This window comes from Bubalus kerabau, chromosome 10 (assembly GCF_029407905.1).
Source record: "Bubalus kerabau isolate K-KA32 ecotype Philippines breed swamp buffalo chromosome 10, PCC_UOA_SB_1v2, whole genome shotgun sequence".
In the NCBI taxonomy this organism is placed as follows: domain Eukaryota; kingdom Metazoa; phylum Chordata; class Mammalia; order Artiodactyla; family Bovidae; genus Bubalus; species Bubalus kerabau.
The window spans coordinates 30,736,053-30,860,415 of NC_073633.1; the positions used below are offsets into that span (position 1 = coordinate 30,736,053).

At 44.5% G+C, this 124,363-nt stretch overlaps 4 protein-coding genes, 1 long non-coding RNA gene and 1 pseudogene across 10 annotated transcripts; 2 read left to right on the forward strand and 4 right to left on the reverse strand.

The window, feature by feature from the left end:
- The first annotated feature begins 24,118 nt into the window (after window positions 1-24,118).
- Window positions 24,119-25,154, forward strand: LOC129620486 (olfactory receptor 5AU1). The gene has a single exon (XM_055536298.1). It carries the CDS (start codon window positions 24,219-24,221, stop codon window positions 25,152-25,154), a length of 936 nt encoding a protein of 311 aa, XP_055392273.1. The 5' UTR covers window positions 24,119-24,218.
- Window positions 25,155-30,408: 5,254 nt separating this feature from the next.
- Window positions 30,409-60,689, reverse strand: LOC129621114 (uncharacterized). The gene is made up of 4 exons (XR_008699011.1): window positions 60,565-60,689; window positions 50,625-50,766; window positions 47,439-47,547; window positions 30,409-30,545 (listed from the first exon to the last, which is right to left on the reverse strand). It is a non-coding gene; the product is annotated as an uncharacterized LOC129621114 (long non-coding RNA).
- Window positions 59,761-74,195, forward strand: ZNF219 (zinc finger protein 219). 3 transcript variants are annotated; one of them, XM_055537156.1, is made up of 6 exons: window positions 59,761-59,928; window positions 61,286-61,359; window positions 70,691-70,782; window positions 71,067-72,474; window positions 72,781-72,912; window positions 73,129-74,195. In XM_055537156.1, exons 3-6 carry the CDS (start codon window positions 70,777-70,779, stop codon window positions 73,731-73,733), a joined length of 2,151 nt encoding a protein of 716 aa, XP_055393131.1. In that variant the 5' UTR covers window positions 59,761-59,928; window positions 61,286-61,359; window positions 70,691-70,776; the 3' UTR covers window positions 73,734-74,195. The 3 variants fall into 3 exon arrangements, with proteins under 3 accessions (XP_055393131.1, XP_055393130.1, XP_055393132.1); XM_055537155.1 differs by lacking the exons at window positions 59,761-59,928; window positions 61,286-61,359 and adding an exon at window positions 65,906-66,038; XM_055537157.1 differs by lacking the exons at window positions 59,761-59,928; window positions 61,286-61,359 and adding an exon at window positions 66,394-66,447.
- On the reverse strand, window positions 61,165-63,594 carry TMEM253 (transmembrane protein 253). 2 transcript variants are annotated; one of them, XM_055537158.1, is made up of 7 exons: window positions 63,450-63,594; window positions 63,192-63,329; window positions 62,695-62,805; window positions 62,554-62,610; window positions 62,153-62,263; window positions 61,891-62,037; window positions 61,165-61,337 (listed from the first exon to the last, which is right to left on the reverse strand). In XM_055537158.1, exons 2-7 carry the CDS (start codon window positions 63,291-63,293, stop codon window positions 61,257-61,259), a joined length of 609 nt encoding a protein of 202 aa, XP_055393133.1. In that variant the 5' UTR covers window positions 63,294-63,329; window positions 63,450-63,594; the 3' UTR covers window positions 61,165-61,256. The 2 variants fall into 2 exon arrangements, with proteins under 2 accessions (XP_055393133.1, XP_055393134.1); XM_055537159.1 differs by lacking the exons at window positions 63,192-63,329; window positions 63,450-63,594 and adding an exon at window positions 62,992-63,049.
- Window positions 74,196-75,047: 852 nt separating the features above from the next.
- Window positions 75,048-97,005, reverse strand: ARHGEF40 (Rho guanine nucleotide exchange factor 40). Of its 3 annotated transcripts, none has more exons than XM_055537154.1 (24): window positions 96,606-97,005; window positions 93,665-93,862; window positions 91,794-93,045; window positions 91,479-91,646; window positions 91,211-91,331; window positions 90,577-90,673; window positions 90,386-90,466; window positions 90,141-90,257; window positions 85,512-85,607; window positions 85,289-85,404; window positions 84,789-84,915; window positions 82,619-82,741; window positions 82,399-82,542; window positions 81,301-81,911; window positions 80,953-81,187; window positions 80,505-80,591; window positions 79,466-79,681; window positions 78,585-78,755; window positions 77,605-77,782; window positions 76,785-76,889; window positions 76,415-76,558; window positions 75,779-75,921; window positions 75,349-75,394; window positions 75,048-75,229 (listed from the first exon to the last, which is right to left on the reverse strand). In XM_055537154.1, the coding sequence occupies exons 1-23, from the start codon at window positions 96,606-96,608 to the stop codon at window positions 75,353-75,355; spliced, it is 4,575 nt and encodes a 1,524-aa protein (XP_055393129.1). In that variant the 5' UTR covers window positions 96,609-97,005; the 3' UTR covers window positions 75,048-75,229; window positions 75,349-75,352. The 3 variants fall into 3 exon arrangements, with proteins under 3 accessions (XP_055393129.1, XP_055393127.1, XP_055393128.1); XM_055537152.1 differs by having other exon boundaries at window positions 75,779-75,909; window positions 96,606-96,923; XM_055537153.1 differs by lacking the exon at window positions 76,415-76,558 and having other exon boundaries at window positions 75,779-75,909; window positions 96,606-96,924.
- Window positions 97,006-111,675: 14,670 nt separating this feature from the next.
- LOC129622056 (ribonuclease 7-like) lies at window positions 111,676-112,133 on the reverse strand (annotated as a pseudogene).
- Between the last annotated feature and the right edge of the window lie 12,230 nt (window positions 112,134-124,363).

A 124,363-nucleotide genomic window follows, 5' to 3' on the forward strand; every position in this document is an offset into this window, starting at 1 on the left:
TATTTTCCTGGTCTTCTGTAGTCTGTTCCTTCCTAAAAACTGAGGACAGAGTCACACATTTATTTTACTTTCAATTAATTCAGTCCATTCAAGCTAATTTTAGGCATGGTACTAATTAGCACCCAACTTGGACTTATTAAACCGCTTTCAGGTTTGTGATGCTTCCTTGTCCTGAAAGGCCCTTTTTATTTATGTTTCATGCTTCAGTTTTTCCAGCAGGACAGGACAAAAACATGGTTAGTTTGGGCTGTTAAAACTTACGCAAACCTTAGATTTCCCAGAAAGTTGCTTCTGTTTCAGAGGCATTTATATACAACTTGGTAGGGACAGAAGTCATGTCCTATTTATAAAGGTTCCATAAATCACTTTGTCTAACAGGTGACAAAGTAGGATAGAAGGGAAAGGCTGGACTATGGACTGCCCTTGTAGCTCATGTCACTGTATATAAGTAGGTTTTGTTAGAACCTTGGTCAAAAATACTTCTAACTGCCTTGTTTCATATGTTCTCATATGTTACACAAATTTAGCACATGACCGATGACAAAAAAAATAAACTAGATCCTTAGAAGAAGGGTCAGATTTCTAGGTCAAAGTTCCAAGATGCTAATAAAAGCTGTTTTGAGATTGTTAGCCATCAGTATTTTAAAATACTGGCCCACTTAGCCCAGGCATGAAAAGTGTCTGTTTTTCATTCCTTATGAAACCAAATATTGAAAAACCTATGGAAAGCTCAAAACAAATAAAATACAGTGTTGCATTTGCTTGGATATAAAATTTAGAATAATGGGTTTTCTCAGTATACCATGAAATCTAATACCCTTGAAGCTTTAGGGTACTTTTATTTAGAGATCAGTTTTTAAAATGTACTTTTTCTGAGAACACAGGGCTGGCCTGTGACCACACTGACTGACCATTGTTTAGTCGCTAAGTTAGTTGTATCCAGACCCCATGGACCGATCACTGGTGAACTAATTTTATTTTCAGGAGAGAACCAGGAAGCAGCATTACTGACTATAACCTGGGAGAACAAAGGACTTAGCCACATTAAAAAGTTCTGTACAGTTGACCTTTTTATTTAGTATGAGGAAAATTCAGCTGCACCAGTATAAAGTGGGGTTTGAATTTTGGGACCCTAGTTAAGATCACCTTGACCAAGAAAATGCATTTCAGTTGAATTCAGAGGGGTCAAAGAAAAAGTAGTACCCTGATTACTTGCAGAAACTAGTTAACAGTAGTAAGCATGTGTGACATAGAAATGAGGGTGATGAGTAAATCTTATATATAATAATGCAGAGTGGGGATACTAAGTAACTTTAAAGAGCGTCACTTGCTTTATCAGTGCTGTAACTCACAGAGAACAGGTATTTCTACTGTGATGTTTGAATAATAAGGGACACTATGTTGGAGGATTTTTAGTGTTTGGAGAAACATTAGGGATAAAGTAAAAATTTGGCCAGTTAAGCTGTAGAGAAAAGTCTGGGTATAGATGGCTACCTGACTGGAATGGCAGAACTCCAAATGTTTAGAGAAGAGATTAAATTAGGGATTTTGAAGTTTCCAAGTTATTCTAATTTTTATTAAATTAATCGAGAAAGCGTCAAAACTGTAGCTGATTGTGTCAGTAACTTTGAGGATTATAAAAAATTGTAGAATCCCAGTTATGAAAAGCAGGACCTGTTTAGAGAGTGTTAAAGAATTAAAAGTCCTATTGTTAGCTAGAGTGGGACTCTTTTCCTCACCACTTGAATTAAAACTATAAGACAGGTTAGGAAGAGAGAAGGGATAATGTAATGAGGAATATGCCAAAAAGACAAAACAAGTAAACGGGAAGGAGTTGTAACCTAAGACGGGGAATAAGAAGCTGCTGTTCAGTGCACTGAAATTTTCTGAGATGATGGAAATGTTTCATCATGCCTTGACCAATGTGGTAGCCTTGTGAGTGAGCCTTTGAAATGTGGCTAATGTGGGGAAGTCCCTGGCGGTCCAGTGGTTAGGATTCTGGGCTTTTACTGCCAAGGACCTGGGTTCGATCCCTAGTTTGAGAACTAAGGTCCCACAAGCTGTGCAGCCCCAACCCCCAAAATGTGAGGAGTTGGAATTTCATTTTAACTTGAGTAGTCACATGTAATGACTGCCTTCTTGGGTAGTATTAGAGAATATTGAGCAGTTTTTAAACAAGTAATAGATAATTGATTACTGACTCAAACTTACATAAACAAATGTGACTGTTTCCAAGATGTTCCATGTCTGGAGTTTAAAATACTTATTACTGAGCCCCGGGCGCTAACACTGAAGACTTCCCTAGAACACTGAACATTACCTAGAACATCCCTCGACCCTAAATTGAATATTTCCCTAGCATGAGAACATGTACAACCGCAAGCCTACTCTGTTGTGTAATCCACTCTCTTGAAAAAAAAATCCACCATTTTTCTTTCCATCTGTCCATCGAGTACTGGAGTGGTTCATAGACCTAATCAATGGAAAAGCGCATTGTTGAAAAATGCCTGGATAAGAGCTGAATAATTTGTGAAAATTGTTAGGATAGAACAATGACTGCATCCTTTGAGCCTGTACCTTGAGGCTGTGTGTGTGATTCATGAGAAGCACCTGGCAGTGCCATTATAGGAGTGTCCTAAAGAAAAGTCTCTCCCAACAGGACTTAGCAATGCGGGGGGAGTTAGATGACACAGACTGACCCAGACAAGCCACAATAGTGAATTGATGGTGTGACTATGAGACATTTTGGGGGTAGGAGGAAGGTGAACCTGTTGATTTCCAGCTTGGTCCTTGATTAGCAGCTTTACTAGTTTTCATCCAGACTTAGAAGTCTTATATTGGACTTTGATGTATGGACATTTTTTGGGTTTTGAGGGGCCTGTTTTGTCCCTGCCTTGAAGGATACTTGCTCCTTCAAGCAGAGCTAACAGTGTCATACTTCAAACAGCCTGTTGGTCTTTCTGGGAGAAATCAGCCTAACTAGAGAACTTGTAGTGTACCAGGTAGTCTGCTCAATAGCAGGCTAGAGCCAGCTGCCAGCCCAGCCTCACCCACAAAATTTCTCTCCCTGCTTGGAACCTGTGTTTTACTTTTTGTTAGTTTCCTTATCCAGCCAAATCTGACCTTTCATCAAAATTTTATACGCACTCTTCACAAAAGTTGTAAGGTAGCAGCAACTAGGTCATTCCCAGAGTCCCAGAAGTTGCCGGGGTTTAGTTGCCAGGAAGTTGTCTGCATAACTGCAGAAAGTCCTGTGGTGGCCTGTACTGTCCTTCACAGGGGCCCCGTGTTGGACTGACCTCCCAGCTACAGGTGTTCCAGCCCTGCCTTGGGCAGAGGAGCAGCCTTTGACAGCATCCTCACTGTGTTTTCTCATGACACTTGGAGATGGATGACCTCAGTGTTTGCTGTCAGTGTTTCCATTCCGTCTTAACCTGGACATACAAACTTGATCCATTCTGGTGGGGCCCTGCAAGTCCTGGGTGCATACCCAGGGCTCTACTATCCCCCTCCACCTGGGATCAGGCACGTGGTGGCACACCCCTGCAGTTGTGCTTTCTTGTCCTGTGTCCACCTGAGTGTAAGTATGTACACCTTTCTTCGAAATACTAACACCCCCAGCAGAGTTCCGCACTTCCAGGATTCTGCAGTCTTCACACAAGGGACTCAAAGGTTTGTTTTCCCTAAATCTCTACAGAACTTGGAAAGCTCTGTCTTAGCTTTGGTGTATCTGGAGTCATTTTTCAACTTTTCCCACCAAGATGGCAGCCTCCTGCCTGTCTTCCGTACACTTGATTTTCTTTTTGCCTCCCTCGGAAAGCCCTTTGGATGTTTTTTCATCATTGGTTCCCTAGCCATGTTCTCCCCCTGCTCTCTTTTTTGGCAGTTTTATGGCAGTCTTCAGTTCTTCTCCTTAAACAGTATTGACACCTATCATTTTCAGAATATCCTGGCACAATTCAGTTGCAACATGGTCACACCTTTTTTTGTAAGAAATGTGCTAGTGAAACATCAACCAAGGTCAACAACACATGTACATTTGCATCTAGCTCATGTAAACACAATTATTTGCTCTGTTTAGAAATAAAGATGATACACCATATATTAATAGCTAATGTTAAACCCCATGTGCCTTCTAAACAACTGTTGAGTTGTTTTTTTCTCACCATCTTGACTGCTGCCATCCCAGGCTACCGTCATGCTTCTCCTGGCTTGCTCAGTACCCTCGTGGATAACCATACCCACTCTGATCCATTTCTAGTCCACTTAACTACACACCAATCAGTAGTGTTTTCAAAATAAAATGATGACACTTTTCAGCTTAAAACTCCCCTGGCCTTACTTGCCCTTAGGATAATGACAAAACTGCTTAACAAAGTGTTCAGTCACTTAGTCATGTGACCCCATGGACTGCAGCACGCCAGGCTTCCCTGTCCATCATCAACTCCCGGAGCTTGCTCAAACTCCTGTTGAGTCAGTGATGCCATCCAACCATCTCATCACCTGTCATCCCCTTCTATCTTCAGTCTTTGCCAGAGTTAGGGTCTTTTCCAGTGAGCCAGTTCTTCACATCAGATGGCCAGCGTGTTGAAGCTTCAGCATCAGTCCTTCCACTGAATATTCTGGACTGATTTCCTGTAGGATTGACTGGTTTGATCGTCTTGCTGTCCAAAGGACTCTTGAAGAGTCTTCTCCAACACCACAGTTCAAAAGCATCAATGGTCTAACCTTGCGTATCTGTCCAGCTGCTCTACCATATGCTCCTGGTCTTTGTCTTTTTCAACCATATGGAAGTTCTCTTTGTCCCACCTACTCCCCATGCTCTTCTCCCTCCACTTTTACTCATTTGTCCATAGTTAACTTCTATTCATCCTTAGAATTTAGCTCAGGTGTCACTCCAGGAATCCTCCCTACCTTTCCTAAGTAGACCAGTAGGCTCTCAGAACAAGGAATCTTTGTAGCACTGATTACACAATTTGTATGATTATTTGATTAATAAGTTGAAACAATGAAAGCAGGAGCCACATCTATTAATGCCCACCAATATATCCCAAGTGCTTAACACAGTATCTGACACAAAAATACATGTTTGATGTATGAATGAAGAAAGGAAGAAATGGAGGAGAGTTAGCCTAGTGTAAGGCAGTCTTAGAAACAGGCAGCAGGAATGCCAAGCAAGGCTGAAGAACTGACTTCACAACACGCCTGGAAGAAGGTAATGCCTATGCCTGTCTCAAGGAGGCGCTTTCCTAACAGGTGAACTTCAGTGCCTTTGCTTCTACTGTTTCACAATCCTCTCCCAATGTTAGCCACTAACAAGTCCCTTAATAATCTGTCTGATGCCAAGGATGAGAGAAAGGGCATTATCCAGAAAGATGGATGTACCCATTGCAATTAACCTGTCTTTCAATAAATTCCAGTTTTTCTTACATAGTCCACTCTCACCTTAGTAAGCAGCTCTCCTACTCTTCAACACCTGCACTCTTTAATTTTTAAAATTAACGTGTATACACACACACACACACACTATAAAATACATACATTTTAAGCATATAGCTTGACTGTAAAGTGAACATGCCTGTTTAAACACCACTGTGATCAGGATATGGAATGATACCAGTACCCCAGAAAACTTCATGCCCCCTCCAGTCATTACACCACTAGGTAACTACTGTTCTGACTTCTGTCACCATTAGGTAGGTTTTGTCTGTTTTTGAAGTATGGATGGATGGAATAGTATTGTGAAAGTTTGGGCTTCCCCAAGAAAACACTTGGATGCAATAGTTTATTGACGGATTGGTCCTGGGAGATGGAGTAATGAAGTGGGGAGAGTTAGTTAAGGGAAAGCCAATATAAAGATGTGTTATTGAGACAACATGTAATGCTTTCCAAAATTGAGAAATGGGAGAAGAGAGGCTGGAATACACTGGCTCCTGTTCCCCATTAACTTATACGATTCTGGGCTATAATCAATCTTAATAGGCTCCAGCAGCACTGAAGGACATTTGGATTATTTTCAGTTTGAGATAGTACTGTTATGAACATTGCTAAACCTGTCTTTGGAGAACACATATGTACACATTTCTTTCTGTAAGGTATATAATTGGGTGGAATTTGTGGGTCATATGGTATGTGTATATTTAGCTTTAGTAGATAACTGCAAAACACTTTCCCCAAAGTTATTACACTAATATATATTCTTACTAACTGTAAATGAAATTTTCAATTCTCCACATCCTTGCCAACACTTGATATTGTTAGTCCTCTTAATTTTAGGTTTTTTAATGAGTATGTAGTGGTATCTCACTTTGTGTTTCCTTTTGGTAAACTTTTTATTGCATAATTAACATAGAAAAGTGCACAAATTGTGTGTAGCTGTTAACTTTTCTCACACTGAATACACACAATAGCTAGAAGTCAAGAACTGGAAAATCACCAGCGTTATATAGCCCCATGCATGCATGCCCTCTTCTCATCACTATACCACCATCTGGGGAACATACTATCCTGACACCATAGATTGTTTCTGCCTGATTTTGAACTGCAAATAAATGATATAATATGTAGTTTTTTGTGTCTGGCTTTTTGATTCAACATCATGTGCAATTCATTTCTATTGTTGCATGTTCATACTGTTGTAGACTATTATGCTGTAAAAATATACTGCAATTTATTCTGTGAATAGGTATTTGTACTGTTTTTGATTTGGATGTTATGAATAAAGCTGCTATGAACATTCTAGAGCACGTCTTCTTGAACACATGTATCTATTTCTTCTGGTTATGAAACTAAGAATGAAGTTACTGGGATAAAGAGTATTCACACCCTTGCCTACCTGCTATATTCTCTCTCATCTTAAAGATGCCTAGTGGTATCACATTAAATTTTTCTTTTATAAAAAATAAGACTTTAATGTTTGATTTACAGGAAAGTTGCAAAGATGTACAGAGAACTTTGTGTATCCCTCATCCCAAATTTCTCTTAATGTTAACATCTTAACACTACCATGGCACATTTGTCAAAAATAAGAAGCCAATACTGGCATATTACCGTTAAACTCCAGACCTTACTCAGATTTTACCAGTTCTTCCCTGTATATGTGTGTGTTTCTGCACAGTTTTGTCACATGCATAAATTCATGTAACTACCACCCCAATCAGTATTATAAACAGCTGTCCCATTACCACAAAGGAACACTTGTACTATTTATCACTTCATTGTGTGCTCCCCCATCCTCCCACTACCATCCCTAACCTGTGGAAACCACTAACCTGTTCATCACCATAATTTTAAAATTTCAAGAAGTTATATAAATGGCATCAGACAGTATGTAGTTTTGAGTATGGCTCCTTCCCACCCCAACAGCAAGATGCCCTTGAATTTCATCCAAGTTGTTACATGTATCAATAGTTTATTCCTTTTTATTGCTGTGGGTATTCAAGTTTGTTAATTGTTCATCTGGCTAACGACATCTGGGATGTTTCCAGTTTGGAGCTATTACAAATAGAGCTGCTATGAATAACTGTGTATCAGTTTTTCTGGACATTTTATGGTGATTAGTGAGTAGTATGGTAATATGTACATGTTTATTTTTATTAAAAACTGCCAAACTATTTACCAGAAATGCTGTATTATTTTACATTCCCATGGACAATGTGTGAGACATCCAGTTTCTCCATATTCTTGCCAGGATTTGGGATTGTCACTTAATTTTATTTTCACTTTTCTAATAGGTTTGTAGTGGTTTTCTGTTTTTGTTTGCTTGTTTGTATTTCCCTAGTAGCTAATGGTGTTGACCATCTTCTCATGAGCTTATCTGTTATCCATACATCCCTCTTTGGCAAAATAGCTGTTGATGTTTTTACCAATCTTATTGACTTTTTAAACTGCTAAGTTTTGAGAGTTCTTTATATTTTCTAGCTACATGTCCTTTGTTTAGATGGCTTGCAAATGTTTTCCGCCACTCTGTAGCTTGGCTTTTCATCTGAACACAGACTTCGTGGACAAAAAGTTTTAAATTTTGGTGAAGTCCAGTAATCAGTTCTTTTTCTTTTATGATCATGCTTTCAGTGTCATTTCTAAGAATTCTTTACCAGGACTTGAGCCCTGCCAATTTTCTCCTATGTTTTTCTCTTAAAAATTTTAGAGTTTTAGCTTTTATGTTAAATCTATGATTCATTTAAAGTTATTTTTTGTATAAGATGGGAGATTTAGACTGAAGGATGTTCTTTTTTTTTTTTTTTTTTAAACTATGGCTATTCAATTATTCCAACACCATTTGTTGAAAATACCTTCCTCCACTGAAATGCTCCTGCACTTTTGTCAAAAATGAATTAAGCATAGTTGTATGGGTCTATTTCTAAGTTCTCTCTTTTGTTCCATTGTTCAATGTATTAATCCATTTGTCCATATCATGTTTTTTAAACTGCAGCTATATAGAAAGTCTTAAAATTGGGTAGAATGTTTCTTTCCACTTGACTATTTTATGTTTTCAAACTTGTTTTAGTTATTTCCTTTGCATTTCCATATGCATTTTAGAATACGCTTGTATGTTAAAAATCTTAATTGGATTATGATAGGAAATATACTAAATCTATAGATCAATTTAGGAGAATTGATGGCTTTAATCAATGTTGAGTCCTTTAATCCATGAACATGGTGTGGCTTTCCCTTTGTCTAGGTCTTTTCTTTTCGTCAGGGGTCTATAGTGTTATCTGGATCTTACATCATCTTGTAACCTTATTGAACTCTTATTTAGCAGTTTCGGGTTTTTAATAGCTTCATTGGGAAATGAATTTTCTCAGTGCATTGAGAATTTTATAGATTCATCTCCAAGATAGCTATTCCATCTGCAAATATGAATTTTCTTCCTTTCCAGTACGTATGATTTTTGTTTTCTTTCATTCTTGTACTGGCTAGGATTTCTAGTGCTATGATGTATAAGGGTGGTAAGACCAGACATCCTTGCTTTGTTCCCAGTTTGGGGAGGGAAATACACACTCTTTTACCGTAAGTATGATGTTAGCTGTAGATTTTCCACACATACTCTTTATCTGGTTAAGATAACTTCCGTCTATTCCTAAGTCACTGAGAGTATTTTTTCATGAATGAGCATTGAATTTTGTCTGTAGATTTCCTTGGGTAGTATAGTCTTTTTTTTTTTTTTGGCTGTGCCACACAACTTTATTTAGTTCCCTGGCCAAGGATCGACTTGTGCCCCATGCAGTGGAAGCATGGAGTCCCAGCCTCTGGATCATCAGAGAATTCCTGGTAATATGGTCATTTAAAAAGTATTGATCCTTCCAATCCAAGAACATGGTCTATCTTTCCATCTGTTTGTGTCATCTTTATTTTCTTTCATCACTGTTTTACAGTTTTCAGTGTACAGGTCTCCTGCCTCCTTATGTAGATTTATTCCTGTGTATAATGGATAAACTTTTGTTTATCCATCTACTTAATGGACACTGATTTGCTTTTATCTATTGACTGTTGTGAATATTGCTGCTATGAACATGATGTACAAATATCTATTCAAGTTTCTGCTTTCACTTTTATGGATGTACTTTGAAGTACAGTGGTCACACCATTAATTTTCTGGTCACACCACATGGCTTGTGGGATCTTAGTTCCCCAACCAGAGATCAAACCCAGGCCCCTGGCAGTGAGAGCACCGAATTCTAACCACTTAGCTGCCGGGGAATTACCTTGGTTGCACCATTTTAAAGTCCTACCAGCAATGCCAAATGTTCAAATTTCTCCACATCCTCCCCAATACTTGTAATTTTTTTCTTTCTTTTTTTGATAATAGCCATCCTAATAAATGTGAAGTGGTATCTCAATGTGGTTTTGATTTGCATTTCCCTAATGATTAATGATGTTAAACATTTGGCTGTGTTTATTGACCACTTTTATATGTTCCTTGGAGTAATGTCTATTCAAATTCATTATTTATGGCTGTGCTGGGTCTTCAGTTGTGGCAAGTGGGGGCTACTCTTTGATGTGGTAAGTGGGCTTCTCACTGTAGTGGCTTCTCTTGTTGCAGGGCACAGGCTCTAGGTGTGCAGGCTTCAGTAGCTGACTTGGGTTCAGTAGTTGTGGTGCACGAGCTTAGTTGCCTCATGACATGTGGGATCTTCCTGGACCAGGGATTGAATTCATGTCCCCTGCATTGGCAGGCGGATTCTTTACTACTGGACCACCGGGGAGGTCCCATTTTTTAATCCATTTGTTTCATTTTTGTTGGTTAAAGAAGTCCTTTATGAATTCTGGATATCAGTTCCTCATGAGTTACATGATATTCAAATATTTCCTTTCATTCTGTGGGCTGTGTTTTCATTCTGTTAATTTTCTATGAAAGTGAAAGTCACTCAGCCGTGTCTGACTTTTTGCAACCCCATGGACTATACAATCCATGGAATTCTACAGGCCAGAATACTGGAGTGGGTAGCCTTTCCCTTCTCCAGGAGATCTTACCAACCCAGGGATCGAACCCGGTCTCCCACATTGCAGGTGGATTCTTTACCAGCTGAGCTACAAGGGAAGTCTTAATTTTCTAGAGTGCTTTTTTTTTTTAACTTATTTATTTTTTAGTTGAAGGATAATTGCTTTACAAAATTTTGTAGTTTTCTGTCAAACATCAACCTGAATCAGCCATAGGTATACAAATGTCCCTTCCCTCTTGAACCTCCCTCCCATCTCCCTCCCCACCCCACCCTTCTAGGTTGATACAGAGCCCCTGTTTGAGTATCTTGAATCATATAGCAAATTCCCATTGGCTATCTATTTTACACATGGTAATGTAAGTTTCCATGTTACTCTCTCCATACATCTCACTCTCCTCCGGTTTCCCCTGTGTCCATAAATTTGTTCTCTATGTCTGTTTCTCCATTGCTGCCTTGCAAATAATCGATACCATTCTAGATTCCACATATATGCATTCAGTTCAGTTCAGTTCAGTCGCTCAGTCGTGTCCGACTCTTTGAGACCCCATGAATTGCAGCACGCCAGGCCTCACTGTCCATCACCAACTCGCAGAGTTCACTCAAACTCACGTCCATCGAGTCGGTGATGCCATCCAGCTATCTCATCCTCTGTCGTCCCCTTCTCCTCCTGCCCACAATCCCTCCCCCTTCTGCCCCCAATCCCTCCCAGCATCAAAGTCTTTTCCAATGAGTCAACTCTTTGCATCAGGTGGCCAAAGTACTGGAGTTTCAGCTTTAGCATCATTCCTTCCAAAGAACACCCAGGACTAATCTTTAGAATGGACTGGTTGGATCTCCTTGCAGTCCAAGAGACTCTCAAGAGTCTTCTCCAACACCACAGTTCAAAAGCATCAATTCTTTGGCACTCAGCTTTCTTCACAGTCCAACTCTCACATCCATACATGACCACTGAAAAGACCATAGCCTTGACTAGATGGACTTTTGTTGGCAAAGTAATGTCTCTGCTTTTGAATATGCTATCTAGGTTGGTCATAACTTTCCTTCCAAGGAGTAAGCGTCTTTTAATTTCATGGCTGCAATCACCATCTGCAGTGATTTGGGAGCCCCAAAAAATAAAGTCTGACACTGTTTCCACTGTTTCCCCATCTATTTCCCATAAAGTGATGGGACCAGATGCCATGATCTTAGTTTTCTGAATGTTGAGTTTTAAGCCAACTTTTTCACTCTCCTCTTTCACTTTCATCAAGAGGCTTTAGTATACGATATTTATCTTTCTCTTTCTGACTTAACTTCACTCTGTATAATAGGCTCTAGGTTCATCCACCTCATTAGAACTGACTCAAATGCATTCCTTTTTATGACTGAGTAATATTCCATTGTGTATATGTACCACAACTTCTTTATCCATTCATCTGTCGATGGACATCTAGGTTGCTTCCATGTTCTAGCTATTGTAAATAGTGTTACATTGAACATTGGGGTACATATATCTTTTTCAATTTTGGTTTCCTCAGGATATATGCCTAGGAGTGGGATTTCTGTGTCATATGGTGGTTTTATTCCTAGTTTTTTAAGGACTCTTCATACAGTCTTCCATAGTGGCTGTATCAATTTACATTCCCATCAACAGTGCAAGATGGTTCCCTTTCTCCCCTCTCCAGCATTTATTGTTTGTAGACTTTTTGATGATGGCTATTCTGACTGGTGTGAGGTGATATCTCAATGTAGTTTTGATTTGCATTTCTCTAATAATGAGCAATGTTGAGCATCTTTTCATGTGTTTGTTAGCCATCTGTATGTCTTCTTTGGAGAAATGTCTGTTTAGGTCTTTTTCCCACTTTGTGACTGGGTTGTTTGTTTTTCGGGTATTAACTTGCATGAGCTGCTTGTATATTTTAGAGATTAATCCTTTGTCAGTTGTTTCATTTGCTATTTTCTCCCATTCTGAGGGTTGTCTTCTCACCTTGCTTATAGTTTCCTTTGCTGTGCAAAAGCTCTTAAGTTAAGAGCTTAAACCTAAAGAGCTTAAACTTAAACCTAATTAAGTTTAATTAGGTCCCACTTGTTTATTTTTGTTTTTATTTCCCTTACTCTAGGAGGTGAGTCATAGAGGACCCTGTTTTGATTTATGTCATCAAGTGTTCTGTCTATGTTTTCCTCTAAGGGTAGTGTTTTAGATATTGCTTAGATATTACATTATACCTAAAAGACTGATCACAGTCTACTATTTTTATTTTACCATTTTGGGCAAAATTTTGAAAACTACCTTATTTAGATCCCTTTACCATGCTCCTTCATCATGCAGTTGTCTTAAATATTTCTTTTACTTACATAGAGAACCACGACAGACAATTTCACTTTTTGCTTCAACCATCAAACAGAATTGTTTTTTAATTCAAGAGGAGGATAGTGTATTATGTTTAGTCATATTTTTACTTTTTTCATTGTCTTTTCTTCTTTACAAATGTCCCAAGATTTTTTTCAAGATCCTTTTTCAAAGATCTTGCTTTGTGCTTAGGTTGGTTGACAAAAGTTCTTAGTTTTCCTTCATTTGAAAATGTCTTTATTTAACTTTCCTTCTTGAAGGGTATTTTCTCTGGATAAAGAATTCAAGTTTCACCATTCTTCCAGCACTTGAAGTGTGCCACTTCTTTCTGGCCTCCATGATTTCTCATGAGAAATCTAACATTTGGATTCTTATTCCCCTGTAGGTAATGCATTTTTTCTCTCTACGTGCTTTCAGGATGTTTTCTTCTTTCTCGGTTTACAGAAGTTCGATTGTGATGTTCTGGGTGTGATTTTTCTTTGGGTTCATCTTGTTAGGAATTATATGCTAGGCTTTTTGAATCTGTAGGTTTATGCCTGTCACCTAATTTGAGGGAAATGTAGCCTTTTTTTTTTTTTTTTAATTAACAAATTCTCATTCTCTTTCTGTTCTTCTGGGACTGTGATCATACAAATGCTAGATCTCTTGTTATTGTCCCACAAGTACCTGAGAGTTATTTTGTGTTTTTTCCATCTCTTTTCTCCCTGTTTGTTGTTTAGATAGGGAAGTTTCTATTGTACTATCTTCACATTCACATATTCTTTCCTCTGTCATCTCCATTTGTACTATTTTAGCCCATTCAGCTAGTTTTAAATTTCAGTTATTTTATTTTTAAGTTCTAACTTGGAAATTTAGATTGCCAATGGAAATACAATTTTGTTCTAATTTGTATTTTCTATTTCTTTGCTGAAATTTTCTGTTCTTTCACTTGTTTTAAGCTTATAATTCCTCATTGAAGCATTTGTATGATAGTTGCTTTAAAATGTTTTTCAGATAATTCCAACATCAACGTTATTTTGGTGTTCATCTGGTGTTATTTTGGTATTCATTTGGTTCTTGGTATGACAAGTGGTTTTTTTTGTTGTTGTTGTACTCTGGACTGACTGGGTATTATTTTATGATTTTTAAAATCTTATTTACATCTTGTATTTTAGCAGGCCTCCAATGACACCTTGCTGGTTTGGAGTAAGGAAGGACACCTCTTTTTTCCACTGGGTGTGAGTGAAAATTCATGCTCTCCACTCAGCCTCTGCTGACATGGGGAGAAATGCTTTATTACTGCTGGGTAAGGGTAGAAATTTAGACTTTTGATTAAGCCTCTACTGACATTATGAGTCTTCAGGGGGGTACTTTGTTACTGTCAGGCAGGAATGGAAGTCTAGACCCTCCACTCAGCTTCTCAGAGAGAATGGTGTCTCACTACTACTGAATGAGGTGGAATTCTACGTTCCTTATTCAGGATTGCTGACTGCATTTTTTGCTTTGGTGATTGGAGTAGTGTGAATATTGCAAAAAGATTGTCTATTCTCCTAGGCCACCCCTTTACCAGTCCTTTGGCTAAAGACAGGATTTGAGGAAGGCCTTTTTAAAAACCTGTAATAATTTTAAAATCAGCTTGCAATTTCTAAAGATGAACTATTGGGATTTTGAATGGGGCTGAATGTAATCTATAGATCAAATGGAATGAATTTTTATAATTTTGAGTCTTCTTTAGTTGTTTTAGTATTATTTAGTAGCTTTCATGCTGTTCATTATTTCAGTTCAATTCAGTCACTCAGTCGTGTCCGACTCTTTGCGACCCCATGGACTGCAGCATGCTAGACTTACTTCCCTGTCCATTACCAACTCCCGGAGTTTACCCAAACTCAAGTCCATTGAGTTGGTGATGCCATCCAACCATCTCATCCACTGTTGTCCCCATCCAACCATCTCATCCTCTGTCGTCACCTTCTCCTCCCACCTTCAATCTTTCCCAGCATCAGGGTCTTTTCAAATGAGTCAGTTCTTTGCATCAGGTGGCCAAAGTATTGGAGTTTCAGCTTCAGCATCAGTTCTTCCATGAATATTCAGGACTGATCTCCTTTAGGATGGACTGGTTGGATCTCCTTGCAGTCCTAAGGACTCTCAAGAGTCTTCTCCAACACCACAGTTCAAAAGCATCAATTCTTTGCCACTCAGTTTTCTTTATAGTCCAACTCTCACATCCATACATGACTACTGAAAAAACCATAGCTTTGACTAGATGGACCTTTGTTGGTAAAGTAATGTCCCTGCTTTTTAATATGCTGTCTAGATTGATTATAACTTTTCTTCCAAGGAGCAAGCGTCTTTTAATTTCATGGCTGCAGTCACCATCTGCAGTGATTTTGGAGCCCCCCAAAATAGTCTGTCACTGTTTCCCCATCTATTTGCACTTTCATTAGAATTTAATTAATTTTGGATACCAAGGTAAATGCTATCATTTAAGATGTTTTATTTTATAATAACTTTTTCCAATAATTTATTTTTATAACTTTGTATTCAGGTTTTTGCTAGATTAACTTTTAAATTCGTAGATTGATTTTGGACTTTCTATGTATTCAATCATGCTGTCTGTGAATAATAAAAGTTTTGTTTCTTCTTTTCCAATACCTATTTATTGTTCTTGCCTATTACACACTATTGATAGAAACTGTCCAGTTCATTGTTGAATCAAAATTGTGATAGAGGATAACCCTGTCTCATTCCTGATCTCAGGGAGAAAGTTTTTACTATTTATTAGATTTTAAATGTTTAAAACCAATAAACATGATGCTTGCTGTAAAGTTTTTGTATTTATGTTTTGTTAGATTAAGGATATTCTTTATCACTAGTTTGCAAAGATTTTTAAAAATCATGAGTGGGTATGAAGTTTTAGCAAATGTTTATTCTCCATTAATTGTGACACTTATGTATTTTAGTCTTTATTTTGAATGTTTTCTTAAAATTTTTATTGAAGTATAGTTGATATACAATGTTGTATTAGTTTCAGGTGTATAGCAAAGTGAATCAGTTTTACATATACATATAGCTATTCTTTTTAAAGATTATTTTCCCATATAGGCCATCAGAGTGTTGAGTAGATTTCCCTGTGCAGCAAGTCCCTGTACAGTAGGTTCTTACTGTAGGTCTCAGTATCAATTTTATATATAGTAGTGTGTATATGTCAATACCAATCTCCCAATTTATCCCTTCCCCCTGTTACACTCTGATAACTATAAGTTTATTTTCTACATCTGTGACTCTTCTTCTGTTTTGTAAATGAGTTCATTTGTACCCCTTGTTTAGATTCTATTTTGAATGTTAAATCAACTTTGCATCCCTAGGATAAAATCAATTTGATGTAATATGTACCCTTTTTATATATGACTATATTTGTTTTGCTAATATTTTATTTAGGGCTTCCCAGGTGGCACTAGTGGTAAAGAATCTGCTTGCTAATGCAGGAGACATAAGAGATGCAGGTTTGATTTCTGGGTCAGGAAGATCCCCTGGAGGAGGAAATGGCAACCCACTCCAGATGTCTTGCCTGGAAAATTCCATGGACAAAGGACCCTGGTGTGCTGCAGTCCATGGGGCCACAAACAGAAAGACATGACTGAGCACACACACACAAATATTTTATTTAGGATTTTTGTCTCTCTGTTCATGAGAGAAATTGACCTGGGGTTCCTTTCTTACAGTGTTGTTTCCAGGTGTTGGTTGTCAGGCTTATATGGGTCTCTTATAATAAATTAAACAGAATTTCCTCTTTTCCTACCCCCTGGAATTTTCTGTGTAATATAGATGTTATTTATTCTTTAAATATTTGAGAAATTTTACTGATAAAGCCATCTTGGTCTAGAGTTTTCTTTGTAGGGAATTTTTAATAATGGATTAAAATTTGTATTAGCTTTAGGACTATTCTGATTATTTCCTCTGTGTTTTGATAAGTTGTGCTCTTTAAGGATTTTTTCTATTTTATTTAAATTCAAATTTATTGGGATGATTATTCATAATATTCTTGTATCTTTTAAATCTTTGTTGTATCTCATTAACATTGTGATTTCTCTTTTAACTCTGGTTATTTAGAAGTCAGTCTATTGCTTAATTTCTTAAGTCTATTATTTAATTTCTAAGCAGGATTTTATAACTATCTTTTTTATTTATAGTTCAATTCCACTGCATTCAGAGAACATACTCTTTATAATTTCATTCCTTTGAAATGTGTTAAGAGTTACTGTATTGCCAGGTATATGTTCCATTTTGGTAAATATCCAAAGCATATATTGCTTTAGAAGAATGTGCATTCTGTGATTTGTAGGTGCACTGTTTTATGTATATCAATTTCATTAGTTGTTTATTCACATCCTTTATATCTTTTGTGATTTTCTGTCAGCTTGTCCCATCGTTTAGTGAAAAGAGATGTGTTAAAATCTTCAACTATGATTGTAATCTGTTTCACCCTATGTTCTATCCCTTTGCTTTGTATATATTTGAGGTTGTGTTATTAAATGCATATTAATTTTAGGATTATTACATCTTCCTGTTGGATTGACCCTTTTGTTATTATGAAATGCCCTTAGTCTCTCCTAAAGCTCTTTCCTTTAATGTCTACTTTAACTTATATTAGCATAGTTAAACTAGATTTCTTTTTGTTAAAATGTGCATGGTATATACATTTTTCAGTTTTTTTACTTTTGAGTTTTCTTTGTCTTTATATTTTAGATGCGGTAGCTCACATAGGAAATGCAGAATAAATGTTTGATTCTTTCCCTTTAAATCCCAGTTTTCAAGACACTGAATTAATTCCATCTTAGCTTCCAAATATGATAGCTGGCCCTCTTGGCCCTCACCAGTCCTTAGTAGGGCTGACCTGAGTAACCATCAGAATACTGTGAAAGTAACAGTGTGTGTGCTTTCTGAGGCTTCCAAGGTCTTAAAACACACTGTGGCTTTCTCCTTGCACTCTCTTTGTTCACCTCCTCTGCAGGGAGGCCGTCATCATGTCAGGAGGACACTCAAACAGTCTTGTGGGGAGATCCATGTGTAGAAGAACTGAGTTCTCCTGCTCCTAACAGCATCAACACCAGTCAAGTGAGTGAATTATCTTGTAAGCAGATCCTCCAGTGGTTCAACTGACAACAGCTCCAGTTGACATCTTAACTGCAGCTCCATGAGAAAGCCAAGGTCTCTCAAATTGTTGACCCATAGAAATCATGTGAAATACTAAGTGTTTATTGTTTTTTTAAGATGCTAAATTTTAGGACAGTTTATTACAAAGCAATAGATAATAAAACAGACTTTGGTAAATGAAATGAGATGTGGATTTAACAAAACCCTAAAAAATTATAAGCATCTTTGACAGTACGGTGGGAGGAAGCTGAAAGAACTTTGAGGAGAGGATTAGTGAAAGTCTAAAATGCCTTGAAGAGACTGTTAGCAAAATTCTGGATAGTCTTTGAGAAGGCTGCCAATAAAGATAAACATGGGACTTAGATAACTATGAGGAAAATGTTATTGGAAACTGAGAGGGAAAAAAAATCTCTGTTATTCAGTTGCAGAGAGTTAAGTAACACTGGTGCCTTCAGTAATGTAGATGGTAGAAAATATGAATTGCCTAATAAAATTGGCAATCTGGGAATTCCCTGGCTGTCCAGTGGTTAGGACTGCATGTTCTCACTGCTGAGGGCCCAGGTTCAATCTCTGGTCAGGAAACTAAGATCCCTCAAGCGGCTCATGGCCAAATAAATAACAAAGATGAAACTGAGGGTCGGTAAAATCTTTTGTTAAGACTTTAGAAAGATCTAAGGTAGTGTCTCAGAGAATGGTTCAGTTAAATGATATAGGACTTCCAAAAAGTTTCAGGGCACAAGCCCTCAACAATCTCAGCAGAGGTTCAAGGCAAAGGGCTGTGTCAAGAGAGATTTGTTAATAAGAGTCACAGAAGACCCCCAAGTTTTAAGAAAGTCACGATGACAGAACCACCACCAGACTGAACTGTAAGAAAAAAATGAAGAGAAGCCTTTCAATTCCCAAACTCCTTCAGTCAGGAAGCAAGCTAAGAAAACTACTCAGCTTACAAACACAGGCTAGCTTTCATATAAAGTGAAGGATAATTTAGTGAGGACAACTATAATTTCCGAGTGGAGCCAAGAGCCACAGAGAATTATTCTTACGATTTGAGTCCTAATCAAGGACTTGCCAACAAGTATCTTATGGGATTTTAGAATTTTTGTGACTCAGTGACTCTTGTGTGCCCACCTTTCCCCACCCCCCATTTTTTCCTGCAGAGGTTATCCCGTACCTGTCCTGCCACTATATGTTTTGTGTGTATAGAAGCCAGATGGGACTTCTGTGTTTAGCTCACCAGTCTTAAGACTGAGAGGAACTGTAGTCAAGATACTCTTACAGAGGGACCATACTTCAGTTATACCTGATTTAGATGATGTGACTGTGGACTTAGAGCTGATACTGTAATGATTTTGGGGAGGTGTGAGTATATTTTGAGCATATATTCATGTATAAGTTGGACAAGAATCAGTGAGGGCCAGAGGGAGGACTCTGATAGCCAGCCTTCAAGATGGCCCCAGTGATTCTCAGCTCCTGGCCGTTTTATAATGTATGTGGGAAAATTTATCAAGAGAACATAATAATCTTAAATATTTATATACATCATAACAAAACTTCAAAATACATGAAAGCAAAACTGAAAAACTGCAAGAAAAAAAAATTCACAATTATAGTTAGATTTCAATGTACTCCCCTTTCAATTCTTGATAGAAAAAGTAGGCAGAAAATTAGAAAGGCTATAGTAGACTTGAACAACACTATTAAGCAACATGAGGTAATTGAAAGTGATAGACCACTTGACCTATCGACAGCAGAATATAATTCTTTTCAAGTGGTCATGGAACATGCATCAAAATACACCATATTCTGGGCCATAAACAAATCTCAATAAATCCAAAAGTATTCAAGTCATACAAAGCATGTTCTCTGATGACATGCTATTAAATTAGAAATTGATAACAGAACTATCCCTAGAAAACCCCAAGTATGTGTTAAGCAAATCACATACCTCTAATTTTATTATGATCTTGATGGATAGAGAGGTTGTCCTCCACTGTAGCCTAGGTTACTGTGTACATTGGGAAACTGGAATAAAGGAAAAAAAAAACTATAAAAACTTGTTTCTCCAGCACAGAAGAAATACAGATAATAAGTACATAAGAGTTCATTTCGGGGTTGAGATAGCGAGGTCCTTTGGGGCTACTGATCAGTGTATTGGCAGGGATCTGGTATGGATCTTTTCCCTTTATTCCCAGTGTCCCAGTCACCAGATTTCTCAAGGGTAGAAACTCAGTAACTCTGCAAACGCACATTAATGGATCTATATGGGGCCAATTATTCTTACTTCTTCACCTGCCTGCTAAGCCCTCATTAATGAAGGCAACATCCTCCCCAGCTGTGAGCTCATGGGCCACCCATGGGAAAAGATGGCTCTGGGGTGTCTCTTCCCAGTACAGGACCAGCTGTGAGTGCCTCTCAGGGTGGGGGCTGCCTCCCTCCCCTCACCACGTGAGAGGTTAAAGTCAATAGCAGGCTCTGATCCCCAGACTCCGTCTATGGACCCAATGAGTCTGGCTTTGTCATCACTGTTTTTCTAATGAAAGATTGTGTTCTGACCTCCAGAGCAACAGCTCTGCCACCTAAGTTACATGCTCTGTTGGAATTAAATGGTTTTCTTATGAACTTGTAAAGCAAACTTGAAGGACGAAATTCGTTGGTGCTTGACTCACCAAGTAATACTCAGATTTCTGGGAATTGTTAACTACTGATATGTCTTCTGGAAGGAAGGGAATGTCCAGGACAACCACCTTATCCTACAGGCTGATCTGATTTTCCAGGACATGGAGAATTCTAGCAACTCAGAAAAGGATATTTATATGTGGCTCAAGGGAAGATACTCCATGGTTTAGTGTTTCTCAAAGTGTGGTCAGTGACCACCTGTTTCAGATTCACCAGATTTGGGGGCCTGGCTTTAGATGTACTAGATCACATGTTCTGAAGTTGGTACCTAGAATCTGTACATGCAGCAAGTTTCTCCAGGGAACCTTGGGCAGAGTGCCTTAACGTTTCAAAACCATTGTTTGAGGTCATTGTTGCTCACTGTTTGAGGTCATTGCTGCTCACTGTTTGAGGTCATTGCTGCTCCCTCTGGCTGCCTGCTCTCCATTGTACTCCCACTCTGTTATCCCAAGGAGGAAGGCAAAGAAACAGGTATAATAAAACCCTTGCTTATTCCTCCCTCATCTACAGGCCCCTGGCGCCTGCTCTCACTCCTAAACACTCCACTCCAGCATGACTAGACTAGACCACTCAAGTTTTCTTCCTAGTTTCCATTCACAGGTATAAACTACAGCCAACAGAAATAGTGGTTACTCCAGCATCCTTTTTCCCCTCCAAGATGAACTACTTCCATTTGTTTATTATTATTTTGGCCATGTTGCCTAATTAGAAGCAAGGAGTCCTAACCACTGGACCGCCATGGAGACCCCACTCCAGCGTCCTTTGAAAGACTGTCAGAGATGTCAGTTTGTCCACAATCCCTTGCTTGACTAACTCTCTATACTCTGAATAGTTTTGAATTTAGTGCAGACTGGAGAAGAGGGATCGCAGAGGAAAGGGGAGAAGAAGAGAAAGCGAGTAGACATAAAGCGAGTAATAAATCAGAGGCTCTGATCAGCTACCCATTGCATTACCCACTACCCTACCCTTTTCCATCCCACCTCCCAGCCTGCGTGTTGGCCGCGTTCCTACTCTTCTCAGCTTTTGTCTACTTTTTTAGTCAGAGAAGTACTTGCAGACCTGTTACCCACATTGAAACCACCTATTGAAGAAGGTGTGAACTTGGGTCTTAAGTTCTACTTCACTCATAATAACCATTTCTCAATTTCTTGAAGTCCCTGTAAGTTATTCATCCTGAGATTTTTACAGTTAATTCTTTAAAGTCCTTGTAATTTGCCTTGAAGCTGGGTTGGCTTTTGACACCAATAGGGCCAATGCCGTTTGCAACCCAAATCTGGGGCTGTCTGCAATCCTGCAATAATAGGGTTTATTATAAACTAGCAACAGTTGGGTTCAGAATGGCTGAAAAGTTTCATCTCAGTGACACCAAATAAGTCAGTTATGCTCCATGTGCTCTAAAAGATGTTACCAGTACCCTGTGTTCAAATTTGCCCTCTTGGGTTTTGTATTGCAACTTTATTAGGGGATGTTATCTCTTTGGGCATTACAATGATTTCTTCCAGTCACCACTCACAGTGTTCCATCAATAGCCATAGTGTCTTCAGTATCTACTTGATAGCTAAAATTTTTTTAAATTTTTATTTATTGATTTGGCTGTGCCAAGTCTTAGTTGTGGCATGTAGGATCTTTGGTTGTAGCTTATGAGCTATTAGTTACAGTATGTGGGATCCAGTTCCTTGCCTAGAGATCAAACCCAAGTCCCCTGCATCGGGAACACAGAGTCTTAACCACAGGATCTTAACCACTGGACCACCAGGGAAGTCCCTCAACAATTTTATGGATAAATTTAGTTATCCATATTCCAGAGTCTTCCCCTGCTCTGGCAGTTTGCTGATTCTGGAAAGTTTGCCAATGGGACAAACTAGAATCTTTCGCCTGTTCATGACAGCTCTTTCCTCTCTAGAATCTTCCCAACATCTTTCACAGCTCCATTATTCATTTACTCCTCAGGGCAGGAGGAGGGGGCTCAATTTTTTCCCTTTCTAGCCTCCTCTATCACATCTGCTGGTTTCAACGTCTTCACAACTGAGGATCCTCACCAAAGAGCACAGGATACTTAGCTGACTCCAGAGCCCAAGGGAATTCAGGAACAGGCAGCCAGTGGAGCAGGAGAGAGTGTGGTGCTCAGGTGGTACAGTTCAGTTCAGTTCAGTTCAGCTGCCCAGTCGTGTCCGACTCTTTGTGACCCCATGGACTGCAGCACACCAGGCCTCCATGTCCATCTTCAACTCCCATAGTTTACTCAAACTTATGTCCATTGAGTCGGTGATGCCATCCAACCATCTAATCTTCTGTTGTCCCCTTCTCCTCCTGCCTTCAATCTTTCCCAGCATCAAGGTCTTTTCATATGAATCAGTTCTTCGCAGCAGGTGGCCAAAGTATTGGAGTTTCAACTTCACCATCAGTCCTTCCAATGAATATTCAGGATGATTTCCTTTAGGATGGACGGGTTGGATCTCCTTGCAGTCCAAGGAACTCTCAAGAGTATATCATGACTTTATTCATCATGACTTTATTCATTCTCTGCATGTAAAAGGCATTTTTACAAAGCCCTAGTCCTGGGGAGGGGCTATTCCTCCCCTGCTGGCCCCAACATCCCTTGAGAACAAGGTGATTCTATTCACTGGAAATGATGGTGCCTTCATGAAGGATGGGTGATGTTTTCCCCTTGGCTGATGCTCTGGAGTGCAAGGTCTCAGTGTACACTCTGCAGCCTTATACCACGCCTATTTCTCCACATCCCAACCCCCATCACCTTTAGAGTCCACAATAGTGCTTGACTTGTGCCAAGTTCTGAGAAGCAATTTTATAGCTGAGCCAACGAACCACCTTCCACTCCTCTAGAATTCTCCAGATCCTCTGAAGTCTTGTTTAGTCACTCTCACTTAGTACACGTTTCCCTTCTATTTTGTTTGGTGGTAGGTTGTTTGCTAAATCTCGTCGCTGTTTCATTTATTTATTTTTATTGTTGTTTAGTTTTGTGTTAGATCTCTCTCTCCAACAAGAATAATCAAAGCTAACACTCTTTCTCAAAGTGCCAGGCTTTGTTCAAGTGCTTTACATGAATTAACTCATTGAATTTTTACAATAAACTTTTGAGATTAGTGTTTTTATCCCTATTTTACAGAAAACTGAAAATCAGAAGTAAGATTAAGTAACATTCCCAAGGTTACATAGCTGGCTAATGGTGAGGTCTCAGTCTGGAACCTTGCCAGTCTGATGCCACAGCTTGTGTGCTTAAACACAATATATATAGTCTCTAGAATATAGGCTTCTTGAAGTCAGACATACTTAAATTCCTGACAGGAAGAACATAGAGCTAAGTTTATAGAAGATGGTCAATAAATTTTTGGTAAGTAATTGTTAAATTATTTAGAATTTTTTAAGATCCCTAAGAGGCCAAATTGTGTATTTCTTTTCTATGTTCCATTGCTGCTCAAGTAATACTTCCTAAGTGACTAATCAGCCAAGTTGAGGAGAACTTCTCTATGACAGAATTCCACTGACAAAGCCAGACTTCCTCAGTGACAGCAATCTTCAGAAGGCTGTCCTTAGGGCAGAATTAAGCCAGCGAGAACCCCTGGGGGTTTCACTTCTTTCTGGTGGTCCTCTCTTTCCACGTCACAGAGCATTGAAGAAATATGGAAGGGGCCAACCTGAGCCGAGGGACTGAGTTTGAGCTTTTGGGGCTCACCAGTGACCCCTGGCTCCAGAAGCTGCTCTTCGTGGTGTTCCTGGGCATGTACACTATCACACTGCTGGGGAATCTAATCATGTTTCTTCTGATCCATGTAAGTACCACGCTGCACACACCCATGTACTCCCTCCTGAAGAGCCTCTCCTTCTTGGATTTCTGCTACTCCTCCACGGTTGTCCCCCAGACTCTGGTGAACTTCTTGGCCAAGAGGAAGGTGATCACCTATCTTGGCTGTGTGGTTCAGATGTTTTTCTATGCGGGTTTTGCCACCAGTGAATGCTATCTCATTGCTGCCATGGCCTATGACCGCTATGCGGCTGTTTGTAACCCCCTGTTCTACCCAATTGCCATGTCTCCTACGGTCTGTGCCTCTCTGATTGTGGGATCCTATGGTGCAGGATTTCTTAATTCTCTGATCCACACAAGCTGTATTTTTAGTCTGAAATTCTGTGGTACTCACGTGGTCACTCACTTCTTCTGTGATGGACCACCCATCCTGTCTCTGTCTTGTGTGGACACCTCACTGTGTGAAATCTTGCTCTTCATTTTTGCTGGTTTCAACCTTTTGAGCTGTATCCTCACCATCTTGGTCTCCTACCTCTTAATTCTCATCACCATCCTGAGAATGAACTCAGCCCAGGGCAGATTCAAGGCCTTTTCCACCTGTGCTTCCCACTTCACTGCTGTGTGCCTCTTCTATGGCACAACACTTTTCATGTACCTGCGCCCCAGGTCCAGCTACTCCCTGACCCAAGACCGCACAGTTGCTGTGATCTACACAGTGGTGATCCCACTGCTCAACCCCCTTATCTACTCTTTGAGAAACAAGGATGTGAAAGAAGCTTTAAGAAAGGTTTGGGAAAGAAAAATAATGGAATGATCTTCTTAATTCATCACCACATATCTTTAGAAAGCTGAGGGAACTTTATCCCATGCTCAGCTCTATTCATAGGAGGCACTCTCTGGTCTGCAGGGGTCTCTGCATCTACTGCCACAGAAAGAACGGATCGTGTCATAGAGACTAAAAAGAAGTAAGGAATGTCTGCTAGTTGCATAATTGGACCCACTGGAAATATTTAGGCATGCCTTTATTCAGATGTTTCTTTCATGTTTCCATGTGTGTGAATATTTTTTATTACAAACTGACATTTATATTCTTCACAATGAAGTTCTCCCCTTAAATACCTTGAAGACCTTCACTGCTTGGGGGAAATCCTTCCTTATTTACAATCACCTCTTTGTAAAAACTGACTCCTTGACTTTAACATTTTTTAAATTGTCTAATTATTTGAATAATACTGTAACAATTTCAGAAGCTCAGATGATATTCTCTTTATTGACTTTTTTCCTGGACAAGTAACTACTTAGTTGCTTCTAAACTGAATGAACTTAGGCAAGTTACTTACTTTTTCTGAGTCTCAGATATCTCATCTTTTAACTGGTGTGAGTTTTAGGTGTTCAGTTAGATATTACAGGTAAATCATTTAGTACATGATAGACATTCCTGGACTTCCCTGGTGGCCCAGTGGTTAAGTCTCCATGCGTCCACTGCAGGGTGCACAAGTTTGATCCCTGGTCGAGAAACTAAGACCCTGCGTGTCTCATGCTCCACCTTTTCCTTTCTATCGGCCCCTGTGCATGCTCAGTTGCTTCAGCTGTATCTGATTCTTTGCGATTCCATGGACTGTAGCCCGCTAGACTCCTCTGCCCATGGGATTTTCCCAGCAAGAATGCCAGAGTGGATTACCATGTCCTCCTCTAGGGGGTCTTCCCCATCCAAGGATGGAACCTACAGGTCCTGAATTGGTGGTTGAATTCTTTACCACTGAGTCAGCAGGGAAGCCCCCCCCTTTTTTTTTTCCAGTGGTGTGGAATAATTTAAAAAAGATAGGAATACTTGTTCTTTAAAAATGATACATGCTCTGCTGTAAAACCACCTGAGACTGGTGTGTCTTTAAAAGGTAGACCTTTAATTATACTTCCAATTTCTTATACAGTTATTAATTTCATTTTAGGTTTTTCCCTGCTTATTAAGTCAATTTCATCATTTATATTTTGCTCAAAAATTATTTCCTTCTTCTAGATTTTCAAATTTATTGCCGTGAGTTGTACATAATATTTTATTATAAATTTTGTATTTGTTCTTTAGGTCAACAGCATCTCTACTTACTCTTCTAAATCTCTCCAAAGAGTTTGTTCCATTTTTTAGGACAATCCAAAAAAAGATCCTCTACCATAAAATAAGAAAAGGATAAAGTGGTCTGTAAGGATCTTCCGGACAACAACCCTCCATGAGATAAACATTTGAAGAAAGGCAATGTTGAGAAAGGATTAAAGACATACACTGCCTAATTCTAATCTAGCTCTGTCACTTACTAGCAATGTAAATTTGGGGAAATTCTTTACCTCTCTCTGCTAAGTTTGTCTCATTTGGGAAATAGAGATAACAGTAAAATCTATTTTATGTATAAAACTGTTGTGAAAATTAAATTACATAATATTTACACGTGTGAAATTTAAATGATACAATATCTAAAACAGTGTCTGACCCTTAGTAACTCTTTCATAAATTTGTATTAGCTACTAATTTCTTTTGTGTGTTTCTGTGGTTTTATTGCCTTACACATTCTTCATATATTTGTTTTATTTTCCTTAATAACACTTGGCAGAGGATTTTTATCAACCTTTGAAAACATTCTGTTTTGCGATTTTTCTTATTTCTACAATGTATCAATTTCCCATTTTATTAATGTCATGATTGTTCTTTATTAATTCTTTCTTTCTCTTCATTTATTTTGTTTTTCTTTTGTCAAGTGATTGTTTTAAACACTGAAAATCTACAAGAGAGTATTTTAAACATCAGATCAGATCAGATCAGTCACTCAGTCGTGTCCGACTCTTTGCGACCCCATGAATAGCAGCATGCCAGGCCTCCCTGTCCATCACCAACTCCCAGAGTTCACTCAGACTCATTTCCATCAAGTCAGTGATGCCATCCAGCCATATCATCCTCTGTCGTCCCCTTCTCCTCCTGCCCCCAATCCCTCCCAGCATCAGAGTCTTTTTCAATAAGTCAACTCTTCGCATGAGGTGGCCAAAGTACTGGAGTTTCAGCTTTAGCATCATTTCTTCCAAAGAAATCCCAGGGCTGATCTCCTTCAGAATGGACTGGTTGGATGTCCTTGCAGTCCAAGGGACTCTCAAGAGTCTTCTCCAACACCACAGTTCAAAAGTATCAATTCTTCAGTGCTCAGTCTTCTTCACAGTCCAACTCTCACATCCATACATGACCACAGGAAAAACCATAGCCTTGACTAGACGAACCTTTGTTGGCAAAGTAGTGTCTCTGCTTTTGAATATGCTATCTAGGTTGGTCATAACTTTCCTTCCAAGGAGTAAGCGTCTTTTAATTTCATGGCTGCAGTCACCATCTGCAGTGATTTTGGAGCCCAGAAAAATAAAGTCTGACACTGTTTCCACTGTTTCCCCATCTATTTCCCATGAAGTGATGGGACCGGATGCCATGATCTTCGTTTTCTGAATGTTGAGCTTTCAGCCAACTTTTTCACTCTCCACTTTCACTTTTATCAAGAGGCTTTGTAGTTCCTCTTCACTTTCTGCCATAAGGGTGGTGTCATCTGCATATCTGAGGTTATTGATATTTCTCCCGGCAATCTTGATTCCAGCTTGTGTTTCTTCCAGTCCAGCGTTTCTCATGATGTACTCTGCATATAAGTTAAATAAACAGGGTGACAATATACAGCCTTGACGTACTCCTTTTCCTATTTGGTTAGTCATGTCTATTTATTATATAGTGATTAAAAATAAAATGCAATCACTCACTATCCAGCTAAAGAGGCAATATTACTAATCCACTACACTAGAAATTGTTCTTGCTTTACCTTCCAGGAAGTGCTTAGTCATAAGTCATATCTTTTTTAGATTTTGGTATGCTGAAAACTGGAACATAGATAAGATGTCTGGAGTACAGTAGGTATATTGGGTCAGAAGGTGACCTTGAGCATGGAAGTTATATGCAAAGGATGGCCAAGCAGGAAGACAGAGGAGTTTGGGTCCCTGGGGACAGTAGGAACCCATAATCTCTACCTCTGAGCTTCCTTTATATAAAAGAAAACAGACCCTGTCTCATAGATTTTGGATTTTATGTTATATGTGACTAAGCATAACTTACACTGCCATTGACACAGGAGAGCAGAGAAAATAGGCAATGTCATGAGAGAAACAAAATTTTGTTTTTCTCCAAAGATGGGAGATACTATAACATATTTTATAGAGGAAAAAATTGATGGTGTAGAAGAGAGAGGATATAGTTATGGGAGCAAAGCTTGTGAGTAAGGAAAAGGGATTGGAATCTAGCACACAGATGAGGGGATTGGCCTTAAATGTTAATGAGAATAGTTCATCCATTGTCACAGGAGAGAAGGCAGACAGGTATAGGCCTAGGTAGTTCAGTAGCTTGGTGAAAAAGTTAAGTTTTCAATTGCATTTCTGTATTTTCTCAGTGAAATATGAAGTGAGTTATAAAATTAATTCTAGTTCATCTCTAAAATGGGGATAATAGTGTTTGCTCTCAAGAGTAGGCCACATATAGTATACAGGACATGACTAGGTTTGCTGTACAGTACTCAGTCTCTGTGGGGTCTCTGGATCCTGGTGTGCACAAGGTTTGTTTGAGTCCTACGAGGGTCTCTGGTAGGTGTGGGGTTTGATTCTAAATGCGATTTCACCCCTCCTACCATCTTGCTGGGGCTTCTCCTTTGCCCCTGGACGTGGGGTATCTTTTTTGGTGGGATCCAATATTCTCCTTCTCAGAGAAGGTGATGGCACCCCACTCCAGTACTCTTGCCTGGAGAATCCCAGGGACGGGGGAGCCTGGTGGGCTGCCATCTGTGGGGTCGCACAGAGTCGGACACGACTGAAGCGACTTAGCAGCAGCAGCAGCAACATTCTCCTGTCGATGGTTGTTCAGCAGCGAGTTGTAATTTTGGAATTCTTGCAGGAGAAGATGAGCGCACGTCCTTCTACTCCATCATCTTGCTACCAAAAACTTTTTCACCAAGCTATGAAACACCTAGGTCTATACCTGTCTGCCTTCTCTCTTGTGACAATGGATGAACTATTCTCATTAACATTTAAGGCCAATCCCCTCATCTGTGTGCTAGATTCCAATCCCTTTTCCTTATTCACAGGCTTTGCTCCTACAGTTATACCCTCTCTCTTCTGCACCATCAATTTCTTCCACTATACAAATATGTTATAGTATCTCTCATCTCAGAGGAACCAGAGATCAAATTGCCAACATCTGCTGGATCATTGAAAAAGCAAAAGAGTTCCAGAAAAACATCTACTTTTGCTTTATTGACCACACCGAAGCCTTTGACTGTGTGGATCACAACAAACTGTGGAAAATTCTTAAAGAGATGGGAACACCAGACTACCTGACCTGCCTCCTGACAAATCTGTACGCAGGTCAAGAATGTAAGAGTTTTTCTGACAATGTTTATGGTATGGCTCTTTAGCAGACTCAAAGTCTGTGGTGATCACTTTCATTTCTCCAATTTTTCTCTTCATGCTAAACAACTACTAGACCAGCATTTGCCAATGTATAGTTAGTGGATATATATAAAAATTCCTGAGCCCCACCCCTTAAAAAATTAATCTGCATTTTAATTTGTACTTTTAGTTAACTTACCAAGGGACTCCCGTGCACCCTAATGTTTTAGAACCATCACACCAAACTCAAGGTACCATGCCACTCTTATCCACCAATGTAATCCGTATACCTGGCATAATAATTCAGTAATTATTGAATGAAAGAATGAGTAAATTATGGCAATCAGTCATGATTATTCCTTCAGAAACCAGATAACAGTTTACGTTAGGGCAATGGTTCTCAAACTTTTTGGTTTCAGGATCCCAAACAGTTTAACCTTAGAAAATCCCAGATATATACCCTACTATGTATAAAATAGATGAGAACCTACTGTATAGCACAGGGAACTCTACTCAGTGCTCTGTGGTGACCTAAATAGGAAGGGAATCTTTAGAAGACTGGATATATGTATACCTGATTCACTTTGCTGCACAGTAGAAACCTAACACAACATTGTAAAGCAATTTATATGCCAATAAAAGTTCATAAAAAGAAAACCCCAGAAAACACAAGACTATACAAACCCATTGTCTATTAGCCATTAAAGTGATGATGTCATTATGCTTCCTGTAGCCTCTGGAGATTTCCTCTGTGTACCTGTAAACACATGAGAATGAAAAAAGAAAAAAAAATCTTAGTATTATTTTGAAAATAGTTTTGACCCCCTGGACTTCCCAAAAGGACTACAAGGATGTTAGTGCCTGCTTTTTAGGGATATTGTAAGGATTAATTGAATTAAGACACTAGAAGTGCTTAAGATAGGGTGAAGCACAGAGTAAGCATGACAAAGGTACATGTAAGAACTATTATTAGAAATGAAGATATCATCATCATTATTATTATAAATGCTACATGACTGCACATATCTGTTATTTTCTCTGGTCCCTTCTGAAGGTTTTTTCATGAACACAAACCACATTTACAGCCCATATGTCCTTACAACCCAGTTGGCAGCTGTAGTCAGAGATAACAGATTTGGAAAATAGTTTTCTAATTTTTTCCCTGAGTTATTTTTTAATTCCCTAGCACTATTTGTTACAGTCAATTCCAAAAGGAACTTCTAGTCTGTACCTCTTAATATGATTCTGTTGCATCCTTATTCCCTTTTATTTGCTTGCCTTAAGAGAGTTCCAGAAAAACATCTATTTCTGCTTTATTGACTATGCCAAAGCCTTTGACTGGGTGGATCACAATAAACTGTGGAAAATTCGGAAAGAGATGGCACCTGTCTTGCCTCTTGAGAAATCTGTATGCAGGTCAGGAAGCAACAGTTAGAACTGGACATGGAACAACAGACTGGTTCCAAATAGGAAAAGGAGTCCATCAAGGCTGTATATTGTCACCCTGCTTATTTAACTTCTATGCAGAGTACATCATGAGAAACACTGGGCTAGAAGAAGCACAAGCTGGAATCAAGATTGTCAGGAGAAATATCAATAACCTCAGATATGCAGATGACGCCACCCTTATGGCAGAAAGTGAAGAGGAACTCAAAAGCCTCTTGATGAAAGTGAAAGTGGAGAGTGAAAAAGTTGGCTGAAAGCTCAACATTCAGAAAATGATCATGGCATCCGGTCCCATCACTTCATGGGCAATAGATGGGGAAACAGTGTCAGACTTTATCTTTTTGGGCTCCAAAATCACTGCAGATGGTGACTGCAGCCATGAAATTAAAAGACGCTTACTCCTTGGAAGAAAAGTTATGACCAACCTGAATAGCATATTGAAAAGCAGAGACATTACTTTGCCAACAAAGGTCCATCTAGTCAAGGCTATGGTTTTTCCTGTGGTCATGTATGGATGTGAGAGTTGGACTGTGAAGAAGACTGAGCACTGAAGAATTGATGCTTTTGAACTGTGGTGTTGGAGAAGACTCTTTCGAGTCCCTTGGACTGCAAGGAGATCCAACCAGTCCATTCTGAAGGAGATCAGCCCTGGGATTTCTTTGGAAGAAATGATGCTAAAGCTGAAACTCCAGTATTTTGGCCACCTCATGCGAAGAGTTGATTCATTGGAAAAGACTCTGATGCTGGGAGGGATTGGGGGCAGGAGGAGAAGGGGACGACAGAGGATGAGATGGCTGGATGGCATCACTGACTCAATGGACGTGAGTCTGAGTGAACTCTGGGAGTTGGTGATGGACAGGGAGGCCTGGCGTGCTGCGATTCATGGGGTGCAAAGAGTCGGACACGACTGAGCGACTGATCTGATCTGATCTGATCTCCCCTACAGTAACATCTTTGACTCAGTTAGCTATGAAAGAGATTTTTTTCTTTCTAAGTACATGTTTACTTGTTTCTCTGAATGTTCTGTTCCACCATCATTTTAGTAGTTTCCAGATTCCTTGGTGCTATTTACCTTTAAAACCCTATCAATTTTCCCCCAACTAAAGGTTTCATTTAACAAGTAAAAAGAGTTTTTGGCTCAATACAAGAAAAACTTTTTTTTCCCACTTCAAGTTGATTTAACTTTCTCTTTTCAGTTGATTGGGAAATGGCATACTTTTTTAAATTTTATTTTTTAAATTGAGGCAACATTGATTTGTAACATATTAGTTTCATGTGTACAACATTATAATTTCGCTTTTAAATACACAATAGTGTGCAACCCACTCCAGTACTCTTGCCTAGAAAATTCCATGGATGGAGGAGCCTGGTGGGCTACAGTCCATGGGGTCACAAAGACTCGGACATGACTGAGCGACTTCACAACACAAGTGTGCTTTCCACCAAAAGTCTAGCTTCCATCCATCACTATACAGTTGATCTCCTTTACTTATTTCACCTTCCCTCTCAACCTCCTTCCTGTATAGAACCAATTTGTTTTCCGTGTCTATGTGTTTTGGTTATTCATTTATTTATTTATATTTTACATTCCACATGAGTGAAATCATATGATATTTGTCTTTCTCCATCTGTCTTATTTCACTTAGCATAATACCCTCAAGAGCCATCCAGGCTGTCACAAATAGCAAGATTTCACCTTTTTATGACTGAGTGGTGTATATATATATATATATATACAGTACATATATATATGGATTATATACTGTATATATATATTTATGTATTATATACTATATATATATGGATTATATACTGTGAATATATATATGGATTATATACTATATATATATGGATTATATGCTGTGAATATATATATATGGATTATATGCTGTGAATATATATATATGGATTATATACTGTGAATATATATATATGGATTATATACTGTATATATATATATGGATTATATACTGTGTGTGTGTGTATATATATATATATATATACGTATATATATGTGTGTGTGTGTGTCACATCTTGATCCATTCATCCACTGATAAGATCATAGGTGGTTTCCATATCTTGGTTATTGTAAATAATGTTGCAATGAACATAGAGGTGTGTATATCTTTTCAAATTAGTGTTTTTGTCTTCTTTGAATACTCAGGAGTGGAATACCTGAATTGTATAGTAGATCTATTCTTAATTTTTTGAGGAATCTCCATTATGGGTACACAAATTTACAATCCCACCAACAGTATATGAGAATTCCCTTTTCTCTATATCCTCTCCAACATTTGCTATTTATTGTATTTTTGATAATAGGCATTCTAATAAGTGTGAGGTGATAACTTCCTGCTGTTTTGATTTGTATTTCCCTAATAATTAGTGGTGTTGAACATATCTTCATTTGTCTGTTGGCCATCTCCATGTCTTCTTTGGGAAAATGTCTATTCATAGCCTCTGCCCATATTTCCGGAGAAGGCAATGGCACCCCACTCCAGTCCTCTTGCCTGGGAAAATCCCATGGACGGAGGAGCCTGGTGGGCTGCAGTCCATGGGGTCGCGAAGAGTCGGACACGACTGAGCGACTTCACTTTGACTTTTCACTTTCATGCATTGGAGAAGGAAATGGCAACCCACTCCAGTGTTCTTGCCTGGAGAATCCCAGGGATAGGGGAGCCTGGCGGGCTGCTGTCTATGGGGTCACACAGAGTCGGACACGACTGAAGTGACTTAGCAGCAGCCCATTTTTCAATTGCATTTTTTTTGTTTGTTTTTGTTCAGTTGTATGTGTTCTTTATATATTTTGAATGTTAACCCCTAATTGTATATATGATTTGCAAATGTCTTCTTCCATTTGTTTTGTTGGTGGTTTCCTTTGCTGGGCAAAACCTTTTAGTTTGATGTAGTCCCATTTATTTATCTATTTATTTTTTGGTCATGCCATGTTGTCTGTGGGATCTTAATGCCCTGACCAGAGACTGAAGTCAAATCTTCGACAATGAAAGCACAGAGTCCTAACCACTAGACTACCAGGAAACTCTCACCCATTTGTTTATTTTCAAGGTTATTTCCCTTGCCTGAGAAAACATATGCAAAAAGATATTACTAAGAGCAATATTAAAGGGCATATTGCCTGTTTTCTTCCAGGACTTTTATGATTTCAGGTCTTCAAGTTTTTCTTTTTTTTAAATCCATTTTGAGTTGATTTTGTGTATGGTGTAAGATGGTGATCTAGCTTCATTCTTTTTTATGTGACTGTACAGTTTTATCAACACCATTGAAGAGATTTGCTGTTCTCCATTGTATGGTCTTGACTAATTTGTCACAAATTGAAATAATCCATAAATATGTGGGTTTGTGTCTGGGCTCTTAATTCTATTCCATTGATCTGTATGTCTGATTTTCTGCCAATACCATGCTGTTTTGATTACTCTAGCATTGTAGTATAATTTTGAATCAGGGAGTGTGATACCTCGAGCTTTGTTTTTTTTTACTCAAGTTTGCCTTGGCTTTTTGAGTTTTTTGGTGGTTCCATATAAATTTTAGATTTTTCTTTTCTATTTCTATGAAAAATTTCATTGGGATTTTGAAAAGGAATTACATTGAATCTGTAGATAACTTTAGGTTATATGAATATTTACACAATGTTAGTTCTTCAATTCATAAGTACAAAATACCTTTCCATTTCTTTGTGTCTTTTGCAATTTCTTTCAACAATGTCCTAATAGTTTTCAGTGTATAGGGTTTTCACCTCCTTGGTTTAATTTATTCCTGTGTATATTGTTCTTCTCATTGCAATTGTAAACATGATTGCTTTCTTAATTTCTTTCTGATAGTTTATTGTTAGTATATAGAAATGGAACTGATTTTTGTATGTTGATTTTATATGCTGCAACTTTTCTGTATTCATTTATTGTTTATAATAATCGTTAGTGGAATCTTTAGGGTTTTTTATACATAAGATATTGTCATCTGCAAATAGTGACAGTTTTATAGCTTGATAAAACTAAACCTTTTTTTATAGTTTATTTTTATTTCTATTTTTTTTATTTTTATTTCTATTTCTTGTATAACTTCTCTGACTAGGGCTGCCAATGCTACATTGAATAAAAATGGTGTGAGTGGGCATCCCTATCTTGTTCCTGATCTTAGGCCGATAGTTTTCAGTTTTTTACCCTGAGTATGATATTAGTTGTGGGCTTGTGATAAATGGCCTTTATCATGTTGAGGTTTGTTTTCTCTATATCCACTTTATTGAGAGTTTTTATCATAAGTGGACATTCAGTTCAGTTCAGTCATGTCTGACTCTTTGCGACTCCATGGACTGCAACGTGCTAGGCTTCCCTGTCCATCACCAACTCCTGGAGCCTCCTACTCAAACTCATATCCATCATGTCAGTAATGCCATCCAACCATCTCATCCTCTGTTGTCCCCTTCTCTTCCTGCCTTCAATCTTTTCCAGCATCAGGGTCTTTTCCAATGAGTCAGTTCTTCACATCAGGTGGCCAAAGTATTGGAGTTTCAGCTTCAGCATCAGTCCTTCCAATGAATATTCAGGAATGATTTCCTTTAGGATGGACTGGTTGGATCTCCTTGCAGTCCTCCTTGCAGGGACTCTCAAGAGTCTTCTCCAACATCACAGTTCAAAAGCATCAATTCTTCGCTACTCAGCTTTCTTTATGGTCCATCTCTCACATCCATACATGACTACTGGAAAAATCATAGCTTTGACTAGATGGGCCTTTGTTGGTAAAATAATGTCCCTGCTTTTTAATATGCTGTCTAGGTTGGTCAAAGGTTTTCTTCCAGGGAGCAAGCGTCTTTTAATTTCATGGCTGTAGTCACCATTTACAGTGATTTTGGAGCCCCCCACTGTTTCCCCATCTATTTCCCATGAAGTGATGGGACCAGATGCCATGATCTTCTTTTTCTGAATGTTGAGCTTTAAGCCAACTTTTTCACTCTCCTCTTTCACTTTCATCAAGAGGCTCTTTAGTTCTTCGCTTTCTGCCATAAGGGTGGTGTCATCTGCATATCTGAGGTTATTGATATTTCTCCTGGCAATCTTGATTCCGGTTTGTACTTCATCCAGTCTAGCATTTCGCATGATATACTCTGCATAAGTTAAATAAGCAAGGTGACAATATACAGCCTTGACATACTCCTTTCCTGATTTGGAACCAGTCTGTTGTTCCATGTCCATTTCTAACTGTCGCTTCTTGACCTGCATACAGATTTGTCAGGAGGCAGGTCAGGTGGTCTGGTATTCCCATCTCTTTAAGAATTTTCCACAGTTTGTTGTGATCCACACAGTCAAAGGCTTTGGTGTAGTCAATAAAGCAAAAGTAGATGTTTTTCTGGAACTCTCTTGCTTTTTCAATGATCCAGAAGATGTTGTCAATTTGATTTCTGATTCCTCTGCCTTTTCTAAATCCAACTTGAACAATGGGAGTTCACAGTTCATGTACTGTTTAAGCCTGGCTTGGAGAATTTTGAGAATTATTTTGCTAGCGTGTGAGATGAGTGCAATTGTGTGGTAGTTTGAAGATTCTTTGGCATTGCCTTTCTTTGGGATTGAAATGCAAACTGACCTTTTCCGGTCCTGTGGCCACTGCTGAGTTTTCCAGATTTGCTGGCTATTGAGTGCAGCACTTTCACAGCATCATCTTTTAAGATTTGAAATAGAATACCATCACCTCCACTAGCTTTGTTCATAGTGATGATTCCTAAGGCCCACTTAGGTGAGTGACATTTTGGGAATCAGTGAACTAAAATGGACTGGGATGGATTAATTTAACTCAGATGACCATTATATCTACTACTGTGGGCAAGAATCCCTAAGAAGAAATGGAGTAGCCATCATGGTCAACAATGAAGTCCAAAATGCAGTACTTGGATGAAATCTTAAAAATGCCAAAACGATCTCTGTTCGTTTCCAAGGCAAACCATTCAATATCACAGTAATCCAAGTCCATGCCCCAACCAGTAATGCTGAAGAAGCTGAAGTTGAACAGTTCTATGAAGACATACAAGACCTTCTGGAACTAACACCCAAAAAAGATGTCTTCTTCATTATAGGGGACTGGAATGCAAAAGTAGGAAGTCAAGAGCTACCTGGCGTAACAGGCAAATTTGGCCTTGGAGTACAAAACAAAGCAAGTCAAAGGCTAACAGAGTTTTGCCAAGAGAACATGCTGATCATAGCAAACACCCTCTTCCAACAACACAAGAGAAAACTCTACACATGGACATCACCAGATGGTCAATACTGAAATCAGATTGATTATATTCTTGGCAGCCAAAGATGGAGAAGCTCTATACAGTCAGCAAAAACAAGACTGGGAGCTGATTGTGGCTCAGATCATGAATTCCTTATTGCCAGTTTCAGACTTAAATTGAAGAAAGTAGGGAAAACCAATTAACGATTCAGGTATGACCTAAATCAAATCCCTTACAATTAAACAGTGGAAGTGACAAATAGATTCAAGGGATTAGATCTGATAGACAAAGTGCCTGAAGAACTATGAATAGAGGTTCATGGCATTGTACAGGAGGCAGTAATCAAGATCATCCTCAATAAAAAGAAATGCAAAAAGGCAAAATGGTTGTCTGACGAGTTATAAATAGTTGAGAAATGAAGAGAAGTAAAAGGCAAAGGAGAAAAGGAAAGATATACTCACTTGAATTCAGAGTTCCAAAGAATAGCAAGGAGAGAGAAGAAAGCCTGCCTTAATGATCAATGCAAAGAAATAGAGGAAAACAATAGAATGGGAAAGATTAGCAATCTCTTCAAGAAAATGTGAGATACCAAGGGAACATTTCATGCAAAGATGAGCCCAATAAAGGACAGAAATGGTATGGACCTAACAGAAGCAGAAGATATTAAGAAGTGGCAAGAATACACAGAAGAACTGTACAAAAAAGATCTTCATGACCCAGATAAGTAGATGCTGGATCTTGTTAAATGCTTTTTCTACTCTACTGAAATAATCATATGATTTTTATCCTTCATTTCTAATGTGGTGTATCATGCTGATTGACTTGCAGATGTTGAACCATCCTTGCATACCTGGAATATATCTCACTTGATCATGGTGTGCTGTGCTGTGCTTACTTGCTGTCATGTCCAACTCTTTGTGACCCCATGGACTGCAGTCGGTCAGGCTCCGCTGTCCATGGGGATTCTCCAGGCAAGAATACTGGAGTGGGTTGCCATGCCCTCCTCCAGGGGATTGTCCCAACCCAGGGAACAAAGCCAGGTCTCCCACATTGCGGACAGGTTCTTTACCATCTGAGCCACCAGGTAAGCCCAAGAAGACTGGAGTGGGTAGCCTACCCCTTCTCCAAGGGATCTTCCTGACCCAGGGATTGAACCAAGGCCTCCTGCATTGCAGGAGGATTTTTTTACCAGCTGATCCACCAGGGAAGCATGATCATGGTGTGCAATAACTTAAATGTACTATTGTACTTGGTTAGCTAATATTTTGTTGAGGATTTTTGCATCTATATTCATCAGTGATATTGACCTGTAATTTCCTTTTTTTTGTGGTGCTCTTGTCTGGTTTTGGTATCGGCATAATCATTTTGTAAAACGAGTTAGGAAGCATTGCCTCCTCTTCAATTTTTTTGGAATAGCTTGAGGATTGGTATTAAATATCCTTTGAATGTTTGGTAGAATTCACCAGAGAAGCCATCTTGTCTTGGACTTTTGTTTTTTGGGAGGTTTTTATTACTGTTTCAATCTCATTACTAGAGATCAGTCTATTCAGATTTTCTATTTCTTGATGATTCAGTCTTTGTTGTATGGTTCTATACTCAAAGAATTTACCTATTTTTTAGGTTGTCCAATTTGTTGTTGTATAGCTGTTCATAGCATTCTCTTATAATCCTTTGTATTTCTGTTGTTTCTCTTATAATTCCTCTTCTTTCATTTCTGATTTTGTCTTTATTTTTTTTATCTTTTCGAAGAACCAACTCTTAGCTTCATTGATCTTTTCTGATATCTTTTTAGTCTCTATTTAATTTAATTCCACTCTGATTTTTATTATTTCCTTTTTGGGGCTTCATTTGTTCTTTTCTAGTTCCTTTAAATATAAGGTTAAGTTGTTTATTTGAGATTTTTCTTGTTTCTTGAGGTAGGCTTATGTTGCCATAAATTTTCCTTCTAGTACTGCTTTTGCTGCATCCCATCGATTTTGGTATGTCATTATTTTTGTATTCAGGTGTTTTTTATATTTCTCCTTTTATTTCTTCATTGACTCAATCGTTTCTCAGTAACATGTTGTTCAGTTTCCACGTATTTTTCCCAGCTTTTTTCTCATAACTTATTTCTAGTTTCACATTGTTATGTATGGAAAAAATGTTTGATGTGATTTCAGGCTTCTTAAATTTACTGAAAGCTGTATCATGTCCCAGCATCTAGTCTATATCCTTGAAAATAGTCTATGTTCACTTGAGAAGAATGCGTATTCTATTGCTTTTGAACGGGGTCTTCTGCATAAATCTATTAAGTTCACCTGATTTAAGTCTGATATTTTTCTCATTGAATTTCTGTCTGGATAATCTATCCATTGATGTAGTGGGATGTTAAAGTTCCCAACTATTATTGTGCTGCTGTCAATTTCTCTTTATAGGTCTATTAATAATTGATTTGTATATATTAGTTCCATCTATATCAATGAATGTTATATCTTCTTGAAGGATTGTCCCCTTTGTCATTAGGTACATCTTTGTCTCTTGTTACTTTATTTTCTTAAAGTCTGTTTTATCTGATATGAGTAGTGGTTGTACCTGCTTTATTTTGGCTGCCATTTGATTGGGGTATCATCTTCCATCCCTTCACTTTGAGCCTATGTTGGTCTTTAGAGCTAAGTCTCCCAAAGGCAGCATATAGTTGGGTCTTGTTTTTTAATCCATCCAGCCACTCTGTATCCTTTACTTAGTGAATTCAATCCATTTGCATTTAAGGTGAGTATTGATAGAGAAGGACTTAGTCCTGCCATTTAATCTTCTGTTTTCTAGTTCCTCTTTATCTCCATTGTTTCTTTTCCCTTGTGTTTCTGTCTGTTATTTTGGTGTGGTGGTTTTCTATGATGTTTTTATGTTTCCTCTTGTTCATGTTTCATGTTTCTGCTCCAATTTTGTGTGTGTGTGTGTGTGTGGTTACCATGAGGTTTGTATAAAATATCTCAAAGATAAAATAGTCCTTTTTAGGACTATAGTTTCTTTTTCTGCTAATAGCATCTTGTCTTCATGTGTCTATATAGGTTTGTCCTTTTATTCTTCCCTTCCATGTTCTTATTGTCACAAATTATCCTTCTTTATATCATGAGTTCATTACCAAATTGAAGAAGCTATAGTTATTTTAAATACTTTTCTCCCTTTAAACTTTATACTATATTGTTTAACAGTATTCTGATACAGAGTTCTCATTTTTCTGATTCTGTCTATTCATCACCTTACTCAAAGTTTTGTGTACTTTTGCCTTTTTGTTTCAGGTTTAAAAGCTCCCTTCAACATTTCTTGTAAATAGATCTAGTGGTGATGAACTCTCTCAGCTTTTGTTGGTCTGGGAAAGCCTTTATTCCTCCTTCATATCTGAATAATAACTTTGCTGGATAGAGTATTGTTGGCTGAAAGTTTCTATCTTTCAGTATTTTGAGTATGTCATTTTGCTGTCTTCCTGCCTGTAGAGGTTTTACTGAGAAATATGCTGATAGCCTATTGTGGTACCTTTGTAGGTTACTGTTTTTTCCCTCGATGTCTTTTAAATTCTTTCTTTATCACTGACTTTTGACAGTTTTAATATGTCTTGGAAAATGTCTTTCTGCACTGATATAATTAGATGTTGTACTAGCTTCATGAATGTATACATCCATTTCCTTCCCCAGGTTTGGAAAATTCTCAGTTATTATTTCTTTAAATAATACTTATTATTTCTTTAAATTGCTCCCTCTTCCTCCTTTCTTCTGGGATATCCATTATCTTTATGTTGCCTTTCCTAATGTAGATAGTTCTCATAGTTTCTTCATTGAAAATAAAACAAAACAAAACTTAGTTTTATTATCTCCTCTTCTACATGAATCATTTCTAGATTTCCATCTTTGAGTCTGAATTATCTCTTCTATATGGCCTCTGTTTTCAGTGCTTTCTAATGCATTCTTCATCTCATTTATTGAGCCCTTCATCTCCACAATTTCTACTTGGTTCTTTTTTAGAGTTTCATTCTCTTCGGTAAAATACTCCTTCTGTTCATTGATTCTATTCCTGAGCTCATTGAGCTGTTTTCTGTATTTTCTTGTAGCTCATTTAATTTCTTCATGACAGCTATTTTTGAATTCTTTAACAGTTGGATTAGAAGTCTTCTGTAATTTTGTTTCAGTTCTACGGACTTGTCATTATCTTTTTTTGATACTGTGTTATCATGTTTTTTTATGATGCTTGATGAACCGATCCTCTGCCAGCCCATTTGAAATAGTGAACACTTTTCTTATTTAAGTAGTTTTGTTTACTTTTAACAATTGAACAGACCGGTCACTAGAAGGCCTTTCTTTTGCTTATCGGTAGGTGGTGCTATAGCACAAGTTTTTGGTTTCTCTTACCAGAGCTGCTGCCCAGATTTGAGAATTAGCACTTTCCATCTTCCATTACTTTTGCCAAAGGTGTCACTGCTGCCCTTATCATAGCTGCCTGTGCCTCTGGGGTTCCTAGTGCCTTGCTGCTGCTAGTAACACTGGTGTTGCTGGTGTCACCACCAGGGGCACTGGGGCGGCGGGAACCTTTGTTTTGTCCGAGGTTGTCTGGGTTGCAAGCATTGCCACCATGATGAGAGAGGAGGGGAAGAGCTGGGGGAGCCAGGGTCAGGGACACCTCCACCATGCCTGGGGTTGTCTGGCTTGCAGTAACTGCTGCAGTAGGCAAGGGCAGGGGAGCATGGTGAGCTGTAGGCGTCACCACAGCTGGAGGGACTGTCTCGGCCCCGCCAGTGCCGCTGACCTGTTTCCTGTGCAGCAGAGATGTTGAAGTTGTGTCTGCTGCCTCTCCTCCTGCTCCGCTGTTTGCTGGGCTCAGCTACTGGGACCAAGGGGCTGGGATCCTGGGCACTGCCTCTGCTGTTTCCCCACCTTCCACCTCCTCTGTGTTCCATTCCACACCCACCTTCACATGTACAGATGTATGGATCTCTCTAGCATCCTGGTGTGTTGGGTAGGGAGCTTTTCTTGAGTCAGGGATGTTTCACTAGTTGTAAATTGAAGGTGTGAGACAAAGGGAGCTTCTCACACTACACGATGCTCATGTATCCTCCAGGAAAATTTTAAAATAATATTTAAAACCCAGATTATGTGTGTGTGTGTGTGTATAAGCTACAGTTTTTCCAGTAGTCATGTGTGGATATGAGAGCCAGATAATAAGGAAGGCTGAGTGCTGAAGAATTGGTGTTTTTGAACCGTAGGGCTGGAGAAGACTCTTGAGAGTCCCTTGAACTACAACGAGATCAAACCAGCCAATCCTAAGGGAAATCAACCCTGAACATTCCTTGAGAGGACTGATGCTGAAGCTGAAGCTCCAATACTTTGGCCATCTAATGTGAAGAGCTGACTGATTCGAAAAGACCTTGATGCTGGGAAAGATTGAGGGCAGGAGGGGAAGGGGGTAACAAAGGATGAGATGGTTGGATGGCATCACCGACTCAATGGACATAAGTTTGAGCAATCTCAGGGAGATAGTGAAGGACAGAGGAGCCTGGCAGGCTCCATGAAGTCACAGAGTTAGGCAAGACTGAGAGAGACTGATCAGAAACTGTTTAGGGATCAGACCTGCATCCCCTGCACTGGAAGGCAATTCTTAACCACTGGACCACCAGAGGAGTCCCTATCCTTCTACACATTTTTTCCTATGCATATACTTCAGAAAAACAAAACCAACTATACCTACTGTTTTGTAATGTGCTTTTTTATTGTGGTAAAATTCACATAACATACATTTCACTATTTTAACTATTTTAAAGTATACAATTCAGTGGCATTTAATACATTCATAGTGTTCTGCAATCATTACCACTATCTAGTTCCAGAACACTTTTAGCATCACAAAAGGAAACCCCAGAGCCATTTTGCAGTCTTGCCCCATTCTTTCTTCCTAGCCCATGGCAACCATTAATATGCCTTTTGTTTCCGTGGATTTGCCTAGTCTAGATATTTCAGATAAATGGAATCACACAATATGTGGCCTTTTGTGTCTGGCTTCTTGCATTTAGTACAGTATTTGCAGAGTTCATCAATGTTGTAGCATAGTGGAATAAGTGTTCCATTATATGGATATACCACATCTTATGTATTCATTTATCAGTTGATGGTCATTTGAGTTGTTTCCATCCTTTCTCTATGAATATTTATATCTAAATCTTTGTTTGAACACCTGTTTAGTAAATGCATAAGATAAGATTTGCTGGCTCGTATAGTAATTCTATGTCTCACCTATTGAGGAAATGCCCACCTATTGAGGAAATGCCAACCTATTTTCCAAAGCAGCATTTATGCTCCTACCAGCAATACATGAGAGATCCAATTCCTCCACATCTGTGCCAACACTTGTTATTTTCCGTTTGTTGTTGTTGTTCTTATAGCTCTCATTTTGGTTTTGAATTGTATTTCCCTAATGACTAATGATGCTTGACATAATTTTCATGTGATTATTGGCCATTTGCAAATTTTTTGGAGAAAAATGGCAAAAGACTTTTTTATTCAAGTCTTTTGCCATTTTTTAATTGGATGTAATGATGAAAAAATTTTTTTACTTAGGAATATACCATGGGCCTCTTTTACTCTTTTTATACCAGTGTAATATAGTATGACATTTCAATCTCTAGGTTTATTATACTTTAAAAATCAACGAGGACTTCCCTGGCAGTCTGATGGTTAGGACTCTGTGCTTCCACTGCAGGGGGCATGGGTGTGGAGTAAAATTTTAAAATAATAATAATAAAATAAAAATCAACAACCGTATTGTTTCTCTGGTGGCTCAGATGGTAAAGAGTCTGCTTACAATGTTGAAGACCTGGGTTCAATCCCCGGGTTGGGAAGATCCCCTGGAGAAGGAAATGGCAACCCACTCCAGCGTTCTTACCTGGGAAATCCCAGGGATCGAGGAGCCTGGTGGGCTACAGTCCCTGGGGTTGCAAAGAATTACACACAACTGAGCAACTAACACACACACCGAATTGTTAGATATTTAAAACTGCTTGCACTTTAAAAATTAGTGATGTACTGAACATTTCAGTAGGTAACTCCTTACATATGTCCAAAAGTATTTCTGTAAAAAATTCCTAGATACGGAATTGCCGGGTTAAGGGTAGCCAATTTTTTTTTTTTTTGGCCAAGCCATGCAGCATGCAGGATTTTAGCTTCTTAACCAGGGATCAAACCTGTGCTTCCTGCAGTAAAAGTGCAGAGCCCTAACCACTGGACCACCAGAGAATTCCCAAGGGTAGGCAATTTTTAATCTGTATATACAAGATGTTAAGTTGCTTTCCATTACAGTTTACCAATTTACAGTCCTATCAGAGAAATAAGAGCATGCCTATTTCCTTACACACTCATCAATGATGGGTTTTATGCATTTAAAAGTAACAATATGATTGACACAAAATAGCATCTTATTGTTTTAAATTGCATCTATTTAGGGACTTCCCTGGCAATGGCAACCCACTCCAGTACTCTTGCCTGGAAAATCCCATGGACAGAGGAGCCTGGTAGGCTGCAGTCTATGGGGTCGCACAGAGTCGGACACGACTGAAGTGACTTAGCAGCAGCAGCAGCTGGCAGTCCAGTAGTTAAGATTCTTCGCTTCCATTGCAGGGGGCACAGGTTGGGGAACTAAGATCTCACATGCTGAGCAGTGCAGCCAAAAAATAGATAAATAAATAAATTGAATTTATTGGCCATTTAAGTTTCTTTACTGTATTTCTTTGTTTGGTAAATTGGCTCTTTTGTCTATCAATTTCTCTGTAAGAAAAGATTCAGGGACTTCCCTGATGGCCCAGTGGCTAAGACTCCACACTCACAATGCAGGGGGCCGGGGTTTGAACCCTGGTGAGGGATCTAGATCCCACATGTCACAACTAAGACCCAGAGCAACCAAATAATAAAGAAAAATAAATATTAAAAAAGAAAAGATTCAGTACTGATACTAACCATCTTTTAGTTTTATGTTATTCTGTCATCTTTTAACTTTACATTTGAACTTTACCTTTACTTATTGCAATTTTTTTGATAGAAAGCTTAAAATTTTTAATGTAAAATCAATCTTTTTCCTTTCAGTTTCTACTTTGTTGTTCAGTCACTCAGTAGTGTCCAACTCTTTATGACCCCATGGGCAGCAACATGCCAGGCTTCCCTGTCCTTCACCATCTCCGGGAGTTGGCACAAACTCATGGGCATTGAATTGGTGATGCCATCCAACCATCTTATCCTCTGCTGTCCCCTTCTCCTCCTGCCTTCAATGTTGCCCAGTATCAGGGTCTTTTCCAATGAGTCAGCTCTTTGCATCAGGTGGCCAAAGTATTGGAGCTTCAGGTTCAGCATCAGTCCTTCCAGTGAATATTCAAGGTTAATTTCCTTTAGGATTGACTGGTTTGATTTCCTTGCTGTTCAAGAGACTCTCAAGAGTCTTCTCCAACAACACAATCTGAAGGCATCGATTCTTCCGCACTCAGCCTGTTTTATTGTCCAGCTCTCATATCTGTACATGACCACTGGAAAAACCACAGCTTTGATTATACAGACCTTTGTAGGCAAAGTAATATCCCTGCTTTTTAATAATCCCTGCTTTTTAAACTGTCCAGGTTTGTCATTGCTTTTCTTCCAAGGAGCAAGTGTCTTTTAATTTCATGGCTGCAGTTACCATCTGCAGTGATTTTGGAGCCCCCCAAAATAAAGTCTCTTACTGTTTCCATTGTTTCCCCATCTATTTGCCATGAAGTGATGGGACCAGATGCCATGATCTTAGTTTTTTAAATGTTGAGTTTTAAGCCAGCTTTTTCACTCTTCTCTTTCACCTTCATCAAGAAGCTCTTTAGTTCCTCTTCTGCCATAAGGGTGGTATCATCTGCATATCTGAGGCTATGGATATTTCTCCTCACAATTTTGATTCCAGCTGTGCTTCATCCAGCCCAGCATTTTGCATGATGTACTCTGCATATAAGTTAAATAAGCAGGGTGACAATATACAGCCTTGATATACTCATTTTCCAATTTTTAACCAGTCCATTTTTCCATGTCCAGTTCTAACTGTTGCTTCTTGACCTGCATAAGGTTTTTCAGAAGGCAGGTAAGGTGGTCTGGTATTCCCATCTCTTTAAGAATTTTCCACAGTTTGTTGTGATCCACACAGTCAAAGGCTTTAGCATGTAGTCAATGAAGTGGAAATAGATGTTCTTCTGGAATTCTCTAGTATTTTCTATGATCCAAAGGATGTTGGCAATTTGATTTCAGGTTCCTCTGCCTTTTCTGTATGCAAGTTGTACATCTGGAAGTTCTCAGTTCACATACTGTTGAAGCCTAGTTTGAAGGATTTTGAGCACTACTTTGCTAGCATGTGAAATGAATGCAGTTGTGTGGTAGTTTGAGCATTCTTTGGCACTGCCCTTCTTTAGGATTGGAATGAAAACTGACCTTTTCCAATCCTGTGGCCACTGATGAATTTTCCAAATTTGCTGGCATATTTAGTGCAGCACTATAACAGCATCATCTTTTAGGATTTGAAATAGCTTTGCTGGAATGCCATCACCTACACTAGCTTTGTTCATCACCTCCACTAGCTTTATTTGCAGTTTCTGTTATTAATGTTATATCTAAAAGCTCTCATTTGACCTGGGTTATATAAATAATTATCTATATTTCTTCTCATATTTTTATGATTTTGATTTTTTCCATTTATGTCTAGAATTTATTTTGGTGTATGGTATATGATAGAAGTATAACTTGGTACAGTTATGCAGTTATTCCAATATAATAAATGGATTTTAGTTCATGATTAACTGATAAGAAATAGTACTACTAAAATTTATTACATCTTATATATACTTGAGCTCTTCTTTTGACTCTATTCTATTCCATTCATCTATCTATCTATTCTGATATCAATACCATAGTGTTTTAATTTTTCATCTTATACATTAATAACTGATAGACCAAGTCTCACCTTATTACTCTTGTTAGAAACCCTTTCTCTCTTCTTTCTTTTTCTTCTTTCCTGCCTTCTCGGTCTTTCATTATCATTTGTTTATTCTTATAGATGCACTTTAGAATAACTATTGAAAACAAAACAAGACAAAAAACTTGAAGTAGCAGCTGTGGAAACTGAGAACTGCCAATAGTAGTATTAATATACGGGGTTGACTTTAGGATATAGCTGCAGTTTGAGATCAGGAATTTGTTGTGGAACCAGCTGCCATGATTGAGTGATTTTCTCCAGTGACCGTTACTGTTAATGTTTTAGCAGAGACTGAATGACTGTCAGAATGTTGCATAGGAGTTTCTATGTTGAAGTTCCTTCAGACTTAGTGTATTTATTTATTCATTCAGTCAGTCAACGTGTATTGAATGTCTCCTGTATGCCATTCCCTTAGCTAGGTTCTGGGCTTATAAAGATGAATAAAACAGTTGCTGCTTCAAAGGTGGGCACATAAATGATAATTTAATTTTTGGGGGAAGAAAAAACTTCTCTACCTTCTTGGTTTAGTAGCTGGAGCTTGCAAATTAAATTGATAAAAGTCAAATTAACAGGAAAAAAGGCATATACACTTCACTTGTTAATATTTCAATTTTTATATATACAGAGGCTCTTCATAGAAAAGAAATGATGGATCAAAGAGGTGCTTAGACACAGGGGATTATATACTATTTTAACAAAGGGTGATAAACTGTGGAGAAGTGACAAGACAAAGGAGAAGCATTTTAGGCCTCTAGGAGTGATAGATTTCAGGAAACTAAATATACGGGGAAAACTGATAAAAGATAATGGTGATTTTAGTAAGGTTGTTTGTGTACATTCATGATGGTGCTGACTCTGTCTGCCGTGTAATGGTTGCTCTTCTTCCTCCCACTATGAGAGATAGGAGGGGGATGACCTTTACAAAGGGAAATTTATATTCCACTTTTATTAGAGGGAGGGCAAAGAGCTCTTTCTGAGTGTGCTGCTTATTTGCCTTCTAATCAAGACAATCTCCATGCCAATGTGACACATTTTGGGGTGAAGTCTTCTGATCCCGTTCATAATAAGTATAGAATTATGTGTAGAGCACTGTAAAAGCACCTGGTAGTGAGGAGAGAAGTCAGGGAAGCTTCCCAAAGTAGGTGAAGACTAAACTGAGTCTTGAAGAATCAGTACCAGTTAGCAATTTGGGGCTAGGACTTACCACTGCTTGAATAAGGCATAAAAGTAAGAAACATATGTGCCAAAGTGAGATGTTTTGACTTAGCTATTTTGACATGACATGGCTTTAACTTCTCACTGGAGTTTTGATTGTTCTGACTTTTCACTAATGTGTGCAAAAAACAGTCCCGACTCCCACCTTGCCCATCACTGAGGCACTGCTGTCATCATCACCATCCTTGCAAGTGAAAGTCACTCAGTTGTGTCCGACTCTTTGAGACCCCACCATGGTCTACACAGTCCAGGGAATTCTCCAGGCCAGAATACTGGAGTGGGTAGCCTTTCCCTTTTCCAGGGGATCTTCCCAACCCAGGGATTGAACCTGCGTCTCCTACATTGCAGGCAGATTCTTTACTGCCTAAGACACCAGCTTATGGGTGGGTCCATTTAAAAAACCATCACTGGGGTTTCCCTGCTAGTCCAGTGATTAAGAATCTGTCTTGCAATGTAAGGAACATTATTCAATCCTTGGTCCAGGAAGATTCCACATGCCATGGGGCAACTAAGCCTGTGAGCCACAACTATTGAGACTGTGCTATGGAGCTTGCAAGCTGCAACTACTGAAGCCTGAGCACCCTAGAGCCTGTGTTTCCCAACAAGAGAAGCCATCTCAATGAGAAGCCCATGCACCAGAACTACAGAGTAGCCCCCACTCTCCTCAAGCAGAGAAAGCCCATGTGCAGCAACGAAGACCCAGAGCAGTCAAAGAACAAAACCTGCACTGCTGAGAAACCAAATCTTAATGTTGGAGAATAAATTAAAGGTCATCTATTCCAACCATTACTGGAGAAGAGAATGGCAAACCACTTCAGCATTCTTGCCTTGAGAACCCCATGAACAGTACAAAAATGCAAAAAGATATGACACTGAAAGATGAATTCCCCAGGTTGTTAAGTGCCCAATATGCTACTGGAGAAGAGCAGAGAAATAGCTCCAGAAGGAATGAAGAGACTGAGCCAAAGCAGAAACAATGCCCAGTTGTGGATGTGTCTGATGGTGAAAATAAAGTCCGATGTTGTGGTGTTGGAGAAGCCTGTTGACAGTCCCTTGGACAGCAAGGAAATCCAACCAGTCAATTCTAAAGGAAATCAGTCTTGAATATTCATTGGAAGGATTCATGCTGAAGCTGAAGCTCCAGTACTTTGGCTATCTGATGCAAAGAGCAGACTCATTAGAAAAGACCCTGATGCTGGGAAAGATTGAAGGCAGGAGGAGAAGGGGATGACAGAGGATGAGAAGGTTGGATGGCATCACTGACTTAATGGACATTAGTTTGAGCAAGCTCCAGGAGATGGTGAAGGACAGAGAAGCCTCGTGTGTTACAGTCCATGGGGTCTCAAAGAGTTGGACATAACTCAGAAACTGAACAACAACATTCCAACCGTTTGGTTGATACTTGAAAACTCACTTCAACAACTTAACTGTACAGAAGTGCATTGCACAAAACACCTTAAACATTACCCAGAGGTTGAGAGATTAACTTCAAAGCAGCTCATTTTTAGAAAGGTGTTCCATTTCTCTTTTTTGGTTGAAAACCAGCCTCTCTATAATATGACACCATTGGACCCAGCTTCACATCTTGGGCTCACTAACAATAGTTTCTCTTCCTCATAATTATCTGTGAGATTTACAAAGATATCAGTCCTGTTCCTCTTATGCCATGACGTTGAGTCCTCTCATTTTATCTAAAGCACAAGAGTGGATACAGAGTAGTTTCCTCATACATAAAGTGAACATAGAATTATAAAGAAGCAAAGCTCCTCTATCTGAGGAGCTTGGACTTGTAGAAAAATACTTTATAAACAAGAAACTTTAAAAGGCAGGGAAAAATAGATAAGAGTCAACAAAAACAACTCACTCACTCTGGATTGAACACAGGAAAAGTTTCTGATAAGAAAAATAAACCAGATATTCAGATCATAAGTAGAATCAAGAATAACATATAGGACTTACCAGATGGTCCAGTGCTTAAGAATCTCCCTGCCAATCCTGGGGACACTGTTCAATCTCTGGTCCGAGAAGATCCCACATCCCACGGGACAACTAAGCCCATGCACCACAATGACTGAAGCCTGCATACCTTAGAGCCCATGCTCTGCAACAAGAGAAGCCATGGCAATGAGAAGCCTGCACAACATAACTAAAGAGTAGCCTCTGCTAGCCACACTAGAGAAAGTCCATGTGCACCAATGAAGACCCAGAGCAGCCAAAAATAAATAAGTTTTTTTAAAAATTTATAAAAATAAAAAGGAATAACATGAACCACAAAATATAATTAAAATAAAGCTGAAAAAATATAAGCAAAGAAGGAAAAACAAAAGGAACAGAAGACAACTCCTATTAAGTAAACAGCATCTGAGTTATAAAGCAACACATACCAGTTTAATAGCCTAGGAAATTATACAAGGAGGCCGTTTCCCTGAATTTTTGTCTTTTTTTTCTATTTTTAAATTTAATTAAAAAAATTTTTTTACAGTGTTGTGTTAGTTTCTGCCATACAGCAATGCAAATCAGCTGCAATTATAGATATAGCCCTTCCCTCCCCAGCCTTCCTCACCTTCCCCCATCCTATTCCTCCAGGTCATCACAGAGCACCAGACTCCCCTAAATTTTTACACATGGGAAAGCATATTAAAACGAACTACAGGCAACTGTTTTTCCTCCCCCTCCTCCATTGTCTCCTCCTCCAATTCTGCAGTTAGGGATAAGGAGGGCCTGGTAGAGTCTGGGCTCTCTATAAAAAGCCAAACATGTGTAAAATATACAGGAAGGGCAAACAGCTAGGGGACAGTTCTATACATTTATTAATACTTTAACTCTTGGAAGGTTTTAAATACATTATTATAATGAAAGAAAAATAGCACCAACTAGTTTTCCTGCCTTTCCTCCAGAACGAGTCACTTGCTGCTCAGTCACCAACAGCCCAGCTACAAGGGCAGTCTCCTAGATTCCCTGTGCCCTGGGCATGGACCTCTGATCACTACAGTGCTTAGATCCTGTCATCCTTATAGGAAACGCTGCTTAACAGTGACACACACTGCCACTGTCCTGCTCAATCCAGCAATTAAACATCGAACTTGTAGCAGCACTGGCTGGACAAGCCAAGAAGCAACGGTGTGTACACAGAGCAAACCAAAATGGGCCGAGACAGTAAAACAAAATCCTGATGAGGTAATCATCTCTTCTCACCAAGATAAAGAATAACTCAGCCCTGACGGTGAGTAGAGAGAGGCTGCAGGGCATTCACTGGGCCAAGCAAGCGAGGTCAGCTCCGATTACTCCTGGGTAGTTGAGTTTACTGATTTTCTGGCTTGAGTCCAGGATTGCATAACACATGGAGGCCCAAGGGCTGGGAATGACCCAGAAGGGCCCTGTGCCTCCAGCCTACTTGCTATGCGCTTGGCGTGCATCATGGCCCAGGTGGACTCATAGCAGGGGAGGGATTTGGCGCATGCCCCACAGTGAGCAGAGAGTCCTCCAACTAAGCCATAAGCCACTGACACACGCCATTACCTGGAGGCAAGGCCCTTTGTGAGACCTCGACCCTGGCAGCAAAGAGGCCACAAGATGGCAGCAGAGGACAAAGCCCAGGACACAAAACCTGAACCATCTGCAAAAGCTGATACTTCATTTGGGAAATGTCTGTTGTCTACAATCATGTATTTGAGGTCAGAATAAATGACTGAATTTCAAAAAAATCAGGGTAAAATTCATCAACACGGAGAATTTCCCAACCACCTCAGAATTCAGCCGCGTATGAAGCTACATATTTCTTAAATGCTTAAAGCAGGGGATGGGGTCAAGGCCTTTAAAACTGACGTCAGCAGGAACCTTGTCCCAGTCACTTCTTTTTGTGAAGTTCCAATGGGCAGCAATTCAAGTAAAACATGAGTGACTTCTATAGCGGCTGCCAAACTGATGAAGGGACAGATACAATGGTTGCTGGGAAGCACTGAGCAAAGCAGAATGCTTTCATGGAGCAGCTAGGAACTCTGGCAGTAGGCAGTATGCCGAGAAGGGTGGGGGGATAATGAGGACCACAGGACAAGTCTCATAGTCTTTACTTGCAGCTTGCAGAGGACAATGCACAGGAAAGGGGCAACAGTAGCACTGGGACTAAATCTCTGATCTTCCAATTTATCCTCTTAATACTCTTTTGGTTATATACTCTTCCCCACCCCACCCCCACCGGAAGCTGTCACTACCAAAAATTGCCAAGTAATCCCTGTGGGGCAAAATACCCCTCCCTGAAAACCAATATGAGAGGGATATGATTCTTAAAAAATGGTTTTGAGAACCTAATGTTAAATCTCTACAGGACTCTTGAATTTTATAAAAGGCTTTGATGGCCTACAAGAACCATATTGTACATCTAAACTCTAAATTTCTACCATATGTGTATATAAAGGAGAGATAATAACTGAAGGACTATGGACCAAATCTGGTACTCAGTTTTAAGAAAATCAGTTGTTAACATTTTAAAATCAGAAGATTTTACATTTTAAAAGTCAGAATTTCTGACTATTATAGAAAAATTGGAACAATGGTGATACTAAGCCCACAGTCCCACATGCCAATATTGGGTAGAGCTGAGTAGGGTTAGTCTTTAAACAGAATGTGGGCTCTCTAGTTTGCCATAGTTCCCATCACTCCCTATTAACTCATGCCTAATCTGCTTTACTCATTTACACCATTTCTCATCTCTAAAGGCAATTTATTTTCAATCTCTGAAGTGCTTTATAGTTTTAAAGTTTTTTGTTTTTTTTTTCTCATGTGTGATTTATTTGAGTCTTCAGTCAGTTCAGTTCAGTTGCTCAGTCGTGTCCGACTCTTTGAGACCCCATGAATTGCAGCACACCAGGCCTCCCTGTCCATCACCAACTCCCGTTCACTCAGACTCATGTCCATTGACTCTGTGATGCCATCCATCCATCTCATCCTCTGTCGTCCCCTTCTCCTCCTGCCCCCAATCCCTCCCAGCACCAGAGTCTTTTCCAATGAGTCAACTCTTCGCATAAGGTGGCCAAAGTACTGGAGTTTCAGCTTTAGCATCATTCTTTCCAAAGAAATCCCAGGACTGGTCTCCTTCAGAATGGACTGGTTGGATGTCCTTGCAGTCCAAGGGACTCTCAAGAGTCTTCTCCAACACCACAGTTCAAAAGCATCAATTCTTTGGCACTCAGCTTTCTTCACAGTCCAACTCTCACATCCATACATGACTACTGGAAAAACCAAAGCCTTGACTAGATGGACCTTTGATGGCAAAGTAATGTCTCTGCTTTTGAATATGCTATCTAGGTTGGTCATAACTTTCCTTCCAAGGAGTAAGCACCTTTTAACTTCATGGCTGCAGTCACCATCTGCAGTGATTTTGGAGCCCAAAAAAATAAAGTCTGACACTGTTTCCACTGTTTCCCCATCTATTTCCCATGAAGTGATGGGACCAGATGCCATGATCTTCGTTTTCTGAATGTTGAGCTTTCAGCCAACTTTTTCACTCTCCTCTTTTACTTTCATCAAGAGACTTTTTAGTTCCTCTTAACTTCTTGCCATAAGGGTGGTGTCATCTGCATATCTGAGGTTATTGATATTTCTCCCAGCAATCTTGATTCCAGCTTGTGCTTCTTCCAGCCCAGCATTTCTCATGATGTACTCTGCATAGAAGTTAAATAAGCAGGGTGACAATATACAGCCTTGACGTACTCCTTTTCCTATTTGGAACCAGTCTGTTGTTCTATGACCAGTTCTAACTGTTGCTTCCTGACCTGCACACAGGTTTCTCAAGAGGCAGGTCAGGTGGTCTGGTATTCCCATCTCTTTCAGAATTTTCCACAGTTTATTGTGATCCACACAGTCAAAGGCTTTGGCATAGTCAATAAAGCAGAAATAGATGTTTCTCTGGAACTCTCTTGCTTTTTCGATGATCCAGCGGATGTTGGCAATTTGATCTCTGGTTCCTCTGCCTTTTCTAAAACCAGCTTGAACATCTGGAAGTTCATGGTTCACGTGTTGCTGAAGCCTGGCTTGGAGAATCTTGAGCATTACTCCTCCAGTAAGGTATCAAGAGTAAATATTATAATCTCCATTTAAGCAAAATGCATTTCAGGTCTGATTTGCCCAAACTTCCACATCAAAACCAGAGTCTAGATTTTCTGACTCCCAATCTTATTATTCTTGGCAGGGGGGAACTATTAAGTTTCTATTAAGAACTTCAGCATTGCCAGAAGAAATATTAATAACCTCAGATAGGTTCGTCTAGTCAAGGCTATGGTTTTTCCAGTGGTCATGTATGGATGTGAGAGTTAGACTGTGAAGAAGGCTGAGCGCCGAAGAATTGATGCTTTTGAACTGTGGTGTTGGAGAAGACGCTTGAGAGTCCCTTGGACTGCAAGGAGAACCAACCAGTCCATTCTAAAGGAGATCAGCCCTGGGATTTCTTTGGAAGGAATGATGCTAAAGCTGAAACTCCAGTACTTTGGCCACCTCATGCAAAGAGTTGACTCATTGGAAAAGACTCTGATGCTGGAGGGATTGGGGCAAGAGGAGAAGGGGACGACAGAGGATGAGATGGCTGGATGGCATCACTGATTCGATGGACATGAGTCTGAGTGAACTCTGGGAGTTGGTGATGGACAGGGAGGCCTGGTGTGTCCCCTTCATGTCTCCAACTGTAGGGGGCATGGGTTCCATCCCTGGTCAGGGAACTAAGATCCTGCGAGGCATGTGACATGGACAAAGAAAAAAAAAGAACTTCATTTTAGTGGTTCATGTATCAAAACCAGAGAAGTAGATACAGGTATAACTGTTGGAATGGATGAATTCCCACTGTTTAGTTGTTCAAGAATCCTTGCAAATGATTACCTCCTCTTCTTTCAGTGAACTATGTCTACTCCACTTTCAGGCATATGAATATTGCCCTTCTAACCATCCTGAAGTTGGGTGTGGCTGTATGACTTGTTTTCCTCAATGAAGTGTGTGTGAAAGCAATATGTATCCCTTTGAGGCAGAAGCATTTAAGAACCTGAACAATTCTTCATGTTTACTTCACAACTTGGGAAGGGGCTGGAGATCGGGGGAGGGGGGATTAGTCTCATGGTGACATGGTAGAGAGCGCCAGGCTGTGATGGCACAGGAGTGGCCGAGAGGAGCTACCCCACGTCCGAGGTCAGGGGTGGCGGCTGAGAGGAGCAACCACACGTCCAAGGAGCAGCAGCTGCACAGGTGCAGGAAGGCTGAGAGAAGCTACTCCATGTTCAAGGTCAGGAGGGGCGACCTCGTCCAAGGTAAGGAGCAGTAGCTGCCCTTTGCTGGAGCAGCTGTGAAGCGATACCCAACGTCCAAGGTAAGAGAAACCTAAGTAAGATGGTAGGTGTTGCGAGAGGGCATCAGAGGGCAGACACACTGAAACCATAATCACAGAAAACTAGTCAATCTGATCACACAGACCACAGCCTTGTCTAATTCAGTGAAACTAAGCCATGCCCTGTGGGGCCACCCAAGACGGATGGGTCATGGTGGAGAGTCTGAAAGAATCTGGTCCACTGGAGAAGGGAATGGCAAACCACTTCAGTATTCTTGCCTTGAGAACCCCATGAACAGTATGAAAAGGCAAAATGATAGGATACTGAAAGAGGAACTCCCCAAGTCGGTAAGTGCCCAATATGCTACTGGAGATCAGTGGAGAAATAACTCCAGAAAGAATGAAGGGATGGAGCCAAAGCAAAAACAATACCCAGTTGTGGATGTGACTGGTGATAGAAGCAAGGTCTGATGCTGTATAGAGCAATATTGCATAGGAACCTGGAATGTTAGGTCCATGAATCAAGGCAAATTGGAAGTGGTCAAACAGGAGATGGCAAGAGTGAACGTCGACATTCTAGGAATCAGTGAACTAAAATGGACTGGAATGGGTGAATTTAACTCAGATGACTATTATATCTACTACTGTGGGCAGGAATCCCGTAGAAGAAATGGAGTAGCCATCATGGTCAACAAAAGAGTCTTAAATGCAGTACTTGGATGCAATCTCAAAAATGACAGAATGACCTCTGTTCATTTCCAAGGCAAACCATTCAATATCACGGTAATCCAACCCTATGCCTCAACCAGTAACACTGAAGAAGCTGAAGTTGAACGGTTCTATGAAGACCTACAAGACCTTTTAGAACTAACACCCCAAAAAGATGTCCTTTTCACTATAGGGAACTGGAATGCAAAACCTGGAGTAACAGGCAAATTTGGCTTTGGAATACAGAATGAAGCAGGGCTAAGGCTAAGAGAGTTTTGCCAAGAGAATGCACTGGTCATAACAAACACCCTCTTCCAACAACACAAGAGAAGACTCTACACATGGACATCACCAGATGGTCAACATGGAAATCAGATTGATTTATTGATTATATATAATCAATAAATCAAAGATGGAGAAGCTCTATTCAGTCAGCAAAAACAAGACCAGGAGCTGACTGTGGCTCAGATCATGAATTCCTTATTGCCAAATTCAGACTTAAATTGAAGAAAGTGGGGAAAACCACTAGACCATTCAGGTATGACCTAAATCAAATCCTTTATTATTATACAGTGGAAGTGAGAAATAGATTTAAGGGACTAGATCTGATAGAGTGCCTGATGAACTATGGACAGAGGTTCGTGACAATGTACAGGAGACAGGGATCAAGACCATCCCCATGGAAAAGAAATGCAAAAAAGCAAAATGGCTGTCTGAGGAGACCTTACAAATAGCTGTGAAAAGAAGAGAAGCGAAAAGCAAAGGAGAAAAGGAAAGATATAAGCATCTGAATGCAGAGTTCCAAAGAATAGCAGGGAGAGATAAGAAAGCCTTCCTCAGTGATCAATGCAAAGAAATAGAGGGAAACAACAGAATGGGAAAGACTAGAGATCTCTTCAAGAAAATTAGAGCTACCAAGGGAACATTTCATGCAAAGATGGGCTCGATAAAGGACAGAAATGGTATGGACCTAACAGAAGCAGAAGATATTAAGAAGAGGTGGCAAGAATACACAGAAGAACTGTACAAAAAGATCTTCATGACCCAGGTAATCATGATGGTGTGATCACTCACCTAGAGCCAGACATCCTGGAATGTGAAGTCAAGTGGGCCTTAGAAAGCATCACTATGAACAAAGCTAGTGGAGGTGATGGAATTCCAGTGGAGCTATTTCAAATCCTGAAGGATGATGCTGTGATAGTGCTGCACTCAATATGCCAGCAAATTTGGAAAACTCAGCAGTGGCCACAGGACTAGAAAAGGTCAGTTTTCATTCCAATCCCTAAGAAAGGCAATGCCAAAGAATGCTCAAACTACTGCACAACTGCACTCATCTCACACGCTAGTAAAGTAATGCTCAAAATTCTCCAAGCCAGGCTTCAGCAACACGTGAACCATGAACTTCCAGATGTTCAAGCTGGTTTTAGAAAAGGCAGAGGAACCAGAGATCAAATTGCCAACATCCGCTGGATCATCGAAAAAGCAAGAGAGTTCCAGAGAAACATCTATTTCTGCTTTATTGACTATGCCAAAGCCTTTGACTGTGTGGATCACAATAAACTGTGGAAAATTCTGAAAGAGATGGGAATACCAGACCACCTGACCTGCCTCTTGAGAAACCTGTGTGCAGGTCAGGAAGCAACAGTTAGAACTGGTCATAGAACAACAGACTGGTTCCAAATAGGAAAAGGAGTACGTCAAGGCTGTATATTGTCACCCTGCTTATTTAACTTCTATGCAGAGTACATCATGAGAAATGCTGGGCTGGAAGAAGCACAAGCTGGAATCAAGATTGCTGGGAGAAATATCAATAACCTCAGATATGCAGATGACACCACCCTTATGGCAAGAAGTTAAGAGGAACTAAAAAGTCTCTTGATGAAAGTAAAAGAGGAGAGTGAAAAAGTTGGCTGAAAGCTCAACATTCAGAAAACGAAGATCATGGCATCTGGTCCCATCACTTCATGGGAAATAGATGGGGAAACAGTGGAAACAGTGTCAGACTTTATTTTTTTGGGCTCCAAAATCACTGCAGATGGTGACTGCAGCCATGAAACTAAAAGACGCTTACTCTTTGGAAGGAAAGTTATGACCAACTTAGACAGTATATTCAAAAGCAGAGACATTACTTTGCCATCAAAGGTCCATCTAGTCAAGGCTATGGTTTTTCCAGTGGTCATGTATTAATGTGAGAGTTGAACTGTGAAGAAAGCTGCAGACCGAAGAATTGATGCTTCTGAACTGCGGTGTTGGAGACTCTTGAGAGTCCCTTGGACTGCAAGGAGATCCAACCAGTCCATCCTAAAAGAGATCAGTCCTGGGTGTTCATTGGAAGGACTGATACTAAAGCTGAAACTCCAGTACTTAGGCCTCATGAGAAGAGTTGACTCATTGGAAAAGACCCTGATGCTGGGAGCGATTGGGGGCAGGAAGAGAAGGGGACGACAGAGGATGAGATGGCTGGATGGCATCACTGACTCGATGGACATGAGTTTGGGTAAACTCCGGGAGTTGGTGATGGACAGGGAGGCCTGGCGGGCTGTGATTCATGGGGTCGCAAAGAGTCCGACACGATTGAGTGACTGAACTGAATTGAACTGACGTGGTAGGATCTCCAAATGGTGGTGGTCCATGGACTTGGGTACCTGAATAATTTACAAGGAGCAGAGCACCCTGCCAGAGAGTAAACCTTTGTGGTTTTAGGCCATTGAGATTTTGGCATTGTTACCACAGCATAACCTAGCCTAACCTGATACAAGGTTCATCTGCATGGTAACTGAACTTTTCCAAGAACTAAAATGCAATTCTTAGATATCTGATCATATGACTAAAACTTGTTGCTCCTATGTGGAAGACAGTTAAGAATGAATTGTTGACTTTTATTCCTAGCTTCTTCAGCTACCACCACCTTCTGATTTTGAGGAAAATTATTGAGTGCTTCACAGATGAGCTCTTCATTATTCAGGTATTTAGACGGGGCGGGGGAGATTTTGTTTTCTCATTCCAGAGCCTAATCCCAGAACTGTCCCCACCCACTAATACTCACACAATCTTGTCATAGGGCAACTATTACCACTCCCAAGGTGTCACAAACAGCTGGCGCCACTGCAATGTAAGGGCAATGCAGCCAGGCTGCGCTCTTTCCTCACTGGTGCCTGGGCTTGGTTAAGCCTGGAGAAGCAGCCTTCTCAAGTGGGAACAAAAATGAGTGTGAGGCGCACACCCATCCCGGCACTATGTGAATTTGGGGTGAGTTTTCTTAGTATTGCAGCTCTGGTCAGTTCTAGTTTCTCTAGCGGCTAGCAAGCTGTCGCCTTGGTGCTACTGGGTGCCCTCGTTTTCCTGGGCTTTTCTCAAGCCCACCTGAACTTGCCACTTTTGCACACTTGCAAAGGTCATAAACGGTGGGGGTTGAGCACAACCAGAGCTTCTGCAAGCGCGCCGCAGCTGGGATCAAAGGTCGGCAGCGCTGCCGAGAGGCTGAGCCTGCGCAGTCCCGCTCCCGCCTTGGAGAGAAAGGGTGGCTGCAACGCGGGATGGTTACACCGGCTAGCTCACAAGAGGCGGGAAAATCTTAGGTTGGGTCGCCGTGTCCCTCCCTCTTCCTGCCCTGTGCACACCGTCTGCCCAGCCAGTCCGTCCTCCTCAGGCGCCTAGGCCCCGGGGGAGGGGGATGAGAAGCGCCCTGGGCTTCTGACTCATCATCTCCAACCCCTTTCTCGCGCGCGCTCCAAGTCTCAGGACTTTGGACCTGGGCACTGTGGGAGGGGGCACGGCAACAGCATCTGGGAAACCCCAGCTCTGCCGAGGGGCAGCCCTCAACCCCAGCCGGTCTCCGAAGCTACCAGATGTAGGAATATAGAACCCCAGTCAGTTCTCAGTTACCGAGGTTGGGGTGGTGGCGCCCCCGCGTAGAACTGCCCGCCCAGCTCCTCCCTGCACGCGGGGCCAGTGGTCGCGTCCGAGGAAACGCTCTTCTAGGCCCAGATTTCCAGCGCCTCGCGTCACTCAGCAGATGCACAGCGCCCCCACCACAGAAGGGAAGGCTCTTTATTTCCCAGCAGGCCACAGGGCGGCGAGGCATCCTGGGATTTGTAGTTTCCGCTCGAGCAGAAAGGCACCAGATCGAAGTGCGAGAACGGAAGCACCAGTGGTGAATTGATTTCAGAGAGTGGGCGTGTACGGGAACCCGGGTTTGGAGTGAATGGGATTGTGAAAGGTGGAAATCTTGGAAACAGTGAGATGAGGCAGATGTGAAGCTGGGGAGGCAGTGGGTAAGAATGGAAGGGAGGAAATGGATCTAGCTGAAAGTTAATTTAAGGATATCTTATCTTGGAGGCAGTCAGATTCTCAGGGCTGTGAGGTGATGGCAGATTCACTCTAGGTATTGCTTTCCCCAGCAGGAAGGGTAAAGCAAGGGGCCTAGTCAGAGGGAGAATTGAAGGCACTCCACCAGACTTCATGTATGTCTCAGGGGACTCCATCTAGTTTGAGTTCAGGGGGATGCTGTGCAGGAGAGTCTGGAGAATGTTCCCGTCGGGTAGGAGAGCAGCACATGTCTGCTTCCACTTGCCAGTTCACTCATTTGTTCTCTTTGCTGTGCTAGCCACTGTGGGACCAGTCTCCAACTCAGGAACTTCCTCCAACTCTGAGAGGCCCTGAAAACCAGACAGTTGTGAGGTGAGCAAACATCAAGGGTGAGAAAGGAGGAATCCCAGAGAGACGCAGTTTCCTCCTCTCCCATTTTTTCCCTCATGTTCGCACAGTCCTTCCAATATTTAGTCACATTCCTAATGCTCTCCCACATTTCTAGCCCCGACCATTTAGATACTCAGGTTCCTGTTGCCCATCACTAGGAGAAAGGGAAAGTGAAGTCGCAGTTGTGTCCGACTCTTTGCAGACCCCATGGACTGTAGCCTACCAGGCTCCTCAGTCCATGGAATTTTCCAGGCAAGAGTACTGGAATAGGTTGCCATTTCCTTCTCCAGGGGATCTTCCCAACCCAGGGATCAAACCGGGGTCTCCTGCACTGCTTTACCGTCTGAGTCTCCTAGCCATCACTAGGAGAGACATGTCCAAAGCCAGAAAACGAGTAAGTTTCAGTTTAACAACCTCTCCTGCCCTGCCCCATTGTTTTCCCTTAAGTACCACTAACCAGAATAGCCAGTGAAAAAAGTTTCTAGCTCTCTGCTTCCTCCCCACCCTCAATACCTCCTGTAGCTCCTGGTAGCGCAGACTCTGGCTTCTGCAGCATCTTGGCTTCCTCTGGCTCAGCAGGAACAGGGAATATGCTGAGACCAGCACTCCCCCTAGGGTGAAGGCCTCAGCGCTGAGCTCCAGCACCAGCAAGCCGGCTAGCTGTAGGTAGATGGGGCTGAGGGTATGCTGCAGGGGACCCTGCACCTATCTGCCCTTGTCCTTTCCCCTCCTCTTGCCTCCACATCCTCCCACATTCTCCTTTATTTACTTGTACCTCAGAGGGGACAGTTGGGGCAGACATCAAGGCTGTCTTCATCACCTCGACCACCAATGCGATGAAGCCCGAGATCAGATTAAAGGTGTTGAATATCATCATGGCGCGCACCTGCCAGTGAGCCAGTTGAGTCCTGCCAGCCTAGGGGACTCATTGGAACCTCAAGCCCCACCTGTAGCCTAGCTGAAAACAAAACTCAGCTCCTATTCCTCCGCCTCCAAACAAGACCATCAGCCCTTTAAACTTTCTTATTTTACCCCCTCAGGGTTTTAGGCCAGTCATGGGCAGAGAGCTGACACAATTAGTCAACAGTGAGAAATTCACTTCCTAGACTGAGATGTCCATGTGTGTATGTGTTTCAGGGGGTGGGATAATAGTACTACATTCTTTTCCCCTCTCACCTTCCAAAGACGGGGTGCTCTGCGCAGCTCAAGAGTAACAATCCCAGTGAGGAGACCCTGAATGATGAGAAAGGCAAGTGGTGAGGTTTGGCTTGTTAGGGAGGGGCCCTTCCTTCTACCCTCCCACGTGGTAGTTCTTACCAGTATGCCAGGCCCAAGTGGCAGTGCTGTGGTCATGTGACAAGCAGAGTTCAGGCAGGCTACTGAGACAGCAAAGGGCACCACAGCCACTGCCAGCCATAGCTGGCTCACCTGGAGGCCAGATGCAGTGTAGTTGAAGGGAAATGTCAGGAACTCCCTTCCTCCCAATCCTTGCCTCTTCCAGAGATCAGCGATTGGGAGGAATCATAGTGCCAGAGAGTAGTCAACCAAGGGTCATAAGGAGAAGGAGATATCATTTAATTTTTTTCTGCCTCATGTTGTAGTTCAGTTACTTACCTGTGTGTTTTCCCCATATGGAGAATCTACTTGGAGATTAAGGGTCTTGCCTTGTTTATTCTATATTTCCTCCACCCTCCTCCCACTCAGAGCCTAGCACAGTTTCAGGCACGTGATAGGTGCTTACAAAACATGTGTAGAACTGAATTGGGGGTACAAGTTAACATGCTGAAGGTCAGGGTGGGGCAGCTTGGCCTCACCGCCAGCACCAGGAGGCGCCCACTCTGCCTGTGCCTGGCCCAGTGCTGTAGCTTTTCCAAACGAAGGCTAGGTCTCTCTTGCTGACCAGCTCTGTCCTCCATGGCTCCCTTGACCACTAGAGCTCCGTGATTTCTAGCCTGGGAAAAATGCATTATGACACCCATCAGAAGACAGGACATACAGCAACATCTCTTTCAGCTGCCCCTCTGCCCACTTTCAATATCCAGGAAGTTGAGGTTTAGGGTCCTTACACCTACCTAGTCTTGAAGCAGCTGTTCCAAAGGGATGGGTCCCAATCGGGCCTGGAGCTCCTGGCAGGGCCCCTGGTAGCTCAGAGCAGATGACAAACTTGTCCTGGCAGAGACAGGCTATCAGGGCTGAGGTGTGGTGGGGCAAAGGTCCCTATGAGGGCTTATGGATCCAGGGAGTGGCGGTGGGTAGACACCAGCCTCAGTTCACTCTACAAGACACCTTGCCCTATCTCATTCTGTTCCCATTTCCTGTTGACCCCGTCTCTGCCCATCCTTGGTGCCTCTTCTGATCACTCACCTTATCCACATGGATACTATCACCCTGGGCTCCAATGTCCCATTTCCACCTAACTTTTTTCCTTTTTTTAGGGGACTTCCTCCTTAACTTACTTACCATTCCGTAGGGAAATCCCACCTCACTCTCTGGATTAGTCCCATCATTACCACTTGAAGATTTGTCCCAAGATCAGCCAAGACCTGGCTTCTTATCTCTCACTTTCTGGACAATTTCTCCTCTCTCATTCCTTTCTTGAAGGATTTACTCTGGATTGGGCACTGACTAACTGGATGGAGAGCTCTATTTATAGTAGGGATTGTTTTTGACTCAGTGATAACCTGTAGTTAGACATGTTAGAAGATGGTCCTTAAATGGTCAGTCTTGGAAAGGACACTATTGCAACAATTAATATTTTTGAGGGACAGAAGTTGCCTTGAAGCCAGGGAAGCTCTGACACTTTTCCAGCTGTGTGGCCTTGGATACATTATTCTACCAATTTGAACCTCAGTTTGTTGAAACTGAGTGATTAAAAGGGGGACAGTAATATGACTGGGAAGGGTTGTTGACTCAGGGTGGGTACATAATAACCATTAATGATGCTGATTAATTTATACTGATATACCTGATGCCCATATATTACAGCACTTGGGTTGCAAAGAGTCACACACGACTTAGCTACTGAACAGCAATAAAGAAGCAGCATCACCTGGGCCCAAATATATATTCTGTAGATCAAAAGTAGGAAGAGCCCACCTTGGTGCAAGCCTGACTTCTGGAGGTAACCAGATCTATGTTCAAATCCCAGAGCAATCCAGGTGACCTTGGGCAAGTTACTTAATCTCTATTTTCTTATCATTAAAGGCAAATTAATACCAATCTCAAGGGGTTGCCTTAAGTATTAAAAGAGAAAATGCATATGAACCAATTCAGTTCAGCCCCTGGCACATACACACTCAATAAATGTGAGTCGCTATTATTAATTGATGACAGAAGACTGAGCCAGAAGACCCCAGGAGTCAGAACTAGGACGCAGGGTCCTGGGGGGGCAAGTGGCCTTCTATGTGAGTCACTTCTGCCCTGCTCAGTGCTGTGCCAACTCACTGGAGCACTGTGCCCCCTCTTCTTTCCTGGGCAGTGAGAATCACATTTAAAGGGATCCTGAGAACTGTTGTGTCTACTCTCTCCTTTATCCTTACGTATATTAATTTTATTTTGTGGCGATGGCCTGACAGAATGTGAGATGTTAGGCTCGCACTGAGTTTCCCTTAACTGGTAGGCCAGTGAAAAGAGACTACTAGCCTTATTTTCCTTACCTGTAAATGCAGACTAATTATAGAAGTGTTATTGGAAGGATTGTATACTATTAAATATGTGATCAGGCATTCAGTGAAATATTGATCAAATCTAAGTGTCCAATTTATAAATTTGTAGTCCCTGTCTAGATTACAATCTCCTCGAGGGAGAGTACCACATTCCCCTGCTGTGTCCATCCCCCATGGCCCTGAGCGTAGTGCTTGGTACTCAGTAAGCACTCAGTAAATATTTGTTATATTGAAGAGCCATTAAAGTAACTTAAGGAATGGAAAAATAGAATTCGAGAGGAAGGAGCAAGAATTGTTTATCAAGAACAGAAAGGACCGAAGAGTAACTTTAATGTTTCTTACACGGCCGACATTAACTATCTCTATAATCGCCCCTCCTCCTCCCCCAAAAGAGAGACAGAAATTGTAAGGGAGAGGCTTTGAGATAAAACCCCAGGAAGAACTTCCCGAGTCTGTGCATGTTGGGGCAGAAAGAGCGGCAGAGCCAGCTCCTTCCCTGGTATGTCCGGGTTTAGGGTGGGAGGGGCAGTCCTGCTTGGAGGCTGGGGGAAGGACGAGATGACCTTTCAAAATCTCTTCCAGTCTCCTGTTGGAATCATCCGTGCGCCCCACCCCCGTTCCCCCCCCTCCTCCGACAGCGCCCCCAGTCTCCAAACGGCCCGCACCCCGCCCCTGGCGGCTGCCTGTCGCGGCTCCCGGGGTCCCCTGCTCCCTGTCCCCGGAGCCAGAGCCCCGCTCCCGCTCCCGCTCCCGTGCGGCTCCCAGCCCCGCCGCGCCGCCCCCCGCATGCTAATGGCCGGGCCGCCTCCCGCCGCACACAATGCGGGCCGGGGCCGGGGGCGGGGGACCGGGGAGGGGGCGGGGGCCGGGCCGGGGGCGGGGGGGCCGGGGCCCGGCGCATCTCCCCCGGCCCCACGTAACGCTGACGCCCGCGCCGCCGGCCCGCCGCCCGCCGCCGCCGCCGCCGCCCGCTCCGCCGCCGCCCGCCCGGGGCTCGTGAGTAGCCGCTCCCCCCACTCCCGGCCCCCCCTCCGCTACCCGGCCCCCGCCCCCGGCCCCCGCCCCCCCTCCCGAAGGGGGGGGCCCCCGCTACGCGCGCCCGGCTCGGAGCAGGTGCAGGGGGCGGGGGCGGGGGAGGGGCGCCGGCTCGGCCCCAAGCAAACTTCGCCCAGAGCTCCTGGGGGGGCGGGGTGGGGGCGGCGGCCACGGAAGCCTGAGAGCTAGGGGGGCCTCGAAGGAGAGGGGGCAGGTGGGGGAGTCGGGAAAGCGGACACCAAAGGGGAAAGGCCAGCGGGGGTGGGGGGGGCGGTCGTCTTTGTAGGGGCCCGAAGGCAGGGCGCGAGGGGCCTGGGGGTGCCGGGCGGCCGAACTGGGAACCAGAGTGGATGAGTGCCCCCCGGCCCAGGTAGGGCTGATGGAGGAGGAGGGGGAAGGGACCCAAACTCTCCGGGAGCGGGGGATGGGGGAGGGGAGAGGATGGGGGGGTGCTTCCCTCTCTGCGTCCCAAACAAAGTGTCACAAAGAGCTCGGCCGGCGGCAGCGGCGGAGGCGGCTGCAACTCAGCTTTTGTTCTCCGGGCCCGGGTAGCTGAGCCTTGGCCTCCCAGTCTCCCAACCCTGTCCCCCATCATCCTTCTGGTTTATCTTCGCCGGGAGGGGCCAGGGGTGCTGCTAGAAGAACCTCTTGTGCAAGATCAAAGGTCTTGCCCTACTTGCCAACCTACTTCTGGGAGGGAGATTTTCCCAGAGGCTTTCCTACCCACTCCCCACCCCCTAATCTGAGAACTGAGGTTCATATGGATGCTGAGACTCTGACCTTTCTAGGGTCAGCTCCAGCTAAGGGGGCTTAGGGCTGGCTGCATGCCGCTCCCCCAGATCCAGGTTCTTCGGAACTTTCAGAAGAGGGGTCAACTTGGGACATGCCTCTGGGATAAGATTCACCATGGGTGGGGTGGCCGTAGGTGAGCAGGTGTACTTCCTTCTCACCTCTTGCTGTCCATTTGCGTACTATAACCCCCACTCAGGGTAGTGAGGATGGAAGGAAGGAGGCTTTACCAAGAACTCAATCTAAAAGGTGGGCAGGCTGTGCTATTAGGTCAGTTTTGGGGGAGCCACCTGAGCAGTGCAGTTCAGAGGACCATGGAAAGGAGGCCATAAAAGTGAACTAGTGGCGTGTCCATGTGTTAAAGGTGGTCTTGACTCTAGACCACCTAAGGAGTTCCCTTTCAACTCCATCTAGTACAGCATTAATCATAATGTTAGAGGACTTGGAAGGCGTAAAAATTCTCAGAGGGGGAAAACATCAAGTATTAGAGACAACCAGAGACAGAGACCTAGTCACTGTCCTTCAGGCCCTATACTTCAAGTCCTGACCATTGCCCATTACACTTTGACCCTAAAAGTTTTTGAAACACAAAGTTTGAGAGAGAATCTTGATGGTCCTCCAGACAGCAGATGCATCTATGTACTTGTCCCTGTTGTTTCTAAGAGTCTTCTCACCAACCCTTGATGGTCCACACCCCCTTTCCCACCAGGTCTCCTAGCACATAAAAGGAATTGGCCTATTGCTTTGGAAAGATTTTGGATCCCTATCCCTGGCCCTACATCCTTGTAGAACCCAAATAAGGGCAAAATAACCCTTGGTTCCCACTGAGGGTGGGAAGTAGGTCAGTGCTACTGCCTGGCTAAGTCTCGTGGTTGGTGTTTAGGGCCTGACTATAGAAAACTCTGATTATTGCCCACGGGCAATGGATGCATGATCTGGGTTCCAGGTCATTTCATAAAATCTGGGGCTCTGGGGCTCTGTCAGTGCTTTCTCCTACTGAGAAAAACTTGTGGGATCAGGTTCTTGGGACCTCTTTGGTGAGGAGATGATTCTGGAGATCTTGACTGAGCCTAGGAGGGTCTCTCAGTGGGTTTTGTTGATTTGAGGCTACCCTCTGGGGAAACTTTCCCTGCTGGGAATTCAGCTTCACTTTAAGCCTTCTTGTATATCACTGCATTTCCGTCCTGGAAAACTGCTATGTGGAAAGTGTTTTTGTTTTGTTTTGGGGAGGAAGCTTTGCCCAATTCCTACTCTACTTGCCTTGGAATGAGATCAGCCTCCCAGGAGGTATTTTGTTTACTATCCTATAGGCACTTTTAAGGGCCCTAGAATCTTCTCAGAATCAGAGTATGTGCCCATAGGTTAGTCAGCTATGACCATGCAGTATTCCCAGCCTCCTCCCCCTCCTCCCCCACCATCTGCTTCCTCTGAATATACCAGATTGGCTGTACACCAGGATGTTCCGGGAATCCCCAGGAGAGCAACAGAATGTGATGGACCCAAATATGATGCCTCAGTAACTCATTCCAGGATGTACAAACTGTAACTGTCAGAACACTCCTTATAGCTAATTAAAATTCTTCTAGTTACATCTATTTTCTGTTACATCTGTCTATTTTCAGTGACATCCAAAAGGCCAAAATAATCCCTCTGGTACCACTGGTTCCCCCCCCGCCCCATGGTTTCCAGATAAGAATTTTTAAAAATCCTCTGGCTTTTCTCATTGCCTTATGTGAGGTGCTAAAATGGCAAATGTGGCCCCTCTAGCACTTCATTGCTCTATGGTATGGAGGTGGCCAAAGAGGCTCCTCTGGTAGCCCACTGCACTCTCCATGGTACTGAAGGAATGACCATTTGTTTCAACATCTCTCTGGGGTCCAGAAGAGTCCTATGACTCAGAACCACAAAACTTTTGAACTGGAGGGGACCATCAGTATAAATTAGTCTAATCCCCTTATTTTACAGATGAGTAAACTGGGAAGTTAAGTGATTTACTGAAGGTTGCAGGGCTATTAATGATCTGACTGGGCCCACAATAGTCTTGTATTCTTCAGTCCTACACTAATTCATCTTTCATTATATTACTTAGTGAACTCAACAAGGCTCTTGGTCTCAGGAAAGGGGCTTATTTGGAGGATCCAGAAGATGAGAGTGGATGCCTTAATTGGAGCTGCAGAAATAAAGATATTTAAAAGTTGTGGTGGAGGTTGTTTAGTGACCTTGGACAAAGACATTTTGTTAATTAATTTCCTGTTAATAAAATTCCCATCACCCAGATTCCACATGTAACAGGTACCTGACCCTTCATAGAGTCTTGTCCCATCTACTAAACGTCAAAAATTAAAGCACCCTTGGGTCTCCAGAGCCTTTTTTCTTTGCAGGGCTGACCCTAGCTCAGTTCTCTTCTGTTAAAATTCCTTAAGCAAAATAATGCTGAATCCTTTTCTTTCTCAGAAACCTATTTCAGTTTCACAATACCTATTGTAAGGAGGTTCTTTATACCTCAAACATTCTTTCTGTCTCAGGCCAAAAAAAAAAAAAAAATCAGGTAAGGTCCACATTTGTCTAGCTTTGACCACGTACAGTTGTATATGGAAGCAAGAAAGATAGACTAGATGACTTCTGGTCATTCTCCTAGGTCTATTTCCATGAATCTTAATTCTGGGGTTGCTTCTAAGTCCTGCTAACCTCCTCTGCAGCTTAGAATCAGGAGATCCTCGCCCCCCACCCCCACCCCCAAGTCCTCTTCCTCTCAATGCTCTTCTCCTTCCTCAGAACTGGAGCTTTGCACATCCCAGGCTCAGGGAATTTTAGCCTGGAGAATTTTAACCCTTTTCAGCTCAGAGCATGTGCTGAGCCCCTATCTGTGCAGATGGCCCAGCCCCGCCCCCCGTCCCTCACTCCAGCCTCTTGAGCTCAGAGCCAGTGTAATCCTCCTCTTGTGTGAGGGAGCCTCTCCCCTGCAGAGAGGAGGAAAGCCTGCCTCGGAACAGCCCTGGACAAAGGGGCTGAGATGCCCCATCAAACTGCAGGCTCCAAGGTTTGAAACGAGGGGATGAATTCTATCTGGTATTTGCAGTTTTTAACCCCTTCCCAAGGCCAGCAGCGCCCCTTAACTTCCACTCCTCCCCCAACTCTCTCTTCATTCCCTTTCCCTCTGGCTCTCTCCCCCTTCATGCCCCTCCCCCTCTGTCTGTCTCCAGACTCTGCTGCTGGGAGGTGTTTCTCTCCCATGCATGAATGAGTCTCTGTAATGAATGGAAATGAATGGATCAGGAATCCAGGCGGAGGGAGGAAGAATGAGGGGGAAAGACAGAAAGACAGGGTAAAGGCAGAAGGAAGAACTATGGAGCCTGGAAGAATGTTTGGCTGGCTGGTCAGTTAGGGGTCTGAGAGCAACTGGTCCCACTTGGATAGCTGAGGAGCATGGCAAGCCGACCCCGTTTGCCTTTCCCATTGCACAGCCCAATCTAAATGAGAGAAGAGTATACTGTGATGGTCTCTTCCACCACCAGGGTGGCGGAGACGTGGTTGGGGGGCGTGGTGGTGTTGGTGGTGATAGTTGTTCTGGATAAGGCATTTAAAATGAAAAATTTGGGGGGAAGAAATCTGGGTTATCAGGGAGCCTTGTGGACAAATAAAGTAGTACAAGTTTTGAAGACAGTAGCCTCCTCCTGTCTCAGGATGTAAGGGAGGAGAAGGGATAGATTCCAGGGTGCTAAGAGTTTGGGGCTCTCCGGAAGAGACTCGGGTTAGGGGTGACTTTTTCCACTGCTGAAAATCAAGGCTCATCCTTTGCTCCAAATCTGTCTCTCTTGCTTTAGCTCTTCAGCACCTGTTGCCTTCACTAGCAGCTTTTCCCCCTCCTCTTCCGTACACTCCTCAGAACCAAAGAATGTGAAGGGAGTCCATGGAGGTGAGTGAGGCTCTGGCCTGAACCTACAAGTACCTGCAACTATACTTCCTCCCCTCCCTACCTCTCTTTCTGTCTCTCTGGCCTCCCATTATTATTTCCGTGGTCCCCAAAGCTCAGTTCCCATTCATCCCCCAACTTCCTCGAGGTGAGTGGGAGGGGCCCCCGGTGTTCTTGGTTCAGGCCCCGACCCACCCTCTCTTGGGTTCCTCTGGCTCTCCGTGTCCATGTCTCCCCCACAGCTCTCCCTTCTCCACCCTTCGCTCTGTTCACATCTTTCTCCACAGGGCTCACGTCCCCGCGCCCCGGTCGGCCACCTAGCGCCGTCGCCCCCGGCTTTCGACGGCGAACTGGATCTGCAGCGCTACTCCAACGGGCCAGGCGTGAGCGCCGGGTCTCCAGGGATGGGAGCAGTGGGCTGGTCTGAGAGTCGCGCAGGCGAACGGCGCTTCCCCTGCCCTGTATGCGGGAAGCGCTTCCGCTTCAACTCTATCCTGGCTTTACACCTGCGGGCGCACCCAGGCGCCCAGGCCTTCCAGTGCCCGCACTGTGGCCACCGTGCTGCGCAGCGGGCGCTGCTGCGCTCACACCTGCGCACGCATCAGCCCGAGCGCCCGCGAAGCCCCGCAGCGCGCCTGTTGCTGGAGTTGGAGGAGCGAGCTCTACTGCGGGAGGCCCGGCTGGGGAGACCTCGAAGCTCAGGGGGCCTGCAGGCCACCCCTGCCACCGAGGGCCTGCCGCGGCCCCAGGCTTCTTCGTCGTCCGCCTTCCGTTGCCCCTTCTGCAAAGGCAAATTTCGCACCGCGGCGGAGCGCGAACGCCACCTGCACATTCTGCACAGGCCCTGGAAGTGCGGCCTGTGCAGTTTCGGCTCCAGCCAGGAGGAGGAGCTGCTGCACCACAGCCTGACGGCCCACGGAGCTCCCGAGCGCCCCCTGGCGGCCACCTCGGCTGCGCCCCAGCCTCAACCTCCACCCCAGCCTGAACCTAGATCGGTCCCCGAGCCAGAGCCAGAGCCTGAAAGTGAGGCAACCCCCGCCCCCGCTCCTGCTGCTCCCGAGGAGCCCCCAGCGCCTCCGGAGTTCCGCTGTCAAGTGTGTGGCCAGAGCTTTACGCAGTCCTGGTTTCTCAAGGGTCACATGCGCAAGCACAAGGCCTCCTTCGATCATGCATGTCCTGTTTGTGGCCGCTGCTTCAAGGAGCCCTGGTTCCTAAAGAACCACATGAAAGTGCACGCCAGCAAGCTGGGCCCACTGCGTGCTCCGGGGCCTGGTTCCGGGCCTGCCCGGGCCCCCCAGCCTCCTGACCTGGGCCTACTTGCCTATGAGCCTCTGGGCCCTGCGCTCCTCTTGGCCCCAGCGCCCACCCCCGCTGAGCGCCGTGAGCCTCCGAGCCTCCTGGGCTACCTGAGCCTGCGAGCTGGCGAGGCGCGGCCCAATGGTGAGGGCGCTGAGCCTGGGGCTGGCCGCAGCTTTGGAAGCTTCCGCCCACTGCCCACTGCTCTCCCAGCCCGGGCTCGCCGGCACCGCGCCGAGGAGCCAGATGAGGAAGAGGAGGTGGTGGAGGCAGAGGAAGAGACCTGGGCCCGGAGCAGGGCGGTGGGCCCTCTGGCTTCCCTGCCCCCGCGCCCAGGCGAGGCCCCAGGGCACTCTGCGCCTGCCGCGGGGGCCCAGGCGAGGTCCACCGCCACGCAGGGTACGTAAGGATCTCCTCTAAGGTGTTCCACATTGTGGCCCACTCTGACGCCACCACTGCCCTCCTGCCCGCTCCTTTTAAAAAGGACCTGCCTCTTATTTCTCGGTTTTCCTCCCTTAGAGGCTTTACTACCCTTTGAGGGCACAGTCCAACTCAGAGCAAGTCGAACCTCTCAGGTTCCCGCAAACGTTTTGTTTCCTCCTGGGCTGGGAGGGGAAGCAGTCCTGTGGGTGGTATGGGGGCACATGGACCTAATAGAGTTAGGGCAACGGGTCCTTCTGACTTCTTTTAATGCGTGTATTGCAGAAGAGAATGGTCTGTTAGTTGGAGGGGCCCGGCCTGAAGGGGGCCGGGGGGCCACCGGCAAGGATTGCCCCTTTTGTGGAAAATCCTTCCGCTCAGCGCACCACCTCAAAGTGCACCTGCGCGTGCACACAGGTGAGGGGGGCAACCTACGGGATGGGGGGGGGGAGGTTTGAGGTCAGGAAGCAGGGTGCGGGTGAGAGCTCCGAGAAACACCTCTTAATTAAAATCAGAAGGGTGGGTGCGGCAGTGGTTTTTTTTTTCCTTGCCCAAAGCTTGTACATGGAGTGAAATGCGGGCAGGGGCGGGCAGTGATCGTGACTCTGGCATTATCGCACCCCTCCTCTCCAGGCGAGCGCCCCTACAAGTGTCCGCACTGCGACTACGCGGGCACCCAGTCCGGCTCGCTCAAGTATCACCTGCAGCGCCACCACCGGGAGCAGAAGAGCGGAGCCGGCCCCGGGCCACCCCCGGAGCCGCCGCCCCCTTCCCAGCGGGGTTCGGCCCAGTCGTCCGGAGCCAAGGCGGCTCCGCAGCCTGCGACCTGGGTAGAGGGCAGAGCGAGCCCCCGGCCTCCCGCGAGTGGCGGCGCGCCGGGGTCCCGTCGGAAGCCCGCCAGCCCCGGGAGGACCCTGCGCAACGGGCGAGGCGGTGAGGCCGAGCCCCTGGACCTGTCCCTGCGGGCAGGGCCAGGAGGCGAGGCTGGGCCAGGGGGTGCCCTCCACCGATGCCTCTTCTGTCCCTTCGCCACGGGAGCCCCCGAGCTCATGGCCTTGCACCTACAAGTGCACCACAGCCGCAGGGCTCGGGGCCGCAGGCCGCCCCAGGCCGATGCATCCCCGCCCTATGCCCGAGCACCGTCAGGAGAGACCCCTCCCACTCCTCCGCAGGAAGGGGAGGAGGGCCCCGGGCTGTTGAGATCCGGAGAGGCTGGGCTAGGGGGCCAAGAAAGGTAGGGAGCCCTCTTAGGGGGCCGTTAGCTTAGTTTACCCCGCCGGAGCGGGGCAGCGGTAGAGGTAGTTGGGTAGAGCAGCCAGCAGGGGGCAGCGTGGGACCCATATCCCAGCCCCAGGCGGACCAGAGGTGGAGGGGCAGAGAGCGTGAGGAGGGTGGGCGGGCGACACCCACCCAGCCCACGGGAGAGTCACAGTGCCTTAGCAGTGGCAGGGGTGAGGATCAAAGAACGGGGTCCCAGGGCTGGCAGAGAGGAGTGTTCCTGCTGAGGGGCAGCTCTGCCAGTCTTTGCTGGTCCATAGGCGTGAGAGTTTATTTTTGTACAATGGGTGGGGGTGGGGGGCACTGCACCCTTCTAGCCCCTTCAGGGGCCCTGTAGACGTCGCTATTTTTGGTACGATTCCTGTCATCCCTGTCGCAGAGTTGTGTCCCCAATAAACAGGTGTCTTGAGACACAGGGCACTGTGTCTGCCTGCCTATGTCCTGTCCTTGGGCCACTGCATCCAGAAAAGAGTCCTTTCTTCAGGCACTTTTTACCACCCAAAGAGCTTGGTAAGAAGCTTGGGCTTTACCCTCAGGCTTTGGCTTCAGTAGCTCTGGGGTGGGGCCCATGAATTAGTATTTTAACAAGTAGCCCATTGTTCTCCTGTACTGTGACCTGAGACTGTCATCTTGAGAAACTGCTGGATGGTGCTAGAAGACCCCAGCTTGACTGTGAGCAGCTCAGCCTCAGGAAGTGCATGCAGAATGAGAGGAGGAACTTCAGGCCTCTGGAGGCCTCTCCTCTGGGAGGGTGCACGTTCACCCAGGCCCAGCTTTGTGTCAGTAAGGGGGTACAGTGTACCTTGCAGCCTTGGCTTTATTTTCTGTGTTCTAGTTAACGATCGGTGAGCGGAAGTGCTCAAGTTAGTGGTATCACTTCAACCCTGAGGTCTGCTCTAGCTGTTCGGAGACAAAGTGTGAGTAAATATATTTAATATAACAATAGTATTATAATAACAGTAATTACATATATAAAGTTTGCAGTTCCCTGCCCCACTCTTCTGTAATGGTTTGCATAGCTCCGTGTCCTATGACACCTGCCCCCCACCCCCAAAAACGGAGTTGCCAGGAATTGGCAGAGATGAGTCTTCTCAGGAAGAGTCAGGGGGCGGCATGAGGGGAGAACACAGGCTATGGAGGCAGGGCTGACACGGAGCTGTGTCCTGGGAGTATGCACTGGCCCCGGATGGGGAAGGACTGGACGGAGGAAAATTTCCCCACCTCCAGGGTATAAAGGCAAGCAAGTGTGGACACTCTGGTTCTTGTAGGAAGGCACCTGGCTGGGAAGAGCTAGAGACAGTGGTAGCAGGGAGACATACTAGTCCTTTGACCTCCTCTCTGTCCAGGAAGCAGAGGGAAGGACTTCAGTGCTCTTCCAGTCCTCCACTCTGTGCCCTCAGCATCCCAGCCCAAAGTGCGCTGAGAGGAGGGGCGGTAGCCAAGCTCCGGATCTTCTCTGGAAGCCAGGAGAGAAGAGGGAAGATGGGTTGGGAGAGGGAAGAAGCTGACTCCCAGGCATCTGGGGAAGGGAAGGGAAAGGATGTAGGATATGGTAGAAAGGGGGCACCAACTCACCCAGTCACAGAGGCGTGGTGGGGTCGCTCAGGGCCCGGATATGACTCTGAAGGAAGAGAAACCACAGTGAGTTTAAAGCATAAGAAATCATCTCTTGTATAGAGAGATTATATAACCCTCCCTCTCTCCCAAGCCTGTCAATTAGTTCACCCTTTTTTCCTCCTCATCATTCCTGAATTTTGTGGATTGAATCCAAGTTCAAACCAGTCTGTTAGAATTCTCCCCTTTCTCTCACTCTTGCACTACATTCCTTATTAAAGATTCTTTTTCACTTCTGACCTTCATCCCTCTCAGCCACGCCTGGAGGAGAGGAGAAACGCAGACTGGACAATAGCCTTGCGGGAGCACAGGCTCACTGGTTCCTCTGCCCCTCATGAGTTGAACGACCAGAAGAGCCCACCCCATTCTCAGCACTACTGCAAGGACTTACCTGCCGGGATAGCCCTAAGATCCCTCCACTGGACAGAATGGGAGTGCTGCTCCCAGGGTGTGGGGCTTGCAGGCTGGGGCTGTTTCTCGGTCCTGGGGACACATCTCCAGAAGAGTCAAGTGTTTCTGGGGCTGGAGGGGAAGCTAGGGTGAGAGCAGAGTACAGAACCCCTCTAGATTACCTTAAGCAACCAAGCTGCTCCATCAGGGAAGAAAAAGCTCCATAGCAACAGGAAGCTGTAAGTCACCATAGCAATCCAGTTGCAAGAGAACCCCCCTACCAAGAGGCAGGAAATTGTCAGCGGCATCATTAGAGCAACCAGGGAAGAAGCGACAGGAAACTATAAGGATTCCCGTGGTGAACCAGGAGGGTACAACAGGAAGCTGAAGCAGTTTCCATAGAAACCCAAGGAGAGCTAGAGAGAGAGGTACAGAGGAAGTGCTTCTTAGCAACAGGCTGCTGTAAGCATTACCCTAGCAACCAGATGGAAGGCTCTTTTAGCAATGGGGAAGCTGTACATAGTTGTCATGGCAACTGGGCCACTTGGCTAGAGAAAGGAATTGCTCAGCAGCAAGCGGCCTGAACATCACCATGATGACCCAGCTGTTGGGAGCCACCCCTTGAGAGGTGCCTCACCCAGGGCAATTTGCTTGACGTCCAGATCCCAGGCCTCCTCCTCGACGCGGGCAGGCAGGGAACAGGCTCCCGGGGAGAGACCGGGAAGGGAGGGGCCGGCATGCTCAAAGGATGACACGGCCACCGAGGCCCGGGTGCGGGCGGCTGCAGAGAGTGGGGGAGGTGGGGGGTGGGGTGCTGGTGTGGGAAAGCCCTCCTGGCTCCCTGAAATGATCCTCATCTCCTAGAGGGCCTCCCAGTCAGTCCCACAGTTTCTGAGAAGATATATCCACTGCGACCCTTCCTCTCTTTCCACCACACCTCCTCACTGTGCATTCACTCTCAAGGTCTTTGACTCCTGGGGGCCACCCCCCTGCACTCCGGCCCTCACCTCTTCCAGTGAGCAGGGCACTCAGTGTCCGCTCCCCAAGTGCTTTGATGTCCAGGAAGGGTTTATTCCCAATGCCCATGGAGACCATCTGCTGCACTCGGAGCTCTAGGGAACAGAGACCATGTTACCAACTTCTTTGCTCCTTCCCAACTCTTCATTCCTCATTCTCATTCTCTTGGCGTCTCTTGTTACTCTCCTGTTACGACATGGATGATGATGGTCCTTGACTTCCCCCTTAGACAGCTGTCTCTTCTCTCCTACCTGTTGCATCCTGCCCATTTGGCATTCCTGCTACTCAACTTCTCTTCTAATACTCACCTCTTCTTTTATCTTGGGTATTAAGAGCAAAATTCCCATTTTTACATACCTTTACAGTGTATCAAGTGTTTCCATATATATCACCTTATTTAATCCTTCCTATCATACCAAGATGTAGATGTTACTTTCCACTTTTCAGATGAGTGGAATGGGAATTAAAGAGAATTAAAAATGAAAAACAAAAACTAGCAAAAGACTGCTCAAAACAAACAAACTAGGTCTGCTAACACAGAAATTAAATTCTGGAAGGCAAGGCACGTGCACAGAACACCCTCTGACTCTCTTTTGCCCAGCCATTTGTGCTCACCTTCCTGAAGTTTAGCGGCTTCCTCTTTTCTTTTGGTACACCTTAGACTAATTTCTATCTCAGCAGTCTCTCTCATGTCGAATCTTCTCATACATCATTCTCCATCTTATACCCTCTTTTCCCCAGGCTCTCTCCAGCTAACCTCCTGCCATAATCTTGATCCCAAGCACACCCGCTCCTGGTTCTGCCCGGTACCCTTGTTGTGGGCTGCCTGTCTCCACAGCAACTGGGCAATAGAACTTGTCCACTTGAGTTTGATCTCTGGTGAGGCTGCCTGCAGGGTGTATGCCTCTCGTGCGCGCCGCCGCCGAAACCACAACTCAAAGCAGAGCCCACTGTCCCCGATGTTTTCCGTTAGCCCCATGTCGGCAGTCTGAGAAAGAGCAGAGGAGTGTGGGTAAAGATGAAGTGCATCCTGACTAGATGGTACCATGTGGAAAAGCACTACACTTAGCTTGGCATCTGGGAGATGCTCAGTAAATGTTTGTTCAACACCTACCCTGTGCCAAGTGCTCTACATTTAGCCTTCACAACAACCACGATTTACAGAAGGGGGGGCTGTATAATACCCAGAGCATCTTGTCCAAAGGCTTATCATAGCTTATTAGAGAAAGTTCAAGCCCATGGCTGTGTTATTCCAAACCCAAGCTTTTTTCTCTATATTGGACTCTGTTGGAACTAGTATAAGAGGACTAAGTCAGAGAAACTCTTAGAATCATGCTACATTGCCTGATCTGGGACTAGGCTGCTATTGATGTTTATCTGGATATCAAGGCTGTTTTCCTAAAGCAAGGCCTCCCTCCTCTTGGTTTCTTCAGTTCCATAAGTTAAGCTATATTTATAGTGTCCTCTCTTCATCCCCCAGGGACCATCCCTAACTCAGAAAGCATGTGTGTTCTTAATGGGAAAGGTCCTCCTCCCTTCTGGTTTGGAATGCCTCATGAATCTCCTGTGTGAATAAGAACGCGATGCAGTAGGCCAATGACAAGGACTTCTGTCACCTCAACACCCTAACCTGATGTTTGATTACAGGCCAAAGCCTGTTCGACATGATACAGATTCTGAAGCTGGGTTGGGATTGAGTTTTCCAGAACATCCTGAGTTCTCAAGAAGAGCATGATTTCCTGTCCTGTCCCTGTGGTTTCCCACCACCATCCTGCCCCCAGGCATTGTACCTTAAAGGCCTGCTTATAAACGAAGGTCTCTGACGCCCCCTCAGGGCCCTTGAGCTTGCTGAACAGGAGGAGATGCTCAAAGAGAAAGACATGGCGAAAGCACTTTTTTCGGCCACAGATGACTGTGAAAGGGTCCCGGTGCAGGAGTTGGCCCTGCTCCTTCAGATCTATCTGGGGAAAGCAAAAGGAAAAGTCATTGGCCCTGGAGCCCTTTATATGTATTTTATGGAGCGTAAAAATGGGATTTATAGGGCAAGGGGCCTAGTGCACTGGTTCTCAGGCAGAGTGAGGAAATCAGGAAAGCCCCTGGCCTAGAATCCATCTACTGGTCACCATGCACAGCACACCTGGCGTGGCAGCACAGCCCCGCCTCTGAAGACAGAAGATTGACCACACAGTAGGGTTTAGAGCCTCCAGTGGGTAAGCCTTTGCATGTTGGGAACCAAAGCACCATTTTGCCCCAGGAAGAGAATCAAATCAGCGAAGACCTGAAGGGAAAAGAGGTCTAACCCAGTGGAGGTAGGTTTCCAAGCTGTTCTGGAACCTTAGGGCTGGAAAGAGACTAAGGAGAGGAGAATAGGTATGTGTTGAGTGTTGAGATACAGAATGAACTGCAGGGTAGATGTAGATAAGAATTAGGAAAGGAATAGGAAAGCAGAGGCAGACACAGGGTCATGGGCTGTTGGGCAGGACATAGCTTTATTAGTAATGAGGAAATTGAGGACCAGTGAAGTTCAGTGACTTGACCAAAGCTATCCACGTTTGTTAGAAATGACAGCCTGGGGCCCTCTGACATTGAGTCTAGTTCCCTGGTCACCAGCCCATACTGCTTCTGAGGTCACAGGGCAGCCTGAGCTGGTGTGTCTGGAACATGCCCTTACCTCACAGCCACGCACCGCTTCTACAGCCAGCAGGTCTCTGCCACGGATCTCTTGTTCCTGGAGCAGCTGCACAGCAGCCCCAAGGGCCTGGCGCTCAGAACTTGGTTCAGGCCCAGCTTCCCTTAGGAGCTCCTCTAAGAGCCGCCCATACCTGGCCAGCTGCTCCAGGGGCTGCTGCAAGGCCCGGGGCAGGTGAGGGCCCCCCTCCAAGGTGCCCTAGTATGGGGAGGAAACAGATAGGAATGAGGGAAGGTGCTAAGACCTTGGAGAAGATGAGCAGTACTCTGGGTTTTTAGGGGTAGGTAGATCAAGTCCAGATGGTCTTCCCAGGTGGTACTAGAACCCACCTGCCAATACAGGAGACTTAAAAGACTCAAGTTTGATCCCCAGGTCAGGAAGATCCCCTGGAGGAGGGCATGGCAACCAGCTCCAGTATTCTTGCCTGGAGAATCCCATGGACAGAGGTGCGTGGCAGGCTACAGTCCATAGGGTCACAGAGTTGGACATGACTGAAGCAATTTAGCACACACCCACAAGCCCAGATACGCCCAAAGGTAAGGTGAAAAACCTTTCCGCAGAAAGAAAGGAGGTAGGAGGCCTGCATGAGACTCAGACATCCTCTATATCTTAAAGGAGAATGGAAGAGGAATACAAACAATCCCTTGAATTCTCCGGCTTTTAACTTTTGAAGGCACTTTCACATCTTTTGATGTGAGGTCTTTTGACCCTCCGAGCAGTCCATTAGTTAGATGTAGTGAATACTGCCCACTTTTACTGGATACAGAAACAGCGGCCTGGAGGAATCAAGACCCTTGCCCAAAGTCCTCAGGTGGACCGGATATGATCCCAGCTTCACCTGGCTCCCAGACCAATGTGTGCCCCACCCTCAGCAATTCTGGGAGATTACTGGTAGCTGATGCTCCACGGCACGTCTAGGAAAGCTTTTTTTTCCCTGAGAGATTTTGAGGTTGAATTTTGAGGCTGAATTTGATGTCTTCCTGGCTTCTCCCCTTCTCATGAGAGTAGGAGAAAAAGTTACCTTGGTTGGGGGGCTGAGGGCTGTCAGACCGGTCTCCAGTTTGTGCCGGTGCTTCACGTACTGGGCATAAAGGCTGAATTGGTCCCCCTGTGCCAGTAGGGAAGCAGTAAGTCATCTCCATGAGGCCCTGCAGACCAGCCTCTCCCTCTCCTCCTCCACATCCTGTGCAGCCGGAAGGAGGGACCGGCCCCCGGGGAGCACTCAGTCTGCCTGGGGAATGACAGGCTCCGGTGGAGAGGGCAAAGGCCAGGCAGCCCTGATGTTGGGGACACAGAGGTGGAGTAGATCCAGGAGCCCAGCAAACAGCACTAGGCCCCCCCAGTATCTGGGACTGCACATTCCGGTGGGGGGAGCAGGGAGGAGAGATGTACTGAGAAGGAGGGACCGTGGATAGGGCTGAGACATGTGAAGGGAGAAGCCCTGGAAGACATTTTAGAGGCTGACTCACATGGCGAAGGAAGCAGGCCCCGATGCGCAGAGGGTGGGTGGCGCAGCCCTGAAGTTCCCGCAGAAAGTGTGTCCGGTGGAAACTGCGGAGCCTCTCCCGGGCGCTCAGGGCAGCGGCCCAGGTGCCCCGCAATTCTGGAGTCAGCTCAGGCCCTGGGGGTGGCACCGGCTCACTCAAGGCAGCCACATATTCTTGCTCACAGGTAATCAGCTCAGACACCAGACGCTGCTGGGCGCTGCAGGTACCACAGAGAGAGACGGGAGGCTGTGGCATGGGAGGCAGTCACCACCCCGACAATGTCACATTCTTTTCCTGCGGGGCAGCTGGGTCTGCTGCTTGGGTTCTCACCTGATGCTCCGCTTGCGCTCCATCCGGGGGGTGCCCACTCCCCAGGGCCCTTCTGGTCCCCCAGCCCGGCCCAGCAGCACGTGTTCCCGGGGTGAGCACGTCCTGTCTACCACCTCCGTACTGGTGACCTCCAGGCCTCGGATCAGCACAGTCCTTGGTGGTCTGCCTTCTGCTTCCGGACCCAGCTCGGCACCCTCCTCCTCATAGTCCTCCCCACAGGGGGCCAGGGAGCAGTGGGATGGGGCTGCCCGTGGCCCAGGGCTGCTGGGGAGCAGCAGGGAGCTGAGGCTGGGTGAGGGGCTGTGGGGGCCCCGTGGGGCCCCTCCGCTACTGGCACTGTCTGCCCGTCGTCGCCGGTGGCCCCGGGGACTCGCCTCCTCCCCCAGCTGTTGCTGAATCCTCCTCTCCAGCTCTTGGCAGCGGGCCCGGCAGCGGCCCCATTCTCGCAGGGCTGCCGGGCTGCCCAGGTCCAGGGCCAGGGCCCGCATCTCCTGGAAGGTGCCAGCACTGGGCTCCGGGGCACGCCGCAGGGCCAAGGCTGCCAGCACCGCCTCCCGCCCTGGTCCCGCTCCTGCCAGCCTCGCAGAACCTTCGTCCACCCATTCGTGTGCCTGCAAGGCCAAAGGGATGGGGAGTGGGGCCAGGAAAGGGTGAGGTCTCGGGCCACTCCCACGAGCTGCCCCATGGCAGCTCCTGTCCTTCTTCACCGATGGCTTCCCAAGGCCCAGTACCACCACCCCCCCTCAGAACACCTCCCCTCACTGTCCTGCATCCCTGCCTAATGTGTTACTCTGAGCTGGTAGGGAGACAGAGGGGCCTAGATGAAGATGGCCAAGACACAGAATTTACAAGTGGCAGGCTCTGTACTGAGTGCTTGTTACATACTGCTTATGATAAGCCTCACGCAGCCCTGTGAGGTAGGTGCCACAAGGCACACTCAGGTTTAGTCTCCTATCCCAGGTCATTTATCAGGTTAGAGCCAAGAGTCAAAGCCCAGGGGAGGCCTCCTAAGTCCTGGCTTCTAACAGCTCCCCAGTCAGCTTCTCCAGGCAGAAGAAAGGTAGCGGTGGGCACTGGAAGAAAAGGCTCGGCACATACCTGCTGGAAGAAGCGCTGTAGCCGCAGAGCCCGATGGAGGCCACTCTCCGCCTGCTCCAGGCGCTGTTCAAAGACATCCAGAAGCTTCTGGGAGGCAGCGTCCTCTTCCAGGGCCAGGGTCTCCCTCGCCTGAGCCAGGTGTTCCTGGAGAAGGGAGGCTGCTCTGAGGCCTGGCCCTCAGTCCAACAGTCTCCCCTTCCTCCCCGCTCCCCCTTCTCACCTGAACCTCAGCACTGAAAGCCCGGAATTGTAGCTCTGTCTCCTGCAGGGCAGGCAGGGAGTCCCCAGGCACGGCAAAGCTCGCCAGCTGCTCCTCTCCGGGGCCTGAAAGCCACTGCAGTGCCTGGGGCAGACAGGGTGGGAGAGCAGGGCCATGAGGGAGAATGGGGCAGGCAGGGTGAAGGAGAGCTGAGGTCCAGCTCCCACCTCACTGCCCTAACTTGTAGAAGTTGGGGGAAACCACGTTGTCTCAGCTGTCAAGTGGAAATAACAGTGAGTGGTGATAATTTCCACAAGGGTCAAGCGAGAAAGTGAGTAAGAGATCTTTGTAAAACACGAGGTGAAGGGGAGGCTGGGCTGTTAGGAAGCACTGAGAGACCTGTGCTTGGGTTCCAGGGCTATGCCTGGAGGTGAAATAGATAAAACTAGTGTGAACTGGAGGCAAAGGGGCCAGAAGAAATTTCACATTTACAGAGCCTAGTGACAGAGGGGCAGTAGTTCCAGGGACTGGGCCTGGAGAGACAACTCAGGATTGTGTGTGTGTGTGTGTGTGTGTGTAGCTCTGGTTGCCTATTATGGGGCTCTAGGAACTCTCATGTTGGTTCTGGGATGTTTGACCAAAAAGGGATGGTAATTCCTTCCTCTGAAGAAAGGCTGGAAGCTGGGGCAAGACAGCCTGAGGACAAGAAGTCTGAGAATGTTCCCAATAACCTGTGCCAACAATAAACACTTCTGCAGTCCTCTGCTGAAATCATTTGATCACCCTAATGCCCTCGTGAGGCAGGCCTTACTGTCACCCCCATTCTGCAGACGAGGACGTGGGAAGTCAGAGATGTTTCAAGGCTTCTCCAACATCTCACTCTTAGCAGAGCACAACTCAAACTGAGCACCTTAGACTCCAAATCCTGTGTGCTAACAGTTTTTAAACAGGAGGAAAACAGCTAATAAGCAAGCAAACAAACAGTAGAAGTAGGGGGTTAGGTTTTATGTGAAGCAGAGTGCCTGGAAGAGGGCTCCACCAGATACCCTGGTGGTTCTGCCTGCAGTAAAGCATCTGCCTGCAATGTCGGAGACCTGGGTTCAATCCCTGTGTCAGGAAGATCCCCCTGGAGAAGGAAATGGCAACCCACTCCAGTACTCTTGCCTGGAAAACCATGGATGGAGTAGCCTGGTAGGTTACAATCCATGGGATCGCAAAAAGCTGGACACAACTGAGAAACTTCACTGGTTCACAGACCTGGATGCTGGAATGTGTGTGTGCGCTTAGTCACTCAAGAATACTGGAGTGGGTTGCCAGGCCCTCCTCCAGGAGATCTTTCCAACCCAGGGATCGAACCCAGGTCTCCAACCCAAGTCTCCTGCGTTGTGGACAGATTCTTCACTGTCTGAGCCACCAGGGAAACCCAGATGCTGCAATGGAGGAAGCTAAATATGCAGAAATCTCAGAAAAGACAGCCCTGCCCCTACCCTCCTTTGTCATTGACCCTGAGATGACCCTTCCCCTGAGGCTACATGCATTCCATGAGGTGATCACTCAGCACACACAGGAGTTATGGAAGAACAATCAGATTTCAAAGCTCCCTTTACCCTACAAGGTAGGGTGGACAGCAAATCTCTTTGGAGCTCTTAACCCCAGGAGAAAAGAGTTAAGGTTCAAAAAAGCAAGCCTTATCCCCGAATCTTTCTCATAAAGAGACTTCAGTTTCCAAGGCATTTAGCAGCTTCCATCATCCTCTCCTTCTAAGGTGGAGGGAGGTGGGACCTTTCCAGCCTCAGGTTTGGGGATGATATTGCCTAAGGGGTGGACAGAGCTGGTGTCAATGGACATTTGTTATTTCTGAGCTAAGGAGGTAGGCTCTCAGAATCAATAGACTCTTCCTACAGTCCCCGAGGGTACCTGAGCATCTCACAATTTCTAAGGATCCTTGATCAAATATCAACAGTGGGAAGGGGAGATCTGGCTTCTCTTTCTTGCTGGTGCTGAAATGCCATCTCCCTCTTGCTGAATCTCACACTGACCATGATCAACTTCCAAGGAGATGAGGAGGGAGGGAGGGTTGTTCAAGCCAGGTTAGGAGAACACCATCAATCGTAAGTATCAGTGGGAAAAGCGTTGCTGGAGGCCAGGCCCTCAGGTGGAAAGAGGCATGGGGGAGGGGGTGTTGGCTCACCTGCTGCAGTCGGTGTAAGCGTTGCCGCTGCTCCTGCTGCTGCACGTGCAGATTGGAGAGGCGCACGAGCTGGTGAATGGCTTCATCTACCTCTTGATACAGTGCAGCTGGACCTGGACCTTCCAGCCTGGGGAGGAAGAGGGGCAGAATTAACCACTGCCCTTGTCAAGCTCCCCTCCAACCCCATCGCATCCTTGCATTCCAACGTGAGGGGTGACACAGCATTCTAGGTCAGCAGATGGGCCTGAATCTGAATCCTGACTCTTCCATTTACTGACTGACCTTGGCCAAGACATTAAACATTTCTGATCCTCCAAATCTCCATTTATAATCATGACTAGCACCTGGGGATGTTATGAGGGTTGTAAATGGAGAAGCATGATATCCTGTCCAGATAACATGCTTAGTAAGAATTTTCTGGCAGCTAAGGTGAACTGGCAGTTCTCTGCTGTGTCTCCATCATGCATGTCCACCTGCCCCCGTGCACCCATCCCTCGTACTTGCTGCTGTGGGTGGAGCGCAGCTTCATCAGGATGGCTCCTCCGTCCCTCTGCAGCTCCGTCAGCCGGGGATCTGCCAGTACCTTCTGCAGGGGCTCAGGCATTCCTACCACCTCCTGGCAGGCAGGGAGAAATTGACAGGGTTCCACCAGAAGGTCCTCAGCTCAGCTTAGCCCCATCCCCACCTCCACCTCATGCCCTTTTGTCCCATCTCATTTCATACCTCTCCTTCTGGCTCTGCTGCTCTCTCTAGTTCCTCAATGGCTTGCCGTATAGAGCCCAGCACACCTCGGCACAGGTGGCACAGCCTTGCCACTTGCTGAAACAAATACACGGGGATGGAGTCCAGGGACAGAGTCTAGGATAAGGGGCCTAAGCTCAAGAGTGGAGGTGGGGCAACCCTAGAGACTTTTATGAGGCAATGCTGGATTCAGTTAGAAAGTAGGTTATTGCTTACTAACTATATGACTTTAGGCAGATCCAGAAAATTCCCTGAACCTCAGTGTTCTCTACTGTAAAGATGTACCAGATTTAAAGGTTTAAACAGATGACCCTACATAAGCAGTTAGCACAGGGCTGACACATTTTACAGCTTAGTAAACATGAATCTCCTTTCCCTCATCTGCACTGCCTCTTCACACTATAAAACCCACCTCTCTGCCTATTCAGATGCACTTCCCCTTTGATCCACAGCTTAGAGACCATGTTACAGACCCTCTTTAATACTCAGCTCAGATCATGTTCAGACCTCTTTTCTTGAAGACAGCATTCAGATTTCATAAAATCAGAGATGTCCCAATTGGTGTACTTTGTGGGCAAAAATCTTGAGGCTGGAATGTTGGTGCAGGGAGCAGGTATAGGAAGGCACCATCTCCAAAAGTAAGTAACTTGTTACAGGTCATATGGAACCAGAATCAGCCCCTCTGAGTCAGTTCTTTCTAGAACCCCAGTGACATTCTGCATGCTTCTCCTGTTGTTTCTAACTTATCTTCCACCAAAAATGATATGTTATTTAATGTCATGTTAAGAATCACAAAAAGAGAAGATTACAGGCCAATATCACTAATGAACACAGATGCAAAAACACTCAACATTAGTAAACCAAATCCAACAATACATTAAAAGGACCATGCATCATGATTAAGTGGGATTTATTCCAGATATGCAAGGATGGTTCAACACTCTGCAAATTAATCAACATGAAACACCACATTAACAAAATGAAGGCTAAATATCACATGATCATCTTGATAGATGTGGAAAAACTTTTCACAAAATTCAATATCCACTTATTATTTAAAAAAAAACTCTCAATAAAATGGGTAAAGAGGGAAACACCTCAACATCATAAAGCCCAATTATGACAAACCCACAACTAACATTATACTCAATGATGAAAAGCTGAAAGCATTTCTTCTAAGATGAGGAACAAGACAGGGACATCCATTCACACCAGTTTTATTCAACATAGTTTTGGAAGTCCTAGACACAGCAATCAGAGAGGAAAAAGAAATAAAAAGGCATCCAAACTGAAAAGGAAGAAGTAAAATGGTCACTGTTTGAAGATGATATGATACTATACATAGAAAATTCTAGAGAAGCCACCAAAAAACTACTGTAACTCACCAATGAATTCAATAAAATTGCTGGATACTGAATTAACATATAGAAATCGAAAGAAAAAAAAAGAAATCGGTTGCATTTTTATACACTAACAATGAACTATCAGAAAGAGAAATGAAAACAATTCCATTTATAATAATATCAAAACAAATAAAATGCCTAGGAATAAACCTAACCAGGGGGGTAAAAGATCTGTACTTGGTATAACACATTGATGAAAGAAACTGAAGATGACACAAACAGATTGAAAGATATACCATGCTCATGGATTGGTGGAATTAATATTGTTAAAATGTCCATAGTTCCCAAGGCAATCTACAGATTCAAGGCAATCCCTATCAAAATATCAATGGCATTTTTCACAGAACCAGAACAAATAATTTTAAAATTTATATGAAAATACAAAAGACTCTGGATAGCCAAAACAATCTTGAGAAAGAAGACCAAAGTTGGAGGTATCATGCTCCCTGATTTCAAACTGTAACTACAAAGTTACAGTAATCAAAACAGTATGATACTGGCACAGAAATAGACACACAGATCAATGGAACAGAATGGAGAACCCAGATATGAATCTACACACATATGACCAATTAACCTGTGACAAAGGAGGCAAGAATGTACAATGGAAAAAGACCATCTCTGCAATAAATGGTGTTGGGAGTACTGGACAGCTACCTGCAAAAGCATCAAACTGGACTACTCTTTCACACCATGCACAAAGATAAATTCTAAATTGATTAAACACTTGAATGTAAATCTTGAAATAACAAAACTTCTAGAAGAAAATATAAGCAATATGCTTCTTGACATTTTAGTATTTTTTTTTGGATACATCTCTTTAGGGAAGGGAAACAAAAGCAAAAATAAACAAATGGGATTACATCAAACTACATCACTTTTGTGCAGTGAAGGAAACCATCAACAAAATGAAAAAACTCCCTACTGAAGTGGAGAGGATATTTGCAAACAATATATCCTATAAGGGGTTAATATCCAAAATATATGAAGAACTCATACAACTCAATATCAAAAAAGCAAGCAACCCAATTAAAAAATGGGCAGAGGATCTGAATAAACATTTTTCCAAAGAAGACATACAGACAATGTTTCATGGACAACAGGCACCTAAAACAATGCTCAACATTATTCATAAACAGGAATGTGCAAATCAAAACCACCATGAGATACCACCTCACACCTGTCAGAATAAGTATAGGTGAGGATGTGCAGAAAAGGGAACCCTCATGCAGTATTGGTGGGAATGTAAACTGGTGTGTAGGCACTATGGACAACAGTATGGATAATCCTCATATGATCCAGCAATTCCACTCCTGAGTATTTAATACAAAGAAAGTGAAAACAGCAATTAGAAAATATATATGCACCTCTGTGTTAATTGTCGGAGAAGGCAATGGCAACCCACTCCAGTACTTCTGTCTGGAAAATCCCATGGACGGAGGAGCCTAGTGGGCTGCAGTCCATGGGGTCGCTAAGAGTTGGACACGACTGAGCGACTTCACTTTCATTTTTCACTTTCATGCATTGGAGAAGGAAATGGCAACCCACTCCAGTATTCCTGCCTGGAGAATCCCAGGGACAGGGGAGCCTGGTGGGCTGCTGTCTATGGGGTCGCACAGAGTCGGACACGACTGAAGCGACTTAGCAGCAGTAGCAGAAGCATGTTAATTGTGCCATTATTACAATAGCCAAGATACAGAACCAATTTAAATTCCCATCAGTAGATGAATGGCTAAAGAAGATGTGGTGTACACACACACACACACACACACACACGAATATTACTCAACCATAAAAAGGATGAAATCTTGCCATTTGTAACAACATGGATGGGCCTAGAGGGTATTATGCTAAATGAAATAAGTCAGACAGAAAAATACAAGTACTGAATGATTTCATTTATATGTGGAATCTAAAAAACAAAACAAACGAACAAACATAACAAAACAGAAACAAAGTTATAGATACAGATAACAAACAGGTGGTTGCCAAAGGGGAGGGGGTGGGGAGAGAAAAGAAATAGGTGGGGGAGATTAAGAAGTACAAACTTTCAGTTGCAAAGTAAATCAGCCACAGGTATGAAATGTACAGTGTGGGGAATATAGTCAATAATTATGTAATACCTTTGTATGGTGACAGATGTTAATTAGACATCATGGTGATCATTTTGAAATGTATGGAAATATTGAATCTACTCTTGTATACCAGGAACTAAAATAGTGTTGTTGGTCAATTATACTTCAAAAACAAATAAACAAAAAACTCATAGAAAAAGAGATCCGGTTTTTGTTTTTTTTAAAGGGTGTAGATGAGGGGGAGGGGGAATTGGACAAAGATGATCAGGGCTACCCTGGTAGCTCAGCTGGTAAAGAATCTGCCTGCAAGGCAAGAGACCCTGGTTCAATTCCTGGGTCAGGAAGATCCCCTGGAGAAGGGATAGGCTACCCACTCCAGTATTCTTGGGCTTCCCTGGTGGCTCAGCTGGTAAAGAATCCTCCTGCCACGTGGGAGACCTGGGTTCTACCCCTGGGTTGGGAAGATCACCTGGAGAAGGGAAAGGCTACCCATTCCAGCATTCTGGCCTGGAGAACTCCATGGATTGTATAGTCCATGGGGTTGCAAAGAGTTGGACAACTGAGCGATTTTCACTCACTCAATCAAAAGTTAAAACTTCCAGTTACAAAATGTGATGTGTACTAGGGAAGTGATGTACAACACAATATAATTAACACTGCTGTATGTTAAATATGGAAGTTGTTAAGAGTAAATCCTAAGAGTTTTCATCACAAGGAAAACAATTATCCTATTTCTTTAATTTTGTATCTATATGAGATGATGAATATTCACTAGTGTGGTAATCACTTCATGATTGTATGTAAATCACTTTGTTGTACACCTCAAACATGTTCAGTGCTGTATGTCAACTATATCTCAAAACTAGAAGGAAAAAAGAATTTATTTAATATATCCCTCTCATCTTCCCAGCAGCCCAGGGTACACGCACAATCTTTTGCTCATAAATACTTATTAAATTTGCTAATAAACACATGTTGAATTGTGAACCATAACTACTTATTGAACTAAATGGAAGGGAAATCACTCTTTCCCAGCCCCTTGGTCAAGTCTCATTTGCCATTTTTTCCTAGAAATGTCCTCTGCTGGGTCACTCCTGGCTCCCAGTGTCCTGGGTGTGGGAGAGGAAGCTTACCTGGTGTGTCTCTACCCAGTGACTAGGAGAGGGCTCCCTGTGACCTCCCAAGTCCCACTGCAGCTCCTCTGGCTTGGCCACTCTTCTCAGATCGCCCTCTGATAGCAACTCACCACCCTGTAGACACATGAAGACAGGGGGTTTTGGGCCTGGGCACCTAGGGATTCAGGGATTGACCGGGGCTCCAACTAGCCTCTTCTCTCTCCATCACTGATGGGAACTAGGTGGGAATGAGGAGCTCAAACCTGAAGTCCATGGAGTTCAGCTGGAGGCTCATCAAGAGTGAGAAGCAAGAGCCGCTGAATGAGCGGAGGGTCTCCCGAGTCCTGAAGGCAGAGAAGAATAACCGTAAACTACAGGTGACTAGGTGGCCTGGAATGACCACTAGGGAAGAGTTAGGGCCCAGAAGAAGTAATCATCTCAAGGGATTGGTTACCTGAAGTTGACTCAGGACAGGAATGAGAGCTGGAGGCAGTGGGGGTGCCTTGCGAAGATCCAGCAGGACAGACAGCCCCAATATCTGTAGATCAGGTCTGTGGGGGCAGAAGAGCCAAGGAAAGAGAGAGAGAGAGTGTGTGTGTGTGTGTGTGTGACTCATCCTCAGGAGAAGTTGGATCCTAGCAATGGGCAAAGGATCAAACAAAGCCTGGGATGTGTGTCCAAGCGATAGTGATGACTAGCAATTAGGAGTCTATATTCATACAACTACTGGGTCATGGGATCAGAGTTTAAAAAGTTAGGAATTCTGTGCTACAGAAGGATATGAATTCAATGCCAGCACCTAGCCTAACAGGTTCTGGGTCTCAAGAAATAGTTGTTGGATGAATGAATCAACATTTTTATAATCTAGGTAGTATCTTAGGAGACTGAAAGTCAGCAGGGTTGATTTTGAGGATTGATGAAGACATTCTGCAAGTCAGGGGTCAGGAAGGTCAGACATCAATGACTTGAACAATCTGAGGGTTGTAGAAGTAGGTGTCCTAGAGGTCAGTGTCCTATGGAGAGAAGAGGGCAGGGTCCTTATGACCCAGGAGGTTACTGTGCAGGGTGGCAGCCTGGGCCTCAGTTACCTGAGCAGTGAGTGAAGGTAATGAAGAGCAGTGCTCAGCACGTCTTGGGAGGGTGGGGGCTCCTCGGGAGGGCACGGTGGGGTAATGGTCAGCAGAGCTCGCCCACTCTGGTCCACCCCTCCTGAGGACACAAAATGGCCAGGCTGTCCTGGCTGGGGGCAGGCCTTGGCTACCTCCCGTCTACCCCACCTCCCTCTGCAGCCCACCTTGGAGGCTTTTCCTAGAGGCTTTTTCAACCCCTTCCCTTCAGCCACTGCTGCCCACTGACCAGTCAGGATGAGGAATCCAGATGCCATTAAGTCCCAAGCTACACCAGGGTCATCAGAGATGGAGACTGGGGGCCCTTCTTCCGGAATGCTCTCCCCTTTCACTTCTTGCACAGTCTCGGGGGGTGGTTTTAGGGGGTCGGAGAGGAGCCCTTCTGGATCGTTGGGTGCTGCAGACACAGGGCAGAGCTATGGGCCTGAAGTGAGGACAGGTCTGGCTGTTCCGCCCCCAGCCTCACTTCTGCTTTTCCTCTAGCCCCCTTCCCTAGGCCCCACCTAGCCCGGCCCTTGCCCTACTGGCCTCAACGTTGTCTCACCTGCCATGCACACCAGGCTTAGCCCCTCCTGTTCTCTTTCTCTGGCCCTTTCTTCTACAGGCCCGCAGACTTCTTGGGACCGAGGCTCTTTTCCATCTGGTGGTTTGAGCTCCTCTCTTGGCTCAGGTTCTGGCTTCCCCGAGCCTTCATGTTCCTCCTTAACTGGGCTGCATCCTGGAAGCTCGTGTTTGTTTGGTGGGGGCAGGCTGACAAGGGCTTCCTGGTGGCTGGTCTCTTCCTTGTCCCCAGGGCTCAGTGGGGCACTGTCCCCTCCTCGGTTAAGAGCCCCTCTGCCTGCAGCTCGCTTCTTTCTCCTGTTTCCTTTGCCTGTTCTCCGAGGGGTACCAGGCAGCCCTTCAGCCCCTTGGCCTGGTCCTACTCCAACTTCGCCTGGCCTCAGAGGGCAAGACTCAGAGGCTTCTCCTAGTGCCTCTGCCAGGGGCTCAGATACTTCCAGGGCCGATGCCTCTGGGAAAGCCTCAACCTCAGCTCCCGGGGGAGACCCAGGGGAGGCTCCAGTGCTGCTCCCTTCACCAGGTGGCCGGGCTCCATCATGGTCCCGAGGCCCCAGACCCTTCTGGTGCATCCATGCCCGGTGTCTCCGATGCCGGCCCTTCCCTCCAGCACCCTTGCGTGTGGGTACTGTCCGGGTCCGGGAGAGGCCAGAGGAGCCTTCAGCATCCATGGGGCTCCCCCTCACAGGCAGTGTCACCTCCAGCAGCTCCACATACTCGCCCTCAGGTCCTTCAGCGGGGGCATTGTGCCCATCCCCGGGACTCCGGGTGCCCAAGGCTTCCTCAGGGAGTGGAGGGCTGGGGAGCCCTGGGGGCCCCGAGGGCAGTTCTGGGGGTAGTGTGCTTGGCCGATGTCCAACCATGAGGCCTCCTTTGTGCACAAATCGAGGGCAGATGAGCTCGGCCCAGGGCAGTCGCTGAATCCCAGAGGGCGCAGACAGAAGGCAGGTGCTGAGGCGACCTGTCGGCCTGTCTTTATTGATGCCTTGTAGCCACTCAGGTGTGAACAGGTATGCACAAGCCTCATTAGGCACAGGCAGCTCCTGCACTCGCCCACCCCCTGGGGCCAGGCACTTGAGCGCCAGGCGGGGTGCTTGGGCTGCTGAGGGTACCACTTGCAGGTAGAAGTCTCCCGGGCGCAGCAGCTGCCAGGGGAGGGCGGCCAGCTGCACCACTACCTGCTCGTGCAGGCAGAGGGGCCAGCCCTCGTGGAAGAAGAGGAAACCGCTGTACTGGGCCTGGGGAGATAGAGGGCAGGCTATGCTCAGGCTTCCTCTACTGATGAAGCCAGCAGGAGAGGCTAGTTAGAATGGGACTAGCCTAGGCAGGAGTGGCCTTATGCCTGGTGGGTTAAGACTCCAGGTGTGCAGGAGGAGATATCTTGCTGTGTGCATGTGACAGAAGGAAGGATTGGGACTGATCAGTTTTCTGGTGGTAGGAAGCTTCTCTAGAAAGCTGGTTCCACGAGTAGGAGGGGAAGAACTGAGTCATTATAAAGATGTGGTCAGCAGATGCTATTGTTTTGGAGGAGTTGGAGACTCTTAGGAGGTCTTTAGAGCTGTAGAAGTGACTTTGTTGAGTCATTCTTGGGGGAGTCAGTATCTTGAAAAAATTGATATGAGGAGGGAAATGTCTGGAATTTGGTCTGGAGGGTCAGCATCTTTGGGAGTTGATGTTTCTCAGGGATCACTATTTAGGAAGATGAGTGTCTATGTGTTAGTATCTGAGTGGTAAGTGTCTCTGGGGGCATCAGTATTGGGGAGACAGTGTCTCCGGGTGGGGGGAAATTAGTCTGACTGGTGCCTGGGGTGAGGCAGTGGATCTTAGGGGAGACAGAACAGGAATGTGTTCACTTACACAGGCTTCCTGCTGGATCTTGGCAAGCAGGTGCTTGGCAGGCACCAGGAAGTCCAGTGTGTATCTCAGCGCATCCTCCCGATAAGTCCTCTCCACCACCTGGAACACTTGGCCCAACAGTGTGGGGGCTGTTGCCTCGAAAGGTGGGTAAAGGGCCGCTAGAGTACTCTGCACACAGTCTTCTACTGGCTCAGGCTCCTGGGAGAGACAAGATCAGACAGTGGATCGCTAGCACCCAAGCATGGTTCCTTAAAGGCTGGCGTTGTCCCCCAGGGGCCCCATCAAGTACAAAGTGTGTGTAGAGAGGCGGCATTCAGGAAATACTGGCTGAATGAGATGGGAGTGGGGCTGGGCCAATCAGAGTGCACTCTGAGACCTTGGTTTTGGAGATCTGGGGAGACTTTTCTGTGAACGTCTTTTATCAGGGCTGAACTTAGTTCTTGTACATTGGGATAATTGCATAGGCCCTCTTCCTCAAGAAGAGATGGGCCCCTGGGCCATCAGGGAAGTCACAGGTGGCTGAGAGTTCTGCAGGGTGGAGCCTTTGACACATTCATTCTACTAGTCCCTCCTCACAGGGCCTGCCAACCAGAGTTGTGTTGTTGTGAAGTCGCTCAGTCATGTCCGACTCTTTGTGACCCCATGGACTGTAGCCCACCAGGCTCCTCCATCCATGGAATTTTCTAGGCAAGAGTACTGGAGTGGGTTGCCATTTCTTTCTCCAGGGGATCTTCCCGACCCAGGGATTGAACCCAGATCTCTTGCATTGCGGGCAGACGCTTTGCCGTCTGAGCCACCAGGGAATCACTACCAACCAGAGACCCCCTTCTTAAGCAGAGGTGCCATCACCCATGAGCAATCATATGCTAATGGTCATTGGGTGGGAAGAAGGACTGAAGGGCTATCTGTCTTGAGTCTTTCTAGCACCCCTCATCCTCTCCAGTGGCTCTCAAGGAATCCCTCATTCCTGGAGTATGCTGGATTAGGTTACAAAGACTTGGGTGGGGACAGCTGAAAGAAGGAAAAGTCACAAAAGGAACACGTAGGGAAGGGAGGAGGAGGCTTTGCTGGTATGTATTGCAGCTGAAATATTTTCTGATTTTTGTAAGGCCTGTCTGACAACCTCCATTCTGGGCCACTCAAAAGTTCTCAGCCCCCGTTTCCTCTAGACTCACCTCCCTAAGTTAATCAGTTGGATATCTTTCTCCATCTCAGAACCTAAACAGCCACCCCTTAGGCTATTCCTTTACAAACTTACTTCTCTTTCAAGGTGGCTTTGAAATTCCTTTTATCAGATTTCTTTGCTGTAACTGGGCAAGGGTGATGCTCGAATTGAAGTGTTTACTTAGTTTTCTACTCTGCATTGCCCTCCCCATCCCCTACTCCGCCGGCTCTGCCCTGAGGATAAAACCGCATACTTTACTTTGAGTCCTTCCAGCCTGAGTGTTACAAGCCTGTCCCGACAGTCAGAACAGCGAGGCAGCCACTCCAGAGAGCGACAGTCAGTGCGTCAGCACCGAGACCCGGCCCCAAGGTGTGTGGGCGAGCAGACAGACCCCCCAGTGTTCCGGGGACCCGGCCAGCTCCGGGAGCGTGGGTGGGGGAGGGTGGGGATGGGCGGGGTGAGGCAGAGTGGGCTGTCCCCTCGGAGGCCTGGAAGGGGGAGCTAGAGCTGGAGCGGCGAGGCAGCTGCAACCCATTAGGGGCGGTGAGCTCATGGCTGAGTGAGAGTCTCAGCCACAGGAAACGGCAGCGGCAGGAGGGGAGGAGGGGTCTGGGGTGGGAAAGGGCGGGCAGGAGCTCAGCGACCCGGCCTCCAGCCGGCCCGGACCAAAGAGAAGAGCAGAGAGACTGAGTCAGCTCTCCCTGGCCCAGTTCCTCTTTCTTCTTGTTCCAGTCTCCCTGCCAGGGGCTGCCCTTCCTTCTGTAGAGGAACAACCCCGGTGGTGCTCCTACCCCTCCTCCACTCCCTGCTGTGAGCGCCCCCTGGCAGGGCCTCTCCCCCTCCTCCACTCCGTGCTGTGAGCGCCCCCATGGCCGTGCACCCCCCATCCCTCCGCAGTGGGCGCTCTCCCTGGCAGTGCCCACACCTGCAATGACTCTTTAGAGAGTTCTTTTGGAGTGAAAGTTCACGGGACCATGTCCACTCCTATAGGCACGGCCGTCCCCTAACAGCGCTCTCCTGCTTCCTGTGCCCTCGAGTTGCTGCTGCCAGGGTCCCCAACCCGCTGCAGCGGGAATGCTCCGAGACAGTGCTTCGCTTCCCTGCAGCGGGAGCTCCGGGGCACTCCTCCCCCCATCGCATCTCGGGTCGGCTCCGGCATCGTTACGCCCCCTGGCACTGTGGGCCCCCTCCCCACTCTGTCCACTACTCTGAGGCAGCATCTCTTTCTCCACGGGAATTTCCCTTTTTGACGAGGTCCCTGGCCCCAACCCAGCCGCAGCTGTGGCCGGTCCCCCAGGGCCGGATGGGTGGGCCCGGGGTGGGGCCCGGGATGGAAAATGGTGGTTCCAGGCAGGTCATTTCTCATGACCCAAGGCCGGGCCCCCCTCCAGGGCCGCTGCAGCACGAACCCACAGGGGTCTCCCGCGGGTAAGGAGTTGGGACTGGGAGGGGGAGGGAAGATCCTGCAAAGGAAAGCACAAGTCAGGACAGAGGAGGGCGAGGGGAGGTATGTGGATTAGGGGGAGAGACCTAAGGGAGGTTGGGGGAGGGCGCGAAGAAGAGGGGAAGAAAGGAGTGAGGGCAATACCCAGTGGGGTCAGAGTCAGTGGGGCAGACAGGCAGATCAAAGAAAAGAAGGGGGGGATGGGAGGAAGGAGAGTCCCAGGAGCGCTCAAGAGTTCCAAGCTGGAGCAGGAGGCACCCAGCTTGGGGCTGGCGATCCGCAGAGGACGGCGCGAAAGCGGAGGGGACACCGGGTGGCGACGCGGGACTCACCATGGCTCGGCTCGCGGCCGCGTCCGACGCTCGGGCCGGCGGGCGGGGCCGAGCGCGCCGCCGCCTCCCTCCCGCCGCTCGCGTCTCGCCGGGTCTGGCTAGGGGACAGCTCCGGCCGCGGTGGCGGCTCGGCCCGCTCGGGCTCCCAGGCCGCGGGGCCCCACCAGGGAGGGTCGAGACGGCCGCCCCTCCTCGCCCCGCCCTGCAGTGCCCGCCTCCGCCTCCGCGTCCGACCCCCTGCCGGGACGCCCTCTCCCGCGCCGGGCCTCTGGCTGCTCCCCTCGACGCCCCCAGAGGATCCACCCGGCTCTCCCCCAACCCTCTTCCACCTCCGCCCCGCCCTCCAGCCCGTCTCCTCGACCCTGACCCTCGGAGGCCCGTCCCGCCGAAGATGCCCCTCTTTTCCCGCCTCCGCCTAGCTCCCTAGGCGATCAGTTTAGTCTCCGCGAGGGACTGTCCAGAGACTGGGGCGTGCGTGAATTCCCTGGGGTCCCCAGCCTAGGATTGGAGTCATTTGATGGCCGGAAGCCTCCTGAGTCTAACTCGCCTGGGAACCTCTTCTCCCCTCGGTTGCCAGACTTGGGCAGCACTGGCAGCACCTGGAGCTCAGCCCCCGCCCCCAACACACACACACACACACACACACACACCCCTGGAGCTCAGCCCCCGCCCCCAACACACACACACACACACACACAGCCCCTGCTAGCTTCCCTCGGAGCTGGGGCAGGAAAATCGGGGTATTCCTCCCACTCTCCAGGGGCTTGCCTGCCCTCCTCCTTCCCCTCCCATCTCCTCCGACCTCGAGCCTTCGGGCTCCGACAATGGGCTCCTCTGTGCGGCCTGGGGAGGGCGGGGGCGTGGGGGAATTAGGCAGCGGAGAAGGCTTGGGGAGGGGGATTGGACGTCGAGGCTGAATGCGCGCAGAGTCCCGGGATCAGGATCCTCCTGCCTAGGTGGACGTTTTCTGAGTTCTTTCCTCGCTGCCCCTTCCCCTCTGAATCTCTCATCCTCTCCCTTAGCTAGCGGAGGGAAGGCACCAGACCCCGTTCAGCAGCCCCACCTCCGGATTCCAGACCCTTCCTTCTGTGGGGGTGGCGAAAGAGAGTCTCCTGGGGCCGCTAGAGCTCCTGGTGGCGGGGATGGCAATCTGACGCAGTAGACAAAGAGGGTAGGCTAGTTAAGAAAGTTCTAGTCTCACCCATCCTCCACCTCGCCTGGATGGCAAATGAAGCCCTGGCGAGGGTCCCCCAGGAGGGTCAGAGGAGGCTTAGGCATGGCGAGGGGATGCTTTGCCCCTCCTCTGAGCAGGCACCTGGAAGCCGTGCAGGGGTGGGCAGGGGCACTTCTAAAGAGTGGGCATTTGAGAAGATAGGAGAGCTAAATAGACCCCAGAGACGGACGTGAATGCAGGTACCACTGCGACTGGGGAGAGGGTGACGTTTGGAAAACGTCCTGCCTGGGATACAGCTCCGACGAAGCCAGGAGACTGGAGCCTGAGGGCAGTCTTTGGAAAGGAGGCAGGCGGAAGGGTGGGGATGGAGGGGGCGTCGCCTAGGTGATGGGCTCTTCTCTCACCTCCTCTGAAAGCTAATCTCCGCCCTTTTCTCCTCTCCGCCGGGTCTGGAAAACAGGAGAGAAAATATTCATTCTTTTGGAGGCAAGAAGATCCCTCTGCTCTATAGCGTCAAAAAAAAAAAAAAAAAAAAAAAATATAGGGCAGCAAACCTCAGTGCCCATCTTTCAAGCACAGTCAGAGGCAGGGAGCTGGAGCTCTTGTCCATCAATGGGTTATGAGCCCGCTAGACATCCAGCCTCCCCGGGCCTCCTTATAATCAATCAGTGCTGAGAACTGGGAGAGTGAGATTTTGCTACCCCCTGGTGTCCACTCTGTAAATGGGACCCAGTGGCTGGTTACAGAGGCCAGAATTTAGGAGATTTTCTTAGGGGGTTTATTATGAACCTTATTCACTTGTTTCAAACCCAGCTCACCCATTCCCAGTGTGGACAGAGTCTGAACTTTTCCTCATTAGATCTTAACATTCTTTATACTCAACAAATTGTTTGGGGAACAGTTGGTAGAATCCGAGTTTCCCACAAAGCTGGCTTTTATAGTCTGTGAGCTCCTGGGGGAAAAAAACAAGTGGGTATTTTTCCCCCCATGGGAAAAAGGGAGTTATTGAAAGTTTTTGAGCCTACAGGTGAGGGGTTTGGATGCAGGCTCTGAAATCAAGTTATTCCTTTCCAGGAGTTTTAATCTGTGCTAAATTAGAAAGGTTTATTTAAGTAAATAAGGAGACAGATATGCATATAGTGGTTAAATGCCACTTTCTCCAGGGATGCGGGCTCTTACCTAATACCTGTGCGTCTGTGCGAGAGTGTGTGTGTTGATGTGAACGTTTTGGGGCGATTGTGAAGTAGAAAGATTAAAAGGGAGAAAATAGAGACTGGCAATAGACCAGACCTAAAAACTCTCTCCAGCATTCACTAAGAGTTCTCACTATATTTCACCAATTTCAGATTCTTTGGAGTTTAACAAACTCGCATTTTACAGATGAGATTCTGGCTTATTTGAAATTAAAAAACAAGCTGTAAGCTATACAGTAAGTGGAGAAGCCAGAATTTGAACCCCAGCAGCCTGACAACAGAGCCTTCATTCTCAGCCACTGTCATAGGGTTTCATCCAAGCTGTCAAGCGAGAGTCCATATAGGAAGTCCTTTGAAAACGACATCACCTTTTCCACCACCTAACCATCATGTTAGGTTAACATGTTAGGTTAGGACAGGGAAGCGTGGCGTGCTGTAGTCCATGGGGTTGCAGAGTCGGACACGACTGAGCAACTGAACTGAACCATCATGTTAAAAAGGGTTAACTTTGGGACTTCTCTGGTGGTCCAGTGGTTAAGACTCCACATTTCGAATGAAGTTTGAACCCTGATCAGGGAACTAGATCCCATGTGCTGCAACTAAGACCTGGTACAGACAGATACATTTTTAAAAAAGGATTATTAAAAAGTGTTAACTTTATTTTTGTAGTAACCAGTGCTGGAAGGAGTTTCTAAAAGTGATAAATATATCACTGTGGTCAGGCATTGAAACCATTTCCCCCACTAGTCTTGTTCTAGAATAAATAATAGTTAAAATAATTGCCAGGAAATTTCCAGTATGGTTCTTTTGGGAAGTACTGTTATGCAAACATGAGAGATGGTGAAAGAAACATTTGTGTCTGTAATGTTTATTACCTGGCTTGTGTGCACCAAGAGATGTAATGGCCGTTCTACATAGGGTTGGGACTTTAGGCTGCTTGGTATTTGTCCACTTGGAGACTAGAAGGGACTAGGGCTCTGCTTGGGCTGCATGCCTCAAGGAAGGGGGAATTAGTGAAGGACCACAAAGGGGAATTTGGGGGACAGGAAGGGACAGACTTGAGAGAACAGATTCTTTTTTTAAAAATATAAATTAATTTATTTTAATTGGAGGCTAATTACAATATTGTATTGGTTTGAGAGAACATATTCTTGTTACTCGTGCTTTCCAAGGAAACTGGGGGCCAAACCTTAGGTACTTCAGGATAAGAAATCTGTGTAGTATATATGTGCTGATTCTATTTTTTGTTTAATTTCCCCTTAGGTTTGGTTTTATTTTATTGGTAATATTCCTTTAAACATTTATAGCTTGTCTGCTTTGAACGAGATGACACCAAAGCCCACCATCTTGCCTATACTAATGCATTCATTTCCGTACTGGCCTACCTGCTCCACTCTCGCCACCTAAGAAGCTGTTCTCTGCACCCTCACCAGAGTGATCTTCTAAAAACCCTGATCATTATCCATTCATCTGTCATTGGACATCTAGGTTGCTTCCATGTCCTGGCTATGGTGAATAATGGTGCAATGAACATTGGGGCACATGTGTCTTTTTAAATTGTGGTTTTCTCAAGGTATACAGATAAAGAATCTTCCCTGGTAGCTCAGTTGGTAAAGAATCCACTTGCAATGCAGGAGACTGCCTGCAATGCAGGAGACCTGGGTTTGATCCCTGGGTCAGAAAGATCCCCTGGAGAAGGAAATGACAACCCACTCCAGTATTCTTGCCTGGGAAATCCTGTGGACAGAGGCAATTGGAAGGCTACAGTCCATAGGGTCACGAGAATTGGACACGACTTAGCGACTAAACTGCCACCACCATGGATCAAAGAAGTTGTGGTACACATATATAATGGAATATTACTAAGTCATAAAAGAACAAATTTGAGTCAGTTGTAGAGAGGTGGATGAACCTAGAACCTGTTATACAGAGTGAAGTAAGTCAGAAAGAGAAAAACACATATTGTATATTAATTCATATGTATGGAATCTAGAAAAATAATACCAATGAACCCGTTTGTGTGGATGAAATGGGGATGCACATGTAGACAATGGACTTGTGGACACAGCTGGGGAAGGATGAGTTGAGAAAGTAGCCCTGACACATATGCACTATCATGTGTAAAATAGATAGTTGGTGGGAAGCTGATGTATAACACAAGGAGCCTAGCCGGGTGCTCTGTAGTGACCTAGAGAGGTGGGATGGGAGGATGGAGGGAGAGAGGCTCAAAAAGGAGGGGATATACATATATAACGATGGCTGATCCTCATTGATGTACAGCAGAAATCAACACAACATTGTAAAGCAATTATCTTTCAGTTAAAAAAAAAAATACTCCAATCAGATCCCATCAGCCTCTTCTAATGGCCTCCCCTTTGTATCATGACCGCTTTTCTCCTCTCTCCAGCCTCACCTCTTACCACTCCACTGATGTGGGAAGCCACTAGTGAGCCTCCAGTCATGTGGCCTTTCAGTTCTTCACACAGGCCTTGCTTATTCCTAATTTGGAATATTCCTTCTCCCTGGAGGCTTCTTTTCACAGTTCTAGGGTCTGGCTCTCATCTTTCGATCCTAACTAAAATGTTGCATTCTCAAATGTCTTCCCTCAACTAAAGTGGGCTAAACTGGTCTCTCATCTGTTGTCCCTCCAAATAATGTATGTTTTCTGTCTTATTTTCCTTCCAGCATTTGTCTCTATCTGATTATTTCTTTGATTATTTCCTGTTTCTCAATAGACTCACCTCTACCACCACATATCATTTGAAATTAAGCTTCATGAAAAGTAAGGATCTTGTCTCTTCTATCACTGCTGTATCCTAACTAGTGTCCAAAAGATGTCACCAAACTAGGTGAAGACTGTAAAGTGAAAGTCACTCGGTCGTGTCTGACTCTTTGCAACCCCATGGACTATACAGGCTATGGAATTCTCCAGGCCAGAATACTGGAGTGGGTAGCTGTTCCCTTCTCCAGGGGATCTTCCCAACCCAAGGATTGAACCCAGGTCTTGCATTGCAGGCAGATTCTTTACCAGCTGAGCCACCAGGGAAATCCAAGAATACTGGAGTGGGTAGCCTAGCCCTTCTCCAACAGATCTTCCCAACCCAGGAATTGAACCAGGGTCTCCTGAATTGCAGGCAGATTCTTTACCAGCTGCTCTACTAGGGAAGCTCTGAAGACTGTAAAGAGAGCAGAAATCCCCACATAATAGGAATGGTGGTGGGAACAGGTGAGAGATAGAAACTAGGAACAAGTGAATAAGCCAAGGCGTGGAGTCCACTGCTTAGCTTTCATTTCTTCCTGGAGAAAAGATATGTGAATGTCTGTGTTCATTGCTGTATTACTTACAATAGCCAAGACACGGAAACTGCCCAACTATCTGTTGATAGATGGACAAAGGAAATATGGTATATATGTGTGTGTGAGTGTGTGTACTTAGTTGCTCAGTTGTGTCCATCTCTTTGCAACCCCATGGACTGTAGTCTGCCAGGCTTCTTTGTCCATGGGGATTATCCAGGGAAGAATACTGGAGTGGGTTGCCATGCCCTTCTCCAGGGGATCTTCCCAACCCAGGTATTGAACCAGGTTTCCCACATTGCAGGTGGATTCTTGACCCTCTGAGCCACCAGGGGAGGGCATTATGCTAAGTAAAATAAGTACGAGAGAGACGTCATGTGATCTCACTTAAAAAAAAATCTTGTAGATACAGAGTACAGATTGCTGGTTGCCTTGCAAGAGGTGGGTTGGTAGGTGGGTGAAGTGGATGAAGTGGATCAAAAGATACAAACTTACACAATAAGTCATGAGTATGCAATGTACATTATTGGTGACATCATCTCACACGCTAATAAAGTAATGCTCAAAATTCTCAAGCCAGGCTTCAGCAATATGTGAACCGTGAACTTCCAGATGTTCAAGCTGGTTTTAGAAAAGGCAGAGGAACCAGAGATCAAATTGCCAACATCCGCTGGATCATCAAAAAAGCAAGAGAGTTCCAGAAAAACATCTATTTCTGCTTTACTGACTATGCCAAAGCCTTTGACTGTGTGGATCACAACAAACTGTGGAAAATTCTGAAAGAGATGGGAATACCAGACCACCTGACCTGCCTCTTGAGAAACCTGTATGCAGGTCAGGAAGCAACAGTTAGAACTGGACATGGAACAACAGACTGGTTCCAAATAGGAAAAGGAGTACATCAAGGCTGTATATTGTCACCCTGCTTATTTAACTTATATGCAGAATACATCATGAGAAATGCTTGGCTGGAGGAAGCACAGGCTGGAATCAAGATTGCCGGGAGAATTATCAATAACCTCAGCTATGCAATCCACCCTTATGGCAGAAAGTGAAGAAGAATGAAAGAGCCTCTTGATGAAAATGAAAGAGGAGAGTGAAAAAGCTGCCTTAAAGCTCAACATTCAGAAAACTAAGATCATGGTATCCAGTCCCATCACTTCATGGCAAATAGATGGGGAAACAGTGTCAGACTTTATTTTGGGGGGCTGTAAAATCACTGCACATTGTGATTGCAGCCATGAAATTAAAAGATGCTTACTCCTTGGAAGGAAAGTTATGACCAACCTAGACAGCATATTAAAAAGCAGAGACAGTACTTTGCCAACAAAGGTCCGTCTAGTCAAGGCTATGGTTTTTCCAATTGTCATGTATGGAAGTGAGTTGGACTATAAAGCAAGCTGAGTACAGAAGAATTGATGCTTTTGAACTGTGGTGTTGGAGAAGACTCTTGAGAGTCCCTTGGACTGCAAGGAGATCCAACCAGTCCATCCTAAAGGAGATCAGTCTTGGGTGTTCATTGGAAGGACTGATGTTGAAGCTGAAACTCCCATACTTTGGCCACCTGATGCAGAGAGTTGACTCATTTGAAAAGACCCTGATACTGGGAAAGATTGAGGGCAGGAGAAGAAGGGGACGACAGAGGATGAGATGGTTGGATGGCATCACCGACTCAATGGACATGAGTTTGGGTAGACTCTGGGAGTTGGTGATGGAGGGGGAGGCCTGGCGTGCTGCAGTTCATGGGGTCACAGAGAGTCGGACATGACTGAATGACTGAACTGAACTGAACTGAACTGAATATATATTGTAATTACTGATGACAATAATTTATAACACTGTATTACATATTTGAAAGTTGCCTAGAGAGTAGTTCTTAAAAGTTCTCATCACAAGAAAAAAATTTTGTGTAACTATGTATGGTGACAGATGTAGACTTATTCTGGTAATCATTTTGCAGCACATACAAATATTGAACTATTGTGTCCTATACCTGAAGCTGGTATGAAGTTATATTCAATTATACTTTAATTAAAAAAAACAACACATGTGGAATGTCTTCTCTGTCAGGCATAGTTCACTGGGCTAGATGAATTTGAAGGAAGCACTGGTTTGGAGACAGAGTTCTGGAAAGGCTTCAAATTCACTTATGGACTTTGCTGCTGCTGCTGCTGCTAAGTCGCTTCAGTCGTGTCCGACTCTGTGCGACCCCACAGACGGCAGCCCACCAGGCTGCCCCATCCCTGGGATTCTCCAGGCAAGAACACTGGAGTGGGTTGTCATTTCCTTCTCCAATGCATGAAAGTGAAAAGTGAAAGTGAAGTCGCTCAGTCGAGTCCGACTCTTAGCGGACCCATGGACTGCAGCCTACCAGGCTCCTCCGTCCATGGGATTTTCCAGGCAAGAGTACTGGAGTGGGGTGTCATTGCCTTCTCTGCTTATGGACTTTACTGGTGTACAAAAACAGGTGCTCTTTTACATAGTTGTAGTCCATTTGAAAATACAGTTTTTTTTTTTCCTTTGGTTGTGGGGATGGTACATGGCCTTCAGGATCTTAGTTCCCTGCTGCTGCTGCTGCTGCTGCTAAGTCACTTCAGTCGTGTCCGACTCTGTGTGACCCCATAGACGGCAGCCCACCAGGCTCCCCCCTGGGATTCTCCAGGCAAGAACACTGGACTGGGTTGCCATTGCCTTCTCCAATGCATGAAAGTGAAAAGTGAAAGTGAAGTCGCTCAGTCGTGTCCAACTCTTAGCGACCAAAGGATCAAACCCGTGCCCCCTGCATTGGAAAGCAGATTCTTAAACACTGGACCAGCAGGGAAGTCCTAATGTTCTCTTTTCTTCATTTATCATTCCCCACACAAATTTGTATGCATCAATATAATTTTTGCATATTTGTCTTCAGCTAAAGTGATGACTTGATGCTTCAATTAATGCATTATAAATAGCTGCCCCATCATTTGTTTAGTCATTCTTAATTTGGGGAAATTTGTATTATTTCTACAATTTCTATTTTTTTTTTTTTTTTTTTTTTTTGCCACACAAAGACAAATATAAACAGGTTGCATGAATTTACTCCTTGTCACTTTGAGCGATTTCCATTTAGCATATTTTACCAACTGAAAATTATTGGGTCAAACTTTAGAAGCCATTTTATAGCTCGTGTTATTGTCTGTTGAGGCAATTTTGGAGGGGAGGGGGCATGAAACACTGAAAATATTTACAAAGTTGGGTGTGATGAGGAATTGGATTTACTCTGAATGGCTAAAAGTGATAGGGCATCAGCAAATTGCTGCAGTGACAGAGAAATAGATTAGGTTCTCTATAGGAGAATTTTTAATATTTAGAGCTGCCAGAAAATGGGACAGGCTGTCTTGATAGGTAGTAAATTCCCCCTCTCTGGGAATTTTGAAGCATAATGAGAGAGTTTTAAAATAAATTGTTTTATAAGCTTTCCAGAGTTGTGATTTGTATATTTCCCTAGCCCCATTCCTTTGCCCTGAAAACAAACTGTGTTCAATGAACATTTATTAAGATTTCAATGTGCCAGGTATGTCCAGTGGCAGCTGGAGCGGTCATTGACAGGCTCCCAGCTGAGCCTCCAGGGGCAGGCAACCTGGGAATTATAGCACCATGAAATCATATCTCCCAACCCCTTAGTCTTCAGAGCTGCTAAGCCGGTGGGCACAAATTTGTCTCCAGTTCCTTGACATCTCGTTTTCTATGCTCATCTTCTCCTTCCACGTCTCTGCCTCTGTTCCACCTATTCTTAAGATCTCTGTTACAAACCTTTCAATACACTATGCCGTGCATCCAACAGCTCCCAAGCCATGGGACTAACACACACACGCACTGCTATACATATCAGCAAAATAAATACCCAACAAGGACCTACTTCACAGCACAGGAAACGCTACTCAATACTGTGTAATAACTTATATGGGAAAAGAATCTGGAAAAGAATGAATATATGTATCTGTATTACTGAATCACTCTGCTGTTCACCTGAAACTAACACAATGTTGTAAATCAACTATACTCCAATAAAATTTAAAAAATAAACAAAAAGCCCAAGCCAAGTGCACCCAGTACCCAAGTGACTGATTCCAAGTAATTGTTACATTATATTGTCGTTTTCAGTTAATTAATTAATTGATTAGGCTGCATCGGGCCTTAGTTGCAGCGCACGGGCTCTCCAGTCGTGGCGCATGGGCTCCGTAGTTGCAGCTTGCAGCAGGCTTAGTTACTCCATGGCATGTGGGATCTTAGTTCCCAGACTAAGGATAGAACCTGTGTACCCTGCATTGCAAGGTGAATTCTTAACCACTGGACCACCAGGGAAGTCCCAACATTATCTTGTTTTGTATTTCTACTAAAAAATATTTGTACTTCACATGAGGCATTCTGGTCCCCAGAGAATCTGTAACTGGTGGAATACAGCACTCCTAATCCCACTAACATAACTTCTCCTCCTCACCATGAACACATGTGTTTACACACACACACACACACACATTTCCAGGCAAGCAGCCTGATTTATTGAAGGAAACAGTTGCTTAACAATCTGTTGTTTTTAAAAAGCCATCTTGCTTGGAAATATGTAGTCTCAAAATTCCAAATTTGGCCAGGGAGGAAAAGTCCCTATTGAGGATGGAGACTCAGCTATATAGTCTCTGAGTTTTACTTTTTCTTGGAGCGTATTTAGCTGAATTCGTCTGCCACCACCGCAGTGGCCTCAGGGAAGCCCTACTCCCCTTTCCCAGTTCCTCCAGAATGCAGAATGACCCATCTGGAGGTGGAACAATGGAGAGAAAGGAGGGCGCTGAGGAGAGACAATTTCCGAGTCAGTCCCTGCCAGCTCTGTGCCTTGAGCCCGGCCTCTGCTATTCCATCAGCAGAGCCATTCTCCCTTCTAAGGGCTTAGTAGTAAAACCAGCAAACCTGGGAAGAGCAGGAAATATAATCACCCAATCTGCTCTGTACTGGGTAGATGAAAGCAGTCCAGAAAATGGACCAGTCTTGCAATGTTGGTGAGAATTTTTTAAATGTCCTTTTTGTGCCAGAAAAGAAGGCTATAAAGGCCACTGCGGTGGTAGCAGATGAATTCAGCTAAATACGCTCCAAGAAAAAGTAAAACTCAGAGACTATAGGGCTGAGTAGGGGGCTACTTTGGCTTTTTGAAATTTGTGTTCCCTATGTTAAAGATGCAAATCAGAAGCTCAGTTCTTCCTTAAGTTTATGTTCAACTTGCAAACAAGTATATTTTAATAATCACTTTAAATGATTGTACTTGATGAACTGTTTGGTACCATTTATAAATGTAGTTAATGACTCCTTTAAACACTTAAAAGTATCCTTTATAAGTTGAACATATTCCATGTCCTTACAAAGTAATTTGGTTACCTGAGCTAACCAACCACACATTCCTGAATACCTAAAAAAATTCTTAGAAATCTGACAATTTAGGAATATAGTGATTAAATTCCTAAGTTTTTTAAATGTCCCCAAACTAGTTTTAAAGGGAAATTCTATACATAAAAAGGATGTGTGTATATATATATATATATATATATATATATATAAACTGAGTTACTTTGCTGTACAGTGGAGATCAGCACAACATTGTAAATCAACTACACTTTAGTAAAAAAAAAATTGGGGACTTCTCTGGTGGATCAGTGGTTAAAAATTCACTTTCCAATGCAGAAGCCCGTGTGCCACAACGACTGAGACTGCGCTCTCCGGAGCTCGCATACCTAGAGGAGCCTTCACACCTAGAGGAGCCTTCACACTGGAACAAAGACTCTGCATGCCACAACGAAAGACCCAGTGTAACCAAATAAATAAATAAATATAAAAATTGGTTTTTTAACTTGAAGAAAAAAATAAAGGAAAATTCTATTTCAAACCACACATCTAAACTAATTACACATTTAAAATAGCAAGACCAATTTGTTACTGTAACAGGCTAGATTCTCTTAAACACTGTAAATACTTAAAACACAAAATACACAGGAAGTCTTTAATACAAACACACTAATGCCATGTACTTGATTTGCATACATATTTCTATTCTTACAATTATTTTATGGCTAGTAAAGCAAACTTACCAACCAGGAAATAATTATGTCATCCTAAATATCTGGGGAGTGCCTTTCCGAGTTGACTTTTTGGAAATCCGTTCTCAGAGAATATAACCAGCAGAAATTTGGTCCCACGGCTTTTGCGTGGCTCTTCTCAGGCCCCCAGCTGCCCCAGTGGGCCCTGTATTCTGTGTCATTAGTCTCTGAATGGGCCAGGTTCATGATCCATGGCCCCTGGATTCAAGTTACACTGCATCTAATTCTTCAACCTACACACGGAAGTCAGAAACTCCCACCCAAGCTGCTACATTACTTGTTTGGATATAATTAGTCTATTTAAAGATCCATTCTATTCTGAACTCGTTCCACACTCTTGCCAGCTTCTGGAGCCACAAGTCTTACATATATTCAGTGGTTTGATTTCTCCTGGTGTTGCCTGACTCTAATTACAGACCTAATATTATGTCAGAGACATGTATCAGGAATATTAGCATTTAACAGTATAGAGAACCTAACCTATAGGTTAGGATGAATGAAACCCTGGGGGAGATGGGAGAGAAATGTTACAGAATCCACTTGATTCATTATACTCTTCTATTGCTGCTTTTTTTTTTCTTAACTTTTTGGCCCCACCCCTCGGCATGTAGGGTTCCACCACCAGAGATTGAACTTGCACCTCCTGTATTGGGAGGTGGAGTCTTAACCACCGGACCACCAGGGAAGTTCCTACTCTGTTACTGTTCGATAGAGTTCTAAAGGTATTTTTTTTTCTTCCCTCTGTAGCTAGACAGTAAATCCTTGATTTCAACCACTTAGGTGTATTTGCTTAGCTTCAAATCACAGCTGCCTCCAAAATCATTATTTCTGTTGGACCAATGTTAGGAACTTAGTGATAGTTGGAAAAAAGAAAATCCAAGAACTTGTGCGCCCTCTTAAGGTAATACCTTGGATTACCTGGGTGGCCTCAGGTGGCACTAGTGGTAAAGAACCCAATTGCCAAGCAGGAGATATAAGAGAGAGATGTGGGTTTGATCCCTAGGTGAGGAAGATATTCTGGAGAAGGAAATGGCAACTCACTCCAGTATTCTTGCCTGGGAAATCCCCTGGACAGAGGAACCTGGAGGGTTACAGTCCACTGGGGTAGCAAAGAGTCAGACACGACTGAAACAAGTTAGCAGGTAAGCATGGGGTAGATGGGGAGTTACTGGCGATGCCAGCAAACAGAAAAAGAATGTGTAGACATAGGTGTCTCTTAGATTAAGACTTTGAATGACTGGCTCTGATGTTTCCCCTCACCAAGACTGAGAGATGCCAGGAGGAGGGGCAAGTTTGGCAGCCAGGCAGATCTGAGCCCAGTTCTGAGTGGTTTTTTTAATGATGTCTGCAAGATGCTGAGATGAGTATATATGCCTGGAACTTAGGAGACAGGGCCGGAGAGATGCTTTTGGGAGCAGATAAGTGGAAGCTGAAGCTATGGGACTGTATCTAGTCATTCAAGAGATTTCAGTGTGAGAGGAAAAGAGAGCTAAGAATAGGAGCCTGAGAAACACCATCATTTAAGGTGCAGACAGAGGAAGTGAAGCCTGCCCACAACACCCAGGCAAAGAGAGGAGTAGAAGGATGTTGTTTTCCTCTCATTTCCAGTATATCTTCCTTGGTCAGAAGCACAGGGTGGGTACAATAGTGGTAGAGTGTGATGTGGGAAGGCTGTCTGGGCGCTGTGGGGAAAGCTATATTTGGGTAGCATAGTGTGGGTGTGGTAGGTAGCAAGGAGCTCTGCTTTAGATCTCTTTCTAGGTAGCAGGGATGGGGGCTGGGAGTCAGAATTTTTGGATTTTCTGCTTTTCTTGCCACTTCATGTTTCACCAAGCATGCTTTCCTTATTATGAGCTCTAGTCGGTGTAGAAAAGTCTCTTTCTAAGTATGGAAAGGGAGCGGTATGGGCGAGGCAGAATCAGCAGAGGGAAGGACGGTGTCGCCTCGCTGTTGAGTGTGTGTGTTGTGTGCACACGTGCACATGTGTGAGTACGTGCCCATGTATATGTATATATGTATGGGCGTGTATGTCTTATGCTGGTGTTTAATTTATGGGTGTATATGTATATAGTATTTTCCTCTGTGTATCTATCATAAGTATAGAAATTATGGGCAGCATAATTTGCAGCATAAGCAGCATAAATCAAAGGCAGCATCGAGAAACTTTTATCCCAATCTGATACACCACTTTTATGTTCACTGAATTTGATTATAAAAAAATTCGACCTTGTGTTTTCTATATCTGTATGTTTTATTTCATTTTTCCAGTAATTCATTTTATTGTATTTTATGAAAGTGCTGATCTGTGGCAGATTTTGCATACAAAACTGATCCTTCACCGCAGTTAGCTGGAGAAGCACTAATTAGAACCAGATCAAGATTTTTAGAAGGTCCTGGTTCTGAAATTTCCAAGGGAGGGAAGTTCACTTCAAAAATCCAAGATTCCTGCTCTGGGTCATAACAGTGAGGCATGAGGTCAGGTCTTGAACATAAACAAGGGGTCCCACCTTAGGTCTGACTGCCATCCTGGGGCTCAGCCTGCTCTTCCCTGCCATCCTCCCCTTCATGTGACGTGGGCCCACCAGGCAATTTTTAAGGGGCAGAAGGCAGAGCCCCCTAGACTAACTGCGCCTTCCAGCCTGAGCCTGCTCAGGGTGCTGCCGTCTCTTCTGCCTGCAGGGTACATGATGCTGAAGCTTCACAGAGATAAAGAGGGGCTTCCAAACCTCCATGCTTCCCCTGGTCAGTAACGCACACACTCAATCAGGAAAAGAAAGGTTTTTCATTGTAGCAAAGTCAGACACATTCCTTTGTCCAGTACAGTGAACAGGGCACAGACTCTCCTGGCCTCCTTCCTTCAATGATCTCCCCTAGGGTTCCTTCTGAATGGTCCAACCACAGCTCTACCAAGGTCCTGACTTTACTTTGCATTTGTAATTTTGTGTTTTCTTTAAGATGGTCTCTAAAATCGCATGTGCCATAAGCCCCACAAAACCTGGATCCACCCATGCCAAGAGCCTTAGTGCCTGAAAAGCCACAGGGCATCCACACTCAGAAAACAATGTAAGCAGCAGGGAAGGGTTAAGGAGAATCACCTCTCTTCCCTCATCATTTGGAGCATCCACAAAACCCTGTAAAGAATTAAGAGTATGTGGAGTTGGCTGCGTGGGAGAGAAGTGGTATTTGCAAAAAGGGTGAGGATTAGTGAAGATCTCAAGGGAGAAAAGGCAGCCGCAGTGTCAGGAGTCTGCAGGGCTTGGGGTGAGGGGAACACTTGGCCTTAGACAACATTATCGAAAAGTACAGGACAAGCAGTACCTCAGGTCATCCTTCTGTTGTGGCAGGTCACAGGCTACGATGAAGAATGCCTCCAGTTGCTTCTCCTTGTTCCTGCAGTCTGGACACCTTCCTGAGATGAGCTCACATGTAGTCAGGGATATAGGCTTTTGGCTCTGGTGGCAGTTTTTATGACCATTCTTGCAGGCTATTTTGGGGGTCTGACAAGTGGTGACCATGCAGTAGATGGATTCATGCAGAAAGGTGTTGAAGTCTTTGCAGTGCTTAGAGAACTTGTTGATTTTGTGTATCGCTGTGTTGCATCCTTGAGGTCTGGGCTGCACATGCTGAGTTTCAAACCACTGAGCTGGGGTCATGTTCCCGGGCTTGGCGCTGACTGGTCCTTGGCCACCCACAGCCCCAGCAGCAGGAGCAGCAGCAGAGGGCAGAATCCTGCTCTGGCTGGCGCCATTGCTCCCAGGGGGCACAGGGGGCACAGAAGAAGTGGGAGGTGGGTGACTAGATCACCATGGGGGTGCCCTGCTACCCTTCTAAAAATTTCAGACTGTAAATCAACTATTGCAGGGTTCCTACAGCTTCAGATATTTAAAAACACTACTGGCATTTAATTGTTCGGTCCCAGCAGATACATTTTATTTAATGATACATTTTATGCCTCCCAATAAATACGTATACAGTTTTTCCCTCATAAGAGTTTTATGAGGTATGAACTCTTTTTTATTTTTTTTAATAGGCAAGCAAACTGAAGCTCAGAAAAGTTAAGGAAATTGCCCATCATCACACAGCTAGGGAGTGTTACAGGCTTTGAATCGATGCTTCTCAGCTTCCAAAGCCCCTATTCTTTCCACATTCCCATGTTTCTGGTTTGAAACTCTGAGAAATCAGACCACAAAAGGAAACCAGTCTTGAAAGAAAGTAGGTCAAGGGTCCATACCTTGCTCTTCCAGGCTAGCTCAGACATTCCTGAAAATCAATATTAAGGTTGTGGTGTCAGGCTAATTCCTCTCTGCTCTGTGGTCGAGTTTCTCACTGAAGCTAGAAAAACAGTCACTCTCAGTGTTCCAGCCAGCCAAGCAGGATTCTGTGAATTGGGTTCTTTCTGGGACTGACATATCGCCCTAAGTGGAGAAAGTTTTGGAATGATAGAATCAGAGCAGAGGAGTTTCTTTAAGATCATCTCAATCAACTCTGCTTTACAGAGGAAAGATCTGGAGCACCTGAAAGAGCAAGTGCCCTTCCCAAGGCCACCAACTGAGTGTCAGAGCTGGGACTGGAGCTTCCTGACTTTCAACCCATCCCTTTGGTCTAGTGCCAGGCTGAAAAGGGAAGGGGAACGTGTTTCCCATAGAGACAGGGCCTAGTGAGTGTGTCTGTGGTTTAAGTGAAACATGACCATTGCCTTTGATAATTCTCTTCGAATCCTCCTGATGACATTTAAGAGAAAGTCTCCTATTGGACACGACTGAGCGACTTCACTTTCACTTTTCACTTTCATGCATTGGAGAAGGAAATGGCAACCTACTCCAGTGTTCTTGCCTGGAGAATCCCAGGGATGGGGGAGCCTGGTGGGCTGCCGTCTCTGGGGTCGCACAGAGTCAGACACGACTGAAGCGACTTAGCAGCAGCAGCAGTTCCTATTAGGACAAGAAGGTAAAGCCTTTGTTTCTACCTGCTTTTCAGTACAGACAACAGATCTCAGGCTGAGCCTTCAACTGAAAACAGTATCTGGATAGAACTTTAAAATCTTTTTTTTTTTGGCTGCACTGGGTTTGTTGCAGCATGCAGGCTTCTTTTGTGGAGCAGTGGGCTTAGTTGCCCCATGGCATGTGGGATCTTAATTCCCTGACCAGGGATCAAACCCACATTCTCTGCTTGGAAGGCAGATTCTCAACCACTGGACCACCAGGAAAGATCACCAGAATTTTAAACAATTTGATGACATTCTTTATTTTTACTTCTATTTATCCAGTGGCACTCGAGTATTCTTTGAAATATGATGTTGCACAGTTTCATATTCAAAGAACTCTTTGAACTAAATGCATATAAATATAAATTTAGTAAATGATAATACTGGCAGTATTACGGCAATTATCAAGGGAGGGAGCAAATGACTGAAGTGGGGGGTCTTGCTTTAGCTATAGCCTCTCAGGTCTGTGCTGGCGTGTTGAACCCTGCCTTGACTTCTGTGTGACTTCACTGCCTTTGAGATAAAATGCTCTGCAAAGTGGCAAAAAACACTTAGACTCCTATGATCTGGATTTCCAGATGGGAAACTTTGGAGATGTTTTCCTTTCTATCTTCAAGGTGGAGCCTGGTTCATCAACCAAGCTCACCCTTCTCCTGCACTTCTCCCCACAAAGCTAACGAAACACTGCTTTTTGATCCCAGTAGAGCATTATCCAGCAAATAGTTGATTTGGGCCTCAGAGAGAAAATATATTGAGTTGTTCAGAAAGTTCATTTCATTCATTTTTTCCATAAGATGTTACAGAAAATCTCTAACTAATTTTTTGGCCAACCCAATATATATATTTCCCTTTTGCAGGCTGTCAGCTGCCACGACTGAAGTGACTTAGCAGCAGCAGCAGCAGCAGCTGAACCTTTCCCATTGGGATGGTTGGATTGCCATGTGATTGTTCGTTACCTGTTGCAGACCCAAGCCTCTGGGCTTTTTGTGTGAGAGGGTAGGGATGGCAGCAGGAGCCAAGGGTTGGCAGGAATATTTCATGCCAACCAAGTGACTGACCATGGACTTCGAAAGCTCTGAATCTAGTTAAGTTGCAAACATGCTTTCCTCAAGTAGGTACTGACCATGCAACTGGCCAGTCCCACTCAGGGAGGTCTGAGGAAAGGGTTCCTTTAATTGTGTATTTGATCCTAGTTATTCATCACAAGTCTTCCCAGTCTCAGGGCTGTTTTATCCATTAAGCACTAAAAGCCCAGTGCCTAGGGTCTGGGAGGTTTTCAAGGGCCTACAATATTTGAGACTAGGAAAAAAATATATTGGCTCCAATATAGGAAAAGTCAACTATAAAATCAAATTTAAAATATTTACTTACCTGCTACCACAGTAACATAAAGTTGATTTCACTTATTTTGGAATTTGGCACCCATAAGAAGTCTATTACTTTGGAAAACAGTCTTAGGTTAGATTTTTTTTTTTTTCCGTCCTTTTACTGGAATTCTCAATACCATGATTGGAGAAGGAGAAGTGCCAATCCCAAGTTACTTGGAGTCAAATAATTTCAGAAGTAAAACTTTAAAAATCATTTCAGATACGTTTCTGCAAGAATGATATTGAATGAGGAACATACATTTTATATATTCAATGTGGTATGACGAAATGTTGAAATGCCTAGTGTGGTATGGGGGTATTAAACAGAGCCCTTGACATTCTTGAGCTAGTTTCCTTGGGTGTATCATTTACCGCTTTCCTAAAGGCAGCCTGGATGATACGCACTACATTGCTTTAGAGTCGGGTCAGCGCAGGGCTGTGCTGCAGCAACAGGAGGAAAGTGTACGCTAACCACCGTTCAGTGAAGACATAGCACGTGCTTGGCACAGTGCTAGGTATTCTGTGAAGGATTACAGCTATCGTTTAAAAGTGCTTGGGGACTTCCCTGGTGGTCCAGTGGTTGAGACTCTGTACTTCCACTGCAGGTGGTCTGATCCCTGGTTGGGGAACTAAGATTCTGCATGCTGCAGCGTATGGCCAAAAAAAATTTTTTTTTTAAATGCTCACTGTGTGCCAAGGCCTTGTGCTTTACGTACAATTCAATTTGCAAAAGAATATTATGTGTTCCATGTTATTTTTTCCATTTTATAGAAAAGGAGACTGAGGCTTGGAGAGGCTAAGTTCACAGATGTGTTAAGCGGCAGTTAGGACAGAAAAGGAGGGAGGGCTGGCTCGAGTGTTGTGTTGTTCCCTCCTCACCACACTGCTTTTTAAATTTTATAAATGTGCTTTTCGAATCTATTGTTTCCTTATTTTATTATTTCCTGCATTTCCTGGTACCACTCATTTGGATGCTCAGTCAGGTACTACCTTGTTCTATTATTTGACTCTTACATGTATATTCAGTCTTCCCAACTGGATGATGAACTTGAGGGACAGGAATCAGGTCCTTTCATGCTTCTCAGTCTCCACAGAGCTGGGCATGTGGCTAGCTCAGAGGGATACTTATTTCCTCATTTTATTTTTTGTTGCATTGAGTCTTCATTGCTGCGCACGGGCTTCTCATTGCAGTGCTTCTGTCGTTGCAGAGCACAGGCTCCAGGCCCACGGGCTTCAGTAGTTGCAGCCCTTGTGGCATGCGGACTTCGTTTCTCTGTGGCATGTGGGATCTTCCTGGACCAGGTATGGAACCCTTGTCCCCTGCATTGGCAGGCAGATTCCTGGCCCAGTGTGGGAAGTCCCCACACTGGTTTCTGAGAGTTACCTTATGGGCTGACAGTTACAGTGTGACTAATAGATTGGGCTTCTTTTCATCTCTTGGACGTGTTCTGTTTTCTTCAACTTTATTTCTGCTTTTTTTTTCTCTTCCCTGAAAGTTCTCCCTCAACTCTTATCCATCCTTAAGCGCTCAGCTTGGTCCCCCGAGCTTGTGCTTGAACCTTCCTGTACAACTCTACCTGGGGTGACTCTTTTCTGAATATACCTCCTTCAGCATTAACTCCTGGTACCACTCACTTGGATGCTCACTCAGGTACTACCTTGTTCTATTATCTGACTCTGATGTGTGTATCCAGGCTTCCCAACTAAATGGTGAACTTATGGGTAGAAATCAGCTCCTTTCATGCTTCTCAATCTCCATAAAGCCGGGATAGCTCAGAGGGATACTCAGTAACTGTGTGTTGAACTGAATCGCCACTCTTGTCCTCTTAGTCTCCTCATCATTTGTAGCCTAAAGAGTTTCAGTTGAGTAATTTCTAAAAAGTATAATAATTTCTAAATATTTTCTAAAAAGAAAAATTTTTAAAAGACTCTGTGAAACAAGAGGAAGCATCAAAGTGCTAGTGGCAAGACTAGAATGTGAAAAGAGATCCTGCAGGAAGACCCCAAAGGTAGCTCCAAGATGGCGAGTGGAGAATAAGCACTGATCCTGTAGAGACCAGTTTTTTCAGGATAGCCTAGGAGGTGTGAAGAACTGACTCATTTGAAAAGACCCTCATGCTGGGAATGATTGAAGGTGGGAGGAGAAGGGGACAACAAAGGATAAGATGGTTGGATGGCATCACCGACTCAATGGACATGAGTTTGAGTAAGCTCCGGGAGTTGGGAGTTGGTGATGGACAGGGAGGCTTGGCATACTGCAGTCCATGTGGTCACAAAGAGTTGGACATGACTGAGTGACTGAACTAAACTGAACTGAGGAGGTGTGGGTGAGGGGGCCAGAAAAGTCTATCTGGGTTGCTGGCCTGAGGTAGTCTTTGAGCTACAAATGCCACCTTCAGTATGGTTGTCAGGCTTTACCCTGGAGGCAGGGGGAAGCCTCTTCAGGAAGAAGGGGGTTCTGGAAGAGCAGGACTGGTGTAGGAGCAGCCGGGACCACTACAAATGGCCGCAAGTGGCTAAGTGGAAAGTGGGCTGTATGTACATTTTCTGGTCCTCTGCTTGGATCTTGTGTGAGATTGCCCAGGACTGATTCCTGGCACCTCAGTAGAGGGCCTTGGTGGTATCTATTCATAGAGGTCTCTGAGGACAGGTTCAGCTTGAGTAACCAGCGGGAAGCTTCCCTTGCTTGGCTAAGTTACTCCTGACTATGCGTGAGGGGAGCTATTGCTGACCATGTTTTCCATAGGTGCTAAAGATGAGGCAGGCTGGGGTGCAGATGCCTTGAGGTAAAATTCACCAAGAGGCAAGCTGAATTGAAGGTATAACTTTAACTTCAGGAGGCAGGTGGTTGCTGATAGTGTTCAGGTTCTCTGGGCACAGTATGGAAGACTCTCAGCTAACTTTCTGCCAAACAGCTCACATATCCCTGAGTACCACGTGGGGTCAAGACAGGTGAGTGGAAGCCGCACTTACTCCTAATGACGGAAGTCCTGACCGTGGATGCCCTGCAGATGGATGCCCTGATGCCCCACAGCTCTGCTGTGAAACACTGCTGCTGCCGCTAAGTCGCTTCAGTTGTGTCCGACTCTGTGCGACCCCATAGACGGCAGCCCACCAGTCTCCCCCGTCCCTGGGATTCTCCAGGCAAGAACACTGGAGTGGGTTGCCATTTCCTTCTCCAATGCATGAAAGTGAAAAATGAAAGTAAAGTCGCTCAGTCGTGTCCGACTCTTAGTGACCCCATGGCAGCCTACCAGGCTCCTCCGTCCATGGGATTTTTCAAGCAAGAGTACTGGAGTGCGGTGCCATTGCCTTCTCCGGCTGTGAAACACTATTGCACTTCTAATTCAGAAAGGAGACTGAGATTGTGAATATTCAGCTCCTCAATTACTTTGTAAATATATATAAAGATATCCTCAGGAGAGAGGGAAGAGGGAGAAAAGAGAAAAAGGCAAATAGAATGAAAGTCCAGGAAGCTGGGTAGATGCAAGCTCAGGCTGGAAAAACCCAGAGGGAAGCTAGAAGGATGAGCAGCCCGAAGGGCAGTGCCCTGCTCCAGGGTATCTCTGAAGGACCATAGGGCTACCTCGCCCCTGATTCTCTGAATGTCCTCCTTGCTCTGCTTGCTGGGACTCATGGACTTGGCACTGAGTCTACAGCCAGGCTAGATAGAGGAGCTGGGTTGGTCTCAGGCGGAGGCAGAAGCTTGCCAGAAACTTTGACAAGGAATCTCTCCAAGAAGGATTCTCTTCCAAGAGAACTGGAGGGGAAGACCCATGGCCATAAGATGTCCTGGATTCTGCTTTCTAAACTTTGAGCCTCCAAGTGCTATCACAGGAAATCTCTGTTCCCAGTGGCTGACCCTTTCTCACCAGCTCCATTTTTCTTTACTGTGAAGCTCTTTGGGGCCTTCTCAGGGCGTCCAGTCCGCCATGATCCTGCTTCAGCGGGTGGACTGCCTCCCTTTGTTCCTTTCTATTGGATCTGTCCTCAAGCAGGAGAGGATGTGGTCTTCAGTCCAACAAGCCTGGGGGTCTGTTTCTCCCCTTGCATGTGTTTTGTGGCTTTTGACTTACTTCAAGCCTGTGTTCAGTATTCAGACCTCCCAGCGGTGATGATAACAACGATAAAAACAGTCAGAGTGAACACTTACTGAGGGAGTCTAGGTCCCAGCTTCAAGTGCTCCACATTTATTTTCTCATTTTTAGGTGTGAAGAACCTTCCTACTGCTCTGGCTCTGTGGTTATCATATCTTCCTCATCCAGTTGTTATTTTTTCCCTGATAAGCCTTTTGTTTTTCATTCTCATATGATTCACACATAAAGAAATTTCTAAAAATTGTAAGCCTTGAGGGGAAGAATGCAAAGCAAATCAGAACCAAAATGATTCCCTTTTAAAGTATGAATAAACATTGATAAATGATATTTGGGCTATATTTAAAAATTTTTAAAGTTAAATTTTTAGAGAATGAGTGAAAGGTGGGCATTCACTCCCTATTGCTCAAAAAAGTTCTGAATTTTGGCTTGTAGTTTTAAAATAGCAGCACAAATTGTTTTTTTCAATTCTATTTACAAAATTAAGGGAGAAAGGGCATAAATTAATAATACTCTAAATAATACAGGACTACATTATGCAGTTAAAGAACAAGCCAAAATGAAACAGTTCTTTAAGAGAAATATTGGTCAGAGGCACAGTCCACAGAGAGCAAATTAAAGAAAACCTCATTAAGGCGAGTGTATTCCTAGTCTAGGTTGAATGCAGATATGCACAAAGTGCACGCAAAGCCATGAGATAAATGTCTTCTTTCCCAGTTTTACCAAAACTATTTTGGAGGGGAAAGGAAGTAATTTGAAGCATTGTTTTTTACACAAAATAAAACTATGATAGGGTTTATTAAAACATTGAAGTCAATTATTTAAAAAATAATTTTCAAATGTTTCTGCTTTGACATAATTTCAAATTTATATATGTTTTAGGAATAGTACACCGAGCTCCCCTATGTACTTCACCCAAATTTCCTAATTTTTATTAACATTTCTGAACTATTTGGGACTAAGTTACAGACCAAATGCTCCATTGCCCCTTCATACCAAAACGAACATTTCCTAATTACAAGTATGCCTGCCTACATAACCACAGCATAGGCATCAAAACCAGGAAATCAACATTGATTCTTTATTATCACAAATTAAATTCTAAGATATAAAACATCTATGCATGTGGCTATTTTATAAATATCAATTAAGTGAAAGAAAAAGGCTTTAGAGAAAGCTCATGCCTGCTGGATATGACTTAGTGTTTAATTCTCCTCTGCCGTTACTAGCACTTCAGGGAAAAGTCTGAGAAACATTGCTCTGGGGGCTCTAGTTGGCCATGAAAACCCAGCCCTGGATGTGTCAACCTTGAGGGTAGAGAATGATAACCCTTACCAAAGATAAAATATTTTGGATGTTTCAGGCCCATCTGTAGATCACCCAAAGGGATCTCTGCAATGTTTTCACCTTGGCCCCAAATAGCAGATGGAGAGTAAAGACCTTTGTTCTTGCTGTGTGCCCTTATTTATGTCTCCAACAGGCATGGCCCAGGGATATGCTTGACGAGTTTACCATCAAATTCTTGGGTGCTATTTTGTTTTTTCCATCTCACTGATACAATGTAAGCATTCAGGTGAAGGGGATGTAGTCCACAGGTGAGCAGCAGAAAGGTAAACACCTCAGGATCATGGACACTGAACACTCTGTTTTGGATGAACATGCTTTTGTCTCAGTCTGGGAACCTGCCCGTTTGCTGATTGATTTGCCAGTCATGTATCATGAGTTTGACCTTGGAAGATGTCTGAGATCCATTTGGGAGCCTTAACTGGAATAACACTTTGGAAATGTCATTGGACTGGTTCAAGAAACATGGGTTCTTACTTAAACTAATCACAGGGTCTTAGGTTCCCTGGGTCTCATTTTTCTCATTTGCAAAATAGGGAGGGCGGTACTAGATGATCTCTGAGGTCACTGGATACAACATTTTATGACATTGTTTTATGAATATCGACTGAAAGAGCCTAAAGCTATGCGGATGTGAATGCCATGGCCCAGCAGGAATTTGTACTGATTCATACCAGGTCAGTTTGTTTGCTAGTTTATTTATTTATAATGAAAATATGGTTGGTTTACAATGTTGTATTAGTTTCAGGTGTACAGTTTATGTTTTAAATGTGTTACTTCAATTAAGTTTCCAGGTGAAGATCATAGAAAATAACAATGCTGATATTTTCCCATTGTAAACAATCCATCAGAAAGCAGTGGACCACCCTTGGTGGTAGTTTTGTGTAATGGAAGACAGACTAGCAAATGAAACTGAATCAGAGGGTGGGAAAAATACAAGACATCTTCCATGATGGAATGAAGGCACAGTAACCTTACCTAAGGACTAGTTTAAATGACTCAGGAAGGGAAACGGAAATGTAACTAGGAACTTCTCTCCATCAACTGCTGTGATAATTGAACCCTTTGGAGAGGAGCTGTAAGGAGGACACTCTCAAAAGTGAGTGACCTTAATTCCTCTGCCTTGTTTTCACATCTTTGGATTCATGGATGGTAGAGATGAGAAAAACCCATTGCATAGTCTTAATAGAAATGTTCAATAGCTTTCTGTCCCCTCTAATTGAAAACATTGCTCCCACTTCACTCCAGAGAGAGCAGAGAAATTAATGCATATTGTCCTTTGTGTCTAATCTTGAACCTTACCTTATCTCCTCTTTGCTAGGAATTGTTTTGGACAAGAGGAGGCTGAGGAGGAGCTCCGCCTTCTTTGTTTAAGTCCTTTGTTCTTCTGTTACGGAAGTCGGGCCTGCTCCATCAGAGATCTGGCCACTCAACATTTGACATCAGAGTAATAAATATAAATGATTACATCTCTCAAACTTTTCCTGCACACCAGCCACTGTACTAAGTGCTTTGTGTATGTTATCACATTTAATCTGCATAATACTCTGAAGTAGATGACCTTTACACAGATGAGGAAATTCCAATTTCTCTAAGTCAAGAGGACTTTCCATCATGGGCATATTTCCATTATGGGTAGACATCTTTCCTTGCCTCTCCTCTTGTGAACTTCCTTCGAAGCCTCACTAGCAATGTTTTCTCATGTCTCTGTGGCTTCATGGATGTTCCCATGCTTACTGGCTTTGAAATCCTGCACAGGAAAACATCCTGGTAAGAGCTGTGACTGCTGTTTATCTCTCTCCAGGTGGAATAGGGGATAGAAGGAGGACTTTAGAATGAGGATCTGAAGTTTTCAAAGCTCTCTTGGAGGCCCAGTTGTGAAGTAGCACAGGAGAAATGTGGTGAAATTGGGCAAGGTTCTTGCCAAGAAGGCTCTTCCCTGAGTATTGTTATTGGTTTGTTTTCTGCTGCTGTAGCTCTAAGGTCACCCCTTAGGGCCATAGATACTATGAAGAGGGCCATCCGAATGGATGTGCAGAAAAAGTTTCCAATCTCAAGGGCACTTCCTCTTCCTACACCATGCCCTTGAGATCAGGACCCTTCTCTCTGCTTTGACTCAGCTGGTCCTCTTCATAGTGTCTATGGGTCATTTTCCTCAGAGCATGGTGCCTTTGGAGCAACTAGAGTCACGTCAAAAATCTCCTACCTAGTCTACCTCAGATAATCTCACTCCTAGAAAGTTAGCTCACACTAGCTCCAGTTCTTGGGTTATGTTCTTTATGGGATGCCATTTTTGCTCCTTAGACAGATCCAGGGCAAAACAATTTCCTTTAAAGCCATCTACCCAAGGCTGGGCAATACCTCCCTGGACACCCTCCTCCCCTCTCCATGCTGCCACCCCCAGGAACAGAAATCTCACAACTAATCAGTCTTCTTTTCCCATTTTTCAGCCTTCAAGTAAGAATGTGTCAAGATGCAGCCTTGGTAATTGGTGCAAACCTATTATTCATTTTGGACCTCAGCTTTGGCCTTTGAAAGTCTGAATAGCCCAATGCTTATTTCAACATAATTCCTGGCATCCCTGAACTTGGCTGTGATCAAGATCATGTGAAGGAATGGGTGACTGTCAAATCTAATCAGTTAATGCTTTAGTATGAAAACAAGTCAGGTCATTTGGGTTCATTGTTAATATCAGAATAATCTCTTTCAAATATTGATGAGCACTCTGAATGTAACTGGAAGTGAAATTTTCCTTATGAACTTTAAAGTTGAAATTCTGTCAGTCGGTGGAAATGCAAATACATGATTATTATTTTAAGAAAAATGTAATAATTGATTGTAAAAGCTTATACTTGGCTTCCCCTATAGCTCAGAGGTAAAGAATGCCTGCAATGCAGGAGACGCAGGAGACGATGATTTGATCCCTGGGTAGGGATGACCCCGTGGAGAAGGCAGACAACCCACTCCAGCATTCTTGCCTGAAGAATCCTACACACAGAGGAGCCTGGCGGGCTACAGTCCAAAGGATCACAAAGAGTTGAACACAATTGAGCAACTGAGCGTGAGCTTTTGTACAAGCACAAAAGCTTATACTACATATAAAATTCATTAAGAATTTTCAGTTAAAAATAATTTATTTTTATTTACATTTTATTTTTTTATTTTCATTAGTTGGCAGTTATATAAATAGTAGAAGAGAATGGATTACCTGGATAACTTTGGAAAAAAAACTTATATACTTTTTGAGCCAAAAATATTTACAATATTTCAATAAATAGTATAGTTCAGTTCAGCCACTCAGTCGTGTCCAACTCTTTGTGATCCCATGGACTGCAGCACGCCAGGCTTTCCTGTCTATCACCAAATCCCAGAGCTTGCTCAAACTCATGTCCATTGAGTCAGTGATGCCATCCAACCATCTCATCCTGTGTCGGCCCCTTCTCCTCCCACCTTCAGTCTTTCCCAGCATCAAGGTCTTTTAAAATGAGTCAGTTCTCATCAGGCGGCCAAAGTATTGGAGTTTCAGCTTCAGAATCAGTCCATCCAATGAACATTCAGGACTGATTTCCTTTAAGATTGACTGGTTTGATCTCCTTGCACTCCAAGGGACTCTCAAGAGTCCTCTCCAACACCACAGTTCAAAAACATCAATCCTTCGGTGCTCAGCTTTCTTTGTAGTCCAACTCTCACATCCATACATGACTACTGGAAAACCATAGCTTTGACTAGATGGACCTTTGTTGGCAAAGCAGTGTCTCTGCTTTTTAATATGCTGTCTAGGTTGGTCATAGCTTTTCTTCCAAGGAGCATCTTTTAATTTCATAGATGCAGTGACCATCTACAGTGATTCTGGAGCTCCCCAAAATAAAATCTGTCACTATTCCCATTGTTTCCCCATCTATTTGCCATGAAGTGATGGGACTGGATGCCATGATCTTAGTTTTGGGGATGTTGGGTTTTAAGCCTACTTTTTCCACTCTCCTCTTTCACTTACATCAAGGGGCTCTTTAGTTCTTCATTTTATTGCATAAGGGTTGTGTCATCTGCATATCTGAGGTTATTGATATTTCTCCTGGCAATCTTGATTGCAGTTTGTGCTTCATCCAGCCTGGTATTTCACATGATGTACTCTGCATATGAGTTAAATAAGCAGGGTGACAATATACAGCCTTGATGTACTCCTTTCCCA

Excerpts from the sequence above, each read along its gene's own strand:
- TMEM253 (XM_055537158.1), bottom strand. The coding sequence starts at position 63,293 with ATGGAGGACAGAGCTGGTCAGCAAGAGAGACCTAGCCTTCGTTTGGAA. Across the intron at positions 62,611-62,694 it reads CACTTGGGCCTGGCATACTG|GGTCTCCTCACTGGGATTGT; the intron begins GTAAGAACTACC and ends CTCATCATTCAG. Across the intron at positions 62,264-62,553 it reads GAGCACCCCGTCTTTGGAAG|GTGCGCGCCATGATGATATT; the intron begins GTGAGAGGGGAA and ends GCTCACTGGCAG.
- ARHGEF40 (XM_055537154.1), bottom strand. Across the intron at positions 82,742-84,788 it reads GCTTACACCGACTGCAGCAG|GCACTGCAGTGGCTTTCAGG; the intron begins GTGAGCCAACAC and ends TGTCTGCCCCAG. Across the intron at positions 80,592-80,952 it reads GGGCCTGCTTCCTTCGCCAT|GGGGACCAATTCAGCCTTTA; the intron begins GTGAGTCAGCCT and ends CTACTGGCACAG.
- LOC129620486 (XM_055536298.1), top strand. The coding sequence starts at position 24,219 with ATGGAAGGGGCCAACCTGAGCCGAGGGACTGAGTTTGAGCTTTTGGGG.
- ZNF219 (XM_055537156.1), top strand. Across the intron at positions 72,475-72,780 it reads GAGGTCCACCGCCACGCAGG|AAGAGAATGGTCTGTTAGTT; the intron begins GTACGTAAGGAT and ends CGTGTATTGCAG. Across the intron at positions 72,913-73,128 it reads GCACCTGCGCGTGCACACAG|GCGAGCGCCCCTACAAGTGT; the intron begins GTGAGGGGGGCA and ends CCTCCTCTCCAG.